The sequence below is a fragment of the Lichenostomus cassidix genome, chromosome 7, assembly GCF_008360975.1.
Source record: "Lichenostomus cassidix isolate B80296 chromosome 7, HeHo_3.0, whole genome shotgun sequence".
Taxonomy (NCBI): domain Eukaryota; kingdom Metazoa; phylum Chordata; class Aves; order Passeriformes; family Meliphagidae; genus Lichenostomus; species Lichenostomus cassidix.
The window spans coordinates 18011058-18141332 of NC_139488.1; the positions used below are offsets into that span (position 1 = coordinate 18011058).

Below are 130275 nucleotides of genomic sequence, written 5' to 3' on the forward strand. Positions count from 1 at the left end.
ATATACCCAGCATTGGACACATCAGATTGTAAGTAGCATTTTTGAGTTTATTCCTAGCAATAAGTACTTGTTTGTAGTAAGGCAGGTTGATAGTTTGATTCTGATCCTGAAAAGCAGGAAAAAGCTAATGTCTGGGTGGACTCTGCACTCACACTGTCTTTAGGGGAACTTAGCAATAACAGTGCAATTGCTCTTTTGAGCTGGAGTCTGGGATGTCCTGAGTTATTCTGAATGTGTGCTAGCCTCAGTTACTGATGCCCTGGTCCCCAGCTGGAATTTTTTCTTCCACTCCTCTGCAGCAGTCCTTGTCAAAAGGGCTACTCTTACCCTTTGCCACATGAAGATAGAAGGGCTGGAGTTTGGAATGACAGTACTGAAAAGTGAAAGCTTCTATAAAAGAGGAAACATTACTTTTCCCAAAAAATCCCTGTATAATCGTTGTTTTCATATTGTTGAATCCCATTACAAGAAAATATCCAGGAACAGTTTGCCATTGCTAAACCTGAGGACCAAATGACAAGAGCCATGGATAAGATAACCACCATAATAAAGGTTGACTAAAGCCATATATAAACAAAGGCTTCTCAGACAACATGGATATTTTTTATGTGTCACATCAGCAAAAAAAGGTACGTCATGTCTGCAATCCTTGAGTTCAGTACAGCCACTAAACTGTAAATGGTTATGAAGCTGTGTAAGAAATTGTCCCATCCTGATTAATAATCATCTCATCTCACTCATTGTTAACTCATTGCTTGCTCATGGTTGGGTTAGGGCAAGGATGATATGATAACATGCACAGCAGTAAGTTTGGCACCTAAGAGTTGCAGCTAACACCGAAGAATGCTGTGTATTCTCAGAGATGGAGGATACAGCCCATCTGTCTTCTGTTCTTTGCTCTACCTATTCAAAGAGTTATAAATCGGTATCAGTAGGCTGCTCTGTTTTCTCTAGGCACTCCAAGAATGAGATTTGGAGTACTTAAGAGATCTACTAAAGCTCAGAGATAAAACATAGGTCATCTGGACCAATGGATCTTTCCTCAGTAATAGCAAAGCTTGACCATGGCAGAATTTTCTTTGGAAATGGTTCAGCTCTGTCTCAGAAACTACAGATAAGGAACATTATTTGTTATTTCACACAAATACAGATATTTGTGTGTGTGTGTAAAACAAAAATTCCAAAAGAAAGCAAGTTGACTTGCTTCTTCCCAGCTCCACATAGACAGAATCACAGAACTACATAGATAGCAGTTGTGTGGCTTTGTGCATGCCTGAAGTGTGGTCAGGAAACAATATAGAAATATAGAAAAAATAGAATGGAAAAAAGAAACTAATGTGCAGAAATGTCTTGCTGCTATTTTGTTTGCCTCAAAATGTTGTTGTAAATAAATGAGTATGTGCAATTGACCATGGACTATCCTTTACCCATGAGGATCTAAAAACTTAATTTGGAACAAGTTTTACAGGGTACTTCACAACTTCTTTGGATTTTTTTAAACTTCATAATAACTTGGCATGTGAATTTATGAGTGTACTGTGGTACTGTCATCAAAAAGAAGATCAAAATAGTGACTAGAATAAGTGAAAAGGAGATAGAACTGGCACAAAATCTGTATGGAACAAAGAAGGTACCTTTATTATTCAAAGTAAAACTCCTGTTGGGAACTTGCGTAGGTATCATATAAATCATGATGGAATAGGTCCTCTAATGAAGGACCATTATGATGGGAAGCAGGTAGTCTCCATTTGAAATAAAAAGCTAGGCACAATTATACTGGTTGTTAGCATGCAAGCAGCTAAAAGGGCCCTGTGTGTTATTAGGCACTTACCCTTACTACCTGAAGTGGAATTGCCTAATAGGAAAATTGGGTGGGACTTTCTGTGGAAAAAAACACAAATTGTGTACAAAGCAGTCTGTATGCATCTTATGACTGATTTTGGTGGTGTAAGGTTAAGTTTTCTTGGCAATGAAAGAAATATTTTGGCTCTTCCTGAGGTCTGTAAGCTTTATTAAGCACATGCATGACAAGTGATCTATAGCAAACAATGTTTTCTTTGCTTCCCTAGGATCCTTAAACCTTGACTGAATCCCTTCATCTGAGACAGACATTGCTTTCCCTGTTGTTTCTGTGACAGATGACTGTGAATTGTGAATCCACCTTTGGAAGGCAGAAGATGAGATGCATTGTCTTTTAGTGGTCAAGTCTGATAGACATACTTTTTTCTGTGTCAGTATTGAATCTTATAAAAGATTTTTCAAAAGTGAAAATAAGTTTTCCCTAGAGAGAGAGAGATAAGAAATAAAGGATTAGTATATCTCTCCATAGTATAACTCCTACTGTGAAATTCTAGCCCTATTTATAACTCTGGGTTAATAGTTGGAAATTGTGATCTTAAAGGGCTGATCACAGTTTTATTCCTAGGGTGCAGTTGGGCTTTCCTAGGAAAGCTAATATATAAAATACATCCTCTGCCAGCACATCATCAATGCACCATGATGGGAAGAGGATAACATTGAATGACATCCATAGCCAGTAATAGCTGCTGTGAGCATCCTGTCAATCAGTGTATTAATGTTAGTCACCATCTTGATTAATGACATGGAAACACTTGCTCTTTCTCTGAATAGTGTCTGAGTGCCTCCTGCCAGAGCAATGGAGATCACCTTCTGCTGATCTTATACATATATGCAGGAATAGAGCCATTATGGGTGCTTCAGTGCATTGTGTAATACCCTCTTCCAAATTAAGGAGGCTCTGAGCCGTCATTCAGTTTTTCCCTGCCTGTGTTTGTTTGCACGCTTAAAATCAGCTGACTCACAGACCAAGCCTTGTAGCTTTTACACCAATGGGTGTAGTCTGTGTTAGGGAATTTTCTGTCACTATGAAAGACAAAACAAGACTCCGACTAAAGATGGCCCTGGAATTTCTTCGTAATGAAATCCTTGAGAAATTTGAAGTTTCTTGATTGTGAATAGGAAAACACTTGAAGAAATGTGTGTATGTGGTAGAGACAACTTTAGAAGGCAAGAAGAGGATTTAATTGAATAATTTTAAAAAAAGTGAAAAAAAATTATTTATATCAAACCGGAAGGAAACAGAACAGTAGTGTTAGGGGACAGAGTCCTTTTACTGTCTGAAAGTACTTGAAGTTTTACTCAAGACTGGGCAAAGTTCTGCATTGTAGTAATAGATGTCAAAATCCTGAGATATTCAACTTGGCACAGTGAAACCACTTCATTGCCTCATTTCATGCTGGTGTGTTTCAGGCTATGTGCTGAATATGTCCAGTACTCGGCTTTTTATTCTATGTGCAATAGATTAAATTTTCCTATTTTGACAGGAAATATCTTTAGCAGTATGCTCTGAAATGCCTTAGGGATTCAAGCTGTCCCTTAATCAATGCTGCAGACGATGCAGTTTTGATTTTTTTTTTCTCTAATGTATGAACTATGACACTAGATTCATCCTGGCATACATCTGTCAGACCAGACTGAAAGCAATCAGTTAGAGCCACTTCATTACCTGCACAGGGCCAACAAATAGGAGACAATCTAAAAAAGAGGAATTGAAATATAACGTAGATGGGAAATATAAGATATCTCAAAATAAGGTCATAACGGAGGATGTAAATTGCACAGCAATCCAGACAGCAACAGGACATCCTCAAAATATGCTGCAGTATCTGCATACTGATACTGACTTTTACAAATATGCAACAAATATGGATTGTTTGTGAACAGAACAGCTATGGGTCAAGATGTAACATTAACAGAGAAAACAACTTTGCAAATATAAATATTTATTATTAGTGGTTAGTAACTGCTTCCTACTAAAATTGGCAAGAATTATGAACCCTACCCTCTTAGTACTTACTGGAGAATTACAAGGCTAATGAGAGAGTGTAGCAAAAAAACCTCTTCTGCCTTCTAGAAAAATCAGCAAAGCTAACACTGCCAGACTATAATGAAGAATACTCCAGTGTATTGAGAGCTACTGGGCTGCAGATCCACCACAAAAAAAATCTCCAATGCTTGATACTGAACCAATAAAAGAAAAATACAAAATGAAAAATCCTGCACTGGCTGAAGGACATGCAGAATTCTTTCCCATCTGTATTTTTTGTGATTGTTAATACTTGTGTGAAACACTGGTGGACTGCCATAGAGCAAATTAGAAGCAAGAGATGAATGTGTCTGGTTTGATCTTTGAGCTTCTTTGATAAGATGCAGGTAAGAGTCATTTTCATCTCTACATATTGTGGCATGTTTAACATCTGCTGTTCCTTTCTGGGTTTGTTTGCAGTTTCAGTCCTTAACTTATGACCTTTTCTTTTTTTAATTTAGCCATTGATTACACCCCAGAACATGTGATTCATTTGAACTGCAAAATCCCTGTTTCTTGTGGTACTAATAAGCATTGTGCCTACTGAAAGCTGTAGCAGAAGAGAAAGGGAGGAGGCCTAACAGGCTTGACACTGTCTTTTGTCTGTGTTGCAGCAAGGGGAGAAGGAAAGATGTATAGGAATTGTCTTATCATCATGCACACATATACATGTACATAAGCATTTTTATTTGTTTATCTAATCTCTTGGATGCTTTTTCCATGCCTGTCTTAACCCTTTGTTCTTGAAGTAAGCAAGGAAAAACTATATGACAGGCATTTAATTTTTTTCTTTCTCAAGAACAGCTAGTGTCCCTTGTGCTGAGAAGAAAATGGGACTGTGTGGAAAGCTAAATTTCAATTAACACATCAAAGGGCAATTTGTGGTGTTTTGCCTCTGGCTAGGGTTTAACGGAGTTGCAGGACTCTGTGAGTTTTGTGTTTTCCTGTAGGCTCACTTACTGCGTTCTTACCTCTCTTACTTTTCTGCTCTTCCTCTGCTTCTCTGAAGGGGACAAGTGAAAGCAGTATAATCTTGTTGAATATGGTTCTTGCTGAGGAATTAGATGAACAGCTGCTGGGAACAGTCTAGGAATACAATTTGGTGAAAAAAAGAGATGAGATACAAACAAATTCTCTTATGATGCCATTCATTCTATATGCAGTATTATACCAGATTGGTGGAAAAATGGGAAGGCCTAAAATTCAATTTCACTTCGAGCTGGTTTAAAAAGAAGCAATTCTATATACATTGCAGCCACAAAAACATATATTTATAAGCACAGACTTTTACTTTGTAGGTGGAAACTGCACAGCTGTATACATTTGATTTTTTGCATGCATAAGAACTTACTTTTACAGGCACAACTATTGTACTTTCTTCTCAGTATTTCCCAAACTATTATGCTAATCCTTACATTATGTGGTTCATATATTTTCTTTGTGCTTTAAACCAGGTTGGGAAGGGGGAGAAAACCCTACATTTTGGTATGCAGAATAATCAAAAATCCAATCCAGAAAGTGGAAAAGTCATTGGTGTGTCAGTGTTCCTGCAATATCCTGCAGCTCATATTTTTCCATTATAAAAATCCAGCATGCAATTGTGTTTTAAGACTGGAAATTAAAGCTAATCTCCTAAGTTGCCTTATGCATGTTATACACCAACTGAAGCAATAACATTTTGCTTTCTTGTCTTGCTGCTTTAGAGAATTCTTGCACAGGTCTTTTTCACCTAGCACAGTCTGGGAAACACACACAGAATTAAACACACCTGTCTAAAAAAATGGGAGAGCCAAATGAGAGAGAATTACATTGATCTTGGATCATTTACCATTTAGTGTAGTTCTAATAATTCACACTATTTTGGAAAGGTTGATGGGGATCTTGGTAATATAGAACCTGCTAAAGCCTTTGGCCACACATCCCATGTTTTGAACCAGATATCTGTGGTTTACTGACTTGTTTCCTTTCATCCTGCTGCGGGCCAGTAGTAGGAGTTGGATTCTTTTCTTGATTGATGGGTTTAAAGCAAATGAAAACCCTCTCATGCTATGTACATTTTGTAAACTACAAGGTTGGTCTGAAAAAAAAAATTTAGAATTTCAGGAAAGTAATTTTATATAAATAATTAAAAATATTATTCTGGAACAGGATTTTTTCATGCTTCAGTAACTGGAAGAGGCCTTCTTGGTAGTTATGAAAAATGGAAAAAGAAATATGCATTTTTTAAAATTAACTCTTGGAAGTAATCTAAAAGTTTAACAGTAGTCATGAAGACTTCAACATAAGTGATGTTTTGGTTTCTTTAAAAGGGATTGCCTTAGTTCTTGGGATGAAAGTGTCATCAGATCAACTGTAACGATAGCTTGACACTCTGTGCCTCTGTGCATGTGCATAGCTTGATATTATCTAAGTATCAGTAACAGTGATACCTAAAGCTACCGTGGATAAACACAGGTTTCTGATGACAGCATCCTAAATAGAGGAGAACAGCTCTTGTTCAGTTTATGTTTATAATACCATCATATCCCTGAGGTGCTGACAGAGTTTCATTCGCAGTTTTTCTGTGAGTTGTTTTTCTGTATTTCATGTATCACTTCTGTTTCTTGATGAAAATCATTGATTTTTTCCCCTTTAAATAAAGACATTAAGAATTAACATCAAAATAACTTAGTACGCTGGTTATTTTAAAAGAATTCAAAATCTCAATTTGACTTCTTAATGGTTGTAAAAGGCATGCTTTGGACAGTAGAACTGTGTTTTAAGAAACAATGTAATTTACAAAAAAATGTTTTAAAATGCTAAAGCTTGTTTTCTTTATTTGCTATTTTTCTTTTCTTTTTTTAATTTTCTGAATTATTTTTTATTTTATGTGGAGGTTTGTTTTATTTTACTAAGACCTTGGCTGCCCACAACATTTGTACTGCTTAATCTGGAGAAACCATGTTAAATGAAACAGGTTCTCCAGTAATGAAATCATTACAGGGGAAAAAGGAGGTCCAGTCCATCCCTTTTGTGGCAGGAAATGGGTAACTAGGTCATCCCTGACAGATGTTTGTATAGGCTGCTGGTAAAAACCTCAAATGAAGGGGATTCCACAACCTCATAAATCTTTTCCATCTAATCTAGATTTTAAGTTGAAAGGATTTTTTGTTGTTTTATTTTTTATATCTAGTCTACTCTTCTTTGCTGCAAACTAAGCAATTACATACTATAATTCAGGTGTGTACAAAGATCTGTTGACCATGACTTTCTAGATGCAACCTTTTATGCATTTTACACCCAGTCTTCTTTTTGTGAGGAAGCCAAGCCTCATTTCTTCAACCTTTTCTTGTAAGTCATATTCTCACAATATCATTCTTGTTGATATAATTTCAACTCCATCCAAATTGTTGAAATTGTTCTTGGAGTGCATTGCCCAAAATTGCACAGAATGCTCCAGCTGAGACCTCAGCAGCACTGACTATTGCAAAATAATTGTGTCCTGCATCTCACATACTAATACATCTTGGAATGTAAAATGCCTTTCTGCGACATCATCATGTTGACTCATATTTAGTTGGAAATCTACTTGAACCTTCCTATCCTTCTTTGCAATCCTGTTGCCTTGTTAAAGCATCATTAGGTTATATTAATATACTCTGTTTTATTTTTGTCACTTTCTCTCTGTCTGGAATGAGCTTATTTGAATTGTACTGTCTCTCACATTATCTAAATATTTTGGATTCTGATCTGCTTTCCTGTGTTTGAAACCCCCTTCCAGATTTTTTTGCAAATTTACGAATTTACTCCCTTTCCTATAATCCAAACTGTTCAATGAAAGATTGACTAGAATAGGATGGATGAAAAGTCCCTGAAGGATGTTATTGCAGTGCCATCCTACTGTGTCAGGAAACTGTTAAATAAATACTCTGGGAGAAATACTTCACTACATGTGTGTCAACTGTTACTTGACTTTGTCTACACCCTTTTTTGTAATTGCAGGCTAAATCAGACATGACCCAACTAAAGGCTTTGTTAAAGTACAGATACCACATTTATTGCTTCCTTCTTATTCAATAGGCCTGCTGCCCTTTCTAGAAAGGAAATTGGAGAGATTTGACACAATAATGATCCTAAAACTCCATTTTAAGGTCTTACTACTTAATTGTTTTCTATTATATTGTCATCTTCATGCCTATACACTAACTGCCTAATAACTTATGACAGTATCTCTCAGAGATGCATGGTTATTTATGAAAGTTAGGCCAATGGAATTTGGTTTCCTCACACAGGCAGTGTTTTTATCCTTTCTAGTCTTCTAGGACCGCCCTTGCACTTCATGAATTCTCAAAAAATCCAAAACAAACCAAAAAATCCCTCCACAACACCCTGCCACAGCTCCCACCCCAGAATCATCATACAGAGATTATTTTATCTTTTAAGTGCTCCAGGGTAACTTTTAGCACATTTACCTATGGAAACACAGTCTCTACGACCTCAAGTATGACCAGTCAGACCACACCATGCCTTTTGAACTTGTTGCTCACTCTCCAGCTGAACTGGACCAAGTAGTTGTGGTCTGAAAGATGCCACATTTCTGCAGATTTTGTGAAAATGAACAGGTAAATAGAGAGCCTTCCATGGCAACAAAGGAATTCACTGTAAATGAAACCTTGATAGCAGGCATTGTAAAACTCACTGAAGAATGTTATGAATATTCCAGCCATAAATTTTAGTCATACTTTTTGCTCTGGGCTAATACAAACAAGACACACAAGGCTACAGGGGAGGCTGGCTTTATTCGCTGCTTTCCAAACTACAAGTTTAAGTCAGCAGGATTGGAAACTGGCATTTCTTAATATTGCTTAACACATTCCTTCCCTTTTCTGGTCTGTGTATCTTAGACCTTTGTTAAAATTAATTGCTCCGCATGTCTGACACTAAGCTATTTTGTAGACACATTAGGCAAAAAAGACCACTGAGTATTTCAGTCTTCTCTGTGTCACATTATTTGCTGTCTTTTACTTAGATACTGTTGAACTTTTCTTTGTCTCCCTTTGTGTCTGTGTGTGTGTATACAACGTTTTATTGGCTTTTAAGTCCCATACCTTAACTCATTTAGCTTCAGCCTTCACCATTTGTTCCTTGTGTGAGTTCACTATTCTTTAAAACTCATTTTTAGTCATCGATTCTTGTTTTCACTCTTTTGCATGATCCCTTCCTGTTTTTCAGTTAACCAAATAGCTCCTGATGAGGCCTTGCTGCTCTCTTCCAGTGCTTATTTTACATCAGGGTAGTCTGCTGTTATGCCTTTAATACATTTCTTTCAGTAACTGTGGGCTCTCCTCCTATTTCCTTATGAATTTCTTCCAAAAGATCTACCCACCCATTCATTCTGTAAGCCAAGGAAATTCCACTCCTGGAAGCCCATACTCTTTTGAATGTCACTCTATGCTTTCTTTGGCATCATTAATTTTATTGTTTTGTGATCACTTTTATATTAATATCTTCCACCTTTGTCTCATTAGGAAGTATTAACTGATGAGCTAAATATGCAAAACAGCCTTTCCTCTTTTATCTCCTCAACTGTCTGAAATCTCAGTACCCCGAAAGAAAGGTTTGTCCAAATCTGCTGACTACAGGCTGTTATCTTTTTCTTAGAGGTGTGCTTGGACAGCACAAGGGATGGGACACCAAACTAAGTGTGTGTCACAACAGTTGGAGCAAAGCAGCTCCCCTATTCCCAGCACAGGGGGCATTGCAGAATGATGCAGCAGACCAGCTCACCTGGAGCTGGAAGGGAACAGAGGCAAAGAATTTGTAAATTAGAATACTTTTATTTTAGTGTCTAATATTTAATCATCTGTTGTACTTATTTTTGATGTTTTGTGGCCAAAATTTGAAGGCCTTATTTAACAATTACAAAAAAACCAAACAACAACCCTAAACTTTTAAGACTTTTGCCTGAAAAAAAGCATCAAGATATGCCCCATTGCTATTGGAAACCATGTACAGACATGGCTCTCTGCAAACACTGTCTGTCTCTAATGGCTTAAAATCAAAGGCAACAAAATAAGCTCCAGGCAAGATAGATACTTCAGGAAAGAAGATATAAGGTGTAAAGAGTGAGACAGAGCTATGAAAGATGTGTGGAAAAGCATGAGCTTAAAAAAACATGGAGAGGAAGCCTGACAGATAAGAGGGGCCTGTTTACCTGAGAGCAGCATTGTAAAAGGAATAGTCTGAGTGTAGGAAAAAATTGCAGAGAAGAGCAGACAAGTAGATTGCAAGGAACATGGGAAGAAAAGCAATATAATAAAATGAAAACAGACAGGTGGGGAAAAAGTGAATGTGGCATCCATCAAGATAATTTTTAAAAAATTTCTTCACCAGGGAACATTTAAAACCAAATTATTTTTTATTAAAATGACATAAACAAGAAGATTGTAAAACTCTCCTTGATTCTGACTGGAATGTAGCTAATAATCATAGTAGCTAGAGCTGGTGTCAAAAGGAACATTTCTATGGCCAAAAAAAGGCCCAATTTCCATTTAATTTTGGTGTTTGGTTTGATGGGAAGCTGTTTGCAGGCTTCTTGGAGATTTGGAGCAAAAATCATTGTAGCAGAGGTGAATCACTGGATCTGACTAATTGTGATGATATCAAAGGTATTGTAAATGCAGTTTATGACAATTGCATAAATGATAAAAATAGATCTGTGTTTACATAGTGTTTGTGTCTATTTCTTAAATGTAGGCTTAATGTGGAAATGTTTTCACTTTAGCTTCTCTGCATCTTGATATGCTGGTACATTTAGGGAAGATATTTTTGCTAGTATATTATTTATGTATGTTTTTGTTACCTTGCAACTCAGAGTTGCCAGCAAGTGCCATATTAAAAAAATTATAAAGCATGTAGCGCAGTATATGGCTCAAGGAGACAGCTTTAATTCAGTGAGCCTCAAAATTGATTTAATCGAGATCAAAATAACTTTTTCCTATAAAAATGTTATTGCCCTAAACCAGTTTTAGAAAACTTTAACTGAAGTTTAAAATTAATGTCGGAACAATTGCAACATTTCTATTGGCTCCTAAACAGAAATGCTTTGTGAGAAGCAGGTGCAGAAGCTGTTCCAGTCTGAGATGATGTTCTATCACAGCAGTGTACTTGCTCTCAGTCACATGGCATTTTACCCTGTAGTTGTCCCAAAACTGCATTCTGAATCTTCTGACCTACAGAACAGAGACTGGAAGCTTCTGGTGATTATCCCAGCCCCAGCTGGCCAGGACCATGTTGGTCTGATACAGGGAGGATCCATACATGTGCTCAGCTGTGTTAGGAGAAAGAGGACAGAGTGTTTGAGCTACAAACTTAGAGCATTCACCAAGACAGAAAACAGTATTTTTTTCTGTTGTGTTTTCACAGCATATTACATTACATCTAACCTAGAAATGTCATAGATACATTATTTTGATGATGAAATAATTTAGGCATTTTCTACACAAGCTGCTGTACCAGCATGTCTGTTTAGTTACAAGAATATTTTTCTACTATGCTAGTTGAAACAGATTGGCTGCTGGTGTTGGTATATAGGATGTGTGTAGGTCTTTCTATATGTGGGGTAGGTGAGTGCATGTGTACACATATTTTTAATGTATAACTTTCATAAATATTGGCAAATATACAATGACGCATGCTGTAATAGCTTATGCTTTAAGAAAATACCAGTATAGATTTATTATCCAGTGCAAGACTGACAGGGAACTAACAAAGAATTTGAAGTCTTCTTAAACAAAACCTCCTTTTCACTGGCATTACAAATAGTTGAGGGGATAAATTAAAGGATACTAAGTCTTGGTTGCTCTACTGTCTTGCACCAAGTTCAAAAATATGAAAGAAAGCTACATATAAAATAGATGTCAAAAGCATCAGAAGTAAAGACCCTAATGATCTCTGACTCCTGACATTTCCCTGATTTGTAGCTGATAGACACTGATTTAAGCTTGGAAACATATAGTTTACTACTTTCCCAAGGATATTGTAGTTTCTCGTAACTCTTGACTTTCATTCCTAAAAGTACCAGCCTGCTAAATCAAGTTACTCTTCTACCTCTACTTCTTGCATTCATCTTGTGATTTTAAATTACTGACATAATTTAAAAATTGTCTTATTTGGAACCTATATGTAAATGTACATTATTCATATAATCAGTTACTTGCCGTGGTCAGTTGCTACATCTTGGTACTGCAGTATCTGCTGCTTGCATGAAACCTAAGCCAGCTAATAGCAAATTGATTTTGGTGGGGAAAAGAGAAATAAGATATCATTAATATATTACTATTTTAATATGCAGTTATTAACAACATGTATTATTTGATGTTATTAGATACATATCTTTCATGAGGACACCAAAACAGTGATCTTTATAGATGCAGTGTAGATGTCTCCAAAAACTCACTCCAGCTGTAATCTTCCTTATTGTCACTATTTAGACCATTAATTCTTTTCTTTAAGTACCTTCTTTTGCTATCTGCCAGTTAACTTCCCTTACTTCCTAGAGATTGTGAACTAACTGTGACAAAAGTTTCTTGCATAGATAATTCCAGTGACAAAGTTGAAAGCTCTTACAATATTAATGTTTTCCAGGACTTTAGTTGCTTAGCTTTTTTTATCTTTGGAATAAGGAGAATTACTTATGCTTTTCTGTTCTTCAACCATCCTCAATGAGAGAGCAAATACTGCGATAAACCTTGCTAACTTTCATTTGACACATTCTCTGTTCTGATCTGAATTTTGAGGTCCTTTTCCATAGGAATGAGCAAAACCAAATTAATTTTCTGGGGCTTCAACTGGAATAAAGTTTTCCCATGTAGGTAAGTGTGGGGCACCTGATTCGTAATGATCCAGAACAATCCCACTGAAAGTTGATTTCCCTGTATCTACTACCCCAAGTTATGCCTGATGTTGATGGTATGCAGTGTTCACATAAGAAACCTTGATAGCAGACTATTGTGTTCCTAAAAACTAGAAAGCAAACAGAACAATTTAATATTTATTGTATTTTTAAAAAAGAAGGAGTAATACTTAGGACTATATGAGTTGGATTTGATTTTTAACATTTTGGGCAGGTGATGCTGACTGATTGCTCACTACTGTGAGAGAAAGGTCATCTCTCTGGCCACTGGATCATAGTTTTATTGCAAAATAAAGACAGCGTGTTCAAGGAAAAGCATTATGTACATTTGATAAGGGAAGTATTTTGAAATTTGAAATTTCTGAAAGGTACTAATGAAGGTGTTCTCTCCTGCCATGATACTACTAATTGGTAACACTGAAGCAATGCTGCTTTACAAATAAAGCAAGACATTAAAGTCAGTGCCAGCTCTAACTCAGTAAGAAAGTAGGTTTCCTGTAAACTAAACAGGGGAAATATAGCCAACTGCATATATTCTTGAAGTTATATAGGTTGTTTCATCTGGAGATGATCTATATAATTCACACTCTGCTTTCATTCTCTACATCAACAGCTCACGAAATCAAGAGATACAGTTCTGCTATACTACAAAATGCAGACCCAACTCATATTTTGCAGCAGGTACTGTGCTCTGCTGGGAAGTCCTGCAGTACGTGTCCACTCACTTCTAGTCCTTCAATGAGGTATTCTTTAACACATGACAAAGATCTGATTATTTTTCATAGTGTTAATGTTTGAAAATACAAAAGACACTTCAGAATTTTTATATTTAAACTGCATCTCTGATAGAAGAAGTAATGAATGGGATCTTCTTCATGATGTCCTGTTCCCCTAATCAAAGCAAGTAATGCTTTACTTAAACAAGATGTCTCAGCTATGTCAGTGGAAAGATTTTTAGGCAACAGTTTGTAAGCAAAACTGGCAGAAAGAATGCTTGCTTATGTATGGTTTTGTAAGGATTTTGCAGGGGTTTGTATTAAGTGGATGCCAAGGCCTACAAACAAAGAGACAATTTCTTGCACTTACTGCTTTATACTTGGCATATTTTAAAAGCAGCATGCTGCAGCAGGCTATATTAATCAGGAACCAAGCTGCATTTTCACTTATGCTATCATATGGATTGTGGGATTATGAGTATGTTTTAGTTTTAACCTGGCAAGAATATCCTGTGCCAGCTGCTAAGTGCTAATATTGCAGTCAGAGTGAACCAGCACTGTTTTACTTTATGCCCAAGTACTGGAAATTTCCTGATGTAATGTGCTTAGGTAAAGTCTGAGAAGTCTTTAAGATCAAGTTGTTAAAAACAATTCCTGGTTGAAATATCAGATTGCTTCTCTCTGGAAAAAAAAAAAAAAAAAGGAAAGTAAAAAAGTATAGCTGTTACTAAATATATATCCTGGAACAGACTTCTTTAGCAAGTAAACACACTAATTTTTACTTTAAGTTAATACCAAATTGCAAGGAATCTTGCAGCTATCCTGTATACTTGTGGGAGGTGAAGAACTTAGATAATTTGACAGATGTCACTTTAAAAGGAAGAGACAGAATTAGTAATATGTGTGTTGTGCACAGAGCTGCAATCCAACATTAGTAACCTATTCCTGTCATTCTCAGATAGAGGGGAAAGTAGGTTAGTAGATGGCCAGAATGTCTCCACACAGCAACCACGAAATAAGCACCATGCCTGAATGCCGAATATATTTTCCATATAGCCAAAATACAATATATCTGCAACCTATGAATTTTTCTTTAAGTAATCAGAGTCATTGTTATCTCTAAGTTGCACTGGTAAATAAAAAGGTTTTGTTTCAGAACTGACTTCCCATATATCTGACATTCTCAGTCACGACTATGTTAATTTTAAGGAAGGAGAAACTGAAAAATGGGTTTACATTCAGCTAAGTTTGCAATTTAGTGTCTAAACTCAAGGCAGAGAGGAACGTTCTGAAATTTGCCCGGTCGGCGTTGGTGCCCAGGCGGGAGCCCCAGCCTGGCGGCTGAAGCGGGTGAGGTGGTGGGCCTGCTAGACAGATGGCTCCTGCCCGAGTTCATCCCATGGGAGTTCCTGCTCCGCGGCGAAGCAGGTTGCGGCTGGCGGCCAAAGCCTTCTCCCTTGGGACATCAGCTTCTCCCGAGTAGCCCCGAGTCTCTGCTGCCACACCGTCCTGCCCGGGAGAAGAAAAACACTGAGAAGAGACAGGCGCCCGAGAGCCCCCGGAGATGCGGCCAAAAGAACGTTCACCTGGCCGGCGCCGGGAAGAGCCCGCTCAGCCCCGCCGCTGCCGCCCGCACTCCCGCAGCAGCGGGCTGGGCTCGCCCCGCGCGGCCGCACGCCGGGGAGGTGCCGGGCGGCGCGGCTCCGGCCCCGGCAGGCGCGCACCGTCTCCGCCGCCGCTCCCGCCCCCGCCGCCCCGCCCCGACACCACCATGGCCGTGGCGGCGGGGCGCGGGGGAAGGCGCGGCGGTCGGCGCGGGGGCACGAGCGGACCGTGCCGCCGAGGAAACCGGGACGGAGGGGAGCGCCGCGGCCTCAGGGGAGCCACCTCCGGCTGGGCCGGGACGGCCGACGGAAGGCCGTCCGCGGCGCGGAAGGTGCGCGCTCGGGTAAGGGGACGAGGTACCGCGGCGGGACAGGCGCGCACGGGGAGGGGGGTCAGCCGGCGGGCGGCTGCGGGCCGGCCAGAGGCAGGAGCCGGGCGGAGGGAGCAGCCGGCGCGCCCGGGCCGCGCGGCGCGATGGGGCCGGGGGCAGGTGCGTGCGCGGCTGGCGCCGCTCCCGCCGGCCGCCCCTGGGCGGCTCCGGCTCGGCGGGGCTCGGCTGGGCGCCGGCGGAGCGCGGCGCTCGCTCGGCTCGCGATCGTGTTTGCGCATGACCCCTCCCCGCCTGCGCCCTCCCCTCCCCTCCCCGGCGGCAGCGGCGGCGGCGGCGGGGAAGGTTGGCCTCAGACACAGGCGGCTGCTCGGCGGCGGCGACGCAGTGCAGAGGTGCGGGCAGGTTGCGCTAGCCCCGCGCCCCGTCTCTCCCGCGCCCCGCCTGCCTCCGGAGCTCGCTCCCTGCCGGCGGCCTCCCCGCGCCGGTGTCGGGCCGGTCCCCCGGCCATGAGCGCGGCGCTGGGTGTCCCCCCGCCGCGCCGCCTTCCCCGCCGCCCCCGGCGGCTGCCGGGCTCCAGGAAAGTAGCTTGATGAGTGTCCAAAGTAGCAGTGGAAGTTTGGAGGGGCCGCCATCTTGGTCCCGGCTCTCCACGTCCCCACCGAGCCTGCAGGGCTGCTCCGCGGCGGCGGCGGCCTCCCAGCTGCACGGCGCGCCGCCCGGCAAGCCGCCTAAGGAAGGTAACCAGCGCGCCGCGGGGCTGCGCGGGGGGCCCGGCCCTCGGGGAGGGGCACGGCCGTCGCCGCCGGAGGCCGGTCCCGGGCTGGCGGGGAGCGGCGGCGGGAGAGGCCGGTGCCCCCGGCGGCGGCGCGGGGTCAGCGCTGGGCCCGGTGGCGGTGAGCGGAGCCTCGGGCTATGGGCGAGCGGGGCCCCGCCGCCCCCGCCCGCTCGTCAGCGCGGCGGCGCCTCGTTGTTTCCCCCCCGCGCCGGGCCGCGGAGCGGGACCCGCCGTGTTCCCTCCGTCCCCGGGCCGTCCCTCTGCCGCCGCCGCTCGCGTCTCCTCGGGCGGCCGCTCGCCGCGTCCTCCCCGAAATAGGCTCCCCTCCGCCAGTGGCTAAGTAGAAGTGCTGCGCCGGAGGATGCAGCCGCTGTTGCTGGAGGGAGTTAGGCACTTTTGGCATCATGGAGGTGGGAAGGAGCGGGGCCGACACCGGAGGTTCGTCCCCATGGGGAAAGCGCCCTCGGGGGCGGCCGGTTTTGCGGCCAGAAGTGACAGGGCGCCTTGCGGCCGCCACGGAATGACTGCAACTTTCTCCTGTCCTCCATCACGCCTTCGATGATAATATTTTTCTCCTCCCTCCCCTGCTCCTCCCCTCTTGTGTTACACCGACAGCGACAGCAGGGTGTTGTGGGTGTTTGCAGGGAATATCTGTATGAAGGTTATGAGCAAACAAGTCCCTTCGCTGTTCCCTTTCGGGTATTGTCTGCTTTTCCGCCTTGTGTTGAAATGTGTTGCCACAAGATGTAGCAGTTATACAGCTAGTGAGTTGCTCGGCGCTTTTAGCTAAAATAACTACTTGCTGAACGCCGGTTAGTGGCGGAGGAGAACTTTTATGCACAGATACTTGCATACCGAGCAGTTGTATAATTTTAATTGATTTGTCCCAGTTTAATGAATACCGTGTAGTATTTCTTGTAGCATCTGCAAAACGTCATCGCCCAAGCAGGAAACTTGCTAACTTAAAATAGAAATAGTTGCAAAGATGGGGAGTCTTTGTTTTTCAGGTCTTCCTGTAGCTGCTTGCTTACTTGCTTGCTTGCTTTATGGGTTTTCTTGGTGTTTTTTTTTTTTATTGATAAGCGATGTAGGGACTCGGTAGCAGGGATTCGATGTATAACGCAGTCCGGTTTCTCCATTTTGCACGCCAGTAGTTGTCAGACTTGTATCACTCTGTGTCACTTTTGCACACGCTCCTGCAGGTAGATTGACATGAAATGCTCTAGAAAATACCTGGGAAGGAATCATGGTATATGTTAAAAATGCTGAGTAAAGTGGCAGGCATTTTGTGCTCATCTTCTCTGGGAAACCAAAGCTCTTAGAAAAATGACAGCCACCAGCCAAATTCATAGTTTTAAGTTTATCGAGAGTAGGTTTCTTCGGTGTTGCAACTCCTGTTATGCATGCATGTAATATGTATATGTAGGATATTTTTGGATGTATTTCAAATACCTGCCATACAAGCTTGAACTGATATTGTAGCATAAGTTATATATCTATTTATTTTAACAAAAAATGGTGGTCCTTGAGTACCTCTCTTGAGACAAGAAAAATATTTTTTGTGAAACTCATTTTTAATATGATGATGGTGCTTTTTACATTTTTCTTTCTGAAAAGTCATGCTGTTAGATTTCTTTGGATACTGTAATTTGCATCCACTAATACAGATGATGGGGTTACACGTAGTCAAAACCTTGGCGTTTGCTTGGTACTATAATGTACTGTATTTGTGCAGTGTTCCTGGGTTGCATTTAATTGTGTGTCCTCACTGGGTAGCTCTGTTTGAAAATCAGTATATGCTGCCATGCTTGGGTTTATGTTTTGCATTCATGCTTGTGGGATGTTATCAACACATCTTACTTTATGTATATACATTCTACAATGAAATATCTTGCCCGAAATCAGTAGGCCTTGAAATATAAACACATCAGTATGTTCATAGATGTTGGCTTATGTATGTGAAAGATCAATGCCAGATCAAGCTAATAAGCATGCAGTTTTGTAGTGCAGTGTGTTTATAGGAGCCTGTGCTGTCATCATTTCTACACTTGTGATACCTTGTGGTGTTAACAGAGGTTATGAGTTTTGGAGCAGTACACAAGGCTGCTGGCCCATACTGGATCACAGCTGCATTGCTGCTAATGCCAGTTTTGCGTGGGTAATATTTACCGATACGGCACACTTGGCACTTGTGCAGAGTTTCTTTCCCAGTCTGGCCTTCTTGTTTGTGAATTAAAATCCCTTTGGTTGGCTCCTGTGAGAGTTCTGTCCGTGTTGCCTTTGGAAATGCAGGCCTTTGCAGAGTGTACTGTGTGTGCTGTGCTTGATCTGACCTCACCTGTGAAGGTCTGGGATCAGCTCACGTCTCATATGGGCATTTGAAGATTCTGGTTTATTAAGAACAGAACCCCCAACACCTTGATTTAGGAAGTTCTAAAAATATTTTCTGGATCTCTAATAGAAAAAAATCAAAAAGAAGAGCTCTGGCATGTATAACTATTGCACAAACTCATAATAAAATGGCAATACCTTGTCAGTATCAAAAGAGACTACATGGAAAATACAGGTGAAAAGAGAGAAAATAATATGAAAAAATATTTTAATGTTTTAAAATGAGCTGCAACATTGCAGCAATGTTTTTCATTGGATCTTATCTTCTATATCTTGATCTAGAGTGGCCTCATGGATTAGCTGTATTGATTTGAATGTGTTGAGGTTTTGAAATGAAAAGACTGGGATGGACTTGAATACATTTCCATCTGTACGCTTTTACTGTATAAGAACTGTCTCTTGTTTGCATTTTAGTGTAGCTTGTAGATGTCTGTCATTCTGTCTGTTGTTTTATGTACCCATTACTTAGGTGTGGTGCATGTGGTCACTTATTTAAGAGCCCCACAGTAGATGTTATCAGCAATTTAGGAGGACTGTTATGCAGTATTATTTTACATACCGTATGTGTGAGATTATGTGACTAAATCTTGTGCCATAGTTCACAAAATTGCAGCCACACAATTTCCTGTTTGAAGTTTCTAGACTTTGTCTGCTTTATCCATGTAACTAAAAATATTAAAGCACTTCTCTGGAAAGGGCTGTGTTGTAAATGGAGAATGTTCAGGCCAATGCTGACAAGGCAGAGAGTCAGAAGAGATTTCATAGATTGCCTTGGGTTGGAAGGGGCTGTAAAGATCATCTAGTTCCAACCCCCTGCCATGGGCAAGGACACCTTCCACTAGACCAGGTTGCTCAAAGCCCCATTCAGCTTGGCCTTGAACACTTCCAGGGATGGGGCAGGCACACCTCCACAACTACCAGAGTCTCATATTTATTCAAAATAAATAATTTCTTCCTAATATCTAATAGAAATCTACCCTGTATCAGTTTAAAGCCCTTGTCGTTTGCCCTGTCTCTCCATGCCCATACTAAATTCTCTGTCCAGCTTTCTTACAGGCCCCCTTTAGGTACTGGAAGGTGCTGCTTGGTCTCCCCGGAGCCTTCTCTTCCCTGGGCTGAACAACCCCAACTCTCTCCGGCTGTCTTCACAGCAGAGGTGCTCCAGCCCTCCCATCATCTTCATGGCCTTTGTCTGGGTTCCTCCTGCAGGTCCATGTCCTTATGTTGAGGCCTCTGAGCTGAACACTGCTCTCCAGGTGGGCTCTCACCAGAGTTGAGCAGAGGGGCAGAATCCTCTCTCTCACATTTCTGGACATGCTGCTTTTGATGCAGCCCAGGATATGGTTGGGCAGTGCTATAGTGTCTGGTAATCAAGCATAACGCTTTGTAAGTTATTTTTTGTGTGCTGTTGGCTTTCTGTTAAAAGCAAAATAGAACGCCCAATAGAACTTTGAATTAACACAACAGTAATGCAAATTGCAGCTTTCAGATTTGAGCCCAAATTAATGTATGATGATAAAATGGCAAATAAACTTACGCCATGTATTTTACAGTCTTTGAAGAAGTTGCATTGTATGCGTAGCAAATTTTGCTTGTAACTTCTTTCCTAAAATTTGATAAATGTGTATTATTTGTATTTATTGTTACCTAAAATGTGATGGTAGTAGTGTGTCTGAGCACAAAGGTACAGTTTATTTTCTCCTTACGTTTTCAGTCTAGAAAATGCTTCTAGATGCCAGGTTGTAGCTGTATGCTACATACAGTATATTAGTCCATGATCACAAAAGCAACCTGAATCTTACTAAAACTTCCAGGGTTGTTGTTTTCTGTTGTTTGCATGTAATGTAAAAATCTCAGCTTCTTTATTTACTTTAACAGTAATTTTGTTGTTTTTTATCATTCAACTATAGATGAAAAATTTTATGGGTTTGGCCAGTTTATATGGGAGCAGAGAAGAACAGGAACACTTTTTGTATTTAAAAATGATGGCATATTTTTACTCAGAATGAACACAGCTATCATAAAAGGTTACTTAGGCTGGCTGAAGCATGAGCAGGTATTGCCTGAGATTAATGTGCCAGTGATACACACAAATTCTAGCTTGTGATATTATTGCTGGTTTTGTTGAAGATGTGGTTCTCATAGTGAGCTGATACTTATGCCAGATTCTTAGGAGATCTTGTAGCATGTCCAAATGAGAAATGGGAAATGAAACTTTTTTTAATACAGATCCTTGTTTGAATCTGGTTTCTAAAAGGCAAGTGCTGTAGCAAATAGAGAAAATTAGTCCTTGGCCAACTGTTTTGTTTTAATTCTGTTTTACTATGCCTGGAATGAAATTTCCTATTTACCTATTCAATTTTAAACAGAGAGAAAATCAATATAAGCACAGGATGTTTTTATTTATTATCATTCATGGTATTTATTTATTACCATTCAAATAAAAAACTTGTTATTTCTCTCATTCTTTTTTCCCCCTGTATTTTTTCTTTTTTCAGCAATTAATTTCTTTCTTCATCAAGCTGCAGTAAACTTGCATGTTAGCAATAACTGTGGTCTGCAGTTAGTCTTCACATTTCTTTGGATTTTCTTAGAGACTGATAATCCTAAATCATTGCAAAATACTGTTGCTACTGCTGGGAAACACTACTATATATATGTGCATCATGATCAAAGTTCTATAGAATTTTGCTACCTTAAGAATTGAGATTATGGAAATATGACAGGCTTAAATAATCCTTTATGCTTTTTGTGTTCTTGGTGTAAGGTTGTGTTTTGAAGTAGTAGTTGCTCCCCATCCATTTACTCCCATACTAAATTTTTTGGTTCCATGCTGAGCTTTTTTTACACAAGAAAAAATGTTGAAGTTAGTAAATTGTGTTTATGCAGTAGAGTATTTCCTGAACTGTAGCTAAAAAGCATAAAAGCACACAAGTGGGAGGAAGAAAAGCTTTATGAACTTCTTTCTGTTTGGCTTGGTGTATTTCAGCTGTAAAAGAGGAAAAGGGAAATTTGGTTTGCCAAGTTGCTCTGAGTGTATATGAAGGTGGGTAGAGGAACAAGAGTAGTCAGGGTTTCTGTTGAGAATGCCAGTATTTCAGTTGTGATCGTTGGAAAGCAGTTAAACAGAAGCTGGCCACCATAATATAACCGAGTTTTTCAGGTGTTGCAAGTGGAAAAGTTCTGATAGTTGCTGAAAATGACAAGGAGCAACAAGTACTGCACTTCATGTTCAGTACTTAAGGACAAAGTTCGGTAGCAGTAGGGACGCTTTAGTGAGCATCAGAAGGTATTTTGGATCCCACATTTCGCATCGTCTTGACTCCATCCTTGTTGAGATGGTTTGTTTGGGATAGGAAGTAAAGGTCTGCTTCCTTCCCAGGCACCTTCTCTCTGGGGTTTTTACACCTTTCATTCCTGAGCAGAGCTCTGAGATATACCAGCAGAAAAATCTTGGCACCTAGGCTTTCCCTGGGGAGGATGTGGTAGGTGGCAGGAACATGAGTGCTTGTAAGCTTTAATCCCCCTCAGTCAAACTTGGTCCTGGAAGAAGGGAGCAGAAAGTCTTAAGTGAAGTTGGACATGCTGAAGATGCTGGGGGAAGACTGGAACTGTGGGACCCTTTGGGATGGGTCTGTGCTGGAGGGATTGACTGAAATCAGAATGACTGTATTATTAATTTTAATCATGACTAAAATCAGTGAGCAGGAAACCCTGATTAAATAATTGTTTTTAATTTTATTTTACATTTGTGCTTAATTATTTTTCCTAAAGAAAAGTTGATTCTAATTGGTCTAATTTGATCCTACCTCTTGCTAGGCAGGAGGGGACACATCTATATGCATTTATTTAAGGAGTTATGCAGCTTAGATTCTTAATATTTAAAAAACATCATTTCCCATGCTTTAGTCAGCTTTTCGCTAACTTTGTTAGCTAAATAAAATGAATTCTAATTGTGCTATGTACATAAGAAGAAACAAATATATCCAAATGTGCTTTGCATTTAAACCAGGTAAAGGAGAATTGTAGTTTGTCAAATGAGTCAATTACTTCTGGTCACTGTGCCTTGTGAGATTTGGAGTTAATAGGTCAAATCCAGTCACCAGTCCTTCTTGTTTGTCATTTGGAAGAGAAGGCTGGGCTTTCCTACTTTCCAAGTTGTCAGTTGCTCTTTAGCAGTTCTGAGTGAACCAACTGTTGAAGTGGTTGAACAAATGGAAAAGGGCCAAAGCAGTTGCTGGTGAAAGCTGATCAAGTGCTTCAAAACTCGGGTTCAGGCAGCTCACCCACAGTTTCCAGTGATGTGAAGGTTTGGCTGCCAGTAGAGCATTAAAGTTTATAATGTTTGAATGTATTTTTCCCTTTTATGAATTTAATAGATCATAAACTTTAAACCTCACCATAGATTCTTACTGCTCCAAGCTTTGATTAAATGTTTGGTGCTGAAGCGTGTTTTTAAATACACAAGTAAGAAAAGTTATCTGCCTTGTGCTTAATAGCTTTAGCTGGAGAGGCTCTGAAGATGTCAACTGTCCTCTGAGGATTTAGAGGCAAAGCTAGGGATTGTTGCGTGACTACACATCTGTGACAGGAATCTAGTCACTTTGGAGTGAGGAAGTTAATTTACTGGAGCTTTTACATGAAACTGGACATCATGGAGAAGGTTGGTATTCCCTAGGATCACCTCTGCTAGCTGAGAGGTGACAACAGGAGCATGAATCAGTGTCTCTCACCTCATGATATCTCCAGTTTTAAGTAGGTGGAAACTTAAGGCTACAGTGCTTTCTTTATAATGGCCTTAAGAAAAAAGCACTCTGAACTTCAAATTTTAAGAGATGGGGATAGTGGCAAGAAAGTCCAGAGTGCCTTTTACAGGAAATGAAGCCTGACCACAATTATTTGAGAGATTGGCAAGTCTGGATTCCATTTCTATGGACTTCTAATTGATCTATACCTATTAGAGAAAAATAACTTGGTGGGGTTTTTTTTGAGGAATAAAGGAAATCCTGATGCTTTAGAAAAATCTGTTGTGTGATGTCACATATACCCAGCCTTTCAGCTATTACGTTTTGTAACTACCTTGAACTGAAAGCATATAGATACTTCAAGCACTGTGTCATGCATCTGTAACTTTTGGTGGATTGCATTTTTTTAATGAAGTAAAAATACTTCTAAACTATATGCTGAAGGGCAAGAAATTGGAAAGTAATCTTACCAATAAATGTACAAGCTGCTTTTCATAAGTCCTGTAAGTCTCAAACAGTATAATTTAGATCCTGGTCTTCCCTCTGCGAGTCTCTGATGCTCTTGGGATCATGTAGATTTAACAGCAGAGGTGTTTCCCTTTTCTGTTCTCCACCATGGAACTCATTGGCCTCTTGATTCTCTGGAGACAAACTCAGATGATGCCACAAGTAGGATTTGTAATACTTCCTTTTTTCACTTCTGTGGCTTAGACTAATCCAACCTGTACACTGCATAGCTGTATTTGGTAAATATTGGGTTTTTTCTAGTTAATGCTATGTTCTCATATGTTCCACAGTTTTGTTCTAAATTTTGCAACAATACTTTAGCCAGTTTTTTTCAGTATGTGCCCTAATACCCTCTTGATAACTACTTTGCCACTCAAGCACGATATAGCCTTTGTTATTTCTTAGATTATTCTTAGTGAAAGTGATGAGAAAAGTAATGTCCATTAAAAAGTTTATATTTTCGTTATAAAGCAATTGAAAACAAAATCTACACATGATTAATCACTTTAACATTAGTAGAATGTTCAAAAGTGGTGGTGGTCTAGGAGGTATGATTATCTTCATAAAGTAATTTTTTTCAACTGTGATAGCTGTGTTTATAAAGAGTGGTTTTAATCGGTATTACTAGGCTTTTTGTTTGGTTTTTTTCAGGTGTTTTTTCCTTTGGCAATTCAGTTATTCCTTGAGCTGATGGCTGTTTGGGAGTGGTTGCTGTGTCTTTGAGACGTGTTTTAGAAACCTTTTGATTATTAAATTGATGTTATGTTTTAGTTTCAGAAGTTTTATTCACAGTACTAAGATTTGGTAAGAGGGTCTCTTGTAAGCTTTCTATAAGCTTTGACTTTGAAGAAAGTGGAGTAATTCATGTTATAGTACCTTTGTTCTTAGTATTATGAAGGGTCATTATAAGGACTGGGATTTTAATATTTTAAAGTTACTGTAGGATTCAAATAGAAGTAACTCCTGAAGATGCAGGCTTAGAATTTTTAAATGAGATTAAGAAAGCACTTTTTGCTGTGTATGTTATTGTGGTTGCTTTTTTGAAGTTCATTGCTTATTTAATTAACTTATACGATGCAATTGCATATTTTCTCTGTCATTAAATTGTATTATTGAATGATTTTGATACAGATAATGCCTATGAGGAGTTACACCAGTATTCAAACTATGCAAAGCAGATATCATATGTGTCTTCCTTGTTAGCTGGTACTTTGTATTCTGCATCCATATGTGATATCTTTTGCAGTTGCTTGCTTGATACATGCTGCCATATCCAGAACATGCAAGTGGTTACTGTTAAGGAAACAGTAGTTTTATATGTCCTGAATGTGCACATTTTTACATGTACAAAAATTGTTGCTCAGTGAATTGTTTTATCATTAGGAATACTAATATTGGCATTAGGACTCTGGATTTCACAAAGCAGTCTCATAAACAAGCTAAACTTACACAAAAATTTTGGCTGCTTTTCAGTAAGTGTTCTAAATTCCTGTTCTTTGTTATTACATACCTCTTAAACACTAGATTAATTTTTTCAAATATGTAATTTTGTTAAATCTGATGATGATTGCAGATGATACAGAATTTGGCAGCTGGATTAATCATCCTAGTTTTGCCATATGATGACTTTTAGGGTTTTTTGTTTCTGTTTGCTTTTAAACAGAAGAGCAGAAACGTGTAAAGTTCACAGCAGCCTGGTTGTGCATTAGATGATATATTGATACTGTATTTCTTGTATGTTCTCCCCTATTTGTTATACTTGCAACATATACCATAACTTGGGTATGAAATACTGAAGCTATGACAATGAAATAATTTTCAGTAAATTACCCCTAATAGTGATGGGGTTTGGGTTTTTTCCCCGCATTGCTAGTTGACCTGATTTGTTCTCTTGGCTAAATCGCATCATGGTGTTCTCTGAGCCTTTCGCCTGTTTTTTTTCTTCCAGAGAAGTGCAAACAACAGGCACCAGTCTCTGCCAGTGTCTGACACCACCTTCCTGCTGTTTCCCTTAAATCTTTCTCTTCAAGTTTGTTCAGACAAAAAAAAAAAAAAGCGCAAAGAACTTGCTATTTTTACTTCATTTTTTGTGTTGTTCTTGTTGCTCCGAGACCCCATCTTTCTAAGGGAAGCAAGCAGTGAGGCAGCAATACCAGTGACTGTCAAAAGTTGCAGAAATTGGCAGTGTGCCACCATCCCTGCTGTCCCTGGGTGGGTCGTGTGCTCTCTCCTACACCACTAGGTCACTCAGCTGGACTTCTCCCATTGCCAGTTTGCCTTCCTGATGGGTTGCAAGGGTGACCATCTTGCTTCTCTGCTTCCCCAGTGCTTCTCTAAGCAATGGTCCTGCTGCTCAGTTTTCATTTGTGCATGCTGTTGATATTGCTGGTGGGAGGGCAGTTTTTAGGTGAAGGGAGTGGGTCAGTGCAGGAGGAGCAGGAACCTTGTCGATGTTCAATCTGCCCTGCTCAGCTGGAGGGGTGCTTGGTGACAGCCGGGAGTGTCCTGCCATGTCCTGCAGCACTTCGCCATGCAGTGCCAGCCGGGAGTGTCCTGCCATGTCCTGCAGCAGTTCGCCATGCGGGAGCTCTCCCACTGTAGTGCTGGCAGCAAGGGTGGTGAGTGCTTTATGCGCTTAGGATTTCGCAGCCACAGGCACCTGTGTCCATAAAGACTGCAGAAGTATGCTGGCTTATCTGAGGTGTCAAAGTTCTCACTCACCACCAGTTACCACTTGAGAAAAGACGAAATCTAGTTTTAAATGAGAGATTTTTGGGAAATAACATATTTTGTTAGTACTTTTTCAGTCTTTAATGAAATTGCACGTACTTTTTTAGGTTTAAGTTAAGACAGATTGTTGCAAACGCTTTTTGTTACATCCATTGAGTCATGGAATTTCTTGGGTTTGTTGTATTGATGATCCAGAGACAGTGAGTCGAAGGAGCTATTTCTGAAAAATAAGCCATTTTTAGTGGAGTTTTCTCATTTGGTAAATAGTCTTGTTAGCATGTAGTACTTGCAGAACAATATTTTGTTGTGTGAAAGCAGTAAATGAAAGCAATGAATTAATGTTTCAGGTAACTACCAAATTGGTAGCATGACTAGCTATTAGGGATGTGAAGGATTTCATTAGAGACTAAACTGATTTTTAACAGTTAGTCTCAAACCTGCCAGGTGTACTCAGTCATTTGTGTAGGTATTTGCTACCTTGTATTTAGAAGTTTTCCCATGGTTAGAGTTTATCACATGTTCATATGTCCTGTGGCCATGCAGGAGCTCACTGGGTCGTGGCTGCCAGCTCTGGGGGCATTGTGTGCTATGTGGTGATGTGGTGTGTATTGGCCCTGCTGGCCGTGGTGGTTTCTGCTGGGCACAGGCAGGGTGAGGAGGGTAGCCTCCAGCTCAGCCTGTTTGTTCTTCAGGGAACTGCTGCTGGTGAAACTTTCTCCTCTTGTGTTTTTTATTCAGTTGTCACTGAGATAGCTCGCTAAAGCAGCAGGCTGGGCTGGGAGTGTGGTGGATACTTTCATGCACCTGGACTCTCATCAGGGCCTTTGCTGTGTCTGACTGCAAGGCACTGGTCTCATTTGGACTGTTTGTGTTTTCTTACTGATGGAGGTAAGCCTAGTCTGATTCTGGGTCCTCTTGTAAGTCCATCATATGTTTGGTGATAAATGTATAAGTTTTAAAGCATTTTCCATGTGGTTACCTGGTGCTTAGTTACCCCAAACACGGGAGCATGGATCAGTTGTGTTATATATGTGTCAGATAAAACACATCCTGATTTGTCAGATGTTGATGAGGTGTGCTGCTGCCTCCCACTAGCATAGTCTGTTCTGTGTCTCTCAAGTCAGGTGCAGGAAGTAGGCTCCACGAAGCCCACTTTAACCATCCAAGGGATTTCATGGTACTCCTTTGCCTCTGGAGTGAGCTATTTTAAGGAGAAATCCTGCCTTGTCTCCTGTCAGACGGGGAGGAGAGGTTGGATCACACTCGGTTTTGCTAAAATGCCTGCAGAAAGCAGTGTAACATCCTTATCCCTTAAGAAGAAAAGGGCAGTAAGTACTGTGAGTGTTCTGGTGCTTCTACATGGTGGATGATGTTAATTACAGGTAAGTGTTTTTACTGGTGTCTTGAAGTATGTTTTGAACATACACCTGAAAATAGTATTTTGTTACTCAGTTTGCAACATCAAAGATGTCTAACTCTGCTCTTTCCTAATTTCTGGTTGCCCTCAGGGCTTTAACTGCATTTACATTTTGAAGTTTTATTCATGTGATTGCAGACTGTGTTCTACAAAGTTTGCTTAGCCAGCAAGATGGGCAGCTCTTACTTAGGAAGGGACTGTGTTGGAAGGAATGAAAATCCCTTCTTTTTTTTTCCTTCTAAAACTTGAATGAAAGTGATAGTATAGCAGAAAAGAAAGCTGGTTTCTTTTTCTGGTTTCTTCTTGGATGAGCTCTGGATAGGAGAAATGGCTGTAATGTGAATTTCTTTAATGATGATGCTGAGCAACACTAAAACTGAATTTTTGACAGATGATTACATAGGATGTTTCTTTGTGTGTGAACTAAGTGGGTTTGAAATTTTCTAAATGTTCAGTACTTGAAGTTGCAACTGAATTCAGTGTATACTGTTGGTATCAACAGGCATTGTAGCTGTGCTGTAAGAAGAATGAGTAAAAAGTTTGAAATATTTCCCCCTCCATAGTCTTAAACTTGATTTTCTACTAATTCATGGACATTTGATATAAATCTCCTTTTTTTTCTCTATCTGTGGAATGGGAGCAATGCTGCAAGGTCCCAGAAAAATGTAGGTGTAGTCATTAACGTGTCAGCTCTGTGTGTGTGTAATTTGTCTAGCCACGTTCTGAGAGTCTCCTCCCTACAAGGGACTTTGAGGAAATGAGTTTCTTCCCCTGTTCAGTGAAACTTGGATTGTTTGAGTTGTAAATTAAAAAACAAAACCAAAACCAAGCAAACCACAGAACCTGAAGGAACAGTATCTAGTTGTCTGGTTCTCTGAGCACCACCTAAACGGGCAACACAGGGGGAAGAGAAAACAGCCATCTCACAGGTAGCATGGCCTGCCAGACATGGGGGACAGGATCCCTGTTCATGAGCTGCCTGGTGGTGGAGTGGTTTGTGGTGAATCTTGTTATTCTGCAGTTTAAGTATCCTAATATACGTCAGTTTTGTTACAGTTTTTTGTAGTTGCTTTGCTGTGTGGGCCATGCTAGTATTCTGAAAAAGGAGGAAATTGATGGTGTTACTTCAGGTTAATATTCTTAAAATGGTGTACACAAGCCAAAATATTTCATGTATCTTGTAATTACAGTTAGTGGTGAATTTACTGTCCTAGTTTAATCTTAGAGGTGTAATGAGCTTTTATCCATGTTGGATGTTAAAACTGTACGGAGGCTGATGTTCTAGTTGATCACAATGCAATAAGTGAAATGGATATATTTGGAAAGACTTATGATTTTCTTTTTTTTAGGTTCTTGTTTATAACATGTTTCTTGCCATGTAACAGCAAGAACGATGTAGATTAGGAGTTACATACTGCGGTCAGCAGTTTGTCCTGTATGCTCCCGGGAGCAGAGCACTTGCTTCGAGGGTCAGGGGGCTGTCTGTACTTGGGAGATTTTGAAGATCATGAGGGTAGAAATGGCAGTAGGAGCTACAGAAGTAAGGAGATTAGGAAGTTCAGGGAATTAACAACTGAAATACATTTCTATTGACACAAGTGCAGCTTTCAAATACTAAATGACTGATACTGTAACTCAAAAAAATAAATGAATTCTATTAAATTCTTTAGGGGTTTTGGCCTGCCTCTCTACCTTATGGGTAACTAAAAAAAACATTATTTGGGGGAACAGCTGCACATCTTGCATTTCTTTTTTCATAGTTTACTTTTTCTGAGGAGGGTGAGAACCAAACGCCCTGTGGGAAGAGGCATTGCTTGCTCTCTTCCTGCTTGATAGATGACGTCTGCTTTTAACTTCCTTTCCACTCCTTCAGATAGCAGAAACTGCTGTTTATTTTTGATATGTGCAAAAGGCTTTGCCATTTTAAATTCTTGCAGAACAGCCATTTCGTGGACTCAAGTGTTTAGAGCTCTCGGTTTGCTTCCTTATAACTGAATGCTGCAAATAAAATTTGCTGTGCTTTCTGGTATTTCTCTAGGTAGATGTTTCTTCTTCAGAATTGCTCCTGGCTTTTAGTCTTTTTCAGCACAGAAATAAATGGAGAGGTGGAATCTAGCGAGCCTTTTGTTCAGAGTGGGATGCATTTGAGAGTATCGCAAAACTGGTGTTATCTTGTGACCTGTTAGTCTGCATCGCCAACAAGTGACCCATGAACTTGCAGTGTGCTTCTCCCTGCTTGCTGCCTCTTCCCCAAGGGGACAGGGAGCGTCTGGTTTTGCAGCAAATGAAGCTGAAATGGGCAAATTCTGCTGCTCTCTTTCTGTTTGGATACCTTTTACAGAGCTGCCTGGAAGCAAGAGTAATTGCTGCACATTTCTCTACATAGATGAAGAGGGAGATGTAGAGATAGGCAGGCAGCATGTCACCTGCATATGTGCAGCCCAGGCTGTTAGTTTTTATCTCTCTTGACATAATGTTGTGTTCGAGGCAGATGTTTGCTACGTAGACAGGCAGCCTCTTAGTGGTCTGCCACAGATGTCTTGTATAACTTTGGCCAAGACAATAGGTACTTTCTGTAAAATATATATAGGTTTTCCTTACCTTATAGAGGGATTGTAAGCATGAACTTGTCTGTGTATTGTGTAGTTGTTTATTGTAATGGAGTAGTACAGTGTAATACATCAACATTGATACTGCTCTATAGGACACTAGCAAGGACTTGTCTTTGACAAAGGCAGCCCAAAGGGGTGCCATATTTTCTTTTAACTTTTCTTCTAACTGTGCTGCATACAGTCATAAAGCAATGTATTTAGTGTCATTTTTTCTTAACCAGAATGTTGATTTTAACTCTGAAGAAAGAAAAGTTACTGCTTTTTACCCTACAACTGCATAATATATCATCCCTTTCCAAGAGAAAGCTGCGTGGAACATAGATAGAATTGTTTAAGGCTTTTTGGGATATTTTGGAGAGGTTAGGATTGCATTTATTCACACATGGAGTACAGTGGTCAGAGATGACAAGAAACATAAGGTGGATATGTTAGTTGGCTGTCCAGTTCCTGCAAAACTGACAGTTGTCAGGAACAAAACTTTATTAAAAGCTCTTTAAAAGAGGGCTTTGTATCTCTGATTATTCCATCACCATAGCAGATGTTCAAATCAGATGCTGTCATTAAAAATGAGATTTACTGAAGATGCATTTGTTTTTCAGTATGTAAATATTTGTTCTAACTGGACTAAATGCTTAGAGCAGTATTTTAGGCAGTGAGAATCAACTAGTCAATAAACCTGGTCTCTGGTATCACTTTCTTTAGCCATGAAGAGTGCAAAATGTCCAGTGAGGACTATGTGAACAAACCTATTTGTTTCTTTGGAGCATTCTGGCACTGGCAGTTTGCAATTATATGGCAGAACTTGGTGTTGCTGAAAAGCCACTAGAATCCTTCTGCCAGATCAGAAGTTGCTCTTTGCTTTCTCTTGGTAGTTCATAATAATGTAGAGAACAGTTGCAAGTGAGGAATCCAGATCTTTTGAAAAAGCAGGTAAATGTGACACTTGGGATTTATGTAGCAACAAGTTTTAAAGGAGTGGATATCATTCCTTGTAATGAACATGTTCAGGATATCACCTTTGTGGTTTGTGTATGTTCAGAGTGTTGACTTCTTTGTGAGGCTTGTTCTGCATATGGTATTGTGACTTGAAATACTTGGTTTTAGCATATTTTTTGTTATTTAAGCTCCTAGTTGTGTGAGTTCAGAATAAGTCTTAAAAATTAGGGCATTTTCAGAAGGGATATTATTCACTGTTGCCATTTTCCCGTGGTGTATTTTTCGTAGTGGCTTTTCTATTTTATTGATATAGAAGGGCTTTCTTGGTGGGGAAAGGTGCTGCAGATTGGAATTTTGACTTAGGAAGTACATTCTGATGTTGCCTAACTGAATACTGTTAATGAGAGCGTAGAAGGGATTACTAGAAGGGACATGGAGAGGGATTTTGGATGTGGGGAGTTATTCTTCCAAGTGGATCTTTTCGCAGTGGGACACAGCATATGTTTCTGTTACAGTGTCCATGAACCGATCGATTGAATTCAGTAGTTAAGGTGTGCAAAGGAGAGCAAAAAAGAGAGTGAGACCAGTCTTCAAAATGTAGCCTCCTAAGTGCCGTTGAGGGGTGGCAATTCCAGATAATCAGCTTTTGATCTGTTACTAATGCAGAAATACAGAATCATCACAGTTTGAAAAGACCTTCAAGATCATCCAGTCCAACCATTAGCCTAGCACTGTCATTGAAACTCTTATATATCACCCAGATTGAGACACCTCTTAAACACCTCCAGGGCTGGTGCCTCCACCACCTCCCTGGGCAACTTATTCTAATGCCTGACCACCCTAACAGTGAAAAAAAAATTTCTGATATCTAATCTGAATTTCTCCTGTCTCATCTTAAGGCCGTTTCCTTGGGTCCTCTCACTGCACTCACTATGGAAGGGACCAGCCCCCACCTCACTACAGCCTCCCTTCAGGGAGCTGTAGAGGGCAATGAGGTCTCTCCTGAGCCTTATGGAGACTAAACAACTTGCTCAGCCATTCCCCATAGCACATGTTTCCTAGACCTTTTGCAGCCTTGCTGCCCTTCACTGGACACACTGCAGCACCTCCATGTCCTTTCTCAAGCAGGGGGCCTGGAACTGAATAGTATTCCAGGTGTAGTCTCACAAATGCTGAGTACAGGGGGAAATGCACTGCATGTTCTTTCAATTGTCCTTTTTCCCTTCATTCCCTTCATTCATCACATTAAACATTATTCAACAGACTCAGGAAGGACCTTGTCGTGGTTCTGTTGCTCATAGCAGTATTTGCTATGCTAACGCTTCCTGTACATGATGCACACAGAGTTACATTGAAAGTTTGGGAAATTGATAGGTAGATACCTTGTTGAATGTTCTGTGATATATCTTATCTTCTCTTTATTAATTATTTTGTACTTGCCAACTCCTATCACTAATACAAAAAATCCCCACTGCAAAAATAATGGCATAATAATTTCTGGGGCAAGATGAGAAGAGTTTGATTGGTGAAGAATCCCTTCAGAAAACACTAGCAAGAAGGAAAATCTGGCTAAAAACTGACTAAAAATGGCTAAAAACTGACTAAAAATATGGTTTTACATGCCAAATAAAACTGAATGTTGATTCATTTTCTGAATAATGAACAAGATTGAAATGAGACAGAGCATGCCATTGTTTCAATGAGTATTGTGAAAAATCTTAAGTAGCTTTCAGTCCATCAGCATTGTTAATTGTTAGACTTAAGTCTTGGAAGCTGTCATATACATATAGGTTACCATTTTTTATGTTTGGATGTAACTTTTAAAGGTGCTCAGTTGGTTCTGGCTTTTTTTCCTTTTCAAGTCTTTCTATTGCTTACATTACTGTGTGTCTTGGGTACTGCGCTGCACCTCAAGCAGGTTGTATTTACACCTGTGCAGTTGTTGTCTGAGGAGCTGAAGGAAAGTCCAATTACTTGTACGCAATACATAGCAGAAATGTTGCCACTCAGAAATTTCTGAGAGTTCTTCATTGCTTCAGGAGGCCCAAGCATTACTGTTGAGCCAGATGTGACTTTCAGGCAATTTGGCTGTACTTCCAGGGGGTAGGACTGGTAGTGGGACTAATCAGAAATGTGCATTGCTGGATGGCCTAGGACGTAGTTGCATGCCTGGTTTAGCCCCACTTACAATAGAACAGACCCTGGGGATCTGTTGTCCTCTCTGTTGTGTGAATCACTTGCTCCCTGAGCTCTGAATGAGCCATTCTGAGTTACCTTGTGGCATATACCCACTCACATGGGTATATGTTGTTGGTCTGTGGCCAAATTAAAGCATTGGTGGGCAACTTGTAAATTCATATCTGCCTCTAAAGCCATCTGATGAGACACATAATCCTCAAGAGATCCCTAGAATACAGTGCCTAGCTGAAGGCAGGGAGAATTAAAAGTTCTTAAATTGTTACCCACAAATGTCTCCTAGCTGGCCTGGAGTTGGCCCAAATGCTTTATTCATAAGTCTTTCTTCAAGGTGTTGGCAGGGGTTCCCTCAGGAACATATTTCTCTGTAATTCACTTTTCTTTTCCAGGTTGTTGGCCAGAAAATTGAAATCCAAAAACTGGCAGCACAGACATGAGGTCTAAAGATCATTATGATTTTATTTTAACAGTAAAGAATTGATTTCTGTTGTAGAATGATTTGCAGAAAATCACTTATCTATCCAGCAGCCAAAGTTTTCTTTATTTTAGATCAAATTTCTGGACTGCTGAACTGTTGGGAAAAGTGAAATAAACAACATTCAAGAGCTACAGGTATTTTTAAAAGATTTCCAGAAGGAAATAGACTGCTGTATCTCGATGAGAGAAGGGACATAGAATATTTTCCTGTTCTTTCGGCACCAGAAGAAATAATGTTGATTAACCCAGCAATCTATCCTAAATGCATTTCCTTGTCAACTCTTTAGTTCATGGGAAATTAGTTAGAAGCTACTGTGTTTGGGGTTTTTTCCTCCCCATCAGAAAAACCTGTAATTCTCTGCTTAATATTTTAATAGGTTTCCATCCAGCAATTATTAAACTGTAATCAGCAGATATAAATTTATAATATTTATCAAAACCTGCTGTCTTTGTATGTGCATAGGAAATATCTTTTTCCTTATACTTTGTTAGATTTACCACAGTTGTGCTTTTTTAGGCCAAAATTTGGCAGTTAGATTATTTCCTTCCCACAGGTTTTATGTAGACTGAAGCCTGATCTGTCTGCTAATTATCTGTCTTTTTCCTCCTCATTTCTTTTATCCCGGAGCCTCCCATCAGCAGTAGTTACCTCTCGTGTGCCCATATTCCTCTGCCCATTCTTTCGGACACAGTGTTTCTCATTTTAAGAGGATCAGTTTGGGGAATAAAAACTCTCTTTAGATTAATAAGAAAAGCATGTAGAGTTCACCTAGGCACCTTAGCAGTGGTAGTGGGGTGTCTGCTGTGTTGTGCTTCAGTGTTCACAGGTGCTGAGAAATACTGCATTTTCACTGTGCTTTAAATTGACTCTGGATTAATTAAATGGAATCTGGTTTTTCCTTACCCTGGGTTTAGATATGTCTCTGTGACATTAGGATTTTCTTATCTTTTATGATCTTTTCAAACAGGTAGTTTCACTTGAACATCAGGATGTATTTTTATCCTTTCCTGTTTCATCTACTGCCACTGTTGGCTTCAGATACAGCTAAGGTTTTCAACTTGAGTGTAGTACCCTGAACTTTTTCATGTCACCTGTTGTTTGGAGGTTATAGTAACTATATAGTCCTCTGTAAAAGAAGTTAATCCTGTTCATTGGGATGTCAGTGATTTTAAGCATTTTTAAACTCCCAGGTTAAACTTTGTCATGAGTAATCTGTAGCTGTTTGTTTAGTATTTTCCAAGAGCTGTAACCCTGGGACATTGGTAAGTAGTGTCCTCTAGGCTTGGGTTATGTAGCTATTGTTGGGACATAAATATAGTTCTGGGATTTTATTTTATTTGCTTTGCTTTAAATCTCAGAGATTGTCTCTTGCTCTCTGCCCTACTGGCTGCTGATTTCAATTGAGTGGGACCTTTTTGACTTCAGGATTGTGATTCACTTTGCATGGTGATGTACTTCAAAGTCTTCTGCTAGGAATGGGCTGTATTTTTGCTGTTACCTTGAAATTGAACTCCTCTCAAAACTGCTTGGCTTTATGCTATCACACTAGCATCTCAACTTGATTCCTTAGCACATTAGTTGTTTTCAAGGCTGTTTCCAATACTGTTTTCTGTGTTCCCAAAACACACAGTGGAAGAGAGCCTATTCAAGACATAGTTTTGCAGCACAGGTCAACTTTGGGACTTTCTGTTTTTTTGTTTTATTAATTTTTGTTGACCTCATTGCCCAAGTCTTCTAGTTTAAATTGAATAGGTGTCATTTTTTCCAATTTAGAAATCAAGATTTGCATTCACTCCATGCAGTTTGGTGTCATAATGTGTTTTGGTGTGCTGTGCTTTTTCACTTGGTATTTTAGTGCTCCTTCTATTCCTTGACAGACAGCTTGTTCTGGGTCACTTTATTCTCCATTGGCTTTTATAGGGTACTAAAAAGATAATCTGGAAGAGACCTGGATAAACATTTACCTAACTACGTAATAGTTTATTGCTAAATAATTTGGTTTCTTAGAGGCAAAAATATTAGCTTCATTACTTTATTTTCCTGGAGATGAAAAAGTCCTTTCTGGTTGGTTCTGCAATAAGGAAAGCCCAGAATTTCAGAAAGGTAGGGAAAAAGAATGAAGTTGAGTGCGTAGTTTGGTTGGTTTTGGTCAGGGTTGGTTTTTTTTCCCCAAATAAAACAAGAGAATAGCTCAATTAAAAGGAGGTACGTGCGAGTGCAGAAATGTATCTTCATGGTGGTGAATGAAGAAAAATAGTTGTGTGGCCTCATTTTTAAGAGACTGCTTAAGGGTTTGAAAATCTGAGTTTAGTGATTTTCTGTAGTCTGTTCTGGATTTGATATTTTAAAGCTTTCCTTTTACCTGCTGGTAAATGTGTATTCGGGAATGGCAAGCGCTATCACACTCGATTGCTATTAACTTACTGGAGCATCAACATAATGGGCTAAATACATATTTAGGATAGTCCAAATTGAAATAAACAGTTACTTAAGGACTTCAAGGATTGAAGGATTACGTCGCAGTGCTATTAAACAGTGGTTTCTGTACTTGCAATGGTTACCATGCTTAAAGTCTGGTTTGATACCTTCAAAGGAATCTTGATGGAAAAAAAAAGCCAAACTAACAGAAAAGGGGGTGGGGGCCAAAAAAAAACAAAGCTCCTTTCCAGGCTGCTTTTCCTGCTATTGGAAATCTGTATCCCACCCTCGCCACCTTCTTTTTTGCTTTTTTGCCCCTTGCCCTTTTAGCTGGATATTAGTTAGAGTTACTGTTCTAAAGGATACTACTGCCGTTGAGGAAGACTACATGGTGCCAATATTATCAATGTTAATGTGAAGTGTTCTTCAAAATATGTTGGGCATAACTCTCATACTGTGTGTGTTACCATAAAATCTGAGTGCCTACTAGGAGCACATCAGGAATTCAATTTACATTTGGGCTATTGTTGAACTGTCTTTTTCTATTCAACAGATAGGTCTCTGTGTTGAAGTATTTTGCTTTGGCATTAAGAGCTATATGCATATAAATGCATTAAAGAAACCAGACCAAACCAGTTTGGCTTTCACTTAAGTGAAAGGTGGTTTGTGCTGGCCTTGAATTCAGGAGAAGGGGGCCTCAATCTAATCTGGAGAGTTGTTCTAAGAAGAATCTGGCTTCTGCATAATGAACTTTATCTTCATTGTAGAAAGCTGACAATGTGTGAAGCTGTTGATGTTTCTTCATTTCAAAGCTGTAATTGATTGCCAGATAACAAGAGTCAATTCAGGGTAATAAGAGAGTCAGAGATAAATACTGAGTTGTGGATCTTGATTCCATATTTAGTGGAAAAGAAAGATAGTCTGATCTGTCAACTCTTTGTGTTTGGGTCTGCGGTGCTGCTCTGTGTAGTCTACCAGTGTTCAAGACAGAGGTTGTAGTACAAGAGTATTTCAAAAGATGCAGTTTTAGAAGGTGAAGACTTGCAGCTGCAGCTCTCTGCCAAACTTTTTCTCCTTAAATATCAATTTTATTGAGGCCTGAGCAAGTATTTGGTTAAATAAGTGGGTTGTTCGCAAGTATTTGTGTATTTGGGGGTGTAGAGGCTTGGGGTACAGGTGTAGTTGCACTTTGTTGTTTTCAGTCACTGGTTCTGAAGAGTTCAATCTACCATGGAGAATCCTTTGAAATCTTTACATCTCAATTCTGCTAAGGTATAATAGATTTTACCAAATGCCACAAAAAAAGCTTGCAGATTGCTCCTGTGACTTAGAAATTTGGCTTTTGACATATCCCCTTGCTTAAGAAATTCTCAGAGAAATTTGGAGTTCTTTTCAAAAAAATGCTTGCTAGAAGTGTCCTTTTCAGGACAGGATATCTGTATATTTTATATTAGTTTTTAGAGAAGAGGCTCTCTATAGGTCTGATAAATTAATGTGGAGAATACCACCACTCCCCAAAAATACAAAAGCAAGAAGGTGCTGGTAGTTAAAAAAACTCCAAACCATCAGAAGAAGCATTCAGAAATCTGTAGTGGTTGCAAGAAATAAGGAACTGTAGTTTTTTAGGACTCTTCTGTGAATTTCAGGTAACCTTTCAGGTGTTCTTTGGAAGACAGTAGGAGTTTGAATGGCAGTGGGTGGTAGCAATGGCAGTCTTTCCTTTAGCGTCATGGTAAATACGCTTAGGGTACTTGTGTAATATGATTGCATGTCCCTTGAGTTAGTGAATTGGTTGCAGATGTAGGAATGACATGAGTTCAAATAAATAGTCTAGGTGTATTTTCAGGACTGTAAGTTATGTTAGTCGTGTGGGTAGCAAGGCATTCTGTGAGCAGGGGAATTTATAAAGTCTAATGTTTAAAAAAAAATTGTATGTCTCTTACATTTAATGTATAACTTCTATAATATATACATATATAATAAATTTGTCCCTTACATGAAATGCCTTAAAGCTGACAGTACCTTTAAAAGTAGGAAACTTGTGCTGAGAATTGAAGGATTGTGCCGAACTGCGTGTTTTTGATAAAACAGCTGTGTGTTTGGATGTGAATGGTGTATTTTAAACTGCAACATGAACGAGGAAGGCAGTTCTTGGGATCCTTCCTGGGATGTGCTCTTTGTTGAAGCAAGGTTTGAATCCAGCTTTTCTGTCTTGTCCTTCAAATGACAAAGATAGCAGACTGTGTGTTGCTTTTTGGTTTTGAATATTTAACAATAACAAAAACCAAACCAAATTAAAACCCCCTAACATAATAGCAAAAAACACTCCAGCAGAAATAGTGAAGAGAATACAGTGAATTCATTAGTGTGTGTTGGCTCCAAAATCTGATTGGAAAAAAAAAAAAGGATAGTGTTTCATATGTGCTGTGGGTACCCCTTTACCTGCTACATCATCATTCTGACCAGTGAGTTAACCCAGGGGTGCTGATCTTTTTAGTCCATTAATGTCTAGACACAGTACATGAGACTTCTCTAAGACTTCAAATGAGCCTTAGCTATCCACAGTGATTATTGCTTTCCCACATTTCATAAAATGAGCAATGTAAGGTATGGTAGTATCTACTTCTGTAATCTACTTTTGTAGCTGCTGGAGCTGCATCAGTAATTTTAAGTAATTTGTGAACTTTTGTGGGCAGTGACTATCAAATAGACCAATAAATCAAAATATTGCTAGACCTGCTTCATGAAATGGTTTACCTTGGTAAACTAAAACACTTTTTTTCAGAGTGGCATACAGTTAGAAACTTCTGCTGTTAAAAAGCAAAATAATAATAATTTAAACTTTCCTGACAAATCTGGTGTGATTAATCTCTTATGCTTTTTCAGAGCAATATTTTCCCATAAAGGTATAGAATACATGTATACGTAAATACTTGGAAAGATATGCTGAACATACCTGCTTAAAAAAAAAAATCCTTACTACACAGTCCATGTAAGAAATATTTTTTGTGCATATGAGAAGTGCACAGTTTGTTACAGAAACCCTTGAAAGCAGTACACAAACACCATTTAGGAAGCAAGAGTTTAAAGAGGATTCCTGGTTGTTCTGCAGTCAGCATACATGTATATATAAAGACAGTTTTTAACCCAGAGAGTTTACAATCTAAAGGATGTAGAAATTGGAGAAATTTTTACTAGGCAGGTTCAGAATCAGCGTTACAACTGCAGATAAGCCAGCTGCAGTTTCAAACTGGGTAATTCCCCTGCGTTGTTGGAAAAGAGTCCTCCAGCTCTGTATATGGCTGCGCTTGGGTCTAGCGACAAACTGCGGTATCTCCAACCTGCCACTCGCGGTTTGAGTTTTCAAAAGAAGACTCTGCCACAAACACATTTCCTGAATGTTTTCTTACCAACTGTTTCTGTCAGAGGAGGTCTGTTACCAGTTCCTGTGGTAAAGGAGCGCTGACACCACACTTGCCATCATCTGCCTTCCTACAGGAACAAGGGCAACTTAAATAAGCCAAATAGCAGAGCCAGTACTTTCCCTACCAGAGAGGTTAGCTCCATGGCCAGGAGTGGCCAAAATGTCAGGAGCAGAAAGATCTGTCTAGTGCTTGAATGCTGAAGATTTTGAGATACCCACGTGTCCTACAAGAAAAGTGTCTTTTGATTTATTAATAGTGAGGAAAAAGCTATGTTAGTGCATTGGTTAGAATGTTTAGTTAGAATCTACTTTAGGGTAGAAGTTTATAGCAGCAGTTAAACTTTGCACACTAGTTTTCTCAAGAATGTAATTTCAAAAGCCTTTTTTAATGGCACCATTCCTTTCTGAACTGCTGTGTTGTCCTGTGGGACTGAAAAGCACCAACTTGTGTCTTAGTTGAAAAAATTGAGACTATTTTACTGTGTGGTATTTGAAGGATGTGCTATTACAACAGTGCATAAAGACTTTGACATGAAATATCTTATTTAAAATAAAGCAACTGAAATGTTTCCAATTGAAGAGAAAGCGAACGTTCGAGTAGTTGGAAAGATAAAAACACAGAATGCAGTTTGTGTAAATACAGAAGACTTATTTGTCTACATCATCTTTCAGACTCATTAAGCAGCCGTAAGTGATTTAAATACAAATTAGAAAGCTGCACATCATGTTGCAGCCTACTCATGTAGGCTGAGCTCATCAGGAACTCCTTTTGTTCCTCCATTTCCTTCCACCTTACTTTCCCTGCTGATGCCAGCAGCACTGCTTTGCCCCATTTAGCTGGGCTCTGTCGAAGCCATCACCTCTGCAGGGGTCTCTGTTACTCTTGGCTCCTTGTTTTGTTGCTGATCCTGCTCCTTCTTTTGCCGACCTTTGAACCTCCATGTAACACTGCATTCCTTTGCATGTGTTGAGGACTGCAATCTACCTTCTGATTTTCTTTTTTTCCCCCTTTAATTCTTTCTTGTTGATCTTTGATAGTGTAACATTTAAATCATACGGAAAACCAGAGCATTGCAGAATGCATTGCAGAATTGGGAGGTTTTATGCTGCAAAATACTTTGTTCCTGTCAGCTAGTTTTTAATCTATAAATAATTGCCTGCTTGGCGTATTGCATACTGCAGACTCTGTGTCTCTTACATGCCTCTAACAGGTTCTACTTTTCAACCACAATTGACAAGGCTATTCTGATACACAGAACTTTCCACAAAATTTTTGTAATTCCTTGAGTGCTTTGGTTATTAGGTAACAGATGGTGAGTCATTGTCAAGTTGAGGGTTTAAATCCTTCCTTTGCATAGGCCAGCAGTATGTTTGGCTTGTTTGTAAAATATTCCACTGCAAATATTAGGAAATATAATGAACTTATATATATTTTTTTTTAGGAGCAATGGATGAACTTCATAGCCTGGACCCAAGAAGACAAGAATTGTTAGAGGCAAGATTCACAGGAGTAGTAAGTGGCAGCACTGGGAGTACTGGAAGTTGCAGTGTTGGAGCTAAAGTAAGTCCTAAGAGCAGTCATTCAGATCTGCTGTCTTTGAAATACTAATTTATTTCACACCATTTCATTTTCATATTGTCCATGTGATTTAGTAAAAGCACTGGGTTGGAAGAGGCTCTCAGAAAAATCCTTGTTATTTTGCTTTGAGATAGAATTGTTTATCCTGAACCTTTCTGTGACGTGGACTTTGAATTGTTCTTAAAAACACTGAAGAATGAGCTTATACAGGCTCTTTTGTGGTTTTGTGGTCTTTAGTGCACATGTGATCAGAGGTGGAAGATTTTCCCAGTATTTAGGTGGAGTTGTCCCTGCTGCGTATGACCGTGGACTTACAGTTCAGCTTGAAATAGACACAGGGAGTCTGGTGTGACCTCTCTGTTTAAGATGAATCTTTTTTAAAGATTAGTACATATAAATTATTTCAACGTTTCCAGACATTTATATCAATTTCTCTTACTTTCATTGTAGACTTTCTGTCCATTAGTATCTAAGCTAGGATGTAACACTTGAAGACAATCATTATGAACATTGAATAATTACCTTCCATGTGTCGTGTATTACCCTTCAGTTAAGACTTCTGCAAAATAAATTTGTCTTTGTTGCATATTTTGTTAAAGGTAGTAGCTTCAGCTTCCAAGACTGATTTGTGCAATACTATTGCCTAGGCAGAGGTAGTCCATTTCGTATTTGTGAATTTGAATGTGCTTCATCAAGAGTAGTACTTGATAAATTGATATTAAAAAGGTGTAATACTAATTTTTTTAGGCACATTTTCCTCATGACTAAATTACTTCTGCATTCTGTTTCCAAAGCATTTGCAGTGTCCTCATATTTTAAGTGCTTTACACAAATTTGTAGTATTTTTAGCTTCCTATGCTGTATTTTAATTACTGGTATAGATTACAGAACAAAATACTTGCTGATAGCAGACATTGATGAAATTTCTGAAGACATGTGATGTATTGATGGCTATTAGCAAACTATACAGGATTGAAATTATTGTATAGTGATCTTGCATCATATTTTAATTTGTTTTTGAGAAAGACATGAAGGTAACTGTCACAAAGCTGTAAAAGGGCGATGCACATGTTACTACCATTTAAACCAAGAAGTGAGTAATAGTCAGGAGAAGAAATGAGGTTGATGGACTGTTTAATTGCCTTCTCATTATGATGGCAAAAGTGTGTATTTGCCACATTTTATGCTTACAATTAGAAAGAGACAAACACAATAATTCTGACCCATCTTTCTTTTATTCCTTGGGTTCTCTAGTACTGCTTACTCCCCTAATTAATCAACTTATTTTAATAGCTCAGGTAGTTGCTTTTCATTCAAATTACTGTTGATCCTTTTTCATTACTAGATCTGTACTTCTAACTTCATTTAACCTTCAGTTTTTTATACAGCTGTTTTAGTCCCTTGCTTTATTGCAAATTTTCCCTCCTCATAATCTGTCTACTGCTGTGTGTGTAACAAGTTTTCTTTAAAAGATATTGTCAAGTTTCTTGGGGTTCTTCTTCTTTAAACTTTGATCCTCTGTGAGTCACTGCTTACCATATCCGTAAATCTGTTCAAGTCTTGTTGTCTGTTGTTCAGCTGATTTCAGCTGTTAGCCAAATTACATTCCACTTTCACATTCTCAGTTTGTTCATTCAAATTTGCTAAAAAAAAAAAAAAGAAATTTAAAATCAATAATTTCCTTTTTCACTCTGCTATGGAAGAAATAATTTCTTGTCCCTGATGCATTCCAAGATCTGTAGCTCATCCAGTTGGTTTCCAAATGGATATCTGGATGAAGTGGGCTTTTTTAATACTATCAAATGCTTTGATAAATGTTTGCAGAAGATACTATTTGTCGCTGTTGAGCAGCTAGCAGAGTAATGAAGGCACCAGTTCTCAGTGGCAAGAAGGAATGACCTTTATTATTTTGATTTCATCACATATATAGAGTTCTCAAAAGTCACCCAGATTGGTCAGTCAGAAGCCTTTCCCCAGGCCTGATTGGCCAGGCCTGCACTGCCCAAGTTCTGGGACACTGTTCCAACAACATCCAAACTTTATCTTTATTTACAAAACACAAGAAAACTTCTCATGGGAAAAACCTGTGCTAGCCACAACTATTACCACTGTTTTCTGGTAGATGCAGATCCTCATCTAAGACACTGTTGTTCCTACCTTCTAGTCCTGTGATTTATTACACCATCAGTAAAATGAGAATTATATCAGTTTTGTTTGAATTTCTTTCATTTGTGACCATTCAGTGTATCCATGCAGATAACACGAAGTGTAATAGCTGATCTGGGTTATGTTTGGGAAATAACACTTTTTTAAAGGCTACAGCATTTAGTCTTGGTGGGAGATATTCAGACAGGCTTATCTGATTCTTATTAAAAAAACTGATAAAACATTTTTGATCTTACGTGCAGAGGTAACTGGGAAAATGTGATGTATAAATATAATATCTACTAGTCTGCCTTCACTTAGAAGGCTAAAATGAGAAAACTTCTTTGTATACAAACCCAAGTCCCTGCCTACCAGATTCTCATTTTCCTAACCTAGCAAGACAATACAGAGCTTGGAACTGCACTTACTGGCTTTTTAAAAAAATATTCTAGGTTACTATATTATTCTAGTAGTTAAATTGAAATGGACTCTTACTTATTGGGAGTACTCTTTTGAAAGGCTGCCCTTATCTACTGCTTTGCTGAAAAGTTTTGGAATTGCTGAGGGGAAAAAGCCTATCATGTTCAAGCTTTTTCAGTAAGCAAGGTTGGAAATACAAATCTTGGTTACTGAGATTATTGTGTTAGCTGACTCCGATGACCTGATACTGGCTCAGTGCAAGGAAGAACTACATATAGGCATTTCTGTACTAGAGACTGCCCTGGGGGTGGAAACATATATGGAAATTTTGTGTTCAATTAATATTTCTCCAGAAATTTTAATTCAGAGATGAACTAGTCATCCAGAAGATGTCACAGATGAGTACTGTCCTGCAAACTGGTACAGTGCTAGAATTTAGTGCTTGGGAGCAAACTGTTTGCATTGGAGCTAGTTGTTTCACTTCAAAGTATTTGTTCAGCCTTCCTGTATTGAGAAGAGCAGTCCATCAATGTGAGAGTTTTGGTGTTGGTTTTTTTTTTGGTGTTGTTTGTTTGGTTTTGGGTTTTTTTTGTTTTGGTTTGGTTGTTTTTTGTTGTATTTTTTTTTAAGAAGAAGACACTCAGCTGATGATGACTTCTTAAAATGCCCTCTCTGCTATGCTGTGTTCAAAAGATTTTTGAATAAATCAGCCTTAGTAAATTTCTAAATAAATACTGTAATTTGGGACTATTTCATTGTTTGGGTTGGTATTTTTTCTTCTCTCACTAATGTAAATTTATTGCTTTGGGGGAAATAATTTGTTTTAAGAATATAGAATAATGCTGTCAATAGATTTTCATTTTCTGTCATGGAATAGATTAAAAAAATAATCTCTGCAATAGTCTAGTCTGTCTTGGAGAAAATTAAAACCTCATTTTCTTCGAAAATTGAAAAATTTTAGTAGTGTCCAGCACGTTCTGCAATGATTTTGAATATGGTAGGTTTTTACTTGGATTAAAAGCAATGGAAATTCAGAATTTACTGTGACCTGTCAGTATACCCACGTGTCTTGCAAGTCACAAGTGCTCTATTGTTAATCAGTTTTTCCATGTGAGCATGAAACGACTGCTACTTTTTGTAACTCTGAGTGATAATAGTGGATTATGTTTTATAATTCTGTGTATAATGTTGAGTATTTTACTTGTTTTGGTAGGCCTCAACAAATAACGAGAGTTCAAATCACAGCTTTGGAAGCTTGGGATCTTTAAGTGATAAAGAATCAGAGGTAAGTATATCAGGCAGATTCATCATTACCTCAGATTTTTAATGCTAACAAGTAATTTTTTTAGTTCTACTTTGATGCCTTATTTTAGTAGAAGCTTTTAAAGTAAAATGCAGACTACTCAGATAGATAGGAAAGACAATAAATTACTGAAAGACGCCATCTCTTAGAAGAGGAAAGATGACTGGAAAAAGCCAGTTTCTTTGGATTTTTGGTCATTAAATTAGCTGCTCCTGCTTCTCTGTTATCTATGTAGTCGTGGTTTGAGGATACGTAGCGTTTTTGAAGCTGAAAAAGCTTAAATAGTTTGCTGTCTTTTGTTTCATAAGTAATAAGTGTTTCATCAGCACGGATAAACTTTGACTGGTCTTTGGCTGAATCTTTGAAAATACTCTAGAAACTAGTTTATTGTGTTTTCTTTTAAAATACGGATTTATTCCAAAGACAGACAGTAGCCATCACCTTTATTTTTAAAAGCTGCAGTTGTCACTGTATTTTCTTACCTAAATCCAATTTGTAATCCAAAAAAGGATTAATGCTTTTATTAGGTTTTAGTGTGCAGAGCTCAGACTTCGCTTGAATAGAATATTTTCCTCATAGTGATGAGCATTGATGCAGTTGCACGAATACTACAGCTCTTAGAATTCACCTATTTTGAGGGCTGCTGAGTCCCTCTGAGAGTTTTGCCTTTGTGTGTCCCAGATTGCATGGACAAGATTATACCCACTGTAACCAAGAGTGGATTTCTAGCCTAGGCTAGACCCTGTGTGACAATGTGTCATGCAGGAGAGAGTTGTTTGGAATGTGCTGTTGATGTTATTTTCACGTGTCAGAGCTTTGCTTCGGGGCCCAATTGTTCATTTGCTCAGTCACTACAAGATGCTTTTATACTGGCCTGCCCAGCAAGTGAATTTAATTGGTTCCCAAAGCTGATACTTTATAAATAAAAGTTTTGTATGATTTGTTTACCTCGTTGAAAAAATCTGCTATGTTTTTTCTTCCTCACCTTTCCCAGCTGGAATATGCATTCAGCTGCATAGACTATTTTCTTAACCAGAAGATTCTGTCTGCCTGTTGTTTTTATTCATGGCTTTTCCTAGAAATACTCTGGGCAGTGATGCAGTTCTGATGTAGGTGTGGGAATGGAAATGTGCTGCAGTAGCCTGAAGGCTATGATGCATTATTGCAATTTCTTGGCAGAAAAATGTGTCTATGAGTAGTTGAGTGATCTCAGAACATTGATTAGATGTATAAAAATTTTTTGGTGTAGGAAAATGTTATTTTACAGTTGTGTACATGAGATACAGAGGCAAAGTTTTTCCAAGGCAAGTTTGAAAGTCTCTGCACAGTGTTTTAACCTCAAGCCATGTTTCTGGGTGATGATAATATTTTGTCTTTTAAATATTCTAAGACTTGTATTCTAAAATAGAAATAGACTTCTTTTTCGAAAATGTCCCTGCACAGAAGTCCAGTGCTCTGTTGTACAGTGAAAAATGAGTCTTAATGATATTGAGTAGTGAAATACAATTTCTTGACGCCTTTTCAGAAGTTGTTAGTTGCATTCACTTAAATTGTAATTGTAATAGCAAGTATGTTAATAAAGTTTTACAGTTCTTAAAATTACATCTGGTTACTTATATGCTAAAGTACCATAAAAAGTAAGCTATAATTCTTAATATTGCAAACAGGTTGTGGGATTGTTTTGGTGTGCTGGTTTTTGTTTGTTTTAATTAGTGTGACCTTGAAGGTTTCATAGTAATAGTAAAGGAAATTAAAAGACTTGCTCATTGGGGAAGCAGTGCCATCATTTGACGTTGAGAGAGCACTGTTGTATTACAATAGGTTTTGGGAGAAAAAAAAAGTAGAAATGCAAATCTCAGAATCATAGAAATTAATTTCAAGCAAGAATTTCAATTTCTGATCAAACTGTGATTATACATTCATGTCATTACTCTGTGCTTTCATCATGAAGTGGCACATTAAAAAAGCTATGAATGTGAGGAGAAGACTCGGGGGAAGCACAGTTAAATTGAGGGGAAAACTAGGATCAAGACCAAGATGTATGATGTTCTGCTACTATGCCAAGCTGTGTGTGACTTCAATATAACTTTACAATTTAGCATTGGATAACCTTAAAACTATTTTTTCTTGCTTATGAAATAGTAAGATTTTAATCTAAATCTTGGCTATATGTAAATACTTGGGAAGCGACAGAAATTGGCTTCAGTCTTCATTTATCAGGAGGATACTCCCCAGCCCTATTAGTCTTCTGTTTCTTGTAATTCATATGACTCCATTCATTAGGAAGGATTTTGGAGTACATTTTCTAGTGATTGATGTGTGCTGTACATTATCATCTGAATTTTGTGCTTAGAAAAGGGGAACACGACCTTGTTCAGTAACCTCATTAATAACCTCATTAGTGTGCTAGTACTTTCTAGTTTGGAAGGTTAAATTAAACACTGAAAGAAATCAGAAGAGCTTAAGGAAATAGACTTTTGTGAATTGAGTTTTAAAACTACAAACCTCTTTAAATGGCTTGTTTTTAAATATGAGCCACAGCAGTTGGAAACTAGTTTTGGTGGGGGAAATATTATGTGTTTTGTCATTAATTAGCTTTTCAACTTTTTTTTTTTTTTCTTGTTATGGTAGGTAAAAATGACCACAGTAGAATGTAACTGCAAAATTAAAAGCTGGAAAACAAGAATAACATGAAAAAGCTTGGTTAAATAGTTTTGATTTACTTTGTGGAAAGGTAGCTTAATGTTTATTTACCAGGCAATAATTCCAAATTATTAAAGTAAAATTTCTAAGCTGTGCTTTCTGCTTTTAGAATCATAGTCTTGAGATAACTTCATTTTCCAAAGTCTCTGATATATAAAGTTTGATACTTCATGATAGCACTGTAAAAGATGCAGATGTCAGTGGGATGAGTTTATTTAAAATAAAATGTATTTAATTTGAACTAAATTTATGCCCTGATAATACAGCTGTTACAGTTGTAAAACTTCCAAAGATATTTTTATGAAGCTACATGCAGAGTCAAAACACACAAAAAATACGTGGTATAGGTAAGGAAGACCTTTCTTATCCTGCTGGTTCTTTTATAGACTAACAATTTTCTAGGGATCACAAGTAGCTTGAAGTGGTTCTTGCCAACATAAATACTGTAGGGTATTTGTAGTAAATTTATATTCGAGCATATCCACATGAAGATTTTGGAATTGAAACGTCCTTTAAATTATTTTACTGATGGTTGAAATTTGAATTTTAATACAATTTTCTGTTTTGAGAACATATATGTGGAGCACCAAATGACAGATACAATAAAATGATAAAATTATGGTTTTGTGAGAAAATGAAGCCTCTTATCAGGGATCTCAAATTTAGTCTGAGCTATTATGGACCTTTGATTTATTGGTAAAATAGTACTGGTAAAGTGGTTCATGTAATGTCTCCTGTGCTTTCTCCAGTTACGTATGAGGCACCATGAAGAATACACACACAGAGCTGCAATATGCTTCCCTTGAACAGCAGCTGCTTTTATTTTTTTAACTGGAATTGGAGAGACTAACTGGTTTGAGTCCTCAGATCAAAGAGGAGTAAATATAATTTAGAGATGCTTCTGATCACAGCCCTTGTTATCTGTGTTGTACATGCTGATTGTAATTTTTTGGCAACAGTAAAGAAAAAATTATTCCAGAAATATTAACAGATTTGTATTTTTTCCACTTATCGTTGATGCTTTTCTTTCACTTTCTTGAGATAAAAGTATGTGGGGAGGATGACACTTTCCAAGTAGATAGATATTAACATTTTGAGCAATTTTTGCTATTTTTTCCTCTTTTCCCTTCTTTTTGATTCTCAGTAAATTCTAGAAATCTATACCGTTTTTATTAGTTTGGAAGTATCTTTTGCACTTGTGAAAAAGTGTAACACTATTGGCTTCCTATTGAAGCACTAGAATGTTGTGTTTATTCTATAGCAGTGTGTAGAAAACACCATCAAAAATCACATTACTTCACTTTAATATTAAGCTTTAAAACACCCACACTAAATTACAGAGATCTTGGTAAAATATAGACATAAATGAAACAAAATTGGGTGTTCATAAACCCTGGAATGGATGAAAAAGTAATTGCTTAACAATTAATATGCGGAATTGCCTTCTGGGAAGTAATTTAAGAATTACTTTTCCCTTTCTTAAATATCTCTTCTAGCTTGTACTTACCTGATTGACCAAAGATCATATTATCTAGTTGAACTACGATCTGAAATTACATTCCTGCTGAATTGTGAAATCATGTTTTATGGATGAGGATTTAAATTTATTTCACAATAATATAGCAATAATATAAATAAATAGAGCTTATGTTGCATCATGTTCTTTTTGTTGTTTGTAGACTCCAGAGAAGAAACAGTCAGAACCTTCCAGAGGAAGAAAAAGAAAAGCAGACACTCAGAGTGAAAGCAGCCAAGGTAAACTAGAATGTAAATTCACTAGATAGTGATTGCATGTAACACAGTTTTGACTGTTAGCCTTAAAAATGCTGTATTTTCGCTTATGTAAGATGGGTATTATAGCCCATAAGTTATGTATTCTTCTCACCCTCCCGTTTGTCACTGGAAGGGATGGGCAAGTAAAATGTGAACTGGACTGGCAATTACCCAAAAGAATCATCAGCTACTGCATGTGTAACTCACTGCTATGATACAACTGTGATCTTTTTAAGAATTACAGCAACTCTTATGCAAAATACCTTGTGGTTTGCATTTCTTTTCAGTAGGTAAGGGGGGGAAACGGATTACCGAATACAATATCTGATGCTTGTTTCACAGGTATATATAAAAATTGAATTTTATTCTTCCTTTTCTATGGAAGATTGTAGTTGTCTAGAGAAATCATGATAAGACAGATTTCTAATATAATATTTACAAAGTTTGGTTTTGTCATTCCTCTCTATAATGGGACTTTTGGGCGAGGACCTGTGGAAATTTAACCTCAAGACAAAAATTCATCAGAAGGGGAGTGGAAATAGTTCTGATAACACCTGTATGAGCTTATTTTTCATTCTAACAGAGCTAGAGAATGTCACTTCAGCTATATATCAGTGGGCTCCATAACTCGAAGTCTTTGTGATGCAGCATGCTATTAATAGAAGGATTACTTAGTTTGACTAAAATGAATTTCTTTGTGTTACTTTGTAGACTCCTGCTTTGTTCAAAGAACCTGAATGAAATTTCCTATTTTCATTGTTCTAGTAGCTTATCCTTCCCGTTACTAATGAGAGTTGAAATTAGAGATGATGGAAATTTTCAGAACTTTTTAATATAGAAAACATGGTTATACTGTCTTAGAATTACTGTTTTACTGTCAGTAGCAGTGAAACTGAGTAGTCTGCACTGCAGTATTCTCAAGGAGCTGGCCTAAGAAACTGCAGCCTCTTGGAGTGGTACAGTACAGTCAAAGCACAATAAATAACTGCTATTGTATTGGATAAAAGAAACAAAAAATCAGTCTCCTGTATATTGTCTGCCCAGGATATTGACTTTGTAGTATGTAAATTAATCCATAAATATTGAAGAAAAGTATTGGTTAGAACACAGAGGTAATTGGAACATGGGATAAAATCAGTGTAAATCTATTCATAATTGGCTGTGTCAAAATAATTTGACATATTTCTTCAGCGCAGAGTTCTGTAAGATGACATCAAATAGATTATCCTATACTGAAAAGGAATGCAGTGTGTCTCATTTATCTGCATGAAAATAAATTTTAATTTGATAAAGTGATATATGAGAATTAAACATGAAGACAAATCACTAGCAGAATTTTGAGGCAGGTAAAGAATTGGCTGGAGGGAAGTAGCAGCAATATGTACACTGAGGTAACTACTGGAGAAGTTGGCTGTGTGCTGTTCTAGGTCTTGGAATTATCTAAATTTTTCTGTTAAAAGTCTTGACAGAAATGTTTGTTAGTGACACAGCATTATGCAGCAGTGTCAGTAAAGAGGTAAATTGGACTAGAGAGAATTCATCAGGGCTGAAGCAATAGAAAATCTTGAAAATCTTTGCTAAAAAGTAAAAATTTAATTTATGGATCTATTGGTAATGATTTCCTAATATATTGCAAAAATTTCTTCCTATAAAGTAAAAAGCTTTGAACAATAGTCCATTTCCAAGATGTCTCCTAACGAGTAGTCTGACTTACACAGGAGGAAAACAGTCTTAAGATTTATCGGTCGTCTTAGGGCCAAGTAGAAGAAGGCATTTGTGCATTGGATGAGATACAGATGTTGTCTCTGGAATGCTACAGATGGGTCAGGTTCTCATGTTGAAGAAATATAATTTACATTAGTTCTCCTGAAATTTCAATACGTTTAAGATAAATTCTGATCTCATTCTCTGGTGTTTTATTTCCCCAGTTAACACTGTGGGTTGCCCAATTCATAATCAGGTCAAGAGGACTGGAAATAGTTGTCATCCTCTATGACCACACTGTTACTGGCACTTAGGAAAATCTTTGGGCAGAACATTTGGGCTTAATAACTCACCTGGAGTATATAATGTTAGTAGACTTGGTTAATTTGGTATTTTGGAAAGTGGGTGAACTTTGAGATAGTGCTTGAAAAGGGGAGGGATTCAGAGCTAAAGGTTTGATCTGTAGGATGAGAGATGAGTTTCCTCTTATCTAGAAGAGGTCTAGGGTTACTGCTAAGTCTACTCTAAACTGGTTGAGGAATTGAGGGTGACTTAATATCTGATTTCTCAATGAATGAAATATGCAAATCCCTTTGTTGTGGCAAATCCCTTAATTACCTACCTAGGCACATCATATATTACCACTTCAAAGAAAACCAGTTAACAAGTGGTAAGATTTTGCTGTAATTACTTTATAGGTAAAAATGTAAGACAACTCTACGAGTAATTTATTTAATCAATTCTAATGTATTACTGTATTTTTTGCAGGAAAGAATATTGGGGGACGTGGTCACAAGATTAGTGACTATTTTGAGGTAAGAACTTTGTAAAACTTACTTTGGTAAAGTTCCGTTTTAGCTTTCTTTGGGTGTTACAGCATTTTAGTTGGTAATGGACATACCTCTTGAGAGGTTACTTCTGTTTTCTTTATGTAAGCTTCTGAGCATTAAACCTTGAAGTAGAGGTGCAGTCGTCTCTTGGTGGAGCCTGAACTAAAACACAAAAATAATTTTCTTTCACGCTTTTCTTTAAACAGCTAAAGGCTACACTAATAAAAGTAATAAAATCTGATTTGCAAATTCTGTGTACATATGAGCTGTATCATTCAGTAGATGTAATAATGTATTTTGTGAAGGTTGACTAATTGGAGTGCCATATCTGCTCTGCAGTACCAGGGTGGAAACGGCTCCAGTCCAGTGCGAGGCGTACCTCCTGCAATCCGCTCTCCTCAGAATTCACATTCCGCTCCTTCTTCTGTAAGTCTGTGAACTTCATAACTGCTGCAGATAGTTTTATAGTCTAAAAATAGCACCATTGAAAATAATCTATGTTCAAGGGAAGAGTTTTCAAAGGAAGGAGTCCTGGGAAAGAGTTCATTCTTCCAACAGGAAAAGAGAAGTATCAAATTAAGTATTAAAACATTAAATTTAAAATTAAATCAGATTTTTCTGTCAAGGCTGGGTCATTTTTTCTTAAATACCCTTTTAAATGCAAAGTAATTATGTAAAATGTTGACTAAATGTTAAAGTGTTGTTATGGCATCTATTCATAGGCCTCACACAAAAAAGGGGTTGTTACTTGTTACTTACAAGGAAGCTTGAACCCCTAACTTGGGACTTTAAATGCTTAGTTTTTGAAAAATCACAATTTTTTTTAAGAATTGATACCTAATCTGCCTTTAGAAATCTCTTTTTTGGTTGTGCGAATTATTTTTTTTTTCCTTCTTATAAGCACAATTCCAGTGCTCAGCATACCAACATGTTATTCTAAATGGCTAAACAAATTTTGCCAGTTACAGAAAAGATTTGTTTTCCCTGATGGTAGACCTCAGCTTTTATTCCATGTACTTTCAACTTCAGGCATCCTCTTAGTCTTGCCAACAATATGGGGTGTAATACAGATTGTAGAATTTGGCTTGAAAAAGGTCTCATTCACACAAGCTAGGTTCATTAACAGGATTTGTGTTCTGATCTGCACTAGCTTCCTCTCTCTGGTTCTCCCATGAGAACTAAACGCTCCAAAAATAACTCACATTATTCTTGAGTTGTGAAAGCTCAGAATCAGAAAAATAAGTCTGTGTAAGACTGACATCACCTTATGTCAGTCTTGTATTGTCTTAAATCTTTCAGTCTGTTTTCCAAAAGTGACAATCTTACTTTTCTCAGAGAATATATTGCATCCTTCCTGAACTGCAAGTGATATATATGATGCCATACTGATAGCTTTCAATGCAGTGCTCCAAGTAGTAGCTTGTGTAAAGAAATACCCTGTTTGTTTATTCTTTGTGGTTTTCCTGCCAAGAGTTGTAACAAGCTTGTGCTCATAATTAAATATTACAGCTGTATCTAAAATACTTTGCCTTCATGCCTTTCAGGTTCGGCAGAACAGTCCTTCTCCTACTTCTTTAGCTTTTGGGGACCACCCTCTCACACAACCAAAGCAGTTATCTATTAAAATTACTCAGGTAACTTTTTGAGTGGAGCTGTCCTATATTACTTAAGACTGCAGAAAAAGACCCCAAAACCTAGTTAGGCTTATTTCTTTGTCTTTTAACTTCTTCTAAACTCTTAAAAGCTTTCAAAAGCTTTGCTTTTTAAAATTGCCAAAGCACTTTTCTGTTAAGATCAGCAGCTCATAATTTAAATATCTCTGGTGAGTTTCGTATTCTTCACTTAGTCTGCTTCCAGCATTGCACTGCATGATTACATAGATGACCATGTCACTGGGAGGTTTTTGCTCAAGATTTTAGCTGTTGTGTGATTTTAGAAGTAGAGGCTGCTCTTTCAGGCATCTTTCAGGCAGTATTTGAATTGACAGCTGCCATTGTCATACTGCATTTAAAATCTGACATTGAAGAAGAAAAATGAGATGGCAATCAAAATGGTCACCACACAGTTCTAACATGACTTTTAAAAGCTGAAAGCAATTGTTTCATGCTCTCTCCCATTTCTGATGTGATCTGTTCTATCTTCCATGTGTTAGGCAGAAAAAGGTTGCTTCACCTGTTGACCAATACAGAAAAATTAATTAGTTGACATTTACATTCTTGCCCTGTTTTTTATGCTTTTTTTATGAACAATAACTTTTCAGTTAGTGATGAAATCTTTTAATACTGGTAATGGTTTGTCCCAACTGTTCACAGTTGTCCTCATGAAGAGGGAAAGCAGTTTTGAGTAAGAACCTTTCATGACACCTGAAAATATTACATGCTGATCTTGCTGAATGTTTTAAAGTAGTTTATTTCTCTGCCTAACAAACATAAGAAGAATAATGCTGTAGTTTTTAGAGGAAACAATAAATATTTAAAAATGTTCTTTTTAGACTGATCTCACAATGCTGAAATTAGCTGCACTAGAAAGTAATAAAAATCAAGACTTGGAAAAGAAAGAAGGTCGTATAGATGACTTACTCAGGGTAAGTGTTGGACATGGCGTAAAGTTGTTATTTATTCAGAACCACATACAGTGAATATGAGGCAAATATTTTAGATTTTTTAAAAACTACCTAAATTAAAGGAATAACAAGTTTTTTATTTTTGTAGTTTTTTTCTTAAATCTAAGAAGTCTAAATAATGAAATGTATAAGATGTTTTTTCAGCTTCTATGCAATGATTTGTTAATGATTAAATAGTTTATAGACTTCCTGAAGGTGCAAAGAAAGCTGATGCAGTTTGCAGGCAGTTGATTAATTCCTTAAATTCATATTATAATTTCACCTCACGGGTGGTTTTTGTTTGTTTTTTTGTTTTAATTGTGAATAGCCATAATCAGTGGAATAAGTGTTGGCATTTTCAGAATGGAGGTGATTGTGACAGAAATAATTACAGGCAATAAATAACTACTTTTAATAAGAAAACTGTGCTATACTGTGCTCTAAGACCTGTTTTCAGAAAAAAAATCTTAATGCTTATGCTCTCGAAGCATTGGAGAGGTGATATGTAGAAATATAAAATATGAAACAAGCCTGTATTCACAAGTTCTAGTCTGTTTAGTGTTTGTATGTGTACATACATATGTACAATTCACTAAAATATTAACCCATGCAAATACATACTATGAAATTGTACATGCAGACTGTTTTAACACATGTTCGGCAGTATGGGATAGACAAACCTAAGCTTTAAAAAAAATTGTTTTAATCAAAATAATATTGTTGTTGGATTTTTAAGGTAGTAAGTTAAATGTAATTGGAACACAGGGAATTTGTTAAACTTCCTACTCAGATAATTGAAACTTTCATCACTGTGAAATTGCTTTCTTTTAAATTGAAGATGTTAGGATTTACATGACTTCAGAAATCATATATAAAGGTCCAATGCTAAAATTTAAACTTAGAGTTTAAATGAAAGTGGAGCCTTCAGTAGAAAGCTGAAAAAGAGATCGGTACAGAGCTTTTCTGTATTCTCTATATGCTGAATGCTCTGTAATACGGAATGCAGGACCATGTAAAGGAAACAAAAAGAAGCAAGGCATCCTTTAACAAATTGGGGTAGATCTGTGAAATGAAATTTTTGTTTTGATAGATAGATGTGTTTATGCATGTTTCTTACTTTAGTAATGTGAAAGTAGATACATTTATTTTCTGTGACAGCTGATTTAAAAAATAGTGTTTCAGTATATCTCTTCATATTTTGTATATATTTGTTAGGCTAATTGTGATCTTAGAAGACAAATAGATGAACAACAAAAACTACTTGAAAAATACAAAGAAAGGTTAAACAAATGTATTTCAATGAGCAAGAAGCTTCTAATTGAAAAGGTAAGTTTACTGCTCTTAAAATCTTTGCAATGAAAGCTGTGAGATTGCAGTAAAACTCTGATTCCTTCATTTTCGCTTCAAATTTTTCACGTTAGTTGCTTGAGATTGAAACTTCATATCCATGGTTTCTGTCTGGCAGTATGTTTGTAAATCTGAATAAGCTAAATAAAATGTTTAGCCTTTTTCAGATGGTGGAAAATGTACCTTTTTAATTTAAGGATTTACCCATCATGAGTAATTTGGGTATAGCAAATCATAAAAGTTAAGAGTTTAGTATATGTCATATTTTCTGGACAAACTGTAAGATCACAGTGGATGAAAGCATTTTTGAGCATAATCTGTTGTGGAGAGGAGGTGGATGATACCTCTTTGTGAGACACTTAAGTGGCTAAGAAAATTTTTGATGTAAATTGATAAAATGTTATGTTCAGAATTAATGGAAAAAAGGAAATAAAGGTGATTTTTTGCCTTCATGCTACTCCTAAGGAAATAATTACTTTGAAATTTCATACCAATCATATTTACATTAGCAGCACTTTATTAGAAGGATGCCTTGTTTCTCTCCCTCTTCTTTCAAAATAACCTCATTTTTAAAAAAAAAAGTTATTAGAAAATCATGTTATTACAAATTAGGATACAAAAAAGTTTAAGATAAACAGCCCAAGTGCCTTCCCTAGTGCTAGCTGCTGGATGCTGCTGTCATATGCAATGGCACAATGTGAGCCGTTGGAGGATTAGGGAGAGTTTCCTTACTAACATGTCATAAATAGTTATTGCAGATCTTTTTAAGTTCCAGCATGAGGGTAATGCAGGGAAAAGGTGCATCGGATCTGTTTGGCATAGTAGTAGATGGGCACCTTCAGACTGAGAATACCACAAGGGATATTTCTTGTGAAAGGCCTTTCTTCAGTCTAGAAGTCTGTTTGCACAAAGATCCTTAATTCTGACAATTTCTTACTTTGTGTGTTTGTGTGTGTGTGTGTGATTTTGGGCTATAGACATTTCTTATAAGGCAAGCATTTCTAACAATTAAAGAAGTTTCCTTCCATTAGGTGTTCACAGTGCTCTTTCTTCTGAAGGAGACTAGGCAGACTCGGTTTTCACATCCCCAGGATGCTTGTGGTAGCAGTTCTGGTTCTAAGGAGGGCATCTGCCTCTGTTCCTGCAAGTGAATGTGTGACTGCAGTTAAGCCTGTCCACAGTGCATTCCCACACAGAGCTTCCTGCCCCAAGGCGGTTTGGTACAAGTAAACATAGATGAGCTGTCAAGGACGTTTCCAGGCTAAGTATAGTAGGTGCATTCTTCAAGATCTAAGTCAGCTCATTTGTTGTAATGGACATGTACACACAGAATCTTAATTACATCCTCTATTACGCTGATACTCTGTCAGTTTTTTTGTATTTACAAATAAAGTGTTTTTTTAATGATGAGCAGCAAACTTCATAGGAAAACTGAGCCAAACTCAGATTATTTTTTTGTGCATAAATCATTCTCTAGTATTGATTCTGACAACTGCAGATGCTTGAGTTCTGTAGAAGTTAGAATAAATGGAGTAAGTACTACAAGATATTTTCATTTATTCTTCTTTTATCCCCGCCCTAGAAGGCTGTTGGAGGAAAAAACCTTAGTGTTTTATTGACTTTTGAACACTTTTGTGTTACTAAATATGAATTTTTTTTGTTGTTGTTTTCTTAGAGCACACAGGAGAAGCTGGCAAGCAGAGAGAAGAGCATGCAAGACAGATTACGCCTGGGGCATTTTACAACAGTTCGTCATGGTGCTTCATTTACTGAACAGTGGACAGATGGCTTTGCATTTCAAAATCTTGTGAAGTTAGTCAATGCTATGTTCTTAAAATTCTCACTAATTGTTACTTCCCTCTAGTGGATTTTTTTATTACTAATGTTCTAGGATTGAAGCAGCTTTTCATATGTTGTATTTTGCTTGGCCTTTTGAAGACTGAGAATAGAGTACAGAACTCCATTAATCATCTGAGGGAATGCTAAGGTTGTGTGTCTTTAAAAAACAGTTTGGTTTCACATCGTTTTAACTGTCCTTAGAAAAGCATGAATGTCATAAATAAGCAGCACATAGTTATTCAACTTAGCTGATAGAAAGAGCTGTAAAACTCAATGAGTGATTTTTCAGGAAGCTAATCATGTATCACCGGTGGTCATTGGGACAGATGAGGTCTGTAAAGTTCTCACTGGTTACATAGGTGCTACCAGCATGTCCTCATGGCAGTAGCTTTTTCAGGCATCTTGCTCCTTAGTGCTGTGAAGGAGGAGTGACAAATCTGGCAGCCTCAGACAGGGTCTAGTGCAAGTGGATGGGGGAGAGCAACCACCTGGCAAGAGCTGCTGTAGCAGAGATGGGGCCAAGGAAAAGGACTCTGGAAGACTGACAGAGATGGTGGTAAAATAATAATGCAGTGCTTCCCAAGGTGTTCTTTGGTAATGAGTCTGATTCAGACTTTGGAGATACAGATAGCTACATAGATAGAAAGATACATATATTTCAAGAAGTAATTCACCAAAATTTTTGGTTTTGAAGGGTAGTATGTAGTCTTAGCATTATGGGATTGCCTAGGGCATTGTTTTTCTAAACACTCTTGAAAACATTCTGTAGATGTGTTTTGCATGAAAGCTGTAATTGTTTGCCATACAACCAAACTGATATTTATTTGGGAATGGGCAGATCATCATCAAATTCAGTATTTGGCCTATTAAAATCAGGTACTCTCTTGATTCTGTCACAGGAGGTGTGTTATGGTATAAAAGAAGCTATCCACCAACTCAGATTTTTTTTTTTTTTTTCCCTAGTGGAAAAGTCATGCATAACACTTTCCAAAACAAAATAACCACAAAACAAAAAACAAAACAAAACCACAAAAAACCAAAACAACACCAAAATCAAAGAATAAACAACACCCCCCACTCCCCAAAACCACCATATATTTAAAAAGTAAATTGAGCCATAACTTCAGCAAAATTTTTCCACCTCATGAAGAACACTGGTGTTCTTTCTCCTAGGAAACATTTTCACATGTACAGTAAGTTTTCTAAAGTTTCTAAATGCCTTTTCAGTTAAAAAGATAGTTCTTTAAAAAATGCAAATTGATGAAACTTTAATAAAGCTTTTTTTTGGGGTTTACAGGCAGCAAGAGTGGGTGAATCAACAAAGGGAAGACATTGAAAGGCAAAGAAAGCTCCTGGCCAAGCGAAAGCCTCCAACTACAAATAATTCTCAGGCACCATCTGCCAATTCTGAACCCAAGCAGAGGAAAAATAAAGCTGTGAATGGGGCAGAAAATGATCCCTTTGTTAGACCCAATTTACCACAGCTGTAAGTTTAACATTTCAATCAGTCTTTTACATAAATTCTCAGATATTGTCTGTGTGTGTTCTATTCAAATAACAGCATAAAAAGACACTCGGTATATTCAGCAGCTATATTCTCACTGAGGACTTGCTGATGTTAGGGAAATTTGCATCACTGTCTATGAAGTTGTTGTACAGTTGTGCAATTTATTTTTGGTAAAGTCACCAGAGAAAGGCCCAAGCTGGGTTCAGGCAATATTCCTTATGTTACCCTGATCTAGAAGTGTCCTTATCCTGGCTTCTTAGTCTTGAAATCTTGCTGATACCTATTGAACTTTTCTTTGTCCACATTGGTTTAAGAGCTCCTCCTTTAGTTAGAGATTTATTTTTTTTTCCATATAACAGGATTTAGTTGACAACAAAAGGGTTTTTTCAGCCTTTAGTATTTGAAGACATGTCTTAAAACAAATGGAAATAATATCTTTTTCCCCCTTCTGAATGCTGCATCCTGAGACCAACTGTCAGAAGCTACTGATCCCATTTCACATATTGACAGTATTGAAATTTTTTGTCATTGAAACAGAAATTGAGTTAAAGAACTCTCTTTTTCCAGGGACATTTTTTCCTGCAGACAAAAAGCATGTAATTCAAGGCACAGAAAGATGTGTTCTTGGCATTTAATTTGAATATTTTATGAAATTGCTGCTGCTAGGTATTAGTTACTGCCCTTGATGCTAAGAGGCTGCAGCTGATAGTGTATCTGTTCCTACTTTATTTTTAAGTAAAAAGTAAATAATTAGGGTTAAAAAGATTAGTAAATTAATCTGTGTTACTTTGCAGAAGTAAGCTACATATGCTGAGCATGGTCACCTGTCACCTCTCATGTGTGGAGGTAGTAATTTATACCCCTGGGGATGAAGGGTATATAAATTGCTCTAGTTAGGTCTGCAGATACATACATTTGGACCATCCCTTTGAAGACAGCTGCACGCGTTTTGCATAATGCATCATTCTTAAAATTCACATTGTGAAGTTGTTTTGTTGTGACAAAAATATCGTGAAAATGCAGTAGTGAGGCTGGCAATATAAGCAAATCTTGGTTAGCGTTACTCGTGTTTTGGTAGAGAGCTGAAGAGTCATGGCTCATTGTGACTCTTCAGTAATGCTTAGAGTCTGTGTTTCTGCTTAGGCCATAATTAATAGTACAGTAAATATTGCTGTTGTGTTAAAAATACCTGTGTGTTTTGAATGTAATCCCTCCTGTTATTAAAAGTAACATTTATGGAATTGAAAACACCTGAAAATTTACAGAAATTTTTATTTGCTAGCTTTTCGCTGGTTATATTCCCATAATCTTACTGCTGCTCTGAGAGGTGATAAATATAAATCTGGGAAAAAATACAGACAATATGTTTTAATTTTTAAGTAGGACAAGATGGTAATAAACTTCAGAATGTTTTCTGCTGTTACATGATGTTAATTTACTAAAGACTTTGCAAATTTTCATTTCATCTGGCTTAACTAGTTACATGTTAAATGACACATGAAAATGCTTGTTATGGAATTGCCAGGAGAACAATCAAAATTGGCCTTTTGTATCTAATGCTAGCATAAATGTAAGCAGTTATTGAATCAAAACTGTTTTGCTTTTCAGTATCCTAGTTTGATCATTTTATAATTTAGATATGAGATTACTTGCCTGTATAGTAAACTTACAAAATTTGTTTCAGATCTTTGAGAAAAATCTGTAATGTGTCTTGAGATCACAGAAACATTTAGCCACCTTGTGCTCCTAGGCCTTTACTTGGAAGGGTTTTAAAAATATTTTTATTTAGGATTTGTTACAACTTTGTATAGAAGTATTACGTGTTGACTCCTTTTTGCTTCTCAGTACAGAATTAAATGTTTTTTGTATCTTGGTGAAACATTAATTGAGCACTTTCATTTTAGAGTAAATTTGTTGTGCTCTATGTGATTCTCTCCTATTACATTGTGCTTATCACTGTTTCTGCACTACTTCGACAGTAATGAGCTTAATTAGTATAGTCAAATGGAAAAGGCTCTGTTTATATGAGGCATGGGGAAATGCAGAGCTGCTTGAGATTAATGAACTAAACCTGTGGTGAATTAGTACAACATACGTGCAAGTGATCAGCCAGGTCTATTTTAAACATACAAACAACTTGCTAGGGATTGTTGCCACCAGGTGTCTTTACCACTGCATTGTTTTTTTTTTTTTAAGTATCTCCAGCTTCTGGTGTTGACAAGACAAAATGATCTATGGCTTTGTACAATCAGTAGTATTGAAGCTTTTTCTCAAAATAGGTGTCAACTCTTTGAAACAGACTGAAGGCATTGCCTGAGGCATTCTTGATAAGGTGTTTTAGTTTAGGTGAATATTCTGTGGTCTCTGATAGGAATGTAAAAGCAGAATTTTTGCTCTGAAGTTATTGGTATAAAAGTGGCCAGCTTGCCAGTGTCTTGTGAGTGAATGGTGGGTTGGTGTTTCAAGTAACGTGGAACAGATGAGTCTAAACACTGTCCTTGTTTTCCATTATTCTTTCCCTTTTTGTGGCCTAAGCCAAAACTGAAATGTAGTTTCAATTTTGAGAGTTCTCTTTTCTACTGAATGAACTAATTTTATTAGTCTTATGTAAAAGGAATAAATTGAAATGTATTTAAAGAAAAAATACATGTTTGAAGTAGAGATTGCCTTCTTAGCCCTGGAAAAAAATTTGTTTGAAAACTCTGTTCCAAATTCTTTGGAGATGTGAGAGATGATTCTGCTAGTCCCCACTTTTTGGAAACAGCTCTTACTTCATGAGACAATTACTTCTAGGAGTAATTTTTCATGCAGTTTTGATGGTGTAATCCTTCCTCTGCAGCTTCAGCCATTTCAGTTGTCTTCACTTCCCAGTCACCTCTTCAAGTACTTCCCAATTCCTCCATGATAGCATGTATATGAACTTGTCCCTGCATGCAATTTGGACTAGGAGAGCAGAGAGAGCTGGCAGAGGTTGTTACTGTGGCTGAACAAATGCATTATTTAGGAGGAGCATTCTGTTCTGTATGGAACAAATAAAAATATTTTCAGGAACTTCTTCAGGCTGGAGTGCCAACAGTGTGTCTGGGCTTTACTGGACAATTTTCTGTGCATCAAAGGTCATGGTCAGGATCAGACTGTTGCCACATTAATTCATGCAACCTGTTCCCAGCTGCCCTTCTTCCCCAGTGCTCCTCAGATTAGCCTCAAGCATTACTATCTAGTTTAAGATGGCAGCAGCCTGTTTCTGGTTGATGTCCCTACCCTGTGCTCCTCATCCTTTATCCCTCAGCGTCTGATGAGAGCTGTGTGTCTCAGGTGATGGAGGAGGAACCCCTTCTGCCAGAAATGGTGGTGTCTTGGAGGTGCCTTGGAAGGTGCCCTGAACAACCTGATCTCATAGATGGCATCCCTGCCCATGATAGGAAGATTGGAACTAGATGATCTTTAAGGTCCCTTCCAACCCAGGCATTGCATGATTCTATAATTCTGTTTTCAGAAGGTGCCTCCAGCATGCCACTGCCCTGCAAAGGTTGAATGGTGAGTGAGTGGATGCAGGTGGAAAGTGTCAGGCTGATGAGAAGCAGTCTCTAGGCTGGTAGGATGTTTTCAGACTGTGCAGTGGTGGCCTATGGGCAGAAAACAGACAGTATGTACACTGTTATTGGCTCAATTGTTTGTTGTGTGCTACTTTAATACAAAGAACACTATATTTATAGATAAAAACTATTAAACTCCTAAAAATAAAGTGTTTCTGAGTATGAGAGAATACAATTTTGTTTTTCAGAAGTAAATGAACAAAATCCAAAGTGACTATATCTGTGTACAGCTCTGTGTTTTATATGCCTTCCTCTGAAATGTGGGGATCAGTAATGACAGTTTCAGATTGCTGTGAAACATGCTGTGCTTCTAATAGAGTTAGATTTGTAAGGAAATAGAGAAATGGAAAACAATAATTTATTGGGTTACAGCATAGAAACATGGAAAGAGTGACTTTGAATCTTAATGTTTTCAATATGACATCTAAGTTGTGCTCTGTGCTCAAGAGGGCTATTTCAGAACTTTTTGAAAGGCAATACTTGCTAGAGCTGTGTAGGCACTTTGTTACAACTCTGTGTGGACATCTGAGGTTTTATAAAAAGGACCAGATTTTCTATATTATGTTTGTTTTTAAGGGGAACTATGGTTTTAGGGCTCTCAGTGTTCACCGAAAATTCTGGTAGGTCATGGCATAAAGTTCGTATTTTGAGTGTGTTTTACTTGTGGTTCAGCTTGGCAAAGCCACCTAAATACTTACTCTTCTTCCTGTGAAAGACAAATGTTGCTATCTGTATTTCTGGAAATGCACAATCCTGTAATTTATACTCTAGACAAGAATCTAGAGACAACAATATTCAACCTTGTACACACTGGCATTGTTCCTTTGCCTTTTTTAACCAAGAAGTTAATCCACATTAAAATAATTTGCTGTTTTAATAGAAATATGAAAAAGTGTCAGGGATGTTGTTGTGAGTTGTCTCATTGATGTCTTTGGCAGTGCTAGCAGATGTATTGCCCAGGAATTAGAGCATTTGTTTCTTACGTTTCTTGCTGTTGCTTGGACTGGACAAAAAATGCATTGCCAGCTTTCCTAGCTATTGTGACACCCCAGTTCACATTTGCTTTAATGCCTCTTCTTTTAAGATGTAGCATACATCGTCTAAATCCAGAGGAGATTCTGCTAGGAAAAGAATATAAATGTTAGGGCCCAAGATCTGGTAGTAAGAGACCTCTTGCCTTTCTTGGAGAGGCAAATTTCCTCCCTGCATTGCTGTCAGAGTGTTTGGGGATGTCTGTTGACTGTAATACAAGACTGCTCTGAATTCCAGTAAGAAAAAAAGATGCAGGGTAACTTTGTATGACATTTCTTAAAAAAAATTATTGCTTCCCTCTGAGACTCTAACAAGATATGATGATGGGTGCTTTTTGTCGCCTGATCTGAGTATTTTCTATATGTTACAGACCCAGAAGGTTGGCAAAATAACTACAGTGTTGTGAGGCTGTTTCCAATTTCTTGAAAATTCAGATGCTGTGGTCAAAAAACCTCCAGTAATTTCACTGGGATTTGGTTGAATCTGTCTCCTGTCCTGGTCAAATCAGAAAATGGGCAGCAAAATTTAGTATTTATAGTACCAGGAATAGAAAGTGCTCTATGAAAGCTTCAGAAACACCAGATTTTATCTTAAAAAGATTCACTCCTTTATCAAGAACTTTTGAGACCCAATAAACACAGGGGTTAGAATTCTGAAAACTGTGGTGAACTTGAAGTTTAAAAAGGAGGAAGGAGTCTTGTAGTCAATTGTATTGAAGTTGGTTGGCATTTGCTATAAGAGAAATCTGAATTAGTATCCCTCACCTCTGGGAAAACTAGTGGTGATTTTTTAAGACATTCCAATCCTCAGACTTGCAATATGAGCATCATGTATAGCCTTCTAACCACCTTCGGTAACTATCTTCCCAGATGATAACTGAACCCACAGAAATATGGACTTTGTGAGAATGAATTATACTATGAATTTTAGCTTTGTATCATGCAAGAAATATTAGGTCTAGGCAAAACAATAAAAAGTGTAATTTTAATTTCTTTTGTAGGGATTTGTGTGAATCCTTTCAAGGAGACCATACCTCTTTCTCCTTCTCTGTCCTCTGTTTCTCTTCCTCACTTGTGCATGGTTTCTTGTCTGGAACTTAAGTCTCCTGGGTTTATTTTTTTGGTGCTTTGTCTTGTTTGTTCATCAGATGAATGCTGCATGCAGTCAGTTCGCAGGTTTCTGAGTTACTAATCTGTGCAAACAGTCTAGATTACCTGTATTATAACTAACTTTGTGTACTAGCAAGTCTAGAGACTGTGAGGGATCACTGGGTTATTTGTAGCCAGAAATTGTTGGGAAAAGGAAGAGGAGAGAAGAAGCAAGAGGGTCACACATGAATTCAGAGCTGAATTTGTGATTTCGTGCAAAATGTAGTGCTAATGAACTTGAAATGTATGGTTTTGCACTACCTTCTGTAAATCCACAGCTTAGAAATCCAGTGTTGTCACTCTTGTCTAATTTCTGAATGCGTTAGAGTTGAGAACCAAGCAGTGGAGTAGCATCAGCTAAAAACTGGAATGGTGATATGATTCGAGACGCACATAGGTAGTTAATAGGCTATCTGGAAGAACAGAAGTGGCTCAGTGGGAGAGGCAGTTGGTATTGCAGAGTACCAGATACAGGCATTTTGTAAGTATGTTTTGACCCTGAAATGACAAGCCCAAGATGTTCAGAGGGTTCAAAAGTGTACTTAGAGTACTTCCAGTGGCAGTAAATAACAAGACACTGTATATACTGTAGTTTTTAAGTAAAAATGCTATTGTTTTGTTTGCCACCATAGAAAGGCTATAATTACATGATTGTTTCATTTTTTAGTTTGACTCTGGCCGAGTACCATGAACAGGAAGAAATTTTCAAACTTCGATTAGGACATCTCAAAAAGGTATGTTTTTTTTAATCACAACCAAACCCATAAAAACTAGTACCATCAAAATAAAGAGACAGCTTGTTGAGTGCTGTCTGATTAAAAAACCTAGTACTAAAATTGCTGTACTACTTTAGGCCTAATGGTGACCTTCCTTTTGTTTCTGTTTGTGCAACTTTTCATAAACACTGGGATTATGGAGTAGCAAGAGTGAGTCCATCCCGTGTAACTGTACTGGTTCCTTAAAGCCTTCTAACAGTGCTAACAGTGATGATGCCATCAATCCTGCTCTTCCTCTTCTGCTTTCTGAGCTCTCGTTTCAGAGCTCAGTGAGCCAGCCAAGCTTGATACATGGGCTTTTTACATTTGTTTTTTGGCCTTTAAAAAGGTCCAATTCACAAGCTTTGTATTTTGGAATTAATGTAACATTTTCATAATCTGCAGTATTCACTTCAGTTGTTATCAGTTAGTATATTACCTATCATAAGAGAATATAATTTTCCTACTTTTATGGAAAATCTTTTCTCTGTATCTTAGATTTTTTTTGCAGTCAGATATTTTACTCTAGTCTTTGACTTCTGAAAAAACCTTTTTTCTTGAAGCCCATCATTCTAATAAATCTGTCTAGTGAGATAATTATAATATGAAGACCCTGTTGCTCATTCAAGCAAAGGTTTTGAGGAATAACCTGAGAAAAGGAATGGCAGTTGAATGGCAGAAATACCTAAACAAGAGTGAGAGAAAAGTACCTCTATCTGCTGACTAGTAGTAGCTGAGTTGTTTGGTCAAAACAGGTTGTAGTGTTTCTCCCCTTGAAATGTTGCAAGAGTCTTGTTTCAGGCCTGTTCTCTTCAAATATACAAGCTGCCTGAAATATCCTACTATAATAAACTGAACTGGGCCCCTTGAGAAAGCCGCAGCTCTTTCTAAAGAATATGACAGGGAAAGTACTTGAATCTCTAGTAGAAAATCTGCATATAATTTGCTGACACTAGTGAAGTAGACTGCCCACATAGTTCTTCATTGTTAATGGTCTGGAAGCACCAGCTTCACATGAAATTCTATTACAAAATTCTGGGTTTTTTTCCCATGCTTTAACTTTATTGAAGTCTAATGGGAATTTCAGGTGATAGATGAAATAAGCTGTTACGTGCTTGTTTAATACCAGAATTTTGGTTTCACCTCGAGCGTCGATGCTGGAGTAGTTTGCAAAAGAAGAAAATTCCTTGACTAAATGCCAGAGGGGAAACAAATACTACTCTTAGCAAATCGTATTGGAGTATATCTGAAGCAAATAATAAAAATACATTCTTACATTTTAATTCTTATGTGTGGTACAGATTTTGTCATTAACTGAGAAAACCAGTTTTGTTACCTTCATTTTTATATGGCTGTTTTCTTCTCTGTGCTTCTTTGCTATTTACATTTTTTTTTCTTCCTTCCTTCAGCATCTGCTGTTTTGCTGAATGCTCCTCTTCCTTTTCACTCTCGAGATGCTTTCCTGGTGTTCTTATTTTTGGTGCCCTGTACATGCTGCCACCACACGTTTTCTTTTCCTTCTGCTACCCAGGAAATTCTTTTCCAGCTAGTTGCTTTGGTCCTGGAGAGAGGCTCTTGTTTTCTCACTTCCTTTTATATAGCAGTGACCTGAGGCAGCTAAGCTGGTTCATTCTTGCTTAAAGGTATTCACAGCCTGAGTGTCCTAAATAACAGCTGGAAACAATGCAACCAGCCAGTTCTCTTTGGACTAACATTGGCCTATGAACCACATTTTGAGAACCACTGAATTGCATAATATATGAACAAAAAGGTCCAAAAGAGGCATAACTGATGGATTTTTTTTTTGTTAGCCTTTGGGAAGAACATAGACAATTGTGTGTATAAGTGTGTGGCCTTTTGTGAGGGGAGAAGGACTAGAATTCTTTATAAAGGACTACTGGGTTATGAGGAACTGCCTATCATTTCAGGGTATTTAACAGAGAACTGTGGGGATGCATCTAAATATAGAAAAAAGAGTTTAACATTATATAAACAGGAAAAAACCCAGCTCTTGACATTGTATCTTAGATCTGGGTGGACCATTTATTCTTCCAGCTAGCAGATTAGTGCTACTTAGTCCAGATTTTAAATTATTAGGAATTTGATTTTCATTTTCTGAATGGACGTTCATCTCATGTCTTGTTTTGGGATGAGAGGTTTTTTCCTTAGATTATGAGGATGGTTTCAGGATATCCACTGAAATCATCTCATCCAAACTCCTTAGTTCATTTCCAGTCCAGACGCCTCAATTCATTGGATATGTGGTCATTTCATATGTGTTTTAGGTCATACAAATGCAGTTATTGCTTCAGGATACAAGTTTATGAAAATACTAGTTTCATGGCATTTTCTCTCTGCCTTGCTGACTTCTGCCTCCATCCCCTTTGTGCCATGGCTTATTCCTTTGCTACTTTTTACCACCAGGTTGTACAGTCAGAGAATAAACTGGGTTGGAGAACTGATCTAGCTTCTTTCAAAAAACAAATGTGTATTTTTTTTGTGATGCTAGTTTCTTTTTTTCTTTTATTTCTTCTGTTGTTTTTTTTTTCTCTCTTGAAAATTGATTAGTATTCCAGTTTGATATACCATGTGGCTGTGCAAAAGGCCTTGCCAAAATAACAAGAGATGATGAGGGGTGCTGCTTCTAAAAAAAAAGTATCAGATGCCGGGCCTTCTTTTTCCTTTGTAGATAAAATAATTCCATAATTATGAACTTTCTGATATGGACTAATTTTGTCTCCCCTTTCTTCAAATTTTCAAGTTCAAGAGGCACTAACTCTGAAATCAGTAAAACCCTGTCTACATCTTTCAATGTTTATGTTTTTCAGTTTGAGTATAGATACATAGTTTTCTACAAATCAGGCATCATGAGTTCTTTACTTTTTTAGAGAACCTTAACCAATAATTATTTCATTGTTTCCTAATACATAGCATAAATATGAGATAAAAATGCTGAAGTTAGTTGAGGAATGTGCTCCTACATGACATGCTTCTTTTGAAGTTGCACTTAAAATCTTAGGCAATACACATTCTGCGTTTGTAATTTTAATAAGATACAGATGGAAGAATCTTTTAAAATTAGATTGCTGTTGGTGTCTTCTGTATTAGCACCTTAAGCATGTTTCTGCTGTAACGATGTGCTCTTTATTCTTTTACTTGATTTGCACTTCAGCCTTATAATATTTTAAATGTCTTTTTTTAATCCGCCGGTTTGTACAGAATCTGTAACTGCCCATATCTCACTTTTTTCTTTTTTTGTACATCAGTTTCAGACAGCTTCCCAGATAATTTATCTCCTTGGCTGAGGTACAAAACCCAGCTCCCTCTCATTTCAAATAGCATCCCTACAGTGCAGAATAAAACCATGAACATCCCATTACCTCTGGGCTCATGAACAGAAAAATTTCTTGAAACAAGCTTTTGCCTTATCTTTCTGAATTTTTCTGGCTTTAAGAGAAAAGCAGTGCTTTCTTCTAGTTCAGCAGGATTTTGTAATGTAATGTTCCTCCATCACCACTAGTATTGATGCAGGGGTAAAAATACCCTTTTCAAATGGGGAGTAAATGAGCTTTTATATTTCCTTCTTTTCATTTGCAGGAGGAAGCTGAAATACAAGCAGAACTTGAACGTTTGGAAAGAGTTAGGAATCTTCACATAAGAGAACTGAAAAGAATAAATAATGAAGATAATTCACAGTAAGAGATTCACTGTCTTAATTTTGCATGTCTGTTTTTAAAGTAATTCTCTAGTATCACATTTTACCTAAAGAAGAGAGACTTGTTCATAATTTCTTTTTTGTTCTCTGTGTTTATATATGTATTTTAAACACCAGCTTATTTAAACTTAATGAAAATTTCTTATGATTTGGTACACTTATTAATGTTTTTATTGAATATGCAAGAAATAACATAAAAATACAGCCTATAGTGAAGAGCTGAAACTTGCTGGACCATATTACTAAGCTAAAGAAAATACTTGTGAGACAACTTAACACAATTCACTCAGCTGATGATAGTGCAAGAAAATGGCAGGGAGGTTTGATGCACCAGCAGCAATTTTGTGCTGCAGTTAAAATAAATTTTGGGTTTATGGCACTGGGATTTCATTCCTACCAGGTATAGGTACCTAGCAGGAAAAAGCCATATTACATTGTTACTTTGTATTTCACCTTGAATGGCAGTGTATCATAATGTTAAATTGTGACTTAATACGAACTATTACTGCGTAGTAATAATACTGCGTATTATTGAAAGTAATAACTACATAATTTGAAAAATTAAGTCTGTTTCCCATTATGACAAATACAGGCACTACAGTTGCACCAACTCTTTTAGCTGGCACTGTTGCTTGAAAGGAACTGGTTCTGCCTCTCCCTGGCTACTTAGCCCTGTTTTCTTTCGCATGCTTGCAATGGCATTTCTCTACTGAACCGATGCTGGAAATTGATCCAAATTAAAACCAGCTCCTGTGGTTTATTTTTCTGGATTAGTTTTAATCCAGGATCAATTTCCTTGTCTAGTTCTTTGCCCCAGTTGCAAAAATGTTTATGCTGCCGTGAGGAGAGAGGACAGTGCAAGGGTGGAATGAGCCAGGGGGAAGGACATGGTGGGACTGGACTTCTCGCTTTCTGCACTGGGAAATGCTTATGAAACAGTTGCTTTTAGCCTTTAGGATTTTTTTTTATTTTTTACTTTTTAGATACAATAGAATTATGCATACACTAATGTTCTTTTAAACATTAAAAGAAAAAGATATGAAATTGTGCTTAACTGTTTTAATCGTACCTACCATGCAGCAGTACAGAAATTTTTTGTTACCTTGTGGCCTTAGTGCTAATTGATAGCTAAACTGGTGTTTTGTTTTGGATATGAAGAGTAATGGTTGTTGATACTTACAAATTGGTGGCAGAGTATTTTCTTCTAAAAATAAATGTTCTACAACAAATAAACAAGCAGGTTAAATGACAACCTTTTTTAATCTTCTGTGTTTGCATTAAAACAGGTTTAGAGTTTTTTTAAAAAAAATACTTCTTCAGTAAGGAATAAATGGCACAGAAAAATGACAGGCTTTGACTATGTAAATACTGTATGTGTGGGGCAAAGAATGTCCACATTACAGTTGCAGTTGAAAACAGTTACAGGACATGGACAAGCAGAATAGTGCAGCTTCACTACTCGTTGTCTGCAGTCAATGCTGACAGATTTTATGGTACAGAACGAAAAGCTTGAAACTGTGTGTTCACGTTTTTGTGGGAGTTTAGACAAATATTTGCCAAGTGGCCAAGCCACAGCTTATAGTCACCATGTAGAAGAGAGAACCAATGGAGAAGCAATTTAGATCTGTAGCCCCTGCTGTCTTTCCTAACATGTCTTGGCAATTTGGCTGTTTGGTAAGGGAGAGGGTTCTGAGGCAAAGCAGCTATTGGATTCTGACTCAGATCCTGTTGGGATTTCTGCTTCCAGCTGTGGTATAAAGCTAAGCCCATTTTCTTGTTCTAGCAACAAGTCCATCTACCCATGGGTAAACTTGTATGTCTGCAGCTGCACTGGGATAATGGGACAAGCTGAGAGTGTTTGTTAGGGCATCCCTGTCTGGCTTTGGAGCCCAAGTGATGTTGGGGTGCTGCTCCTGAGCCATGGAGAGCCACACAGAGTAGCAAAAGCAGTGGAGGGGGAAGGTGGTAAGGTTCACAAAATTGGCCCTACTAGAAGTACATGTAATAGAAGGACCAAAAAAATACTAATCTAGATTTGTTGAGTGTGGTTTTCAAGAATTGGGCTACTGGTCACATGACATCAAGTGCCTAATGATGCTGTCTCTAAATTTGTTATTTCTTCTACACTGAATGCATGAATTATTTTTTATGGTTTCTTTAAAAAATATTTAGCATTGAAATATGTATCTTCATAGTGAATGAAAATGAAAGTTTTAAAAATAAAATGGGCACAGTAAGCGAGAATATGCATCTTCTCTCAAATACTTGACTACTTATGACCATACTTAAAAAAACTGTAGAGATTTTGGAAGGATGGAATGAGCTATTGGTAGACTAACGCTGAACCCTTCTTAGAAGTTTTCTTTGGAATATAACTAGCAGCTTGCCTTAGACTCATGAGTATAGTTGTCTCATCATTGTACTAAAAATGTGATGAGTATTCACATCCCTTCCTCCTGATTAGATGGAAGAATCTATTTTGTCTTCTGTATATTTCAGGAGAGAGAGTATGGTCCTTTTTCTTGGTCCGGCAGCATCATTTTGTATTTGGAAGAAGTGTTTTCTTTTTGCTTTTGCTTAGAGTATGAGCAGATAGTAAGTCTCTTGGTGTGTTTTCCCCATATTGCTGTTTCTGCTTTGTTTTAACTTCTTAGTGTTATAGAAAATCCATTTTGTTAAAAAGAGGCAGTAATATACAACGTCTGGTCATGTTTTGTGTGAAATTGGAAGAATGTCCTTGTTGTCTGTTCCAGAAGGATGAAGTGTGAGACTTCTTTAAAATTTGGCACAACAAAGAGAGACCCATGTATCACATGTTTAAATTTAAGCATGCTTTTCTTATCCTCAAAAAAACGCCAGAGAAAAATAACAAAGAGTTTGCCAGGGTTGACTGTTTTGATGACAGTGTTGTGATAATATTTGTAAACTAAATAGTCAAAAGGGACTGACATTGGTTATGTTGTACAGTTGTGCCATGAGATTTCTTGTGGTGTAATGTTGCTCAGGAGATCATATGTTGCTTCTAAAGAGAAAATTCCTCTTGATGAGTTCTACTGAGGGATTTACGTTTTAGATGCTAATTGTATACCTTAAATAGAATAAAACAATTTTTTTTTCTTTCAAGATTTAAAGATCACCCCACATTGAATGAACGGTATTTGTTACTCCATTTACTTGGCCGAGGTGGCTTCAGTGAAGTATACAAGGTAGAGTTTGTTGAGTCTGATAAATCTAATTTTTGAGTCATGTACATTTAATTTTGTGGGGACAAAAGGGGATCTAGTGAAGTAGAAGGACTGTAATGGGTTGATCAAACTTTGATTAACCTATGGAGGGGAGATAGCATGGCAGTAGCCTTGTCAATAGACTTGTGAATCGCATGCCAGCTTTTTTCCGCACTTTATCGGGTGTTATTTTTATCACCTTTGGTTATAACATTCCCATATTTGTGCATTTCTTTTTTAGGCGTTTGATCTTTATGAACAAAGATATGCTGCTGTGAAGATTCACCAACTTAACAAAAGCTGGAGGGATGAAAAGAAAGAAAACTACCACAAGTAAATATTTATGACTAACACTTCATATGTTATGCTTAATAGCATTTTATTGATTGTAGAAGGTTAATGTATCCATCTTCTTTTAGACATGCCTGCAGAGAGTATAGAATACACAAAGAACTGGATCACCCCCGAATAGTTAAACTGTATGACTACTTCTCCCTGGATACAGATACGTAAGTAGAACTTGGCAAGGATTTTAGTGCTGTATATTAGATAAACAGAAATGAAGAGTATTTGAGCAAAAATAATGTATGTTCTTGCTTTCAGCCAAAACATTTTAAAAAACCCCACATTAGTTGCAGAATTTTGTCTGCTAAATATTACAGGCCTTCTATAAGGTGATGAAGAGAGTGTTTAGCAATACCTGGCTAGTCAGCCCTGCAGGATGTCCTGGGGGTACAAGGCTGTAAGGTTTTGGGACAGAGCAAGAGCTGCTACAGAGCAGCTTCAAAAGGCTGCCATACCTTAGACATGTTTCCAAGACTAATTATCATCAAGAGCATTACTATCCTAGGTGTAGCCCCTGGTGACTGCGCTGCACCTCTTTGCATGAAATTGTGTCAAATCTTAATGGATAGTTAAGGTATTTTGATTTTGAGAAATGTGTCTACTATAAATAAAGAGGCTTTTTTTAACTTCTCATCAATATGGATGCATTCTGTTTTAGTTAGCATGAATGTTCTGATTTATGTCAGTTTTCATAAGATAATAGTTTTCCCATGTGTTCTATGAACAATTTAATTCATATATTTTAATATTCAGGCAGCCATTCTTAAACTTGTCACTATGCAACTAGGTTGTCATGTCTGTTTCTGATTGTGCAGTGTGATACATTCTTTAATTTTTTCTCTCTGAATTCTACCCTAGGTTTTGCACGGTGTTAGAATACTGTGAAGGCAATGACTTGGATTTCTATCTCAAGCAACATAAATTGATGTCAGAGAAAGAAGCTAGGTCCATTGTAATGCAAATAGTAAATGCACTACGGTATCTCAATGAGATCAAGCCCCCTATTATACACTATGATCTTAAACCAGGTAAGTGAGAAATGTTACAATTGAAAATGTAATTTATTTATTTGTGATCCTTTATTTTGTTTGTAATTCATGCCTGAAAATACTGAAGTTATCTTCTGTGTGTCAAGGTTGTTGTAAACAACTGGGAAAAGTGTGTACTTTTCTTTGGAATTTCATTGCCAGAATCATCTGCCTTTTCTGTGGAAAATATTTGTTACAGCTTTTCTGCTTTACATGATTTTGATTTGAATTTGTAGGAAAAAAATCATATAGCTAATAGATGCATGCATTGGTAGTTAGCAGTATAAACAGATAAGATCATTAGTAGGCTCAGTCCTGTCTGGTAATTGTGGAATACTGATGTGTAATTAATTTTTCCCTTATTAACCTGTAAATATGTAATCAGTCACTTTCTGCATCCCAGCATAAGCACTCCAAAACAGGACTCTACTGAGAGTTTTCTTTACAATGAATAAAAAACATTTTTATAAACAATATTTTGCCTTGATTCCATTGCCTTTGTTTTACAGCCTTGCATGAATGATGCTTGTATTCTTCATGTGTTTTAATCTGTTACACTTCCAAGTGTGGGGTTTACAAAGTAATTCTTAGCGCCAGGCTCTTTTCTTGCTTCTCTGTAATGAACTGTTCATATAGGTTTCTCTTGTCTTACGAAATTGTAGGGAATGTATTTTTAGTCTCATTAGTTTTTGCTCTCAGAGGAACTTCATCAACTAATTTTTATATCAAGAAATTATTGTACAACTTTAACACATGGAGTAAGATTTGTAGGATTGTAGCAATTTCTTGGCACAATTCTGTGGCATGTGCAAACCCTGAAACCTGTAGTGCAGGATTTCTTCTGGCAGAAAAATAATGAAACTTCATTATAACTAGTATACTGCTGCATTCTGGTGTTTCCTCACTCCATTTTGGTGTCTCTTTGTTGACCAGCCAGCTCGCAGCTGAGAGAGCCATTTCAGATCATGATGGTAACCTAGAGAGTTCCTGAAACTGCACAGAAACTTGTCATGGTTAAGTAACTCTCGACTAGAAGATGTAAAGATTATGTAAATATAGCTCCATTGGTTCAAGCATAGTGCTAATAACACTTTGCTTAGTCTTTTAACTATTTTATGGTTCTGATTCTTTTACTCTGTAAAATCATCACCCCTCATGAAGTTAGATGTTCTTGAAAATTGAACCTGGTTTTGAAAACAAAGCATTCTGTTAGCTTTTTTTGAGATAATTTTTCTTTTTTTTTCCCTGAATAGGTAATATCCTTCTTGTAGATGGAACAGCATGTGGAGAAATAAAAATTACTGATTTTGGCCTGTCCAAAATAATGGATGATGATAGCTATGGGGTGGATGGAATGGATTTAACTTCACAGGGAGCAGGAACTTATTGGTAAGGCCTGGTTTGATTTTGCTATTTAGACTTTGAATCCTTGTTCAGATTTCATAAATGCTGTCTTAAAAAGCCAGTTTGGAGAGACAGATAGGACTGAAAGTATTAACATGGATGACAGACAAAATGATTTTTGTGCAGTACTGTGCATGTTGATATTCCCAAATGCTAGAAGAATAACCTAACAAGTAAAATAAGTCTGTGTGTGATATATATGTGGAGATGATCACTGTGATTTAGAAACATGGTTTCCTCTGAAGAAGCAGGTATTTAATCTTTGGCTGCTGGTGGTTGAAGACATATGACAGTTAATGATGATTCAGTGTGGGTGTTCAGTACTTGGAAATTTGAGAGCAGGGATTACCAACAGGTGATGTCCTTAGGACAAAAGAGTATTCACCCTTCCTTCCTAAAGGTTAATGACAGCTCAGCAGCTGTGATTTGGTTTTTGTGTGCAGTTGCATGCTCGTCCAAAACACTGGAGTTTCAGAGCTGCCAAAGCATAGGAATGACAATAAGTATTTCATTGCTTACAGAAAATCTAGTTTTAGAATTTGTCCTCTAAAGATGCAGATTCTTCAGTAGCTCTCTGAGCCTGGGTGTGTGGTGGCTGTGTCAGGGTGGGTCGATTAGAAATTCTGTATTGGCCAGGTTGTTAACTTACCGATTCTTTTGCTCTACAGAGAAGCCAGTGTCATTCCCAGTTGCTTTGCACCTCTTCCCATATTCAGGAGTTGCATGTAATGAAGTTTCTGCCTTTTCCTTCAGAGTTCTTAGAAAAGGAAACACTATTCTTCCACAAATGCCACTGTGCACGTGCTGTGAAAAAATGATTATTCAAGCTGAAGCATTTTAGAAGTGTTACGCTTTTGCTACTCTTTTTAATGCTTTACCTATTTAAACACCAGCCTAAATATTTTATTGTAGGAATGTATGTCAGAAAAATTTTGGCCTTTGGATTTCATCTAGAATGCCTTAGGCACTAGTGGTGCTGCAAACTAAGAGTAAAAAAAGATCTGTAATCATTATAGATTCATGAAGACTTTCTGCATTTCTAATTCATGCTTTCTCTGAGCCCAAAATCTTCATTAGGGAGGGAAATACTTCAGAGTGAGTTTGAGGCTGGGAATGAGTCTGTTCAGAGTACATTGCACAAACATGTCTGCAGCAGAGCCCTGGAAGGGATTTCCTCAGTCACTGAGTCCAGTTACCTGGCTTCCCAGGCATTTACGTTATATAATATCTTTTGTAGATTTCTAGATGTTTATATTAAATTTGGTTAGTGTTTTGTCCCCAGTAATCTGATTTGAATTGACTTCTGTAACCTCAGTTCTCTGATCATTAGAAACCTAATCCTCTAATTTACAGACTGTGTTTATTTGTGGCCAGTTCATACTTGTTTGTTCCTGTGCCTACATTGTCCTCCATCAAGTAGGTTGTGGCCCCTTCCTAGTACTTGCTCCTTGTTGTTTATATAGCCTTTGCTTTTTTTCCCCCTGAACTGTAGGCTTTTATTTTTCAGATTGTTTTAGTAACCTTCTTTGCATTTGTATCACTTTAAGATCACTTTTCTTGATTGTTGTAATCAGACTTGTAGATAAGTATTCCAGAAGAGAGTTTGTGATACTGTTTAAAATTGTTGCATTTTTATCTCATTTTTCTACTTATTTCCATTTCTACAAATATTTTTTCAAAACTTCTATTTAAATCTTACGTGTTGTTGACAAGAGTGCCTGTTCTACAGTTGCTCTAATAGGTTTTTTTGCCTTTTTCAGTTTTAGATATTACAGGCAATAATACTTAACTGCACTTAAATCAATACATTTGGAAGGTTTTGTTTGCTTTGTAAAGTTCCATTTCATCAGTTATTCTGCAATTCAGGAATGGCATGGGAACTTCCTCAACTTTCATTAAGTAAAGTTCTCTTTCTGCAGAATACAGGGATGGAAATAGCAATCACTTTTGTCTATCATATACCCCTCTGGGTAATGTTACTATTTTTACTAAAAACTTAGGTAAAGGGTCTTCAAGCCATTTCTGCATTATCTTTGATTCCTAACCAGGCCTTGCTGTAAAATGCCCTATTTGGCTTTCATCTTTTCTTGCTTTGATAGATGAAGGAGATTGATATTTAACCTAGGGTCCCAATTAAAAGAAAAAGAAAAACAAAAAGTGGTAATTGGCAGTTTAGGTAAAAGATGTTTGTATTTGTGCTTGTGTGAAGTAGACCCCTGTATTTGACTAAATGTACAAAAAGTGTAATGCCAGTTTTGATGGGTTGCAAGGTGTTGGAATGCAGATTGTAGGGCAACTGTACAGTTGGCAAAAGGTCAGAGATGTGTAGCTAAGGTGTTTGTACAGTTTGATAATGGAGCACGTTCTAGTGATGCCATACTTACAGACTGAGCTGCATGTTTTGTTTTCCAGGTACTTGCCTCCAGAGTGTTTCGTAGTTGGCAAAGAGCCACCAAAGATTTCTAATAAGGTTGACGTATGGTCAGTTGGAGTAATCTTTTTCCAATGCCTTTATGGTAGAAAGGTAAGGAAAACATGTGAAAATCTAAAGAGTTTTAGTGTAGATGCCTGTTCTCAGACTGTGAGTTACAGTCGTAGAGACATGAATCTACATGGACAATTACTTGTGTTACTTTTTGTGGTGTACATTGATTTTGCAAAAAACTAGAAAATCTTGCCTGTAACTTTTATTTGCAGAATGGTTGGTAGTTTGTATTAACACTGCAACAACTTACTATAGCATAATATTTATGAAATTAAAGTACTTGGATAAATCTCCTGAAAAAAAATCATGTGCTTATTTTGCAGCCATTTGGCCACAATCAATCTCAGCAAGATATCTTACAAGAAAATACAATATTAAAAGCCACAGAAGTTCAATTCCCTGTCAAACCTGTTGTAAGCAATGAAGCCAAGGTAACATTTAATACAATCTCTGAGTAAAACATTCATCTTCAAGGATTCAGCTGTAAAATTGCTGTTAACCCAAGAATGCTGTGGGACATCGTAACTAAATACGGAGAAAAACATAATTGAGAACTAGTATTCAGATGTTTTTATTTAAGCAACCTTATTCTGGGACTTCTCAAAATCATGTACCTCAAAGTAAAACTATATATAAAAATATAAATATATATATATATTCCAGAAATTTGCAAGTGGTTTTAAAGTAGGCCACCTCAAAAATTGTCTGCTTTGCTTTTTCCCAGAGGACCTTATGTGTCTCATTCAGGCTGTCTCACTAGAAGTTCTTGTGAAATGCTGCTGCTAACAGTAACGAGCTCTTTCTGAAAATAGGGAGTGTTATTCTCTACAGCCTTATTGGCCAGAAGAACTATTTGACTACCACATACCTGAAGGATATGACCACTAAAACCCTTCCCCTTGAAAGATCACACAGTGTGTGTGTGTTAACTCAAAGCTGAGTTTAGAAATGTGAATTTTTAAGATTACGAATCTAGATGTTTTTATGCTGATTCAGGAAATAAAACTGCCCACATAGTTGATCTGCCACAAAAGTGTCGATGGCAATGTGTCCCGTACTTAAAAATCCTAGTAATAACAAATTCCTCTACATAGACTGGCCATTCAGAAACAGATTAAGGTGGTTTCCCAAAAGATTACTGCTGTGAGTATCTGTAACACAAATCCAATTCTGTGGATGTGGAACAAAATGTTTTATGTTACTTGTTTGTAAAAACTCTCCCAGTTTTTGAAAGATACATGCATGACCAGATGCAAGAGATATGCACTTTGAAGAAAAATACCCAGATAGTAGCGTACTTACTCAAGCTTCTGCAACTAATTAAACATACTTAGATTTGGGACAGAAGATGCCAAAAATGTAGGAATGTTAAGATTCAGCTTCTAAAGATTAAAAGGAAAGGAAACCTATTTCTAGAGGCAATAACTTCCCAAGAAAATAAGTCTTTTGGGTACATAGACCTGCTGTTACAAGTGATGGTATATTTCTGTTTATTATATTTTCTAAAAGCAGTGTTAGCGACAGAGTTGCAGTTAAGGTTATGAAAAATTAGTTGAATTGTAGTTAATATTGGGGGTTTTTTTGGTTAAGGTTTTTGTTTGCTGGTTTTTGTTTTTTCCACCCACATTGAAAAAAATCCCTTGAATGCAGTTGACAAATACACATCACGTACTTGATAACATAACACACCAACAGTTTATATCTGTGTCTTTTAACTTTGCGTTTCTTTGTCTTTAGTAGTTTTTTATAGAGGATGTTAGGAAAGAGTAGACAGTTCAGCACAGAGAATTAGCAATTTTTTGCATTCTCTGTGTATTCTATGCTCTGTTTGTTTGAAAGAATAAAATAAACTTCCAGTATTCTCCATTCATATTAAGCCATTGTCATGATAGCTTTAAGAGAGAGGGAGAAATTATTCTCTGGTGGAAATGCTATAAAACAATTTCAGACTAACTTCTTAATGCAGACCATTTACAGTGACTGTGTAGAATCCGAACTGTTTTTTGGATTTACAGGCCTGGCAGTTGGAAAAGAGCAGCTTGTAAACTGAAATTCTGATTTGGAAAACATGAAATAAATATGGAACCTCAAATGACACTGTTAGTTAGTTTTCAGACTGTAACTGTCCTTTGATCCTCCTCACTGTTCCCTGTTTTGTGCAGTGGTCTCCTTTGCTTCTCACTAGTGTGGCTACAGTGCCACAAAACCATGAAGTATTTGAAAAACATTTTAGACACAAACTGTTACTCTGAGGACCTTGCAAATAACTGTTTACAGTTCATTTGTTTTGAAGGATTTATTGCAAATAATTTGATTAAAATCTGTAATATCCAAGAACATGTGAATATATACTAACAGATGTGTGTGATTATTATATGGTACCTTGTTCGTGCTGGATATATAAATGATAGAAGTAAATTCTAGCAGGATACTTTGTAACTTGTATCACAGATTTTCTCCTTTAATCTTCAGTTTTTAATTGGAGCAAAGAACAAACAGCTGAACAGATTTATCAAAGAAGAGATATGTAATTCTTTTAAATTAAGTTCTAAATTAAGTAATGATGTGCTAATCAGTTCTGTAGCAATAATAAGGATTTTCTGTCATTAAATGTTGAAGCCCTGGCTCTCAGGAGACCAAATGTTCTGTGTGTGCTAGAAATAAGACTTGACAGATACTTTCAGCACAGAATGACTGGCATGCACCGTATGGACCTAAATGTAGGGAGGACATAGTTACTCAAGAACAGTTGTGAAGTTACCTACAGAGTTTTTTCATTGATTTGATAATTTTAAGCACGTATGATTGAGTTTTTCATGGGAAGAGAGTTTCAGCAAGGTAGTGGTTTCTTAAATATTATTTATATAGTGCCTGTTGAGCATGGCAAGCATCACTGTCAATTTCATGTTTTGCTATACCCTGTCCTGGCACATGTGGAAATGCCTGTTTCCAAAACTCAGCTAAAGCATTGAAATTCTGTCCCTGCATCATCCACCTATTCTTCTCCTCTCAACTCAATGGTTTTAGAGGCTCATTGGAGAAATTTTGCAATCCTCTGACACTTGCTCCTGGTTTTTATTAGTCTGCTCAGGCATAACACATGCAGAAATCTAATTGGGTGAGATGCTAATGTTTTACTTGTAAATATAGTTCCTAAACATGGAAATACATATTTGAAATGCGATTATTTGAAGCCAATTAATGTGCTGATTTTTTTCTGCCGTTATGTTAAATTTTTTCAGTGGCTCAGCAGGAAAGTGTTACATTGTTATTTGATTGAATTACATAAGAACAAGAGTTTGTTTAGAAGCTAGTTTATCTAGAAGAACTTGCCTAATTGCCTGAAAGCAGATGTATGTATTTGGAATGTTGTTTTAACTTTCTGCATGTCTTTTCTAGGCCTTTATCAGACGCTGTTTAGCATACAGAAAAGAGGATAGATTTGATGTCCACCAGCTGGCTAACGATCCTTATCTTCTCCCTCATATGAGGAGATCAAATTCTTCAGGAAACTTGCATATGACTGGCCTAGCAGCATCCCCTACACCACCTACTTCAAGCATTATTTCGTACTGAAATTTCTCCAGCTGAGGAATGGGATGATACCTTTGTTTAGTTTCCAGATTCAGACTTGAGCTTGAAAGCATTTGAGTGTTTTTACACAGGACAAGTTTGATAACTGTGTTTCCAGACTGAAGTCCTCCTACATAGTGTCATTTGTATGATTGGAATGGATCATGGACTGTGAATAAATGTACCCTTCTGAGAAACACCGTTAAACATTGAAGGATGACACTTCCTGTTACAAACTAACAGGTATACTGTGTTTAAGGCGGAAGAGAAGGTTTTTAGTTTTTTTTCTGGGGAACATTGTAAATAAACTTTTTAATACTTTAAAGTACATTTGGTGGATACTGGAAAGTTCTAACATGAAGGGTAGTTTTTCATTATTTAAATAAAAAAGGGTAGTGAGCAAATTTGAAAACAGGAAAAATTTTGTGCCTGGTTATAAACTAAATGAACTGCCATCTTTCCAAGACATTGATCTTTTGAAACCAAAGTAAGGAGTGCGAGACGGTGAAAGATAATGTTCAGCATCAGATTTTTCAAATAAAATTGGGAGTGTTTTATTTGGCTACTCAGGCTTGTACCTCCAAAAATGTGGTGGTGTTTCACTGAATTTAGATTGGATGGAAGGGTGATATGGAATTCCTGGTACTTATTTCTTAGACAGATTGCTAATTTTGAAATCCATTCAGTTTTCTAAAAATACTATACTTGCTGTGGTATTGAAACTTGTGAAACCTTCCAGGCTTCTAATAAAAGCAAGCAACAGTATGAATATGAAACCAAATGCAAACAGGTCATGTATAATGTTCTATGCAGGAATAATGATAAATTCCCTTCTAGCTCTATTGTAAATTGTTGTACAGATGTCACATTTTCAGTTAAATTTCAGCAACTTATTCCTGTACAAATGTTTAAAGTATGGCTTTTTCTAATTGGATATTGTATTTTTTTTAAGTCTCCCTCAAGGCGCTTTTAACTGCTGCTAAATGATGTTGCTTTTACTTTTACAAAAGAGTCAAATGACCTCCTTAAGGTGCAAGTCAACTGTACGAGAGATTGAGAACAGGCAATTTGTTAACAATCAAGGCATGTAAACCAGATCTGTGTTGGCAATATACAGTACAGTTCTTTAAGTCAGTTTATTGCGTTCTCAAGCTGCAGAGCGCATTGATACTAGATGTAGAAGTTGCTCATGGTTATACTCTATTTCTGGAAGTTCCTATCAACAAGGAAATGTTTCTTGTGGCTTGTACAGATATTTTAAAATGTGAAACATTTTCTAACTGCCTTGTATGGTAGAAACTTATTTTTCAGAACAGTGTATCTCTCTCCTGTTCACTATTCTTTTTACTATCCCATTCTTGATGCTGAATACCTATATGTAATTCTGTCCATGTTGCAGAAAGAGGAGGCTGTATTACCACAAGTTTTCATTTAGTATTGTACAGATAAAACTGTTGCTCTTGTTTCTGATGTTGCAAGCCATTTTGTTTTCATTGTATATAAAGAAACGTTAACTGTCTCTTTAAGATGCTGCTGAAATTGTAGAGAATGTAGCCAAAACAGTAATAAACAATGGCAGTTGAAATTTCAAGATTTTTACTGTGTGTTTTTACATTTCAGTGAAGGGCAAATCACATAACCATATCACTGAGCAACACGAAACTATTTAAAGCAAACTCTTCTTAATAGCAAACAAAAAGCCTATAATACAATAATTAAGTAGCATTGGAGGTGAAAGGGGAAAATTCCATGAAACTTTAAACATCCAATGAAGTAACCAAAACTTCATTTCACTGAACAGACTTTCAGGAATGACTGGTAAGTATTTCAGTGGTCCTTCTTTAAAGATTGACCTGTGGAATAAGATCAGCTCATAGAATTACTAGAAAATGAGACTCAAATGGAGTACTGGGACCGCATCCTTTTCACTCTCTACAGCACAAGACCAAGTGCAGAGTTCAAGGAGAATGTGCTACAGCTGTAAGTTCACATTAGATTTCATTCCTTCTCAATCTGCATGTTGGTAACGGAAATTGAATTGATGGTTTTACCACAGGAAAATGTGTAGGATAATGCTAACTGTATTTTTATTTATTTGGAATGTGTTATGGTTACCCTTAGTAACGGTAAGTTTGGCAGTATATTAGAGAACTACTTAAGTACCTGAGAAATTTACAGCTAAAAGAAGTACAGACTTGTTTTTCCTATGGTTAGGATTTGGGAATAGGCTGTTGTGGCTAAATACATGACATTTACCTCAGCTTTACAAGTATATGTTTTTGAAACTTAAAACACTTACTTTGAAAGAGCTTCATACAGGAATTCTTGAAAGAAAAAAGAGCATTATGATCTCACCTTTTGAATCAAAGTTGCAAGATTTTTACCCCAATAGCATAGTTCTGGGTTTTTTAACATCTCGCAGTACTGTTAATGAAAACAGTATCTCCACGTGGACTTACTCTTGTGGTCACAGGAAGACTTCTGAGTTGTGTGTTTGGTGCCTGCCACTCAGCAATTTGTGCTCGGTCTAGAAGTGCCCTTGAGGCTGAGTTTAGGACCCTGAATTATGCTGTTGGTGGAGTGCTGATTCACTTCTGGCTAATGCACGTGTTGGGTGTTCAGTCTGTATTTCTTGCCCATTTTACTAACTTCACCATGTGTCATCCATCACTAGGTTTGCTAAGCTTTCTCCTGATTTAACAGCAGGTAGACAAAAGAAATTAGGTTAAACATCATCATACAGTTCTTAGTGAATCTTGGAAATAAAAGGCTTCCATTAAATTCATAAACAAAATGGCTGCATTGGACGATTGTAGAATACTACATTCTTGTATAACAAAAAATAATTTTAAAACTCCTTTACATTTGAAATAAGTGACTGTAAGAGAGGTTACACGCTTGTAGCTGAATGTAGTGCTACACATCCTTGCCAGCCAGACAACATTGGTTGGCTTGTTCCTGCTAAAAAAAACCTGGTTTAGCACAATTTTCCTTATATAAGCACTGAATTTGTTCAGATTTCACTGTGGAGCATTAGGCACTTGGTCTATGCTAGTTGCTAGATCCCGATTTCATGGAGGCTGGTCAATGTTGTAACTTTCTGAGAAGTGCGTTGACGCTGGCGGTGCAGGCACCGCCGCCTGGCAGCCCGAGCGGGTGACCGCGTGTTTGGAAACCAGCAGCCCCGGAAAGGAAAGCATGGGTGGGAATTTAAAGCATCCTGCGTGTTCCTGCTCCAGCTTTGATGTCTCCCCGACCGCGAGAAGAGCACGGGTCTGAGGCGGGGCCGCCAGCCCGGCCGGGCCTCTCTTTCCCACCGCACAGCTCCCGCAGCCCGGCGGACACGGCCCGTCCGGCCTGGGGAGAGCATGCAGCTCCCAGCAGCGCTGCTGCTCCGGCCCTGCCCTGCACTCCGGCCCGGCCCTGCACTCCGGCCCGGCCCGAGGAGCGGCGGGCTCGGCGGGCAGGGGCAGCGCCGCCCCCGCAGCCATGTTGTGGAGCGCCGCGGGACGGCGAGGGAACGGCGGCGCGGGGAGGTGAGAAGTGAAGCTGCGTCATTGCTTACTCTTCAAAGAGCCCTCGGGGGTTGGTGCTCTTCCCCAGAAGTGGGATGTTGATTGGGACGGAGGCTGGAGAGTCTGGCCTGGTGTGCTGGGGACCTGGGCACAGCATTGGGACAGGGGCGGCCTCAGAATTCGAAGACACTGTGGTTGAGAGTGTCCATGTCTAAAATACTGTAGTCTCGCAATTGCTAGTGTATTTGTTACAAGTGTTTTTTCTCTATTTCAGCTACAGCCAGAGTGAGCAGTCTGGTTTCCTAGCTAAGGGGTGCCAGCAGCACGACATGGTCCTAGTGGGGAAAACTGTAAAGGTGGGTGGTTTTCCTATCTCAGAGACCAGGGAGAGCAATTCAGCTGAATTACACTGAGATAGCTTTTTAACATCAGACAGCAGTGTGAAGGCCTCTTTTTCTCATTTTTCTCCTTTCAGTTTTTGCTAAGGATTACTGAGGTTGCAAAGAATTCTGCTAGTTTTGTGATGAGGAGTAACACAGATGAGGCACAGAGATTATGGGGAAAAGCCAGCATGAGCCATTCCTATTTGAAACTGGGGGAAGCAACCAGGAGTCAGCTGGGCACAGCTCCAGATGGATAGTGTGACTGAAATAACGCTTCAGCTGTACTCATTTCGATAACTTGATTTGTGTCCAGAACACTTTCAAAGTGAGCCACTATGCACTGGGGGGTAGAAGGTGAATTGCTGTAATGGCCAGTGATAAAGTTTTTATGTTGTGTTTCCTATTCAGATATACAGAAAGCAAACCCAGGATACAAGGGAAAAAGCAGTGGTTCCTGAGCCATCACAGCTTTATTAGCAGCACTTTGGTGCTTATAAATCAGCCTCTGTCTAAAATCAGGGAGGTACATCAAAACTCAGCTTGCCAGTGGAGATCTGCATCAGACGTGCTGTCAGCAGCCCAGGGAGGGAGGCACCTGTTTTCCCAGTGCCCACTAGATGGCAAAGCTAGGTGCTCTATTCAGACTGCTAAACATCTGCTTTACCTGTCTGCGCCCCACATTGGCACGACACAGAGCATGGGCATAGCAATGTCACAGCAAGAGTCTTGAAATAAAAACCAAAGCTTTACTTCTGTTTGGAGTTCATAGTAGTGTTGAGATGTAGTGTCTAGGAAAAGGATGTGTGAAAGAACTTAACTCCAACAATGCTAAATTTTGTTTTCTCAACTTTTGTATTAATCCCTCCTCCATTCTTGGGAAACTTTGGACTTTTAGGTGCTCATATACTAAAACGATGAATCAATGAAATGCATTGATTGATGTCAATACTTGGAAGCGTGACTGACAAAATATTGTGGCTTGTGTGACAGCACCTATTGGTGTGTTGTGGCTTGTGAGCCAGCACCTTTGATGAGTTTGTTGTGGGAGCTGAGAACTTACTGAAGTGTACAAAATGAAAGGCTTGTTAGCCAACACCTTTATGGAAGTGTATTGTAAGAATTTACGGGTTTGTTAGCCAACACCTTTTTAGTCTAAACAGTGGGCTGGTTGCCAGAGTTATGGCAATTGTGCAATACAAGCATAAATGTACCTGCCACCTGGTCCAGTGTCTTTGTTCAGCCTAATGAGAATTTATAATGAACATCGTGATGGGTCATGACAACAAGCATATTCAAAATATACTGCCTCTGCTTTGTTAAGAATATAGAAACCCATAGCAGGGACTCCATGTGTACACAGAGACCCAGCACAGGAAGCTGAGAGATCATCTAAGACTTCTGGACTCACATAGCAGTGCAAATATCAAACATAAACCATTGCTTAACCAACATTTCTCACTTATAAGGGGTGAAGTGTCAGTATCTTTTCTATTTAAGACTCAAGCAGACAGGTCCTTAAAAAACTGTTGATCTCATAGGAGAGAGAAGTATTAGATGTGAAGAGGATTACAACAGGGGAAGCAAACACTTGCCCTTGTGAATTTGTATGAACTATATTTAGAATTTAAATCCAAGCATAATTAAACAGTGCTAATGAGACAGAGTGACTTATCTTCATTTGGTGTATAATTGGTATCACTGATTTCCTCATTCATTTTTTCCTAGTTTTAAAGCCTTCTTGTTCCAGTGAGATTAGATGGTAAAAGCTACCCTGCAGAGAGAAAGTATGTGGCCTGGAGCTAAAGTTCAGTTGGAAGCCTTTTAAGGGATGCTGCTTTCTTGATAGCATCGATAACTGACAGCAAAGACACCTGTGAACGTGTAGCCAACATTCAAGCAAGGCAGTCTTTTTGCAGTGTACTCTTGAAAAAATGCACACAATTTTACAAAGACCATAATGGAGAAGAAAGGTTCACCCTTTCCAGTGAGGGAAACAAAATACAGTAAGAGTTTTAATAGTTGTAGGCATATAATTCACCACTATTAAATGAAGTTTGAATTCCTTCTCAAGAATATGCTCCAGCTCCTCCACGAATGTGAAGCTTGCATAGGAACTTTTGATGCCGTTTTGTGGTGGGCACACTGCAGCAGGTCTGGGTGGAAGATGGTAATGATCTTGCCCAACTTAGGTAGCTCTGAGCCCATAACTGGAGCAGCTGCCTCTGTTCCAGCTCTGTGCCAATAGCTGATTATGTTGCTGAGCAAAGGACAAAAGCTACCTGCTGCTGCTGAGGCTCGACACTTTTTTTTGACCTAGTCAAAGCCAGTGAAGAAGTGGGTGCAATAGGCAAAGTTAAGTTACCAAAGTCTTGGTAGTTTGTCCCATTTTTGCTTTTCAGTTTTGTCTTTGGTCGTACTCAGGCTCCTTTTTATTATGCCTCAGATGGATACAGGGTTTTTTTGAGGGTTTAATCCACATCTCTTGCTCCAAACTGCAGCAAAATCAGCTAAGGGGTAGCACAATAATGACTATGATTGTACACTTCAGTGCTGCCATGCCTGCCAGGGTGCTTGTGCTTATCGGCTGACAGGGGTGCTCAGAAGTGTGAGACTTTGCTGTGCATCACATCCTAGTGGGAGTGCTTGCAGCCAGCTGGAATCTGTTCTCAGTGACTGCCTGGAAAGAGTCTTCAAACCCTCCTCCCTCCAAAGTGACCACCACTAACCAAACGCCTGTCCACCCACTGAGCCAAACCAGTTCAAAGAGGAGCACCACAGTGTCTGTGAGTAAGCTCTGCTGGATAGGAAGAGAATAGAGTCAGATGAATCCCACAAAACAGCAAATGTTTTTCATCATAGTGCAGTAATTCAGCACAGACTTATTCTTTGGGTTGCTGAACCCAAGACTTTGTTTTGTCCTTTTCTGGAAGGGGATTTGAACACTTCCCTGCTAAGACTGCTATGCAGATTAATCTGAGACATAAGAATTATTACGAGCATTTGGTGTCAATTTCCCTTTGCTCAGTTTCACTGGACCACTTTGACTATATCACCCTCAGTAAATACCTCTCTCTCTTTTGGATGCTGTCTCTTTTGACCCCTTAGGGCCCTGCTGCTGTTCCATAAAGGTGAGAATTGCAGCTGTGTTTCCTGTTCATCGTTACCTAGCTAGGCTATTCAGTCAGCCCTCTGGCTGCTTACTCACAGTCAATAATACTGGGTTTAACTTTCCAGGGAAACTGATAATTTTAGAAGTTGTTCTACACTCCAAAAATACCTTCATCTGCTTATATATTTCACAGAATGGCTTGTCTGCTCTTGCTGCTTTTTCACAGTAATAATCCAAGTGCTCAAGCTCTCAACACTGCCTTGTGGTTGAACAGCAATGAGAAGCACCATTGGTAACCAGAACTGAGAGCAGCAGGAAGTACAGCTGCTCCACTTGTGAGCAGTCCAGAGCCACAACCACTTGTCTACTGAGTCCTGCTGAAAAGATGCCCTTTTTCAAAAGCAGGATTTCTTTCTGAATGAGCTGTGAAACAGAGGTCCTGACTGTCTGCAGCCGTGAAAAATCCCATGACTCTCAAAGTGTCAGAGAGTGGACTCTTAGAAAATATGAGAAGTCTTACCAGTGCTTTCTGCTGCCTTAAACATAATTTTCAATTGTATTCCTTTCCATCCATCTTCGTTTAACTGCTGGGGAGTCCCACTGTCAGGATTAAACAGATGTTTTATTTCCTGCCAAAGGTGGGTGAAATAATAATCACCGGCTCTGCCTCATTGGCTGCCATGTGGTCTGGAAAGGTGCCATATGTCCAGCACACAGACTGCTGCAGACAGGAGGCTGGGGGCATTATTTATTATTTGCCTAGTCAATTTAAGTACTGTCTTTCTTTCAGAAAACACATTTCTGTCCTTTATAAGGAGATATGAACAGGACTCATCAAGTAAGCTCCTCTAGTGAAGTGCATCTTGTATTTCAACAGCCAGTGTTCTGCTTGCACAGCATATGGTGCTGAAAGCAAAGACCTTGCACTTGGAGCTGCACTGTGCTCATGAGCTGCTCTCAGCATCACAATCAGTTTTAGAGGTTGCTCAAGTTCAACCCCGATAACAACAGTTTTCTTTTTGAAGAGTCCTCCTTTAGGAGAGTGTGGTACCTCTCCTCCAGCACGCAGCCTGTGTGGGTGGAGCAAACTGCCTGTTGCTAACCTGCCTCTGGAAAACTGCTGCTGTGCCTTCACAGTGACAGGATGTGGTGTCTCAGGTGGCAGGCATGGGGCAGTGTCTCCCACCGGCTGATTTGTGATCCTCTCTGAGGCCAGCCCACGTCTTCCACAGAAGCTGCAGGGCTCTGAGGTGAACACAGGCTGGGGCTGAATGGGTGGTGACCAGAGCATGCCAGGCATTGGATGTGGGTGGTGACTTCCACACCTTTCTTGGGAGGTCCAAGGAGAAGCAGTTGAAAAACTATGGATACTCCTTGCATGAGGATGGTAAATGAGGAATCCTCGACAAGAGGTGACAGTAGGACCCCTCTGCTCTGTGGAGTAGCCAAGCAGAGTGCCAAATGCAGTGATTAGTGAGAAGACAGCCATCTGGCTTCTATCCTTTAACAGCTCTCTTTCACCATCTCTTCCTATACACTACAAGAAATCTCCCTGTGTTTTTGGCAACCCTTTCTAGCCTTTCTGAAACCTGACAAGGTTCTATCTACAAATGACAGATAGAGTAAGGGGAAGAGAGAAAAATGGGAGGAAGATGATATAGTGGACAAGAATCTGACAGGCCTTCAGGCCTCGTGTTTAAATATTACCTTGGTAGCACTGGTTATGGCAGCAACCACCAAGGCAGCAAGTCCTTTAGAGCAGGAGCTAGTAATGTACTTATTGAGGGATGGTGTTGAGTTGTCAGAGGCAGAAGTTTGTGGACTGACAAGTAGGCATTGCTAAGACAGCAGTAAAGACTCATACAAGTGCTCTTGAAAATTGATGGGAGACTGGGGAACAGACTATAATGAACTCCAGCAGTGCGTATCTGCAGGTAAGGATGCACGAGCATGCTTGCGTGTGAGTGACATATGGCAGTTTCCAAGGAGTGTTTGAAAAATATTTGGTTCAGTTCCTCACAGTTGTTAATATTTCACCCTGAATTCCTCCAAGTCTTCCTATTTCTTTATGATGCATACCTTTAGGCTAAAACTGTTCAGAAGCACAGTGCAATCCATGAGTATGTAAGTTGCTACTTTTAGTAGTTAGGAATGAAACAGTTGAGAACTGGCTTAGGAACAGTAAGTTCCTTCTCATTATTAAACAGTTAGTGCCCAGACTGCAAGTGTGGTTTTGCATTATGGGGCTTTTTTGTCTTCTCTCTGAAGAGCTGTTACTGGTAAGATGGCTAAAGAAACCTGTTTCAAATAAAAAGGCAACTTTGAAACAAAGGTAATTGTTTCACAAATGCAGTTCTTTCTAGTGCACAGCATGTTATTTAGCAATACAGACTTCCAGTAGCTTTTTTTAAAAAAACTGTAGTTGCTCTCTTAAAGGATTTTACCCAAGTACTGTTTATATCTACAAAAACATCTCCTATGATCAGACTTCTGACCCTTAGTAAAGCAGTGTCACTGCCTGGGACCACACTTTTTCTGTTGCCTGTTTCATATGAACACATATTTACCTGAGGGCATAAACAGTATTCTGAAATAGCTTTTTATATCTTTTCTTATACTTCTAGCTTTTAGCATCATAGTTGATAATACTTGACTGGTGCCTGTTAAGTAAGTCAGTTAATACTGAGCTGCTGTTTGCAAAAATTGCAACTTTTATTTACAAGTTTGGATGTTTCCTAAAGAAGTCACACTATTCCTCTGAGCTAGCTGCAGTTACCAGGTTCTTTCTTTCATGTGTGTAAGCACTGCTTGATGGTACATGCACAGCTCCAAGCCCATGCAATGGTTAGATGCTTAGAAAAGCCTGGGTGGGAGGTTTAAAATCTTCAATTTGTTTTTAAAGACTGTTTTGAAAACTTACTAAACAGAATTTCAGGGGAAATTAGCTGAAAGATGAGAAGGCAGCAAAATGGTCACTGCTGAGTCTTAGCTACTGAAGTGTCTATCTGCTCTCTCTGTACACTACCAAGAACTGGAAGCTATTTCTATTATGCCAACTGAGAATGTGGTGGGTTTTGCTGAAGATTTGCTATTTATGTCTATCATTGATTCAGGAGCAAGATCACTGAAATGAACTGTTTGTTCTTGTAAGCTGCCAGCAGAGGATGTTGGCAGGTGAACTCTGAGGGCTGGGAAAAAATGTCTTCAGGAAACAGGACCTGGGGCAGTGCTTATAATGTCCTTTCTGCACGTCAGAAGGTCCAGATGAGCCAACCCTCAGTGAGTCCCATTGCATCCAGTGCCCCTCATCAAACACAAAGCTCATAGCTCTGCATTGCTTTTGCTAATGCTAAAATCATCCGCTGCAGGCTTTTCTTATATAACTAGCAAGCCTATGTTGACTAAAGGTTTTGCAGCTTGAGTTCACTCATGTTTCCTATGTTCTTAGCTTCTGTTGGGGCTTCATAGCTCACCTAACCTGCAAGGGCCATGAACAAAGTATGTGAATATGCACCCAGTTGCTGGCAGAGCAAACAGCTCTCAGACAAGACGACTGTTACTAAAATGTTGTTTTGTTGGCAGAATAGGCTTTCCTGGTTGCCCAAGGAGAGCCTGACCTCTGTGGTCACTGAAGCTCTCTCTTGTGGGTAAGCTGAGTGATGCTGGAATGCAGCTTCTAAGATGGATTAACTGTGAACCTAACAAAGGAAACAGTTCAGAGAGAGTAAAAATTTTACATTGCACAACTAAAGATAAAACATAACTTTTGATCCTATAGGACCTAAAGGTCCAAGGCTGAGAATGTGATTATTTGATAGGGTCACAGTCACCTTGTCAGTACAGAGTAATTTTTGCAGCCTCCTCCTAGGACAGTATTCTTCCTTTCCAGGTGCAAGAAGGGCAGCGGAACATGGCTAGTGGACACAGACTGCACTCTTCTGCTGTAAGTAAAGTAACAAAACCGTACAGACCACCTCACCCTTTCCACCCAGAGCAGGTCCCCATGTGCCAGGTTCTGGCCTTTAAATTAAGTCTTGATGCAGTTTCACCTGCACAAACTTCAGCTGAAATCAATGTACGCAAGCTGTTCCTAAGAAATACCAGTCATCCACCCAAATGAAAATCTGAATTGCTAACTGCACCCTAGCAACATAATGTATTCACAAGACCTAAGGATAAACATGAACCGAGGTTTCTGGAAAAGGATGTATTTGTTCCTGGCTCAGCTCACTAGCTCTCTAGCCACCATCTGCAAATCTCTTAGATATTCTGTAAAATGGCAGATTACTATCCTTAACTTTTTTGCCAGGGCTGCAGGGCAGAAGTGCTGGAAATTCACATGAGCTAAATGAAGTTTTGTTTGATTGAGGCCATGGATTTGGTTTTGGTTTATTTTGAGATTAGTTCTTGCACTTTAAGTGTTTAACTTTAAAACTATGCTATGGCAGGTGTTGGCTCTGTTACATCGCAGCTAAAAAAACCCAGTTTCTACCACAGATATTACAGGGAAATCAGCTTGAAGATTTTTGTCTTCTGACCTACACAAGTTTTTACTGGGAGACAAAGCACAGGGCAAGACACTGTGCTGGACTGCACAAATACATATTAAGCCTTGGTACTACCATGAGGAATGTACAGAGGAGGATTACAAGCATGAGGTAGTTAGGAACTACAGACACTTAAAAATGAAGAAACACTTCTGCAGTCTGATTCTTGCCTACCATTTACAGGATTCAAATGTAAAATGAAACAGATTCTGGGTGTCTAAGTCCAAGTGAAGAACCAAAAAATCTGAGCTTGGCACCAGTGAGGCCTCCATGTTACAGAGTGATTGTGAACACTTATGTGACTAGTACAGACAAAGCCTGTATATAATTGAGGAAGACATGGTGCCATGATCAAACATCCCTGATCCTTATCCTGCCCCCTTTGACTTAATTCCATAATCAGCACTTACATCACAGAGAGGTTGGAACTCTTATCCAGGCCTCTCCTTCAGCATTACAGTACCTCGAACAAGTCCCTGCCTGTAAGGATCTGCTTTCTTCTAAACTTTCACCTGGTCCCATGGTTAGCTTAGCTTAAGTCAGGAGACTGCTAACAAAACCCTGAAACTTAGAAATAGCTTAAGTTCAGCCCATTTCTGCCTTCAGATCAGTTGGTTTTACAGTTCTCAAGCACCATCATTCTGCATCAGCAGGCATCCATTTGACTACAGTTGCTGCTTGGGGGGGGCAGGAACCAACCACCCTCGTTGCTGCGTCAAGCCAAAAGAAACTAGTGCACGCCATCTCGTGGCCCTGCACAGCTATTTCCCGGGAACGAATGGAGCTCCAATTGCATCAACGAGGTTTAATGTGGACAGGCTTTAAAAGATGGCTGTCAGAAGCTCAGACGCTGCTCCACCATATGACCCCCTCACAGCTAGGAAACTTTCACCCGTAGCACTTTGTCCACACTCTTGCCCTGACCCTGCAGCCTGAGCAGCTGAGCATCAAACTGCAACAGGCACCTCTTCAGCACATGCTGACAGGGCTGTTGAGACAACAATCACAAATCCAGGGTAGCAGTGAACACCGCAGCCCCCAGACCAGCCTTTGGTGGAGCAGGAAAGTACTGTATTCATTTTAGAGTAGGTCATATACATGTAAGTCATTCTTAATTACATGCAAGGTTAGGGATGTTCATGGTACATCTGTCTTCATCTGCTGTCAGGACTTCTTAAAAAACTCCATGTGTCAGTGCTTTAAATAAAGCGAATGTGCCTGTTCATAACTGTTCATTAACAGCTGAATACATGAACTCATGGAAACAAGGTTACATCATCTGTCAGTCTCTAGGTGTATTTTAACTTCCTATTTCTCCGTACTCTCTCCTTTTGAGAGGAAAACCAAGTCATTAAGAGACCCTTGCCAGATGTGATTAAGGTACAATTGCATTACATCTAGTTGAGGAAATTAAAAAAACATGGACAGTACAATACTACGACTTCAAGGTCTATGCTTTAATTTTAAGTAGTAAGTATTTAACTTCTCAATGTTTATGACTTAGCTGAGAGATTACAGCTTAAATCTGCACCACGGAATCACCTCCAAATGTGCAGTTGCATTATCTTCAGCAGAATTGCTGATGGTAACACTGCCTTAATTCCATTGCTCTCATAGCTACAAAAGGCTGGATATGTATTCAGCAACAAGGGACTTAAAATAGCTAACAGAAGTACAAAACTTCAGACAAAGCGTCTTATTTTGTCTGCTACTAGAAGCAACTGCACAAGACCTATGAAAGTTTGCAGCTTGCTGTTGGAAAGCATAGAACCATGCCAGAGAACACTGTCCCATACTGCAATAACAAAAACATGTACCCAAGGACTCTAGTTCAAAGCATCTGATTGCAGTCAGCAATTGCTTTAAATTTGGTATGTGACAAACATACTTTTACTGTTCTTGGGCTGAAAGTGTGTAACAAAGTTGTAGGAAAGGCTGTTAGACCTGTAAGGCTCAATGAAGCTTGATAACATACTTTCTCTGTTACAGGAAAGAAAAGAGGAACATCCTTCTTCTCATGTCAAGGTTTAATTCTGAGGTATGCGAAACTGCATTTACAAAGGTAAATAAAAATACATTCTGAGAAACAGCAAGTGCCTTAATCCCTCTGATTTCACACTCCAGGCAGCTGGGAAAAGAAACTGCTCACAGTATGAAAAAGTATTTGGGGTCTGTCTTTGACATGGGCTTTTGCCATAACAGATGATGAGGCATGTGCAGTAGCAGGGCACAGGAAAGACAAATACTTAGGTGATAAAGATGAGACAGGACAACAGGTATTAGATAAGGCTTCCATTTGAACTAATTATTTGAGACATTATTATGATCAGAAGTCAGATGCAGCTACTGTTCCAAACACTCATCAGGCAAACTAAATTGCCGAAATTAATTACGCAGCTGTTGAGACAGACTTCAGCTCGAACAGGCTGATGATATGAGTAAGTTTGCATATGCTTGTAGCAACCACATATAAATGAAATCCCAGTAATACAGAAGGACTAGAAGCAGTACAGAAGAGTTTTCCACATGAACTGTACCTGATCCCAAGAGCAACAGCTAGCACCTGGAGTACAGTGCACAAAACAGTTTCTACAAGTCTATCATCTACAGTTAATCTACAATTTTCATCCTAAATGTGAATTAAAAGAGCCAAGTATGAATCATATGCAGGCAGATTTAATGACTCATTGCTGCAATGGATTTAACCACAAGTGCTGATCCTGCCTGCCGTTAAGATGTCTGGCATTCCCTCTTGGACCCATTCCTCTGGAAGGGAGCCCTTTCATAGATCTGTGCTAGAGAGAGCTGAGCTAAAAACAGTTAAATGAGATTGAAAGAATTTTTTTAAAAAGTGCTGTTTTGTCACACAAAGAATAAAATTCCAGGAATTTATTGCTGTATGTATTCTTAATCCATTAATTCGTCTTACAGTAGTCATGAAGTGCCAAATTGTGTGCTACATTTAACATTCCATGTATTTCCTTCCAAATGCCATTTTACAGTGGGCGTATGAAACAAAGCAGCAGTGGTCACAAAACATGGCTTGAGCATCTCTCAAGAGCTTAAAGACAAAGATTTGTGTACAAGCTGAATAACAACATGTCAGTTAACAGGTCACTCAGCAATTTTAACAGAAATATCTTTAGGTGGAAGTTTTGCAGCGTTAAAATTCACAACTCAGACTAAACATTCTCATCCCCACTGTAGAAACAAGATACTTGCCAAGAACAAGAACTATGGTATGTAAATGTCACACGCAAGACCTGCTTCATTTCTATCAGAAGCAAAAATTGCTAATTATAAGCAAGGACAAGCCTAGCAGGGTAAGGCTGTCAACCTATATTAAAAACATATACCTCAGAGTTTGGCAGTGGAACTCTATTTACCACCTTGACTTTTTTTTTTTTGGTAACATACAAGTTCTCTTCCTCCCCTCCCACACTTTATAAATCCCCTTTTATTTTTATTATACCTCCGTATTATTTACAGGACTCCTAAAGATTAAGTACAAACTAGTATGAAATTAATGATAGCTTGCTTTTCAAATATGTATCCCATGGCTAAATAAATACCAAGCCAATCCAACAGAGTGATCTGGAGTTATGATTCAGAAGCTTGTATATCTGTGATTCCAGTTGTTTTCTCATTAGCTGTGGAGGATTCATTTGATCTGTCAACAACAGTTGCCCTGGAAGTTGGAGTAGCACTATCCAAGGTGAGTGTAGAGGTCTGTTCTACCTTTACAGTAGTGCCAGGGTTGATGGAAAAGCTTCCAGCTTGAGTAATAGAGGGAAGCAGATCTGTAGGCACTGTAGATGCCTCTGTAACCAAAGGAAGCACAGGAACACACTTGGGTGGCATCGATAGAGGTGTTATTCCCATTAGATCCAGAGGCGGCAAGGGGGGAAGGGGTGCCAAACCTAAAGAGAAAAAAGAGGGGGAAAAAAAGGCAGTGAGCTGCTGCACACCACAAACATGTCAAATGGTATTAGGGCAGCACTAACTCAGCAGGCTTATTTCAAGCTTGATACTTTTCAGATTTCAGAACTGAAGAATCAGAATAAATTCAAGGTTGCTTGTACCTCCTCAGAGGACTACATATTTAATGTATTGATACTGATGATTAGGTTTTTCTGGCCTTCACTGAAACTGCCAGAAACAAGAAATTAAGAAAAACCATATTCCATATAAGCTTCCAATATATTTTTGCTTGCTCCACGTGTACCTTCAGCTGTTTTGTTGAATTCAAAAGTGTAAATCTAGTATTAGTTCATAATTCTGGCATTCAGTTCACAGAGCTTCAATCTCATCTAGTTTACAAGGAAACACTTCGTATTTTCTTTTACCCATAATTAATATACTTCCACTTTTGGCACAAGCTCTTCTGAGATACAAATCAGGTAATAGAAAATGAAGCATCTAAATACAGACACTGGTTTAGAATTAGTTTATCTGCAGTCATATTCCTTGTCTACCTGATCTGGGCACTAACATCCACTCCCACTGCAGGCAAACATTTAATTTATCCCCTTCAGGACTCCCCCAGATGGGTCTAAATTAGAGTGTCAAGGACAACGCTAATTACAGTGTTTCAGTTTGCAGAAGCACATACCAGGCTGTATGATTTCTGGAACAATCTGTGGTGCAGGTAAATTAAGTTTGGACAGATCAGTCAGGTTAGGAAGACCTGCTGGTAATGGCATCAGACCTAAGAGAAGAGTGGAAAAGTTACAGCTGAAAACTTAAAATTGTCTTTTTCTGTTTCTTAGATCTTATTGATAATTTAAACTTGCTTTATATCTTATCATTTTTACATGTAAGAATGGAAATTCACCTGAATTTCAGCTTTCAAGTTGCACAGTCAGAACAGATACCTACTGCAGGAAGTCTGGACTAGTAAATACATAAGAAAACCTTTCCGATTTTTCTGAGGAAAGTAAAATCTTATTTCAGAAATAGAAGGTTTGCATTCCAAATTCAGCTTTCAACAAAGGTCGTTGTTTCACAATATACTATACCAGAAGTTCTCCATTCCCAATTTGAGTGAACAACAAAAATAATAGGATTAAATACACAGTATTCCCTGATCCCTAATATTGATCACTGTATATATCAGTCTTTTCTGCTTAGTTCATAACCAGAGTTAAACACAAAAATGTATGTCAAAAGGCAAGACAAAGTAGCTTTCAAAGTCAGGAAGGACTGAAAGTAGAAGAGACACATACAATGAATGCAACATGTGTCCTTCCATCATTGTGTTTGCTATGGAACATCCTTCTGCTTCTGAATTTTCCACTTTAGAAGAGCTTCATTTCTGGGACAAGGGCTCTATTCACACTTTATGTTTGGTTCAGAAAAGGCTAATTCAGAAATAAACTGTTGATAATACAGTATTAAGACAGACAGGAGAAAAGTCTTATAGCAAGGACACTGTATAGAGATTTTTATTAAAACCCAGCCATCTTTACCTACCCATGAATTCATTAGCCATGAAGGCTGACATAATCTGACTCAAAGAGTTTCAGGTCAGCTATATACAACTTCAGTTTGAATTTTTTTTTAAATATGAAAAAAGTGGAACTTCATACAAATTCACTCAAATTTTAAACCTCCAGTATATTTAGTAAGAACAATTTCACTAGTATGTCCATGCAAATTGCAAGAAATACTATAACTTCCTTTCAAAGAAAGTAATAATGCTATTCAGAGAAAAAGATGAATGGAAAACTTTTATCTGCAGATTTTAAGGAAGGGGTGGATAGGTGGCTGGGGAAGAAAAGGACAATAATCTTTTTCTGCCTAGAGAAAATAGAAAACTACTAACAAGTTCAGCTTCTGTGAGAGTTCTCTGCCCTCGTTTGCATGCACTGAGCTCTACTACACATCTTTTCTATGCTAAAGGCTGTACCTCCAAGCATTACATAATGCACACATCTTTACTTGTCTCATAACAAGCAAAACATAAAATACAACTCCTTCAGTGTTTTGGAAGACACAATTGAGTCCTGTACCAGCACATCAATGCCACAGCAAAATCCTATACAATCCTTATTTTATCCCCCATGAATACTTCTGGAATACTAGTGTTTGAAATGTTCATTATTATCAGGGAACAACCACGTTGTAGAAAGACTCTTACTTGTATGATACCAGTTAAAATTCCTATATAATTCAAAACAGTAACTGCAACATAAATTCTATATTGTTAGCCCTGTATTTATACTAGGAAGAGTGATCAAGCTGAGTATTAAAAACTTGAGTTCAAGCTGAGCATTAAAAATGAGTTTCCTAAAAAGTTGCAAATAGCAAAGCAAAACCTTCTTGAGAAATCCTGAATACTGCATCTACTGTGCAGGGGGCCCTAAAAGGTACACATTGTAAATTCTCTTGCCAAGTCACTCTATGCTACAGATGTGTGAACATACTCCAAGAAAAATAATTCTTCACATTGTAGAGGTTGTATAGAGAGAGATCTTACATCAACTGCGTAAGTTGTATGAAGTTGTACCTTCCCCCAAAAGCAATGAAAAAGACAGCTCTCGTCCCTTGCTCCCATGAGATTTTTGTTTTAGAAATGTTTTAAGAACTTTTACCTACTCACCTGGTAATGTAGTTGCTGGGTTAACTGGTGGCACAGAGGTAAGGGACTGACTGACTTGTGGTGGTAATAATGGAACTGTTGGAACACCTGGTTGAGCACACAGGGAAACAACACTGATTTTAAGCACTTCATCATCTTTCCTTGAGTACAAATAAATAATTGCTTACGGGAGAATTACTGTTTGCCTTAAATATAAAAAGCTGATGAAGAAAAATAGTATTCTAAGTAATACACATGGTATTTTTAATAGAAGTTGTCTGCAACTATTCTGTGAGCAAGGAAGGCACAAATCCAGTACTTTGGCCTTTGTTGTTGAAAAAAGTTTATGAGAAAATTTTATTCTCTCTTCTGCCTTCTATTAAATTAATTAGAAACATAATTGAGAACAAAAAATTCAGAAAAGCCATGCATTTCCGTCAGTTACTTCCATACCAACCTGTGCTGAGAACATTACTGACAGTAGTTGAGGGTGAGCTAATAGAAAGTCCTGAAAGACTCTGCTCAAGGCCTGCTGAGCCAGGAGGGAGGGTGGCTGAGGGATTAACTGATGATAGCTGAACCTTATTGAAAGAGAAGAGAAAGTTACATCATTAGGGTTTGTTTCCACATGAACCAATAGAAGCAGAAAAGCAATACAACATCATCACCCATTTTTACCAAGCTAATGGAGAGACCACACTTACCTCTGTGAAACCATCTTTGAGGGGGCTGAGAGATGCACTAGGCAACTGTCCTGGGAGAGAAATTTTCTTTCCCTCTTCAAATGGGCGAGTAGGTATCCTATGCAAATATCCATAGCCAATGCCACATCCTAGGCTTTTAAAACAGGAAGATTTGTTAGTGAATTAAGCCATTTTACAACTACAAGCTACAGCAAGCAATGCATGAAACAAGACACCAACAAGTTTCAAGGTAAATTCTGTACAACCTTCCCCTCCTGCCCCCATTTTGCCACATTTTCTGTGAAGAAGTAATCAGTATGAGACAACTGAAAGGAAATTCTGTCGCTTTAGCAATAAATACTCAGCACAAAATAAAATTCATTATCATTTAAACCAAGCACCTATACCAGGTATACAGCTTGGAATTCAACTCCCAGTTGTTACTTGCAGCCCTGTGTTCTGGCCACTCACAATACTTCAAGGATAATACTACAAGCTAAGGACTGTTCGGAGTTTAATGCAGAAAGCAACCATTGCACTTTATGCACTTCTGCACTAATTTACTGATTTACACCCCTCTCATTAGTAAGTGCATCTGAATTTCAAGTAAATATATAATTTATTAGAACAGAAACACTTTTGATATAACAACACTCTTTTCCTGTCTTCATAGAAAACTTAAATCCAGCAGTTTTCAGGCTGGTGCTATAAGAAAGTTGGCCCATCCTCCTGTAACCCATTGTCTCCTTACCTGCCTTCTCCACCCCAGGCAGAATTTGGAGTAATCACCACTTCCCGACAATTATCTGTATCTGTGTTGTACACATAAAGTTTTAATGGCTTTGCTTCATGTGTTTCAATAAGGGAAAAGAGATCTTCAGACTGCAAAAAGATAAAAATGAGTCAGGGCTTTCTTGTCCCTATTTTATTATTTGGCAGTAGATCGATCATTCTAGTCCTGACTTTCTGTAATAGAACTTGGTAACAGCCACATGTTGCAGTTGTTGCAGTACTGCTGTTTTATCACAAGGGCAGCTTCCAAATGTGTTTTGTGAGCACAACTCAGAAGATGTGGCACAACCCAGATTTCAAATCTGCTATTTAAAATATTAACATTAGAGTACAAAAAAGTTTGTGTCTGACTTAATGAAGACATTAAGAGCAGTCTTTTATTTCCAGGATTGCATTTAAGAAGAGGCACCACGCCAGAGCTCCTTCCTCTTTGCATTTGATTTCCATTTGCACTGAACAGAGACAGAGCCAGGGATGTTTCAAACTGCCCTGGTACAATTGGGTTTTTAGTTTTTTAAAAATAAAAACCTTATTTTTATATACTTACCTCATTCATGACAGTATCTGCTCCAATGATATAGTCACTGTGAGGTCTAAGTCCAGCTAATGCAGCAGGAGAATTTGGCTCCACTTCCTAGTTTTAAGATGGAAAGTTACAAACCACTATGTAACTGTCAGGGTGTTGCAGAACAGATAGATATGCACTTCACACAAGCTCTGAGTCAGACAAACTGGTCAAGTTTTCAACACAGTAGGGTAATGAACTAATGAAACAGTGGCTCTATGGCAGTCCCTTTTCATATGGTTCTAGTGTTGTACCAAATACAGTATCTCTGAGTATTGTACAAACCCAATGATTTAAATAAATGGTTTTAAAAATCAGTGAAAACAAGTTTGATCAGTAAGACCAAGTTTGATCTCATGACTTGTTAGCTACATCCTGTGCAAGTTCCTTTTCAACAGTAAGGGAGAAACAGTAAGCCATAGTAAGGAGAACACTTCAAGTCCATACGTACCAAGACATGCCAGACGTTTTCATTAGCCCCATCAAAGCTGCAGAAGCGAATGCTCACTCCCAGCAGGCCCTGCCCACCCCACATGTTGCTGGGGGTTACTGATGTTTCTCTCAGTTCCAGTGTTTTGCTACTGTACACAAGCATTTTTACAGGCTTTTCAACATTTGCTTTCAACAGGTCCTTGAGAGTGTCATTGTCTTTATTCTGTGAATATTTAAGCAAAAGCTTGGGTTAGCATTTATCAGAACAAGCATTCAGTTCTACAGCAACACTTGTATTTCAAAGGTGCTGCAAACACTGAGCATTACCAGAACATGTATTAACAGCTGCTTTGTGACAAGCTTCCAGTCCCTTCTCAATTCTAGCGTACAACTCTGGCAAAACCCTCAGATTTCACAGTACTAGGTCATACTTTCCTAAAATGAAAACACTTCAACTGAATCTGTAGTAAGATGCACCTTGCAGCTTTACAGAGGTTTTCTCGAATCCAGGCATACTGGTGAAAGAGCTTCCCACAGCTAGTTTTTCCACTTCTATGATGGTCCGTTGTTTGACTACAGCTTTGCTTGAAAGCTCCCCCCATGCCTCCTGCCCAGCTAATGGTTCTGACAGAGGCTTTTGCAATCAACCTGTTTTGACTGAATGAAGTTGTGAGTTCTCATGGAAGCAGTTTTATAGACAAAACTAGGAGGGCACCAGCATAAACCATCAGAGGTGGATCAGCAGGCAATTCTATCTTGGTGCAGATGTCTGCAGAGAGCATGTCTGTCTCCAGCTAAACTGTTGACAGAACTGTAACTACAGGGTGAAGGAAATAAATTTCTCATGCAGTTTGCCTTACTCATTTTAAACTAAGAAATATCTTATATACATTTAAATAGAACAAATCCATAGGTTTGTTTTAATATAGGTTTACCTATAAATATCAGATTATCAACACACTGTTTATATTAGAAATTATAAAATAGCAACACACTTACCAATCTTGAACCATTAATGGACACAATAAAATCAAAGAATGGCTCCAATCCAGCTCTATGCCCTGGTGAGTTTTCTTGTACCTAACAAAGTTAAACAAGAATTTAGTAAAAGTGTACCAATGCTGATTCATAGATTAGAATTGTATTTCTACTTGTGCCAACTGTAGTTATAGAAGCTATTAATATTTGTATGTATGATTTTAAAATATTCAAATATAATCATATAATCTTTGGAACCAAAAATCCCTCCCTTAAAAAAATAAAATAGATTTCAAAAGAATTAGTAATTTATAAATTGAGTAATGACACAGCAGTAGCCATTCCCTGGGAAAAGCACTGCTTAACAGTTGCAGCAGATAAATCATAGGTATTTGTTTCAAGAAAGAAGATGATGGTGAAAGGACAAGGTTAATGAATTCTGAAAAGGTTGGTTAAAAAGTGCTATCTTTCCACAGTAGTACCAACACTGGACCTTGCTTTTTATCTCATGCTTACTAAAGGAATGGGAGAGTCACATCTGTAAGCACAGGTTGTTATCTCATGATTAAGCATCACCTGCTGACATTCTTGAGACACAGAGGGCATCTGTACAACCAGTGATTTCATTAACATACCTTCAAGCTGCAAGAGAAGACACATGCAATTTTGCAGCCATGGCGGCTCAAATAATTCAACCACTCCACTAAGACAAGGCCTAAGTTTTGGATATGCACTGCTCCCAGAAGCTAAAAGTATGCTTTTAATTCCAAATGGAGTAACTGGGAGACATTTTGCCAATGTTGTTTTTTCACTATTACTTGCATTGCTGACAACAAAAAGTAACGCCAATATGGCTGTCAGGTTTTTCTTACAGCTTTTTCAGCAAAGACTATCCTTTTTTGTGTGGAATCTGATTCGGTTCACCCACTGGCTTTTTCTTTTATGTACTACAATCACCTTACAAAAAGATGTAAAAAGCGTTACCCTTTACAGTGTGGTTTCTTACATTACATGTTATTCCACCTGACAGAAGTGGTACAAATATATTCAATTGTTGAATACTGGCCTGATTCTGTAGGATTTGAATTTTCTTAATATGACTTATCTAGAACAAAATATTCTAATACGACATTTTAAAAGTGCTTGATTACTACTAAAACTGTTCCTCTCAAATTTTATTTATCTCTGCCCAATATGTTCACAAAATCAGAGCTTGGAAAGAACTCAGATTACTTGTGGGTAGCTTTCTGTTAACAGATGCCCAAAGCCTCAAACGTTAGTCACATAATCTAAATCTGGAATCAGTAATTCCAGAGTCACATCATACACACTGACTGTTGTGCAAGATTTGTAAAGCAGCAAAAAAGTGTGAAACCAACAATATTCCACAGTAAAAATCACTGAGGTGAAACCAACAATATCCCAAAATAAAAATCACTGAGGCAACAATAACATCCCCAAAGCTCACATTTATAATTTTTAACTAGAACTTGAAGAGTGTCTGTAAAAGTGTCTCTTTGAGATGCCTGGATGCTCCTTGGAAATCATTTCCTACTGCTGGGGTACAGATATTCTCCCTCTTGGCCAAGTATTAAGTGTATGGAACCACATCTCCCAATCACCAAAGTACCTGCAGTCGATCTAGTGAGATCCAAGCTACTGCCTCTGTATCACTCAAACTGTCTGTTCAAGATGCCTCTCACTGAGAACAGCCAGAGATCAGACAGCAAACTGCACCAGGTAATAAGGTAAAAGTACAAGCTAAGCTGCATGGAGCAATTCCCTGACTCCAGCTGCACAGAAACTCCCAGGCACACTGTGGATGTGGCTTTGGCATTTGTGGACTGCTTCTAGAGCTCATTTAACTTCAGATATTAAAACTTTCACTACTGTAGGGCTACCTGAGAATACCCTCCACAAAGAGAAATTTTAGCTTAGGAGAAAAGCCACAGGGAGGCTAAAATTCACTATATGAATTATTCTTCCCAAATGTAGAAAGCATTTACTTACTATGTTGAATACTTGCGACCTTCCTGCCAAAGAGAGGTTCAACAGTTTCATGAAAGGAGAATTAAAAAATCTCTGCTTTCCTATGGACATGATCCATCATGGTATTCTCAGGCTTGCAGTTTCTCTTGCAATCAGATCATTCAAAACATTCTCTCCTCTTACGTGTTTTTTTGAGTATTAAATGTCAGATGAGCTTATGCTGTTTGTTGTTTTTCCCTCAGTTTAGAGGAGTGACATGAAGATACTCTAAAAGCCTCTCTCTTATTCCACCACCGATTGCATAGGTCAAATAGGAACTTAGAGTCTGTGTTTTTAATGAACCTGACATACAGGCTTTATACCAAAATTAAATCAGCAGATGGTTTCAGAACTCACTGGGAAAACAATTTTAAAGACATGACATGTGTTAAAACTCAGCGTTAAAAATCAGTAAATCCAGCAAAGTGGTACATTTATTCTGATAACACATCAGATTTTTGGGACTGGATATATGTCATGGCCTTGAAATTATGAAAGGCCAGACTTCATCTGATTCAGAGATTTTCTCCATTTCTGAATGAACTTCTTTAAAAGAAAACAAAACCCACAACAAACCCCCTGCATCCTGACACAATATCCCTCCCCAATGACCTCCAAGAGATTATCTTGTGAACACTGTGAGCCAACAGTGGCCAGTATTTAATAGAGCAAACTTTTGAAATAAGACAGAGTACATACAATAAATGAGAATTACGTGTGTTCAGCATCCGTCAATGTCAAACTCACTGACACCTGGGATGTATAAATAATTTACTTAGAATACCAAGTCTCTGTTCTGCCCCAAACTGATGAAGGGACTCAGAGAGTTTCCAAGTTCCAAACAATTAGTTTGCAGAAAGTACCTTCAGATGTTGAACACCTTCCCCCAAACCTATCACAATCCTGAACATCTCTGCATGGTTTGTTTCTAAGTGGGTATGTAAAAACTACCAGGAAGCTCTATCTAAAAGAAACCAAGCCCTTATAGTTGCATCAATCATACAAACACCTCAGAAGCAGGAAGCTGCATCCCTTCTATCATCCAATTTCCTTATGCTGCCTTGCACTGGTTCAGTCACCAAAGGCTTCCTAATTCCCTGGCCTAACTTCACTGACAGAAAAGCATGTTTATACCTAGCAGTCCCAAAAATGCCAACCAGAAATTCCAAGTCATGAAAGGTCTCCTCCTTAAAGAAGTGATATACCCAGCCCTGCCCAACAATCACACTGACCCCATACAGTTTCTGTTGCACCATCTTACTTTCAGTCACTACCTGCCTAATTCATCACCACCACCCAGTGCCAAATGCACAAAACACTCTCTGCTCCAAGCTCTGTGGCCATGGTTCTCTTCCAGGAGCTACAGCAATGAAGGATAACCAGGGACCTTAGAAAATACAAGGCCACAAATTACTCCACCACTACTGAGGATGGAAATAATAAAGATTCCATGTATATGTACATAAACTCTGTGCCTCCTAAGTATCTGGCTTTATGCAGCTTTGCTGTGTGCCCCAAGTAGGTATTTAGTAACTTGCCTTTGTAATTGAATAATTGCTGAGAAATAATCAAGTAGTATCATTTACAGCAGATGCGACTGCAAGCAAGGTACAGCAGCTCGGGAAGCCTGATTCTCTCAAAGCCAGCTGTTACTTCAGACATACAAGTTACAGACCCCTATGGCTAAAATGCCATGACTTTCTAACAATAGAGACAAACAGTGGTACAGAAAATGCAAAGAAGCTGTGGAAATGCACCACCAGAGCTTTTTAAGAGCAAATGAAGAAAACCTCTATCAGGAATGTTGAATATCAGAGGGCAGAAAAGGGCCTCACACAGTGCTGCAGGGTTTTAGTTTCTCAGCAAGATGACATCAGGGCTGCTGAGTACATAGATCACCATTGATTTCACTTTTAATTCACTGTCAAGAATTAAACAGGAAAAAGGTTTCAAGGTCAATACACCAATTCTAATTTGCAGTGCTGAAAAGACTTTCCTGGTAAATACATGAAGTTTTTCTTTGCTGAACACTGTTCCCAACATTATTATTCTGTGCCTACACAGCATATATTGTACATGACACATTTTAGGAAGCCTGCTCAGCAGCACAGTGGCCACAAATTGAAGCTCCAAGTGAGCAATGCAACTGAAAATGGAATTAGGCACTGAAACCTGGATTTTTCAGAGGCAGATGAAGGCTGTGACCACTTCTGAAAGTCACCTGCCTTATATTAGTTTTTAAAGTTTCAGAATCTTAGCTTAAAGCATTTAATACATAACTCCCAAGGCTTTCTTTTTTCCCCCACATAAGAAACGCGTCCTAGTATTCTACTTTATTAGCAAAGAAATACTGAAAGGGTTTTTGTAGTTCTTCCACCCACTCTGTAATTGGCAGTAAAATTTCATTATGTATAAGTAATTCCTGTTAGATCTGACAGAATCTATTTTATTTCTGTCAGCTATTTTAACACATTACACTGTATAACTGAATTGAATTTCTTGATGAGACACTCAGTTTTCAAGAGAAGCTTTGTAAGTTTTTGGTAAGAAAAGATTCTATCTATGTAGCATAAACTTTTATTTTAGCAAAGAGAATTAACTGAAACTTTTAAAATGTGAACCTCCCTTAAAAAATAAGTCATGCAACAAAATCAAAAAATCACTTCATTTTGTGAATGCATTTTGTGAATGCAACACTTTTGTATCACTATTACAACAAACCAAAGCATTCAAACATGAGTGAAAAATCTAAACTTTGGGCACCACTGCTCAGTATCTTTTATGGAGAACACCACATAACATCGTAGCATACAAATTTCTCACAGATAAGAATTCTTACATAGAATCTTACAACCGTTTAGATTGGAAAAGACCTCTAAGATCATCAAGTCCAACCAGCCCTGCACAACACTCACACTGACCCCATACAGTTTTTGTCACACCATCTTACTTTCAGTCACTACCTCTCCAATTCATCACCACCGAACAGTGCCAAATGCATAAAACAGCTCTCAGCTAATTCAGCACTGCCAAGTTCACCATTAAATCTTGACCCAAAGGCCACATCTACATGTGTTTTGAATGGTTTCAGGGATGGTGATGAAACCACTTCCCTGGGCAGGCTATTCCAATACTTAACCATCCTTCTGATGAAGAAAGTTTTCCTAAAATCCAATCTCTAAATCTCTCCTGGGGCAACTTGAGGCTCTTTCCTCTTGTTCTGTTGCTTATTACTTGAGAGAAGAGGCCAAGCCTCACTTCACTACATCCTCCTCTCAGGGAGCTGTAAGGAGCAATAAGGTCTCTCTGGAGCTCCTCTTCTCCAGGCTAAACACGCCCAGCTCTCTCAGTTGCTCCTCACAGGACTTGTGCTCCAGCACCTCAATGTCTGTCATGTACTGAGGGGCCCAGACCTGGAAACAGCACTCGAGGTGTGACCTCACCACTGCTGAATACAGGAGACAATCACTGCCCTGCTCCTGCTGGCCACACTATTTCAGACACAGGCCAGGGTGCCACTGGCCTTCTTGGCCACCTGGACATGTTGGCTCATGTTCAGCTGCTGTCACCCAGCACCCCCTGGTCCTTTCCCACTGAACCACTCTGCCCCCAGCCGTGGGGATGTTATGACATCATCTCTTAGCTGAAGAAACTGCCAGGTCATTGTATCAGCCTGGGCAAATTACAGCATTTTCACACTGCTGAACAAGAAAATGACTTAAAATTTTCTTTCCTTCTGTTTTGAAGAGCGGAAACAATGCATACTGAGGAATACACAGAGTCAGCCAGTTGGTCTAATCAGCTACACACCTTATGTTAAAGGAAACTTATGGAGGAGAATTGCTTCAAACCAATGACACATTACTAGGTCTACTTATGAAGAGACCTGGGCAAGAGAACACTTGGCAACTTTCTCTCCCTCTTACAAAAAAAAAACCCAAAAACCCCTACATTTTAATGTCTAGAACCCCAGCAGTGCAACCCAGAATAGCTTCTGCTGTCAAATATGCACATGTTGAATTTGTTTTCCTTTGATAGCACTTAGTCCTGGAGTGTTCCTGTTTCCTGTTACAACTGCACTGGTGAAGGCAATATTGCACTGAATATCAGCAGAAGCAGCCAAAAGAATTAAGTAATCTGCAAATATTACATCAAAAATTAATGATGGTAGTGTTCATTTGCTGCATGTATTTCTGTTCCTGTTTGAAGTGAGCAACTTCAAACTACTTTTGTGTAGTACTGTGTGTGTAGTCCCCACTATTTTTAAAAGTGCCAATATAAAAAAAACCTGTAAATTGCAACAGTCTCAGTTTGCTCATCCCTCTGGCAACTTGTGCTTGGCTCCTACAGTCACACAGAACAATGTAAACTCTTTGTTTCAAGCCATTTAACATGTATTTTTCATTTATCTGCCTTACTCAAACAAATTCTTCCAGTAACTGAAAACATTTTCTGTCATTTCTCTAATTTTCCAACATGTAATGAAATCTTTAAAACAATCACTTTACATTATTTACAGAAGTTTGGTGTTATCAAAGAAATCTGATCTTACTCAAATTAGATCTGTAACACTGGAAGACTACTGCTGTTTTCCTTTTACCATTCTCATTTACCTCATTAAAGTACTGAGCACAGAAAGAAAACGTACTTGAGAGTAAATTAGAACAAAACAGCAGTATTGCTTGACCCCAAGTTCTACTAAAGGTCAGTCCATGCAGACAGAGCACTTGTGCAGAGCTCCTCTAGAAGCGTGAGCCCAGTGCTCTCTATAGCATGCTTACTACAGAATGCCAACTGGAAAAATTGGACTTGGAAAAACTACAAAGGGAAATTCGAGGCACATTAATGTATGCCACATGCATTTCAATAAAAACATCCCAAATTACAACTGTTAGGCTGGGATCATGATGCAATTTAAGATGCCGTCCACAGAAAAAGAGCAATCCCTCATTATTGGGGCATCTCAAGATACCAGTAAAAAGATAAGGCAATGAAAAATAGAGATATCAGTCTGTTTAGGGCAGCAGGCAGGTCCTTTCCTTCATCTAATATAAATAAGGATGGCCTCCTAGAAATCAATTTCTTTAATGTGCACCTCTCAACAACATTTACAAAGACTGTCAATCAAACACGGCCACTTTGGGTCACAGCAAAAACATCACAATAAACAAATGCCTAAATGAAAACAAAAGGTGCCAGATCCAAGCAAGATTACAAGAAAAAAATTAGTAGATTCTACTTCACAGAAGAGGTGTATCTCAATTTATTAACATGCTTTAATCAAACAGAATGAACTCATAAGTCTGATGTAAATGATATTCTAACGGCAAAGTACTTACTGGTTTTAGAAGTCTCCAAAGTAAAAAGTTAATGAAATTTACACTGCACTTTTACCTGCCTGCAGAATAGTTTTTGTGGGGGAAAAGGAGAAGACAAAGTGGACTGACATAAAATAGTAACACTGGATTGTTATATACCATTAATATTACAAGGGAGAAAAAAACCCCACTGTGGCTTTAGACTATACGCAAATTTTAACAGAATGTTTGGATTTGATCAGAACATCAGTATTTGCTTCTCAAAAGCAGAGAACTGATGGAAAAGGATGCGATGCCAGCAAACCCAGCAGCCCAGCAGGTGCCCAGCGAGGGCACTCACACGGACACGGCTGCGGGCAGGCTGGCAGTGACTCCAGCAAGGTCCCTGCACCCCAGTCCGCAGATCCCACAGCACCACCTGCGAGCCCTTCTGCTCACTGAAAGCAAAACGCGTACCAAAGAAAGGGCTTTCAAAACATCAAAAATGCAGCCCAATAAAATATTATGTATTTCGCATACAAAACCGAAGTTATATGGCCACGGTGTGAACAAAACCAATGTAACTATGAAGAACTGTAGTTCCACTGGAGTTGCAGCCCTCAGGTGTGCAGCCTGTCAGTGAACACCCTGATCGACACCCCCGAAGTCCTGCGGAGGGGCAGCAGCCCCAGCCCAGCCCCTGGTGCAGCCACCGAAACCAGCCCGACGCGTTATCCCGGAGCACTGAGCGCAGCCCGACCGGCGCGGCTGGGGTGTGCACAGCGTTTACTGGAGGAGAGGCCGTCTCGCCTTCAAAAGCTGCCCAAACCCAGCATCGCCTCCCGGCACCGGCCTGCTCACATTGAGGCGTAACCTGGCGGCACGACCCGGCCCGGGAGATTGTTTATTCTGGACCAATACTTCCTCCAGCCTTCCCAAACCCGGCAGCGGCAGCGCAGGCCCGGCGCACCTCACCGCTCCCGCGAGCCGCGGCGGAGCTCCGGCGGCCCCGCTGCCCAAGCGCCTCCCCGGGGCCGAGCGGGGAGCGCGGCGGGGCCGCCCCGGCAGCCCCCGGGCCGCTCCAGCGCGGCCCCACCGCGGGACAGGCCCCGGGCCCGCGGGCCGCCGCAGGGCTGGTCCCCAGGGCTCCCGGCCGGGCCGCGCCGCCCTTACCCGCAGGACGTGGTAGCCCTCGGTGCCGCCGCCGGGGATGTCGATGCTCTGCGAGGCGCCCATGGCCGCAAACGCCGCGACGGGGACGTGGCACCGCGCTGCCCCGCCCGAGCAGGCGGGGCGCTACGGCGGCCGCGAGCGGACACGGCCTCGCGCTGCTGGCTGGCGCCGCGCTGCCCCCTGGCGGCCGAGGGCGGCGGTGCCACGCGCGGGGCGGGGCAGCCCGACGGCGCTGGACAGGAAGAGTTAGGTGATTTATTAGCGTTAGCTGTGTTAATAAGGTGCAGTAAGAGTGTGCACAGACCATAAAGGCGGCAGCTCATACCTTATGCTGCCTTCTCTACTCCCACAGCTCCCTGGAGCTCTGAGCGCGGCTCTCCGTGCGGGGCCGAGGCGGTCGGGGCTGCGGGACGGCGCCGGGAGCGCCCAAAACCGTGCGGGAGCTGCGGCTGGAGCGGGAGGAGCAGCGAGTGCAGCGGCACAGAACGGCTCGGGCGAGAAACGCTGCCCAAGGGCCAGATTTTGGGCCAACCCGTTTCAGGGCATGCTCCGCCCGCAAACCTCAGCGCGGTAAGGCGGCAGCTCCGCGGTGTGACCCGCGGCGGCACGGAGCGGTCCGTGCGGGGAGCCGCTGGCTGCCCGAATGCACCCCGCGGGCAGCAGTGACATCCTGCCGCAGCCAGCGGGACGCCTCCCTGCAGCCGGAGGCGGGCGGTGGGTTAGCAGGGAGCGCTACGGAGCTCAGGCTCAGGTCATCTCTTCCGAGAGTCCCTGGCTCCTGGAGGGCTTTTTCGCAGCCTGCCCATGCAAACCGGCGCGTCCTGGTTCCGCTCCCGCAGACCTCCAGAGAGGTGACCTCCTTAAGAAATGCTGCTGTCACCGGTCTTTTAGTGATGCAGAAACACCATTTATTAGTAAACTGCAACACAGTGTTAAAGATCGTTAATGGAGCATGGAAAGGATATTCAGATTAGCTTACTTCACTTCTTTTGGACTCATTTCCCTCTGTATTATCATAGTGCTTTACTGCCTAGTATTAAAAGCCTCTGTGCACTGTGCTTAGGATTTACCCCAGTGCTGCCTGCAGAGATGACCAGCCCCTTTCCACCCTTGACCATCTCACTGTGCTCAGCTGTTTCCACTGGAGCAGGCTGTGCTCCTCCAGGCACTCTGGATAGGCATGGCCAGTTCTGGACTCCATCTGCACACCAGTTCAGGCATGTTCACCTCCCAACACAGCATCTCTCCTCATCAATACAAGAAGAAATCAACTCTAGTATATCCAGATATGCTGCAATACAAAGTAAGAAGACCAAGTGAATAATATGTAAATAAACTAACTATATCTTTCAGTAATTCCTGTGCTCTTAATACAGTATGAGAAATTTGTTACTGTGAACTGATAAAGTAAGCCAATAAACTGTACTAGCTAAAGCTAATCTTATGCTGCCATGCACATTCCATTCAGATTCAGGAGGAAATTCCCAGTAATGTTCCTTTCTTGCTTGCTATCAGAGGTTCATACAGACAACAGTATAACACAGTGTGATCCAGGGACAGTAGCTGTGATGCACCACCCTTTATCCAAAGCTTCCTAAAAGATCCATACCTGATGGCAAACTACCTCCCACTGTCATTCTTTTGCTCTCTTCTGGCAGAGTGGCTCCTGTATGATACATCTTATGCTTCCAGGTAGGTGCTGTCAATTTTGTAAGGTTTTGTGTGGCCATGAGGCAGATGCTAGCCAGATGTTGTCCTCCTGGCTGACTGGTTCTGTGATGCCAGCCCATTCTTTGTTGAAATCTGACCTATGGGTGAAAACCTTCATCTGGTGAAAGCTTCTCTAGGGTATGTTCAATCTTATTGCCTTGCCTTTTGACTGGAAGACTTTTGAATTGCTGTGTTAAGAAAAAACCCCACCATTCAAGCCACTCTACAATGGGCTGCTTCCCTCCCTGGCCAAAGTCCTGTGGCTAGCACAGGTCTTTCTCATGAGAACATTCCGCTGTGTTTTATAAACAAAGATAAAGTTTGGATGTTTTTTAAAACAGTGTCTCAAGATTTGGACAGTTCAGGCCTGGCCAATCAGGCCTGGGGGGAGGTTTCTGGCTGACCAATCTGGGCGACCTCTGAAAAGTCTATATATATATGGAAATCAAAATAATAAACGCTCTTTCTTGCCACACTGAGAACTTGGGTCCTTTTCTCTGCTAGCGGCTCAACAGCGACAAAGTCCCATGAATTCTAGAGCATTTTTAGGCCATACAGTAAATTTCAGTGACAATTCTGTTTTCCAAGAAATTGTGAAGAAGTAAGTGGCTTTGGTGCCAATAAACAATTCATTAATGGCAGGTATTTCCTACTCAGAGTTCATGTTGGGTCAGATATAATAATTTCTCATGTGCTTCATTGAAGACACTAAAGCCTCACTTCAGCATACCTTATGCACACCTAATCCTTAAAAAGCTATCTCTCAGCAGAGCCAGCAAAACAGACACTGCAAAATACCCATTAGAAGCCCTTTCCCATGTCATTAAAGACTATAAATAGAAGCTTTGAGCTTTGATTTCTTTGGAAAAATAAAAAAAGGTGACTATTATCTCAAACTTGATACTTCTGTCCACCAACAGCAGGACCAAAAAGAGTAACAGTGTTTTGCCATTAAATAGTTGCCACTTTGATGAATATGCATTTGAATATCTGTGATGTGATTACTAGCCTTTCACACACTTCCACCCTGTTGCCCTTTCTGGGCTAGTTCCACCTCAGCAAAGAAAGATGTAATCTGCAGTTGTCCATCAATTCCCATTGAGGGCTGAACTGAAACACCTGGTTTATTTGATGCAATGTCTTTGAATTTGGTCCAATGTTCTATGGCTAGAAAAAGACTAGTCTGTAAAAAAACCTCAAACTTTAAAACTGTCTTAGATAAAAAAGACAAAACTTACCTAAGAAATAGGGAACGAGATTGCCTGAAAGTATCACTTAAGACTTAATGACAACAAACCCCATTTGCAGAAATTAAACAGCAAATATAACCTACCTGTTCTCTTACATTTGTATCTCAGCAGCTGCATTTCAAAAGTAATTAAAGTTAATGAGCTGTGCTTTATGGTAGAATCATGAAAACTTAATTGGAATAATTAGTTGTGAGATAGCAAGTGCATCTTCCTGGCTAACAACATGTCATCATTTGATAAGAATAATAATGAATTTAATAAATAAATCAGGGCCCTTCTAATATGTTAATAAAATCATGAAGTAGAAGGCACACATGTGCAAATGATGAATTATTAGTTTGGAGACTGCACACCGTTGTCTGAGGAAGATGGATGGGGAAGTGGCCTTCTTGAAACTGTAAGCTACAGCTGCTGGCTAAAATCCAGCTTGCAACAAATGAAGCAGCCACACTGACCTTTGCAGAGGATGTGGTGCGAATCCTTCCAGCGGGGGCCAGCATCCTTCTGCAGAGCAGGACATGCACTGGATGAAGAAAAGCAACTGCGCTTTCTTTTCCCCTCCTTGAACCCTTCTGTATTACTGGTGCTGGGCAGGAGGAATAAAAATGGACGGAGAAACCCAGGCATGTGTGGCAGGAAGGGAGCTACTAAAATACAGTGAACAAATCAGTCTATTTGACCCAAATCACATAGGGGCTAAGACAGGCATAAAATTATGATTTATTGCAGAAACGGTCTTCAGCTCAAACATAGACACACACCACAACAAAAGCTTCTGAGGCATTATTGAGAATCAGTAAATAGAATAATTTTAATTAACGGGTGCCTTTAAAATTTAATTAAGTGAATACTGCCAGAGTTATGGGAAGGCTTTCAGTAATAAAAGGGATTGTCCCAGTGAAGGAAGGCTATAGTTTCAGGTGAAATAGAACAGCCGTGTGCAGTGACTAAGACGATGGGTCATAAGAGAGCTCTTAGTTTTTCCCCTAATCAATGTATGACCTCATTGATTTCTGCTCTTAATGTATTGTCCAATACGAGGAATTGCAGTTCAGAATACCTACTTGTTGACTTCAGTCCCAGCAGAGCAGGACTGGGGTTGGTAGGAGCTGTAAAAATTCTGATGTATGTCTAAGATCAACTCACATGTTAGCAGTGCCCAAGGAGATTTTATCTCCTTTGCAAGCACATGGGGAACAACTTACTGCTGCTTGGAAGGCATGCACCTGGCTGTGCACCCACAATACTTAGAACTTCACATTAACAGCAGGCAGAAAGCACAGACCCTTCAGCTCTACAAAAACAAAAGAGTAGCTTTAGCTTGCACAAGTGACTGGTAAAAGCCTGCTGACACAAAGAAGCCATACACCCATCCATTGGCTGCAGGAGTACTCACATACACTCCCCATAGCTTTGGACTATGGAGACAAGGAATGGTTGGTCCTTTGGAACTGAGGTGATCTAAGAAAAAATAAGTAAGGTACCCATGGTCAGCATACATGCAAATGTGAGGGGTGTGCAACTGAACCTGTTTTTGACCTGCTGCTGAGAACAGCTGTGAAAAGATCTGACCACATGAAAATGTAAAGAGAAATTAACAGTGAAGCGCTTTGAATGGAAGCCAAGCATTAGTGAGCCTCCAGCCAGACAAGCCCCTGCAACTCTGCAGGTTATGGTTAAATACTATGGTCTGATGCTCTAGAAGTTAATTAAGTACAGAAGTAATGTGGGCCTTTTGTAAAGCTGGTTTCATGGTCATTAGTTGCTATGCAGCTAAACAGGGAATGAAATGCAAGGGAGGAAGGCAGTAGCTGGACAAATTGCTCTTAGGCATAGTTTTCCCAGTGAGAATGCTGCAGGGCTGGCTCTCCCCTGATGCTCCACAAGGCACAAAAGACCATGCCAAACTGAAAAAGCCAAGTCTTGACCACATGATATTTTTTTTTACCACTATAAATATCTATCAATTTCCATTGTATTATGGCTGATTTACAGTAATGCACAAGAGACGGGAAGCAGTTTCACCGAGGCAGTTAGGAGTGACTTGCATCCAGCAAGGAAGGAGCTGGAGCTCATAAGCCTTCAGTTGAAAACTCTTAATTGGTACTATTGCAACATGCAGCTCTCCTTCTGCAGTGGGAAGGAAGGGCCACAATGTCTCAGGATCAGCCATAGCACGCTGCATCTCTGTAAGGGGAAGGCTCTGAGGCAGAGAGCTGGCAGAATTGCTCTCTGCTTTTCCCCCAGAGCTCCCAGCATGGGCACGTGTTAGAGCTTTAGTCAGTGTTGTCATGCTCTGGTTATTATCAGGAACAGTTCCTCTGGCTTCTGTAATTTGCACTGAGGACTGCAGATACCATCAATGGATCAGAGAATTGTAAAGGTAATCTACAGCTCTCTTCCCCAGGTCAATTGAGACCAGAATCAAGGCTTTTGTTTCAGAAACCAGAAACTCAGTAAAACTAATTTGTGGAGGTTCTATTAATAGGACACAGGAAATTACCTAAAGCCTTCATTACTTTAACTCCAAGTGATTGACTTGGCTGTAATACAGTTAAACTCTGCCTGTCTTCCCAAGGCTGCTGAAGACCCACTAGCTCTGAGTTAAACACTGGTCAGTAGTTTTCACACAAATCTGAGAGGCACATCTTTGACTGTTAAGGATATTATAGCCATAGGTTTCTGACAAAATGGCTTTTAATACAATTTTTACTTGCTACAGGCGTTTTATCTGAGACTTTAAGACTTATTAAACTCAAAAACAGACATCTGCTCTGATAAAGCTTTGAAAATGTGTGTCTGAATATTGGAATGGGTTTAGTAAAATCAGTGTCCTCGCTTCTCTGCCTCCATAACTGCTTTAAACTTACAATCCTTACTCTAGCGTGTTGTCCCATTTCATATAGACATCAGACCCCAAACACTGACCTGAAGCATAGTGTTAAGAATTTTTACAGAGTGTATGGTAAAGAGGAGGCATAGTAGAGGAGAATAACCTTTAAATATATGCATTCACAGTAAAAGATGCACTGGTGAATCTCTTAAGAGAGTCTCTTAATTGTGCATTCTTTTAAGAGGGCACTGAGTTTATGACAAACGTCATAATGCTTCAAAGATTCACTTGATTATTAACCAGGAAATAACTCAATGTATGTGAAATCACTGCTAAAAAAAGAAGTCTCTTTAAACTATATTGAGCTGAAAACAGGGTTCATTATAGAAACGCAGATAGAATCTTAATTATAGAAGCAATTGCAGAGACTAAGGTTCTGGCCACCCAATTTAGGAATTACAATGCAAGTATTTAAGAGGCTTAATATGCCTGCTACTATTCAGCTGTAGATAGCAGCTGGCTTTGGGAGTACTGCGGCTAGGGATGTTGTGAAGAAGGGTTCATAATGAAGGATTAATTAAGTAATTTCTGAGCAATTCATTACATGAAACTTACATGCACTGTCAGTCATTTTGGACCCAAGTGGTTAACCTAAAATCTGGAGTTTCAGAAACTGCTTATACTAAGAGACTTTGTTGATAGTCAAGGATTTGCTGCAGAACTCCTTTTTATTTACTAAGGTTGTGTTAAATCCTGTTTTATTAAATACAAAAAATCAAATGAGATTTTTTTTTTTTTGCTAACAGACTCCACTCTGCAGTGTCTTGGGTGCTCAGTACTTTGTATAGTGATATGTACTCTGCCAGCTTCAGCTCTATAAAGTGCTTTAAATTATTTGGTCTTGAATTAAGAAGTCAGCTCTATATTTTGAATTAAGAAGTCAGCTCTAGATTTTGCTTTATCTGCAGTTTCTCTAGAGGGCTTCATCAAAAGTTCAGACTTAAACATTAATGACAGATGTTGGTACATTTAAAAAATCCCAAAACAAAAAAATTTACTTCAGAGTTTCCCAACTCAAATTTTATGGTTTAAGACAGAAGTGCAGTAAAATGGGAAAGCAAATGTACACCTTGACAGTACTATCAAACTGCCAGAGTCTGCTCGGTGATGTTTAGGACAGCTGCTGATGAAGACTCTTCTAGAAGAAAGAAGTACTGGAGCAAGTCTTACACTCAAACCCCTCAGTATTTAAAAATGGGTCATATATTAAATCCTTTAGTGTCCCATCCTGAACAGTGTCCCATTTATTGAACCTGACACAAAGGTCCTTCTTGGAAAAAAGTCCAGACATTTTCTATAGTATTTACAGAGTTATTGCAAACACACCGAACATTAAAAAGAGAAATTACAGTTGACTTGACAGACTTGACCAGGCAGAAATGCCAAACATAATTCTTGAGTACTGGGGATGAGAGAAATCCCTGTGATGGTTTCATCTGCAGTATTTGATTTTATAGCTTTGGCCTTCATAGATTTGCTTGTCAGAGTACAGGAGCAGTTCTAAAAGCCACAGGAAACAGAAACCACCTTTGTACCAAGGCCCAGTTACCAGAGTTGCCTCTTCCAGAAGCCCTGTCATTTTGGTCTGTATCCCTAAATCCAGAACAGGCACCTTGCACCTTCTGAAACCAGGCAGCCTATAAACACTGCCTTATGCTACAGATGTGCTGTTACTGGGCTACTACTCTTTTGGCTAGCCTGCAACCTGTGAATAGGGTAAAAGAAAAATAAATACAAAGGCCCTAGAAGGTCCTTCTTTGCGGAAAGAAGGAATAAAACAAATATTATGGCCAGGAATTTGAGATAAATGGGACAAATACTGCACTCAGACTCTGACACAGGGATGATATGACCCCATAGGCTACACACATTCACAATAATCCTCTTTCCTGCCCACAGAGCTCCAGCTCTCTAACAGCCCTCCTAAGTGCATTCATTAGTCACAGAAGGGCACATTCCTCCATCTTCTGGACAGCTACAAATGAAGAACCATTAGCCTCTTTCCAGCCATGCTTGAAACAATACATTGCTAGCTCAGAGAAAGCTCAATCTGCTTTAGCCTCAGGAAAAGACCTTTTCAGTCTTTGTTATATTTTTGAATTGTTTTCATCCTGACATGTTCTATGAAAGGTTCTACAATTATGCATTTCTTAAGTTATTTTTAATCCCCCATCAGAAAAAACCCAACAAAACCCCCCAACAAAACCAACATTCAACTCCCTGTCCTTTATCTTTTCTTGCCCTGAGAAGCCTTTTGTGATTTATTTTCTTCTGCCTCAATAGCTGATAACTTCTTTTCCTTCAAGTCTCAAGGAGAAGGATTCTATCTTCCACAACAAGGAAACGTATTTTTTTGAGCTTCTTCTGTTATTTGTCACATCCCTGGGAAATCAGGAGGCCTCTCCTGGGTCCTTGTGAACATTATTTATTTTGAGATTAGGTTTGGGAGCTTGAATACAATAAAAAAAACTGGTAATGTAATATATGCCATGGGAGGGGCAATCCTCAAACAATGGCCTTAAAATCCTAGCAAGAATACTACTGGGTAGAATTATTCTGTAGGCAGAGTTTGTTAAAGCCAGATGACTGTTCTCTTAATGAGCTCTTGCTGGAGGGAGCAAATAAAATTGATTAAGAAGAGAGAAAACCTAGGAGATAATCAGATCCTGTATGCTTAGCCAGCAAGCAGTGTCAACCCAATGCAGCACCCTACCTTTCTCCAAAAAAAAATTTGAATTTCTGTCCTCTCACATGTACTAATGAGAGCAATTAGAAGCTGGATCTTAGATTAATCCTTCCTTTGCTGGTTGTATGAGTGCTCTTGGCACAATTTCCAAAGAGAAAATGCTAAAGGACTTCCTGAGCGAATTAGCAAAACCAATGAATATTAGCAGGAGAAAAAGTGCCAGAAGTAATTTCACAGCTACATAGACATACTAAACTAAGTTAAAGAACATCTTCTGACAAGAATCCCCATCCCTGGACAGGCATCCCCTTGACGTGGTTTCCATTTCACTGCAGGCAGATGGAGCTCTCCCTGCTTGCTGCAGTGTTACGAAGGCAGCTCCAGAGGATGTCACCCATGCGTTGAGCTTAAGAATCAAATGAGCAGTTTGTCATCGGAAATCACTGCACTGAAAGCCAAATGACACAGAACAACGATGCTTTTCCTTGCTGCTGACAAGAATGATTCAGTGGCCCTTGCCAATGTCACCTGATCAGATTCATTTCTCAGCAAGCACAAAGTTTGGGAAACAAGAGCTGATGGGCCCAGCTGGATGTGCTGGAATATCTTTTATTTATTTTCAGATGGGATTTGCAGGTGTCAGTGCAATTGACAGGACTGGTGATATAAACCACTTGGAAAGACCCAGCCAGTCTCTGGAGCTGCCCCTTTATTCCTGCTGGCACTGGTTCCTCTTCTAGCTCTTCTGGGTAGGTCACTACTAGAGCCAAGGGGTTTGAGTCCTGCAATATCTCCTTGAATGGATGAACCAGCTTGTATGCTATAACACACTGTGAAGAGTGTGGTATTATTCACAAAAATGATTGAACCTTAACCATGAGTGCTTCCTTCCTCCTGACTTATGGGGTAGTGTTAGAGTGTGACAGGTTAGAGAGAAGTGAGGTACAAAGCATTAGTTAGGGCTTTCAAAGACATTTCTGGAAGATGCTTGATTTCTTTTCAGGGACAGACTTCACCTAGCAAGTGTATTTCTTTGAGATCTTTTCTTGATATGGTGTCAGACACACTGAACTATGGGATGTTATGTGGGGCTTTTAACTCCCAGCACAGACTTTGATGCTGTCCTAGGCCCAGACACTGCTGGAACATGGATTTGGGCCAAGAAGTTGCTAAGCAAAACAACATCAAGGCTAGGAAGAGTTAAATGGCTGAAGAAAATTGAGAACAGATGATCATTGGAAATTTTTCTTACTTATGTCAGCATGAAGGGGGAAAATTGCAGTCACTGTAAAGAGGCTAACAAACAGAAGCACAGAGGAAATTGTTGCAGCCAAGAAATGAGCAGAGGAAAGGCAGTTTACCCACTGGTTTCGATGGAAGCCACAGAACTGCTTAGAAAAGGTACATAAGAGTGCTGCAAGAGTCAGAAATGGCAGGCTAAGGCCCAGATCCAGCCGGAGCTGAAAGAGGCACAGGCTCACAGTCACAGGCCTTCTACAGGCAATCCTCAGCTGCAGGTTTTGCAGTGCATTGTCCTCACTGACACACCTGTGTGCTCAGCTCTGCTCCCCTCCTTCTCTCCACCTGCTGCTTCTCTTCAGTGACTACTGAAAGCCCAGTGGGAAACAGAGAATCTGCTGACTAGGGGCTACTCACACAAGCTTTGGAGCTGTATTTTTTCATATTAGAATATCAAAGGCAGTGGGTCTATTTCCAATATGTCTCTGTTTTGTGCAAGCCCATTTTATCTTTTAAAATAGACAATGTAAGATTGGTAGGGGGTTTCTAGCTCATTTCAGTTTAACCTTGTTTTATCTCCTTGTACCCTCCCTGGTAAAACTGGCTACTCCCTTCTGCTCAATCTTTAAAATGTCCCTTACAAAGAGACTTAGCTGGGAAAATGTGAACTGGAAAGTAACAATTTTAAAGTCTGATCAGTGCAAAATGCAGCCAGAATGCAAAATTACACAGACATCTTGGAACAGTGATTCTTATTTGTTACGGTTGTTCCTTTTTTTTCTTTTTTAATTCACAACTCATGATCTAACTCTGTCATAATGAGAAACACATATATGAGAGCTTCCAAATTAATTACTGTAATACGGGTAACAGTTTAGAAAATCCCACTCAGTTAAAAAGCAAACAAACAAAAGAAAAACACAGGTTAGTTTCTAGTTGCCTTAAAAAGCTATGATTACAAATTGTTTAGTGCAAAGTATTAGCAAAGCTGTTGAAACAGATCAAAACACGACTACTTTAAGAACACCAAAAAATTTTAGACTGTCTTAGTCAATGCCAGTCATTCATGAAGAAGTCCAAGCACATCAGGCACAGAGGACCCCATCTCCTACCTCTTTAGTATTTTCTGTGTTCTTAGGGAAACACCTGACTCTGTAAAGGAGTTTTCTAACAGTCAACTCTCATAAAAAATATTAAGATGATTGTGAGGAATGATTTTTTTCTCCATTCCTTATCACCTGTGAGATATTTCTGGCATTTTTAGTATTATATTTGTTCAGGCCAAATAAATACAAATTGTGAATAGATCTAAATCTTGAAATTTGATTCTTCTCATGTCTGGAAAGGAGATGAAAATATTTAGTCTCCTCCTTTTACACTGGATTTCTGCTTGTTGGTTAGGGTTGGGGGGTTTTGTTTTGATTTTTGTAGGTCTCTAGATTTTAAGGTAGTTTAGATTTTATGGCTTTACTAGTCAGGTTTCCCTCCTAACTGCAAGTGGAATAATCCCCTCCCACTTCCAGGTACATGCTAAGGCTTCACCATCACATACAGAAGGAAAATAGGAGACACCAGATATCTTTCTCATTCTTCATCCTTAGAGATATCCAGAAGAAGTCTGGATATAATCCTGAGTTGGGGACTTGGACAAGATAACCAGAGTATTCACAGAGGAGTTACACTGCCCACCATTCTCATACCATTATGTGCAGCTGTACCACAGCAGCAAAGTTTGGCAGGTTAAAGTTGTTGGATGTTCAGCCATGAAATATGACCCTGAAATTTTAGCTGGAAACTGGGGTGTAGGCTGACAAAAGGGATGCAGAGCATCTCTTGTGATCACCCTGACCTTATTTTTCCCTAAACTACTTTATTTTCTACTGTAGTCACATCCACTTTAGAAGCAGGGCAGTACACCTGGTTCTAGTTCATTGTTTCACTTAATTTTCCTTTGTGTAACTGCACTAAAATTCATTAGCATTACACCAGAGTGAAGTCACTTTTTTTTATGTTATGTTCTAAACTACCTCCTTATTTATGCTGTTAGATCGTGATCTGTTGGAGAGTCATCAACAGATTACAACATAACTGCATAAATTAGGAATGTAATTTGTCAACAGTTTCCTGTTTTGTTGTTGTTTTTAAATAGCAACCCAGCCAAATTCCAGGAATTAGTAGACTGCAAAACAATTGCAGCCATTACTGAACCAGCTAAAAGCAGTTCAACAGCTGCATCTTATAAAATGTTACCAAGTCCTGAGACCTACAAATAATACAGGCTCATAAAACTGGCTACAATTATCATGTGGCTTATAGAGCACGGATAAATACAAAAGAAATTGTAAAGATCTTCAATTTATAAGGTAGTTTAAAAGCTATTTGTAGGCTGTAGTGTATAACAAAAGAAAGCAAACGCAAGTGCTGGGTAAAATATTTCTGATCTATTATTTTATATTTGTTTCTTATATAGTAACTGATCAAGATATTTGGTCTGATGCAGAGATATATATCCAGTTCTCCATGAGAAGATTCTGCCTCCCTTGCTATATAAAAGCTTTTCCAACAGTAATTGATTTATTAAAAAAAATAGTAAAAGTCTGAGTGTGACTAGGTTTTAGTGGACAAGAACCTGCCAGATCACATCTCTCAATCACAACTAGACATAAAAGCCTGATTTTACAGTGAAATAGGGAAATGGGCCTCAATTTTTCTAAATCCTTGGTATTCTTTGTTGTAACTGCTGAACAGCTGCTCAGATTGCTGAATCTGCATTTCAGAGAGCACATGAAACTCAAAGCACAGAGAGAATAATCTGTTAGCCCAAATTACTTGCTTCTACAAGTCTGTTTCTATGCAGTCTATTTTTCACTGTTTAACTTTGCCCTTTGCCATTTCAAATTACTTTAGTAATGAAACTTGTGTTATTTAGCCTAGGAAACCAACACGTAATTTGACAAACATGAACACTATTAGAAAATTAACTTAAGATAGATAAATATAAGTAAACAAAGTGGGTAGAAGAAAGCTTTACCTCTGTACACAATTCTTCTTAGTACCCTTTGCTGAGTGATGTAGATGGTAGAAAGGTTTCCTAGTGCCTATGGATGTAATGAAAATATATTACTGCCAGAAAAACCTTATGCATTTAAAATTATATAAATAAGCACTAAGGACTGGTAGATATTCACCTACATTTCTATGTTTTCCTACAAAATAACATACTGTATGCTGGTGTCTATTTTAAACCATACACAATCAGCATCACTTAAATGGTATCAAATTATTTTTTGGCTTCTTCTGATGTTTTACCACTTTGTATATTATTCAGCCAGAAGTGTGTTATACATTTCCTTTTTGCCTGCTGGACAACTTTACTATTTTGAAATTGGCCCTGTGTGACTACTCTTTGGTGTACCAGGTCTGTTTCCCTTTTCATTTGTACCCAAGAAACCCTGGTGTACAGGGGTGTCCAAACTAGTTTGGTTTTCTTGTGTCAGAACAACCTCCCAATCTGGCCTGCCATTCAAAGATGGGCAAGAGTGACTGGTTTGGTAGCCTGGCAGAGAAGCTTTCCCTGTACACTCTCTCTCCCCTATACACATGTCTGAAAGGATCTATTGATCCATTCATTGGAAGGGTGAGAAATATGGAATGCTGGGAAGATGGATAATATACAAAACATTATTTACCTCTAACATTTTGTGGATGTCCTGTATTTGAAGAATAATTTGTTGTTACAAGCCTACAGATGTACACCTGTATATGAATTATGCCTTCTTAGAAATTATCTAGGGAAATAAATGAATTAGTAGCTCACTACATAAACCCTAAACTGAGGACATGGTCCCAAGTAAGGGCCCTATATTTATTGAAGCTCTTTTAACTAAATGTATTTGCTTAAAGATGAGAAGGGAAGAGGCATTCCTGTTGTAAATTCAAGCCATATACATTTTTCTGAGAATCCAACCAAGTCTCTATAGTACAATCCAGTCATTTCAGTTCCTTCCTTTGACAACTCTGCCAGCTTAATGCAAACAGCTCTGGTCTGAGCTATGGAATAAATGAGAGAGTCTTCTAACTCCCCTGAGAACCTCTATTCCACCCCTGGCCTGCTTCCAGTACAGCAGTAATTGTACAATTATAGCAGCATTATATATAGAAAATTAACATGAGTTCTTAAGTTGTTCAACAATAGCTAAGCATAATTATTTACACTGTAGTCACAGAATTCCTGAGAGGAAAAAAAACTCTAGGCTTTCAGGGAAGGAAAATTGTGGCAATTACTGGTCTAGTAGCTCTTTTTAAAATAATGTTGATGTATTTGAAAGGAAGAAATTTTTTTGAACTTCTTTAACCTGCTGCACAAGCTCTAATGCTGCAATCAGTCTGCACACAGTCACTTCAGGAAACAGAGGGAGCTGTCTGATGGCAATTGCAGATCTCACTGACAGGGAGCCAGGTCACAATTAGCAATCTGGGATTCACATCATATCTTGCAAAAAGATAGGCCTCATACGGTTGGGAAGACAAAAGAAGACACATCACATTATACTGTAAGATAAAGCTGGTATTTAATTTCTACCTACAGAATAATTAATTGTATTTACCATAACTGAGTAAAAACAGTAACAACTACTCACTGATATGGGGTATTTACAGCAGGGAAACTAAACTTGATTATTTTGTAGTCAGAAAACCCCCCCAAACCTGTTCTTGAAAAATACGTTGACTAATTGAAGAGCCCTGAGGATACAAAACAGTATGAAGAAATATAGTACCCCTGAAACATAACACAGTCAGGTAAAAGTAATATACTTTTAAAGTGCAACCAAAATAAGTGAACACACCAAATTATTGTAGCAGCATACCTACTGGCCAATTGAAGCAATGAGTTATTAAGAGTCATGGTTACAATGAATTAGTAAAAGTAATTTTTTTCCACACATAGGAAATCCTGCTGTAACCAAAACAACTTTGTGGTTCTTTGGTACAGCACTGTTATACCCAGCATATGGAGATCTCATCCCACTGCCCAGTGAAGCTGTACTCCTTGAGATAATCAAGAGCTGTGCTAGTGTGTTTAGTGGTGGCCAGTGCTGTGTGTGGCAGGAGAGTGAATCACCTGAAAGAGACAGTCAATAAGGGCCGTGTCTTCACGGGGGGCTCACAGCCAGACAATGCAACAGGGAACCATAAAAAGCCTCAAACTAATGGAAATAAAGACTTTATCTAGTGGTAAGACTGGCCCTATGCCCACAAGAGCAAATGTCAGTCCTAGCCTGCAGGCAACCTTCTCAAAAGTAAAGGAAGAAGCTTAATAGAGATTAATGGCCTTTTTTGCTGAGGCCCATGGGAAGTCCTAATCAGGCAATACGTTAAACAGTGAATGTAATTTATGATACGTGCAATCTTTAGAAGATATAAATAGCATATGACACTGAATGAGAAATATCTTATGCGTTTCTCACTTGGCCTTTTAGAGACGCTTTCACCTGTTGAGTTTATCATTCAAGTTTCTATTTTTTGGAAGGCCAGAATACTTGCTTTATACACCAGTGTAATTGAAACTCTTAATGACATCACATCGAGCAGGCACTGCTGCAAACCAGCTTACATGGTGGCCACAGATGATAGGCTTCTGTAAATCTAAGCTAAAGTTATTGTACTTACATTTGTTGATGTTGCTTGTAGTGACATTTTTTCTGGGCTTTCTTGAGTGTTAAACTTAGTTTTTCTCAGTTTCCTATCACTTGCATTGATCTTACGTATTTGTGCTCACACAGTCATGACACACCACCTTTCCACATAAAATGGGGCCAAAAACTTTCGTACAGTAATTCCTGCATCAAACCAACTGTTCTTAGATAAACCAGACTGGTATCCTCTTAAAAGCTATGTAATTTGAGAATTTCATGTGATAGAGATTTAATAATCCATATAAATATCCAACACACACACACACATACTTTCAAAGGTAAGGGAAAATAATTTGCTATTTCCTTTCCTATATATTTGTTTAACATTATACTTCAATTGTCCTGAAAAGTTGTACACAAAACAGTCACCATCATGCAAAACTTATTTTTTTCTGATACACATTGAGTATGTAAAGACGTACATGTTCTTCTCATTTACACCAAGAAATATAAATACACTCACAAATACACATATCAAAATACTTATCCAATCTGAAACAATTACATTCAGATGCTGAACAAATTGCCTTATAATTGGCAGAAATAACTCAAGAGCTGTAATATTTTATCTTCAGATTTTTCTGTTATCATCATTACTAAACAATGTTCCATTATTCCTCAGTAGATAGATCTACTAAAACAGAAAACCAGAACTTTACTCTTTCTTTACCAGGTCTACTTAAAATCATCAGCTTGCATCTTTTCTTCTACTCAACATTTTAATCTAGCTTTGTCCAAAAGTCTCATTCTTTCAAATGCTCTAATGAAACACAAATCTTTCTTTGTTTTGCAGCCATCCTTCCTTTCAACCTCTGTTTTCAGACAACACTTGCATCTTCTCATCTCCTCTTCTAAGCTGCTGTTCTTGAGTGAACAGTACCCCCAATTCATGCATTATCACCCTCAGCATAACTGTCACAACTTGAAAATTATAAAACATTGCAGAAGAAATTAATGCAGGTGTAATTTTGTTGACCACAGAGAGCTGTACTAACAGCAGGCTTGTTGTGGTCCTAACATTGTACTGAAGTCTGTGCGTAAGCTGAACATTCCTTAATACTCACAACATACAATCATCTTCCATAATTTTTAGTGCTTTACATTATGCATTTGTATGCTACACTAATTGACTTAATAATTTTCTTTGCATATATTTTTCACGACTAGCTTGCTTCATAAAATATTTAACTTGGAAATAAAACTGATCTTAAGAAAATGCATCCTACCTGAAAGATGCTCATCCTACCCTAAAGCAATCAAAATCAAATTTTTACATACTGTTAAAATCAATGACAGTTCTATGGATAATGCATAAAGCAGCAATTAATCAGAATTTGTCTATTTCATGAAAATGAGATTCTTACACTTCAATTGATTCAAAATGCACTCTTATTTTTCAATATCTTTGGTATTAAAAAAAGCCCTAAAATTATTTTATCTCCCACAAGAGAAGGGTGGGTTACCACAAAATATGGTCCAGAATCCAAGATTTTTAATCACATTTTTCATATTATACACAGTAATAATGTCTCAATGATCCTGTCCAAAATGACCAAGGTTCAGTGATTGTGGTTCTTCTTCAGTCTCTGTTGGTACAAGATCACATTCAATCCACAATTAAAATTAAATATTTGCCTTAGCATTTGCCTTATTATTTTTAAGGTGAGGGATAGTGTTGCATGGCTTTTGTCTCATATTCTTAAGGAAACAAAAGATCTCACAAAAATTGTATGAGACAAATTAGTCATTTTTAAGATAAACTTTTATTGAAAAATTAAAACTGCATTGCATAACTTCTTTATAACTTCAACATTTCTTAAACCACAAAACAGAGATTCTGTTTAAAAAATCTCTTCATATTTGTCACCATTCAAAAAACAGATTATGAGCTACGTCCATGATGATTTTAAAATTCTGAGTTATTCCCAAGGCCCCTGGTTCCATCTGTTTCCTGTGAATGGTCTAATCTATCTTCTCTAAAAATTACCTTTAATAACACAATCAGAATTTTTCTCATTCAAAATCCTCAGCTGCTCTTGATTTTTATCCAATGGTCAGTCTTTTCCAAATAAATTATATCAGTTAATAAGCACTGCAGCTACCTGTTCAACTAAAATTTTGCCTATTGTTTAATTGATCTGAATTTCCCCCTGCAAGTTTACAGGGATTGTCCATATGTTTTTAAAGGCAAAATTGCTGCCTTAGAGAATATTTTAAACCTCATAAAAACAAAGTTGCTTGCCTAGAATTAAAATTCTTTGAATTAGTCAATAATTCTGTATATCCATACATCCCAATCTCTGACAGTCAATAGTATATGGATTAAAAAGCAGGAAAATTCCAGGTAAGCATTAGTCTGAGAAGCTGAGGTGTATTACTCAGCTGGAAATGACCTAATAAGAAAACGGATGAGTTTTCTCACTAATGACTATAACTCCTCTGTTAAAATTAGCTGACTGAGTCAGAAATTTATATGAGCACAGTGCCTGTTGAACATGGTATATGTAATAGGAAAACACCCCAGAATCTGATATTAGAATTAAAAGCTTTGCAAAAATCTAATTGTGGTCATCTGTGTAAAGACACAACACTGCAGAAAAGG

At 38.8% G+C, this 130275-nt stretch overlaps 3 protein-coding genes and 1 long non-coding RNA gene across 11 annotated transcripts; 2 read left to right on the forward strand and 2 right to left on the reverse strand.

The window, feature by feature from the left end:
• Nucleotides 1-12901: 12901 nt before the first annotated feature.
• On the reverse strand, nt 12902-16063 carry LOC146434666 (uncharacterized). Its single transcript, XM_085066487.1, has 2 exons — nt 15082-16063; nt 12902-15004 (listed from the first exon to the last, which is right to left on the reverse strand). The coding sequence occupies exon 1, from the start codon at nt 16061-16063 to the stop codon at nt 15107-15109; it is 957 nt and encodes a 318-aa protein (XP_084922613.1). The 3' UTR covers nt 12902-15004; nt 15082-15106.
• Nucleotides 15301-83708, forward strand: TLK1 (tousled like kinase 1). Of its 5 annotated transcripts, none has more exons than XM_085066475.1 (21): nt 15301-15431; nt 41503-41621; nt 45418-45489; nt 49890-49965; nt 52456-52502; nt 52857-52943; nt 54062-54151; nt 55009-55101; nt 56335-56445; nt 58142-58278; nt 59603-59791; nt 66256-66322; nt 69941-70038; nt 73183-73264; nt 73524-73615; nt 73702-73791; nt 74486-74655; nt 75909-76044; nt 78472-78583; nt 78868-78975; nt 81944-83708. In XM_085066475.1, exons 2-21 carry the CDS (start codon nt 41508-41510, stop codon nt 82118-82120), a joined length of 2148 nt encoding a protein of 715 aa, XP_084922601.1. In that variant the 5' UTR covers nt 15301-15431; nt 41503-41507; the 3' UTR covers nt 82121-83708. The 5 variants fall into 5 exon arrangements, with proteins under 5 accessions (XP_084922601.1, XP_084922599.1, XP_084922603.1 ...); XM_085066473.1 differs by having other exon boundaries at nt 15310-15443; XM_085066477.1 differs by lacking the exon at nt 15301-15431 and adding an exon at nt 15733-15823.
• A 1533-nt stretch (nt 83709-85241) lies between these two features.
• On the forward strand, nt 85242-95760 carry LOC146434668 (uncharacterized). 3 transcript variants are annotated; one of them, XR_014853478.1, is made up of 3 exons: nt 85242-85390; nt 85907-85988; nt 92238-95760. It is a non-coding gene; the product is annotated as an uncharacterized LOC146434668 (long non-coding RNA). The 3 variants fall into 3 exon arrangements; XR_014853477.1 differs by lacking the exon at nt 85242-85390 and adding an exon at nt 85557-85660 and having other exon boundaries at nt 85913-85988; XR_014853476.1 differs by lacking the exons at nt 85242-85390; nt 92238-95760 and adding exons at nt 85557-85660; nt 86108-86756 and having other exon boundaries at nt 85913-85988.
• A 785-nt stretch (nt 95761-96545) lies between these two features.
• On the reverse strand, nt 96546-112354 carry GORASP2 (golgi reassembly stacking protein 2). Of its 2 annotated transcripts, XM_085066490.1 has the most exons (10): nt 112200-112354; nt 103723-103803; nt 102743-102946; nt 102274-102360; nt 101686-101816; nt 100956-101088; nt 100709-100832; nt 100273-100359; nt 98284-98379; nt 96546-97591 (listed from the first exon to the last, which is right to left on the reverse strand). In XM_085066490.1, exons 1-10 carry the CDS (start codon nt 112260-112262, stop codon nt 97272-97274), a joined length of 1326 nt encoding a protein of 441 aa, XP_084922616.1. In that variant the 5' UTR covers nt 112263-112354; the 3' UTR covers nt 96546-97271. The 2 variants fall into 2 exon arrangements, with proteins under 2 accessions (XP_084922616.1, XP_084922617.1); XM_085066491.1 differs by lacking the exon at nt 102743-102946.
• Nucleotides 112355-130275: the final 17921 nt, after the last annotated feature.

Coding starts and splice junctions, on each gene's coding strand:
- TLK1 (XM_085066472.1), top strand. CDS start 16,021: ATGAGTGTCCAAAGTAGCAGTGGAAGTTTGGAGGGGCCGCCATCTTGG. Junction 58,279..59,602: donor GCATTTCAAAATCTTGTGAA/GTTAGTCAATGC, acceptor TGGGGTTTACAG/GCAGCAAGAGTGGGTGAATC. Junction 78,584..78,867: donor AATGCCTTTATGGTAGAAAG/GTAAGGAAAACA, acceptor CTTATTTTGCAG/CCATTTGGCCACAATCAATC.
- LOC146434666 (XM_085066487.1), bottom strand. CDS start 16,063: ATGGCGGCCCCTCCAAACTTCCACTGCTACTTTGGACACTCATCAAGC.
- GORASP2 (XM_085066490.1), bottom strand. CDS start 112,262: ATGGGCGCCTCGCAGAGCATCGACATCCCCGGCGGCGGCACCGAGGGC. Junction 100,833..100,955: donor TCAAAGATGGTTTCACAGAG/GTAAGTGTGGTC, acceptor TCTTTCAATAAG/GTTCAGCTATCATCAGTTAA. Junction 97,592..98,283: donor TCCAGAAATCATACAGCCTG/GTATGTGCTTCT, acceptor TTTTCTCTTTAG/GTTTGGCACCCCTTCCCCCC.